The 144179-nt window shown below is 43.4% G+C and overlaps 3 protein-coding genes across 4 annotated transcripts; 1 reads left to right on the forward strand and 2 right to left on the reverse strand.

Annotated features, from left to right (window-relative positions):
* The first annotated feature begins 1019 nt into the window (after window positions 1-1019).
* LOC138594018 (growth arrest-specific protein 7-like) lies at window positions 1020-63322 on the forward strand. Its single transcript, XM_069665108.1, has 14 exons — window positions 1020-1382; window positions 22540-22657; window positions 30867-30944; window positions 31717-31805; window positions 34104-34157; window positions 38869-38958; window positions 42817-42932; window positions 43100-43174; window positions 50069-50147; window positions 53782-53910; window positions 54206-54329; window positions 58457-58536; window positions 59919-60017; window positions 60880-63322. The coding sequence occupies exons 1-14, from the start codon at window positions 1203-1205 to the stop codon at window positions 60991-60993; spliced, it is 1425 nt and encodes a 474-aa protein (XP_069521209.1). The 5' UTR covers window positions 1020-1202; the 3' UTR covers window positions 60994-63322.
* An 82-nt stretch (window positions 63323-63404) lies between these two features.
* Window positions 63405-89675, reverse strand: LOC138593351 (myosin-16). Of its 2 annotated transcripts, XM_069664332.1 has the most exons (19): window positions 89566-89675; window positions 86313-86403; window positions 78669-78725; window positions 72627-72713; window positions 71279-71524; window positions 71040-71157; window positions 70037-70164; window positions 69738-69934; window positions 69517-69649; window positions 69128-69344; window positions 68501-68637; window positions 68322-68425; window positions 67661-67853; window positions 67374-67577; window positions 67171-67296; window positions 66910-67080; window positions 66326-66526; window positions 66091-66243; window positions 63405-65710 (listed from the first exon to the last, which is right to left on the reverse strand). In XM_069664332.1, exons 1-19 carry the CDS (start codon window positions 89604-89606, stop codon window positions 65558-65560), a joined length of 2757 nt encoding a protein of 918 aa, XP_069520433.1. In that variant the 5' UTR covers window positions 89607-89675; the 3' UTR covers window positions 63405-65557. The 2 variants fall into 2 exon arrangements, with proteins under 2 accessions (XP_069520433.1, XP_069520434.1); XM_069664333.1 differs by lacking the exons at window positions 86313-86403; window positions 89566-89675 and adding an exon at window positions 81328-81410.
* A 49961-nt stretch (window positions 89676-139636) lies between these two features.
* Window positions 139637-144175, reverse strand: pts (6-pyruvoyltetrahydropterin synthase). Its single transcript, XM_069664935.1, has 6 exons — window positions 144068-144175; window positions 142933-143012; window positions 142799-142821; window positions 141644-141700; window positions 140102-140172; window positions 139637-140016 (listed from the first exon to the last, which is right to left on the reverse strand). The coding sequence occupies exons 1-6, from the start codon at window positions 144130-144132 to the stop codon at window positions 139893-139895; spliced, it is 420 nt and encodes a 139-aa protein (XP_069521036.1). The 5' UTR covers window positions 144133-144175; the 3' UTR covers window positions 139637-139892.
* Between the last annotated feature and the right edge of the window lie 4 nt (window positions 144176-144179).

Genomic DNA, 144179 nt, shown 5'->3' on the forward strand with positions numbered 1-144179 from the left:
ATAAATACACAAATGTTTGCACATGAGAGCGTCACCAACAGACTGACATTATGAAGAAGTGGAGAGCTGGAGGGGAGTGACAAGTTTCCACAACTAAGGTGAAGTCCACCACAATAAGAGACGGAACTTCCGGTCACATTTTCCAAACTAAAAGAAATACAAATGTACAGCAAAAATATAATAAATATATACGTTTATATGTTATGTAAAGAATACTCATATGTACTATATATACTATACCTCTATCAGAAATGCAAAAAAAACAGTTAGCTTGTTTATGCATGATGAAAATGCTCCTCCCTCTCTCTCTCTTTATCCCCTCAGTTAACATGTTCCTAATGAGTTTATGGTCTCTAGTTTCAAGTCTTCTTCAACACAGCATGATGTTCATTTAGTCACTGATGCTCCCATTTAGAGTCACACAGACCAGAAAGAGGGGAGGGTTTAGGGCGGGGCTACCTGTGACTGACAAGTTGCTCCCACAGTGTACTAAAAGACAGTCTGAGGAGTTAGCTGTTCATTTTTCAGTATCTTGTTAAAAGCCTGTTTTTCGTCACCTTAAATTTGCATCCAATTTATTATCATAGGATTTCAAAATGCACGTTGCTAACTGAGCCAACGCTAGCCTAAGCTGTTGATTCAACGTTTGCTAACTTCTCACTCCTTTCCAGCTCCACCTGCTCATCCAAATGTGGTCACTTCTATTTTTTTTTTTTTTTTAAATGGTGATTTCTCTACCTGACAAACTAAGGGCTTACCTTTACAGGCTGTACCTGTTAAAATCACACAGTTTAGAAACAGAAAACAAATGTTGAAAGCTGTTGAAACCACTTTTGAACTGTGAAACCTCTAATTAATTATTATCTATCTATCTATCTATCTATCTATCTATCCCACAAACTTTGAAACTATCTAGCTTTTATTCTGAAGTCAGTAGTATTGAACTTCCGGTTCCATTCTTGCTCCGTCTAGCTTGACGCTGCTCTCGTATCTTCATACGGTGGGTTCAGGCTGGCAGGCGGGCAGGAGGAGCAGAGAGGAGCGCAGGAGGAGAACCTGTTCACCAACTTCACACAAGTTTCTCTCCGCGAGCAGCACGAGACACGAACTGTGGATTTAAACCGCCACGTGATCTAAAAAGTTTGATTTTTGGTTGGATTATCCCCCATCATCCTCCTCCTCATCAGAAAGTTCCACTGGAGATGTCCGGGTCCTTCTGTAAGAGTCTGTACCCGTTCAGCGGGGATCAGCACCAGCAGGGGCTGAGCTTCCAGGCCGGGGAGGTCATCAAGGTGGTCCAAGCTCTGCCCGGGGGCTGGTGGGAGGGCGAGAGGGACGGGGAGAGGGGCTGGTTCCCCTCTAGCTACGTCCAGGTGCTCGAGGTAAGGACGAAGAGTTTTTATTCTGAGTGTTTCAATTTAACTTCATCCTAACTGGATGTCAGTTGTGTCACCTGACTTTGATCTTTTACTTTGTTTTTATTTTGTTCTTTTTGGAAACACATTTAAAAAGTGTCATTTCTCCCCCTCTCATACACACACACACACACACACACACACACACACACACACACACACTCAGTGACCTGGCTCAGACACACATACTGTGACACACACTCAATGACCTGGCTCAGACACACACACACACACACACACACACACACACACTGTGACACACACTCTGTGACACACACTTGAGGATAAAGGCAGCATTGACAGACGCTCTAATGAATAGTTTTCCCGTGCTGTGTTATCAGATTAACTCTCACCCCTCCGCCGCGCTGACCGGCTGCACACTTCCTCATTCCACGCGCACATTCCACTCATATTCTCAGGTCTCCTCTCTGCGCGCGTGAATGCACAGGGCACGCTGCTCTCCTCCCTGCACGCCCACCAGACTCTTCTCCCTCCTGCCTTCTGCCTCCTCCGCCCTGCTGCTGCTCAAACTTAAAAAACATCTCAAACATTTCTCTGTGATTTCACTGATTTGAGTTTGTGGTCGACTTTGTATAGATCAGAGAGCGTCACGACTCCAGCACTCACCGCTCTGTCGCCACTGCTGCGGTTTCTAGCAGGTCTTTGCTCTGAATGTGAGAAGACGCAAACAGAAACCCGATTTGTGACAGCAGAGCAGAGCCTGGCTCAGATATGATCACATAAACCTGAAGCACAACATCTCTTATCTTCTCTCAGAGGGTTTAAGGAATTTAGGGAGTGGGTGGGGCAGCAGGGAGGGGCTGGCTGGAGACCATTTTTAGAGCCAGGACGGTCAGTTTCATGGAAGATGATGAACTTTTAGAGAAATGATCTTCTGCTGCTTGAACTTTGACCTGTGTCTGTAGCACAGACAGAAACCTCATGATTGACAGCTCTGTTGACAAATGGGCAGCGTTCTGTTCCCAAGTAGCAGAGTAGAGGAGGAACCGAGAGGAGACGTAGCTAACACTACAAACCAACACAAGAAGCTGTTCTGCTGCAACCGCTTCTAACACACCAAGGTAAAGGTGTGTTTTGGGAAGAGGAAGGGGCGGGACGTCGATACCAACGCAAGATGGCAGCGCTATTTCTGGTGGAGGTGGAGACGTGCCTTCCATCGTTATACACATTCAGTGGATTGTAGTGAGATAACAGAGGTGTGTTCTTCTCTGTAGAGATCAATAATGTATCACCCATCCATTGATTGATGCAAGTGAAACATTTAAAGTGATGTCACTGTTGAAGACAATTTTCAAATGTGGGTATAAAATCCTGAGAGGTTGCTTGAGCCGTTGCTCCCGTCATCTTGATGGTTCGGTGTGAGGTGGTCACAGGTCTCAGGTCCTAGTCTTTGTCTCGTCTTGATGTTAAAATCAAGCGAAAGTGATTGTTGTTGTTCGCCAACAATAGATGAGAGGACTTCCTGTAAGGCTGCTGTCACACCTGAAGGCTGTTTGATCTGAACCAGAAACCAAATTGTTACAATGTTGCCTCCAGTTTGGTTTCTGTTCACACAGCAGCTTTTACCAGCGGACCCAAAGAGTTCATACATGAGGAAACTGCTCTCTGATTGGTCAGAATTTTCACGTGGGAAAACTCCCTCAAGTAAACAAAGAGGGAGAACAAGAAGAGAGAGAACAAGAAGAGGGAGAACAAGAAGAGAGAGAACAAGAAGAGGGAGAACAAGAAGAGAGAGAACAAGAAGAGGGAGAACAAGAAGAGAGAGAACAACAAGAGAGAGAACAAGAAGAGAGAGAACAAGAAGAGAGAGAACAAGAAGAGGGAGAACAAGAAGAGAGAGAACAAGAAGAGTTCGTGTTCTATCAAAGTGTTTGGTCAGCTCATATTCGTATCAGAGCCCTCACCTCGTCTGTCCTCTCCTCGTCCTGCTGCCTGGCTGAGTGGCTTCTCTGCAGGTGTCAGCACCGTTAACTACCCACAATGCACACTGTTTAGGTTTGCTTCCTGTATTAGGTCCTCCTTTAAGTCCGTTTATGTTCTCAGCTGAATCGATACGGACTGTGGTCCATTTGGGAACGGACCGAGTCCCGTCTTTTCTGGCAGAAAATGATGTGGTGGTTTGGTCCGCACCAGTTCGAATGCGTGTTCTCACCTGTCCAAACGACCCGGACGTTCTGACTTTACTCTGAAAGTCCGGTCCAAAGCTGGTCTAAGTTACAAAACATACATTAGCTACATTAGCTATGTTAGCTACGTTAGCTATGTTAGCCACAACAGACATATTTAAAATATGTCAAATACAGAAAGCTACATACAGTCGTTCTATATTTAACAAACTTCTTCTTCCAAGTGCTTTTTCTGCACCAACAGAACCAAACTTTGATTCACTCTGTGTTCACTCTTATTATTATACGTGAAATGTGTCTCATCAAGCTTTTGAAAGTGTAGCCCACCATGGCATATTTAGTTCTGCTTATTTGACCACTTAGCGTCTTTATTATTCCTAACGTGACTCCGAAGCCCTGAAGGTGATAACTGACACTTGACGGGTGCTGCTGTATTGACGAACTGCGAGAACGTGGTGATCTGATGCCCAGCCAACGCCTCCAAGAGGGTCACAGGTTGATCACCTGGCTGAGAGAGACACCAGAGTGGGGCCCAGGCAGGTTTTTTTTGGCAGTTTCCATGAAGCCCTCACGTGGGTTAATTAAGGGCCCTTAACGGTCTCTATTGGGCCCACATGGGTAGATGGATGCCACTTGGGACCCTTCAAATATCCATGTTCTACGTCTAAATCATATGCTTATTTCTAGCAACTCTCGTGACTGCCCATGTTAGCCCAAAACTGGACCACTTGAAAGTCCACTTTGAGCCCATGCCCTGCTGAAGCCCACCTAAGATGAACCCATACAAGCCCCACGTTGTTGGGAGAGGGTTGGAAGAAGCGGTTTTGTCAAACTACAAATACCAGGGTCAAACTTTCACTCCGAGTTCATCAGGAAAAAAATCAATGATGAACTGACAGCACAACAAGAGATGACAGAGAACGTTTGAGTGTGAGGGAGGGAGCTTTGTCTGCTTTGTCAAACCCTGTCCGCCCCTCAGCGTGCACACACACACACACACACACACACACACACACACACACACACACACACACACACACACACTCTTTATAACACACTGTTGTTTCAGATAAAGGCTCAGCCCTGGAGCTTGGCTAATTTAAGCTCCAACAACATTTTTATCTGATGCTGGGTTCTCCTCAGTTTGTGTGTAAACCGTGTCTCTGTGGTCGGCAGCGCGTGTCGGATGTCTGAGGTGTTGTGGCTTCGGATTCTCACCGCTAACCCTCCTTTCTGTCACTCTGCTGTTCTCTGCTCTCGAGTGGAAACGCCTAAAATAACCTGAAAAGACGAGTGAGATGACAGTGCGGTGCGGCGAGCGGGGGCTTTGATCTGCTTTGTTGGGGTTTTACCTGTTCCACTACGCAGAAAGTATGTGCCTGTCGGGCTTCAGTGTTACTATCACAGCAGATGATGTGGCATGAAGAGCTTCACCACCTCCTTCATGTGGGCTGATTTACACATAATGAAAGTAGAGATTTTCCCCAGTTGTCCCTGAATGTGTCATCTGTAGGCTGATGTGACGAGCTGCGGAGGAGGTCTGATGGCACAGTGAAGTGACTGATGGTGAAACAGAAAACTCCTCACTGTTTCCTCGTTCTGGTCTTTTATTAAACTCAGAGCGTCTGTCAGGAAACCTCCCGAGAGCACAAACTCTTCTTCACGTTCATAATCATAACTGATCTTAGAGTCATGCTGCTGTAGAGATGTTTACAGCTGGTACAGAGAACAATGCAGCTCTGATCTGCCTCTGTTGTTCTTCCATCAAACAGCTCCTTTCTTCCCCACACTGACTCATCAGGACCTGTTGCTGCCTGGTGCCTCACACACTCACAAACAATGCGTCCTTCTTTAATTATTGTAGTTTAATTAATAGCAATAAAAGACGCCTCTGCTTCACTCAGGAGACTCCGAGTTTTCCTGCTGCAGCCGGACTTCATCTGGTATCTTTGGTAGCTTATTATGGCTAATATTAGCTCATTAGCAAACAGCTAGATTTACCTTTGTGTCACCATATTCAGCATTTATCATCAAGTGTTGCTTTTGTCCATTTAAGTAAGTTTTAAGGGAAATTTCAACTTTGGTCTTTTTCATAAATCGTATATAAGAAGTGGATGAGTCGAAGTGTTGTCACTGGTTTGTTTTGACCGCTTTGAAGCCTTGATTTTAGCATTTTGGCCGCTGCCACCTTTTTTTTTTTGGAGCCATATATTGACAAAAAGGAGGAGCATGAGAGGACTGAGGGGTTAGCAAATGCTAATTCACTAGCTGGCTAATTAGCTAGTTAACCATCAGTGTTTCCCACAGTCTATGCGTGGTGGCAGTTGACTGAAGTTTATATATATATCAGACTAATGGAGCTTAAAGAAAATGTGGAATGTAGTATAATCGTTGCTTGCTCACCTCCATCTGCTAAGGGAGGACGGAAGGTGAACAAAAGAAGCATCTTCTCATCGCTGCCGCTCGTCGTCAACTCTACAGGAACAACAGTCCCGACTCCCTGCACGGGCCGCCACAGATAAATCACTGTATGACAAACAGTGAACGAGCTAACAAGCAGGTATGGTGCGCACAGACACAGATAGCTGCTGCGATATCAGTGCTAACATCTATAAAATAATCAGTGTAAACAGTGCGTCAGACGTGTTGGACGGTCTGTTAGTCCAATAAAGCGCACACACAGATTATCTGTCTGATATTTACATGAACAAATCTCCAAAAGGCTCCAACAGCACAAACACGGCCCAGAGGTTACGCTCAGTGACTGAATTAGCTGAGGGGACACCTAGCAGACAGCTAGCAGCTCCCACCTTTCACTCAAAGAGGCCACGCCCCTAATGCTGCATGACTCTAAGCCTTAATATAATGTAAACAGGTGAGTTGTATAAAGATTCTCCCCGTACAGTTGTCATGAAGAGAGAAATGAGCTATAGAGACCCAAACTGTTTTTTGTACCAGGCTGTAAATATGTTTATTTCTGCTGTAAAGTTTAACATGGGGCTCTATGGGGACTGACTCACTGCTGGAGACAGTCTCAAGTGGACACCAGAGGAACTGCAGGGTTGGCTTCTTTCTTCACTCCTGTTGCTGCTTGGTGTATTTTTGATCTTTGTAGAAAGCAGCTGCTTCCCGTCTTTCCAGGTAACGTTTAGAGACAGAACATTGTGACCTCCGATACATGAAGGAGAGTGTTCAGTGCGACCTGAGAGCGTCTATCATCTTCTCCAGGAGAACATGGTATTTCAGGAGAAATGATGCCCACCAGCAGAGCATCATGAGTCACAGAGACAGTCAGCGTTTGGCTCTTTGGTGCTCACTGTTCACCTAATGAGGAGGAAACGAACAGAACAAAAGCAGCAGCTGAAACCGTCAGCGATGACTCGGTCTGCACCGGTTTCTGACTGAGGACTCAATGACGTCACCCAGCGCGGCTCATTGGAGGAGGCTTTATTATTTGGGAGCTTTTATGAACAAATGTATTGGACTGATTCATTCATTCATTCAATCAATCAACCTGCTCGCGCCAAAATAACCCCTGTGGTGTCTGAAGCTGTCATCGCTGTTTCCACACAGATGTGTGTGTGCTTGATGTGACTGATGACTGATTGATGTGTGTTTTTTCCCCATCTCCAACACCTGTTTCTGGGACAGGTCGTTTTTTTTTAAGTGATTCTACTGAAGTTTTTGCATCATTACAAACTGTTTTTGTGCAGAATTGTTTAACAGTTCTGAAAATCAGAGAATCAATAAAGTGACTGGTTGTGTGTGATGCGTCGGATGTCTTTGGGTGGAACAGAACGTCTAGAGAGCAGCAGACTTTTACTCCCTGACTGTCAAACGGTTGTTATTTTCACTGCATCAACACTGTCAGGTTTCTCAAAACCTCTTGGCATCAAGATTTGGGCGTCTGACCTGTATGAGGAAGTCCAAATGAGGTGTCAGGGCTGCATCAGCTGATAAAGATGATACAAGAAAAGTCTAATAAGATTAAAACCGCAGAAATGTACGATGCAAGCTTGAGAACAAGAACTGGTTCTTAATTGGGACTTGTAAATACCAAAATATTTAAAAGCTCATGAACAAATGTTTGTGATATTGGTATTTAATCCAATTTAATCCGTTCAAATGTAGATAAATTGAATTTGCGACCGCAAACCTTTTAGGACTATTAGGACAAATCGAGCAATTCCAGACTGCCTTTGTGTTTGCATTTTGTATTCTCCAGTCGTGGTTGTCGAGGCAAACTACAACTAATGAAGGCCATAAAAACATCCATGTTGGCAGAAAGAGTTTCTCCAGTGGCAGCTCAGCCCACATGTAGGCTGTTAAAGCTTCTGTTCTCCAGCGGCAGAGACGGGATTTCACTTGAGTTTGTTTTCTGTTTTTTGAGGGGTTATGGTATCGTATCGGTGCACAGACTCTCTGATACCTGATCTTGCAACAACTTCACTCAACATGAAACATGAAGGGATCACAATAGTTGCAGCCCTGACCTCCGTACAAACAGACACTGTAGATATTAAATAGGGCTTAATGACGAAGGCAGATATGCATCGACCATGGAGCCATGTAAGCGTGTGTTAGCTGGTGATAGCGATTGTTAGCGGTTGTTAGCTGGTGTTAACGTGTGTTAGCATGTGTTAGCGGGTGTTTTGACCAGCGGGAAAGCGGCTCCAGAAAACAATTTCATTGTGTACTGCGAGGTTTCACTCTTGACATCATCATATGATAATCTGGTGTCGCCCAGCCCTGTAGCGTCCTGTCCAATGACTTCTGTCTCTCAACAGACTGATGTCAGAAACGACCTCGTTGGGGGCCGGTACTTAAACCACTGTAAGACAGTGAACTGGGGACGCTCAGCGGGTTGTAGCTTTAACGGCTGCTCAGAGGGCAGTTAAACACTCTTATTGCTCTGAGGTTACATATGACATTCCCATAACAAGTCTGGACTCCCCTTAAAGTGTTAAAATACCAACACGGGCAGTTAACATGTAATAGAAGTCCTGCAGCTGAGCAGGCAGGAGCAGCCTGGAGGGAGACCCCCCCCCGACTCCTTCATGCGGATGAAATATGTCGACGCAGGTCGCCTCATACTCTGCAGTTAAGTGTGACTTTTCTTCCACTTGAAGAGGCCAGTGATGAGGAGCAGAGTCTGCTGATATTATTAGTGCATGGTCTTATCGCAGATGTATCTGCAGTTTGTTTTTGTTGAGATGCATCAAATAAAAACTTTCTTACAGAACATAAAAGCAGAAAACAACGCACGGGCTGATTCAGACACGTTGTTATCCAGGTTGTTTGTAGTTCACAGTCCTCTCAGCACTGTCTGCTGAGCTGCGATGCTCTGCTACATGTGCAATGTTATGTTAAATATTCTGTCACTTATTTGTTGAAGAAAGCAGCTTTCTAAAAACCTTTGCAGTCATATCGATACAAAACTGGTGGATAATCCACATAAAAAAGGTCTTTTAGAGACCAACCAGGATGACATTGTTGAGCCTGAGGCTAAAGCCTGGATTCCACAGGATTCGTGTCCGGCGTGTTCAGTAGGCGCCGCGACCTCCAGAGTCGATCACGCCCACTCTAGTCAATGCTCGTGTTTCCACAGCACGAGCCGCGTTCCGTCTCCGTCCCAAAAACGTCTCTCCGCTCTGCTCCGCTAAAAATACATGCCGAGTCTATTTCTGACGGAGGCCGCTTCAAGCACGCGTCAAAGTGAGCAGAGCAGATCGTTCCAACGGATCCTGTGAAATCCAGGCTTACGACCGATTCCGGATACCGATATCAAATCTAGAGGGGAAAATTCACTCATTACCAATATGTCTGCCAATATAGAGTTTTTGAGCTGTAAGATGTTTCATACAATATTACAAAACTAATAACTTTTTAATTAATTATTGTAAATTCAACCAATTATTTTGCAAACTACGATCGTCTGTGAGTCTCTGCTTGAAAGTGGCCATACAATATATCTCGGTCAGGTTGTACTACTTGTATTCCAGCTTGTGAATTTCAAGATGATGTAATGTTGGTTCTCCAAGGTTTGAACCCTGCGCTCACATGATGACGGCAGCATCATGTATTGTTTTTACTTTAGTGTGAATCACTTATAACCAGGGGAGCTACTGTAAGCATTTTCACTGAGCTGTAAATTATGGAAACCTCACTAATAACTCACCTGGAGGAATGTCAGCTGTGTTTATAATGGAACTATAGAGCTGAGAGCAGGTGTGTGTGTGTGTGTCTGTGTGTGTGTGTGGGTGGGGGGCTCTTAGCAGAGGTTTGGATGGTGATTCAGCCTGGCATAATCCCTGACGTGCAGTGTGGGGGTCTGAGCGCTGCTGTAGGGCCAGGTGCTTCCCCTCCACGCTGGAAAGCTAACACCACCCTCCTGTTCTGATGTCATACCAAAACACAGTCATTTATAATCCCGAGCGTCCTCGTGTGGAGCTGTGAAACTTCATCTGAAAGCACCTTGTTAACCACAGTCTGCTGTTTGCTTTGACAGTGAAGAGACGGGTTGAGGTTTTCACACGTTTAGTAGAGAAATGTGTCAGTGTGGAGATACAGCAGAGTTTATACAGGCACAGAAGGGACACATGCGTTAAACAGGCTGGTGCTCTGTGGCAGAGAGTATATTTGGAACCTTTAAAGTAAGTATGATTAGTGTAATGAGGCAGATTTGGCTCCAGATTTGGGTTATAGCGGTGGAGAGAACTATTTTGAGCCTCGATCTCTTCGGTCCAAGTGGACTCCAGTGCAGCTATTTTCAGTCATAGCTTGAAAACATTAGCTCAGTTAAAGGTAATTACAGTTATTTCCAACTATAGGGCCTCATTTTCCTGTTTTTTTCTTTGTACCAATGAAATCTGCCCAAAATCGAGTAAATACAGTTCTGAGGAGCTCCGTAAAACTTGATTTACCGGCATCATTGACCTGAATTATGGTTTGAATCATAGTCTTTGTGTAAGAAACGGACGAAGCCTCTCGGTTTGTAAAGCGAAGCCAATACAGAAGTGCCTTAAATCTGCATTCTGTCTAATGTCCAGCAGGGGGCGACTCCACTGGTTCTCCCCTCAGTAAACATGTTCCTAATGAGTTTATGGTCTCAGTCTCTAGTTTCAGTCTCCTTCAACACAGCATGATGTTCATTTAGTCACTGATGCTCCCAGTTAGAGTCACACACACCAGAAAGAGGGGAGGGTTTAGGGCGGGGCTACCTGTGAGTGACAGGTCGCTACCACAGCAACCAAAAACTTTTTGTAACTGTGTGTTGGAAGCCTGGTTAGCAAAACTAGCACCCCAATTAATATCATGGTTATGATAGCACTGCGCTAACATAGCGCTGTCATTAGCTGATAGTTTAGCATTTAACGATAACCCCTCGCTCCTCTCCAGCTCCAAGAGGACCGAGATGATGACGGCTGAAACGCCAAACTTGAGGCTTCAAAACTGAAGTAAACTAACCAATGGGATGTCAGAGCAGCTACGTTCATGCGTTCATGCGTGATGAAGAGTAGATTTGGACATTTCCTTGACTATTTGTTGTCAAAGCCTGTCAGTGATGAGAACCTCCCGACATCCTGACATTGCATCAGAAATGGTCAAACCAAACTCCATTCAAAAAACAGTCTTTTTAAAAGTAGTGTTCTTGTTGTCTTGCAGACAGACCTGACAGTGCCTGAGTTCAGACTTTTTTATGCTGCAGTAAGACAGATCTCAGCCCACGTGTGACTTGCTAGATACAGTGAAACTGCCACTCAGCGGAGACAGATGACAGGCGCTCCACAGCTGAAACACAACGCCGGTAGTTGGTGTCCGTCAGAGAAATCCTGGTACTGATCCGAGCTAACAGCTCATCACACTGGGCCTGGTCAGCCTCAAGGAGCTGGAAGCAGCAGGAGAGTTCATGCAGACACAGCTCAGGAGGAGGAGGGGAGGTTAACCAGCTGTGAGAGGCTCCTCAGATACAACAAAGTTTGGGTTTCGATGTATCTGGAAGGAGATTATTTGGGGGTGCTGTGTTTGTGAATCAATGACGTGAGTAAGGCTTGGCCAAAATGTTCTTCTCTGAAGGTCACATGTTGATGAAGCCAGAAGAATAACTTCTGAATATCTTGATGTATGATAAACATTTCTGAGAACATTATGTTAAATCATGTGATTCATAGCTTAAAACAAGCGTGTGGAGGGGAAAACCCAGATCATGTGTGCCCGTCCCAGTAGTATGTACACAGTGTTAACCACTGGCATGTACACTCAAGAGTCAGGCTGCATCTGTTTAAAGAGGGGGGCGTGTTTCAGGGAGCGCACAGGCAGCTCGTCTGTGAAACTCTGCTGTAAGAAACGATTTCAACTCTTACTGTGTACGGTGATCACAGCGAGGGAAGCTTTCGTTACTGCAGATCTCAGAGAGTTTGAGTGGAAAGCAGATCGACACGATGCTGATATCCGAACATCAGCAGGCCTGTAGATAAGCTCTGCTTGCTGACTGAGCGCGTGTCACACTCGTCCCGTCTCTGTCACGTCATTTTGTTCCGAGGACGGACAGAGACACGACGAGGCTCCAGAAATTCACATAAACTGGACGAGACAGAACAGGCTTTGTTAGCGGCCTGCACACACACACACACACACACTGACACACATGTTCAGACTGAGCAGACAATAATGACAGTTGTGTGTGCGTGTTCAGTGTATGTGTGCCTCCTCCTCCTCTCCGAGTGTCTGAAGTGTCTCTACATCTGGAATGTGGCTCCGCTTCAGGCTCCCACATCTGCCCAAACCAAAACAATGTCTCCCAAATAAAGATACGCTCCACAGACCCCATCGTCTTCCTGTCTCACTCTGAGGGCCGCTCTCTCACTCCTCCTCCTCCTCTCAGCTCGGTCTGACCGTATCCTGACACATTCCTCTCTCTCGCTGTCGTAGTTAGCGGCCAGGCGGACGTGTGAGAAGTATCTTCCCGCCTGTATTTCTCACGTTCAGCCTAAGTGGTCCCAGAGGGCTGAGAAGTCTCTGCCTCAGACCTCCTGAGAGAGATGTTTGAGCGAGTCTCCTCTGAGGCCTGTGATGAAAGCAGTGATCAGATGTAAATCTGGTGCTCTCTGGAGTTTGTATGTTAGTTTGTGTCCTCGTGTTGTGTGGGTGAGTGGAGGAACTGTGGTGTCCAGCTCCGAGATTTTTACAGTGACAGACGAGGGCCAACGTGCTGCAACGGCCAAGAAGATTTCTATCAGGAGAAACAGGCTGTACATTTAGAAACTGCAAACGCTGTTTGTTTACACCTCGCACATGGTTTGCTTCCGCTTGCTTGGTTGAATGTAAAATGGTAAAGGCTGCACGACGGCGGAGCTTCATTGCGGCACTGAGGCAGAACCGCAGCGTAAACAGGGCTGGAGTTTACACCTCTAACTACCCCAGCAGCAGGAACACCACAGGAAGTAACGTCAATTTAAAAGTATGACGGGAGCGCAGCGGCAGGGAGGTCGGGCATCAGTTCTCCCTCGCTCTGACCTTCTGATGTTTCACCAAAATCCAGCTCCACTCTGCTCTTCATTGATTTTTATGTTCTATACCTAAATGATTTTTGAGGCATGAATAGAGGTTTGAAAGACACAGTGTCGTCCCAAACGTCCAGTTAAAATGCTGTTTCAGATCAGGGCTGCTGATTAAAGGAAACATGTTGATGTGATGAGTCCTGTGTGGATAACTCTGCTACAAATAAAACCCTGTGACCAACGACCGCTGAAGGAATCCTTTATCTTTACAATACAGTGATAACCTGACGGCCCTCTTACTGCTGCAGACTCCACAGAGCTCAGAGTTTCATCAAACTTCAGACTCAGCTGGTCTCACCTTCGTGTGTCAGCGAGCGTCTGTTTTCACACAGACTGGATCAGCGTCTGTGTGTGAACCTCCCGGTGACCCGGTGAGGTGAACTGTGCAGATACGAGCACGGAGAGGGAAGGTGGAGGTATGAATGAGTGAAAAATAGGAAACAGACACTTCCTGTGTGTCACACCTCTGATCCTCTGACATGACGAGGGAGGAGCGGCGGCGAGGAGGGGTTCAGATCATCCAGCAGACTGCAGACTGGAGCTGGACCACGCTCTCTCCCATCATGTTTGAGTCTGTTTACAGCTCTGCTCCAGTGTGAACACCGCGGTAGTTGCTTTGGTTTCTGTATACAGAATAAAGTGTCTTAAAAAGTGTGGGACAGACGCGCACATTAACTGGAATGTAGAAGAAGGACATCCCGCAGGTGCTCTCGAGGCCTCATATGGATTGTTTTTATCTTGACTAAAGCAGAACTTGTTTTCATGTGAGCTCATACAGGAAGAACCATTCGTCAGTGTAACTCATGACTACAGTTTAAAGTGGTGGGAATAAATGATCAAAGTCTAAAGCATATTTTCCACCATCTAACGTCAGGATCAGGATGCTGTGTGTTTGTGTCTGTTGACTTTTTGACTTGATGAAATGTGATGATGATCAGGCACAATACACATAGCCCACTACACGTAATGGCTCATCAACTTCACTGTTACTTGTGACTAAAGGCTGCAGGACTCAAGTCGCATCACATTTTTATGGTGGCTGACAGCAATCGCTCTGCAACGGCCCAAATGGTTTCCATCAGAAGGAACAGGCTGCAAATTCAGAAAAGATGCAAGTCCAAAACACACATGCAACACATGCAATACATGCATTACATGCAACGATGGAAACACGCGGCAAAAACCCAAAAGAGATGCATCAAAATGCTGGAACGATGCAAACTGAGAAACACACAAACGCTGCAACTCCAGTCAACACAGCGGAAAAACCCCGATGAGTTTTAGTCACCAGTCATCAGGACGTTAAGACAGAAGCTAGCCGGAGTAAATTGGCAGCGGCTTTCCTCACAGCCCCTAAAGGCCCGCCAAAGACTGATAGAGAAACACAGATTTTTTTAAGTGAAGCTGCTTTATTTAATATTTTTACTGTCTTAATCACCAAGTCTGTTTTTTTATGAGAGGAGGAGACCTCTGGGGATTATTCTGCCCCTGTTAAAAACCTCCTGAACGATGATAACGGGTCATTTTGAAGCTGCTGCAGCTGAAAGAAAAGGTGCAGATAATAAGGAAGCAGATGTAGTTTAGTGTAATTCAGCTTTGAACCCCTCCTTTATTACTGTCCACCTCCCTCCTGATAAATAAACTTTGTGCAGAGCTTCAGATGCATGAGGAGGTGATTCTTTAACTCGTTCCCTGGAGCTGCAGCAGAGTATCGTTCCCACATCGCTGCTATCAGCTCATGTAGATGCTCAGGATCCTCTGACTCTGCATCCTTCCAGTTGGAAACAGGACAGCTGTTCTGACAGACCCTGACCCTGCAGACTGCAGTCCATATGTTTCCACAGGGGTCACCGGAGGTCAGCTAACACACACACATCCACATACACTGCTGAGAACTATTTCACACACTCATGTAACCACACCCCCGCACACACACACACACACAGTCTGTGAGTGTGGGAGTCAGGCCCGTGTGAGGAGCTGAACCTCGGTCCAGTAATCGGCTCTGTTGAGCTCAGCATGTTGGTCCTCCTCCACACACACAGTGAGTGAGTGAGTGAATCCATGTGATCTCTGCGATGTGTCACCTGATGACTCACCTTCAGGACTCTCAGAGTGTGTATGAAGCTGTTAACCTGCTGAAAGCTCACACACACACGGGCAGTGATCAGTTGTTGCTCAGTGGAAACTGCTCCAACAATCGTTTCTCTGACGTCAGTGAAAGAATGAACTTCTGTTCTTTGTGTTACAGGAATTCTGTTATCACACAGATATTTCAACATGAGTTATATTTATGTATGAACTCTCTTTAAAAGAGTCTGTTAGGATCCAACTTCCCTTGTCTGACCTTTAACCTTGTGAAACTGTGGGAAAAGTTCTGTTTATGAAGAGTTTTTCTGTATTAATCAATTCATATATTTACTTTAAAATATAATTTAATAAAGCTGCCAGTTTGAGGAATGACCTGACAATAACAGAGGCCTGTAGAAACCAGTTCTTTAGTTTAACTTTAAAATACAGTTTGTTAACATGCACTGAAGTTTCTGTCACATCTGGGATGGGTGTCAAGAACCGGTGTTTTTTGGTACTGCTATGTGATTGGTCAGTAGAGAAAGTACTGATAAGCTCATGGACAAACGATACTCCTATCGGTTTTTACTTTCGTTTCAACCTAACGTAGCTGACCGAGGAAGCCGCCAGCTTCAGGCAGTGACGTCGAGACCTCACACACAAGTTCAACAGTCCATAAATCTGAAGCAGTGCAGTGCTTGACTGCTTTAGCAAAGCGGCTAATGCTGACGCTGTTGCTAGCGTGACTGCTAGTACATCCTCAGTGCAGCCTCCCGGTGACTCTGATAGCGATGCTGCAGATGGGATTAGCCAAACTAAAGATGCAGTTAAAACACATGGTTCTTATAGATAAGCCTGTAGTTATTCAGTCACCGTTAGCTAGCTCTGGTTGTTAGCACTTCTAAGTTATGCTCCAGTTTAATCCATAAACAGCGTCAGTGAAGCAGCAGCTTCAGCTTCATCTGCAGTGGCTAACGTTAGCAGGAGTCAGAAGTTAAACCCATCCTCCATCGCTGAGCGAGGGAAACTGACACAGGAACAAACCGAACATCATCAGACACCCTGCTAAAGATTTCTTTCTGTTTTGCACTGAATAACAGAGAGTAGTATAGATAACAGTATCGGTATTGATTACCGGTATACCCATCCCCATTAAGAATGTACTGATTTTAAGGAGATGTAGCGTTTGAAGAAACTCCACAAAATGACGTCACAATAAGCACAAACACAAATGTAGACACTGACCATTTCTTTTTACCATTCTTAGGGTTAAAACGGTGAGCATCCCTTCTTCTCTCCTCCGCCTCCCTGAATGACTTCAGTATTCTCTTAAAGCCAGCTTACGCCCCGAGTTTGAACTTCCTGTAATGTATGAAGGGAAAGAGTCGAGTGTTTCCTGCAGCTCTGAGCTGAAGTCGTTTAAATCCAGGTGATTAAAACGACCTAACGATGGAGTTTACTACCCCGTTATTCTCTGAGTCACCTCACAGCTACACTCACTGTTTATTTAAAGACATTTTCCAGGGGAATTGAACAAATTATTCTTAGTTTTCCAGGCAGAGAGCCAGTGTCACTGACATACTGAGACCATGAGATATTTTGTTTTCCATAATAAGAGATGCTGCTGTGTTTGGGAGCGTGTGGGAAAAGTCCACAATCTGAGAAAGAAATTATTGGCATGTGTTTATTCTGAAAGATATCAGTGAGGGATCTGGTTTCTTCTATTTTAGCATCATAAACATTTGACATATCGCAGTTTCTCTTCAGCCAAGTAACCTTAGACTAAATTAAAGGTTCAAACAGCTTCAGCGGCTGAGATCTGTCTCACTACAGCGCTATGAAGCCAAAATAATCAGATGTTACTGAGATTTAATGACAATAAACAGGCTGAGAGGATGCTGAAATAACTACATCAGGATGCAGGTTTGTAAAGAGTCTGACTTCATGCTTTGTCAGGTCTGTCTGCAAGACGACAAGGACACTACTTTAAAATGCTCGTTTTTTGAATGGGGTTTGGTTGGACCATTTCTGACGCTATAGCAGGAGAATTTCTGGACACTGATAGGCTATAGAGACACAGAGTCAGGTACATTTCTTGCATGACTTGAATTTTTTTAACTGATGACGTTACTCCACATACTTGTCCTCCTGTCACACAGAGAGCAAGCGACGATCAGCAGATAGACTTCAAACTATTTGCTCCTTCCCATCGCTTCCAGTAAGGAGTTGTTGTGATTCACGTCATTACAGTTGCCTCACCTAGCTGCCAGATTATCTCATCTCCGTGTTTCTGCACTGACTGGCGCCGATCTTTGAATGTGGAGCGCAGACATGTTGTGAGCATGTGCATGTCTCAGTCAGCAGCAGTGAGTGTGGTGGTCTCTCCTCTCAGGCGGGATGAGCCCTCTGTTCTCTGCCGCCGGCTCTTCTGCAGGCTGAGAGCGTGGAGCCACAGGCAGCGTGGGGTTTACGGGGTTAACCATCTGGAAGGCTGCATTATTTAATGCTGCATATGCTGAGACAGGCCGGCTCTGAGATCCGTCACACTGTAGGTGCTCCCATTCTTTCAATCAGGTCTGTTTGTTTTCATGTGTGTGACGGAGAGTCAGAGCTGTCCATGTCTGTCAGGAGGACACTTTAACTCTTGTGATGTAACTGTGGATGTTACAGAGATAGAAACTAACAGAGGAGAATCAGAGGCTCTTTTTAATCTCAGCTCTGAAAATGTCAACAGCCTAAAACGTCCAGGTTTTCTGCACATGCTCAGTGGCCTTCTGACGACCAGCAGCCCACTCCCATCTGCTGCTTGAGACACATTTCTGCTCAGCTCACAGAAACAATACTCTGCTATCATTTCACTGATAATGAACATGTGACCAAGCAACAGTGAGTCTGTAGGAAGCTGACAGGAAGTAAACAGGAAGTGCAGGGAAACCCCCAAAGTTTCTCTTGTGACCTCAGCAGTCGTATCACTGATCCTTGATCAGTGTTGTCTGTCACTTAGTTGTTCTTGGAGAATGTTGATGAAACAAACTCTCTCAGCAGGGATCGATATGTGATGTGTTATGTTTTATGTGGCTCTGGGCCTTTGGTGGACGTGATTGGTTAGGGTTGTCTCTCCATTCGTCCGTACCGTCACTATTTTTTTTAAATCACCTGGTTGGAATATCTTCATATTAAACACAAACCTCCTCTTGGACTGCTGAGGATGAACTGCTTAGATTCTGGTGGTTAGAGGTCAAAGGTCGATGTCACAGTGAGTTCTCCCCTCGCCCTTGTTTGTTCTGCTGTCTTCATAAGAGAGACCTTCTCTGGTTTATGTCCCTCCTGTAAACGGTGCTGTGACCTCAGCTGGTTCATGCTGGCCTGCGTGCTGTTCATTTGTTTGATTGTAATTTCTTCTGTCAGATATTTTTAATGTACACATGCAGTATATCCCCTGTGTCATTCAGTGACACTCAGGTGGATATGAACTTTAACCTGACTGGTTGTTTGAGGCGAACAGCTGCGAGTCAGCAGTTTCTATAACGATGATATTATGTAATAAAAAATTATAAAATTCACTTTATAATAAAGGATTTTATCATGATCACCCTTCCCTTGACTTACCTCAGTCTTCTTGTAGCTGAAAATCTAAACATCAGGTTAATAAAACATTTGTTAAAGAAAGTAAGTAGTACTGTAATATGTGTTAAAGCACCTTTCACACAGTGATGTCACAAAGTGCTACACAAAAAATCACAGTTACAATAAAAATAACAACAACGATCAAAAAACAAAACAGAATACAAAATGTAATTGTACAAAATGATGTTACGTGGTCGAACACCAACCTGAAAAGCATCTTTAGCTGCTTTTTAAAAGCATCGGTTGAAACCTCAAACCGTCTCTGGGAGTAGGAAGAGTGTTCCAAAGTGTCGGAGCGAGAGATTGGAAAGCGTGGTCACCTTCGTACACGAGGAACATTAAGTAGAACCTGGTCAGAGGACCTGAGGGATCTGCTGGGGTATGTGGATGGATATTTCATACTCTTAAATGAAAGATATACATTTCTGTAGAAAACAAAAAAACAACAAACGTACTGGTAAACTACACACGGAGCAAGGTGCTACTCAAGCTGTCTAAATGAGTAAATAAATGTGACATTTACAGGCCGCTACAGACGGAGGAACAGAGGCTCATTGAGCACATCACTCCGCTCCTGCTTTCACACGATTCTCTACAAAAACAAATCATGTTGTTTGACTCAGGAGCAACATGTGAGAACAAGTGAAGGACGCCTCACACATTCATGCACTGCAGCACTCTACTGTAACTGTATCTGCTGTATTGATATTTCCTCCCTGCAGAACACAAACAGGTGATCCTGTGTCACTGACAGGACTGTAAATAGCTCATTTATGGACTCTGACCCCAGAGAGGATGGATGTAACATAAAAATTAGAGTCGGAGCTTTCAGTGTTTTAGCAGCAGAAAGTTGATGCTTTCATCACTCGTTCATTTCATCACATTGTACATTCGTTGATGACATCATTGCATTATGTTAATGTGATATCAAATCAGGGGGCAGCATTCACACGGTGAAGATGACAACAATCCTGCAGCAGAATAATCCTGTTTAAATCGATCTGAAATAAAAACCATGACAGCGAGAGCAAACGTCACAGAACTTACAAAGATTTTAGGGATGTAAAGAGTTTAAAGATACTCCAACAAACCACATGAACATAAAAACAGTGTATGCACTTTATTTCTGCTGCAGATGAAACTTTAAAAACACCTTTCTGCTCCTGAAAAAATAAAAAGTGTTCAGAGTTTAAATATTTGATCGTGTTTCTACTTTCACATTTTGTTATCAACAGGTTTGTTTATTTATGACACAACCTCACTGATGAACTGACATTAAAACAACAAACACATGTAGGTCGTGGTGCACAGTTTCTCGGCCTGTTGTAGTTTGTATTCTTTTCATTTGTGTGGGAAATCTCTGGACTGTTTGGGCCGATGTGTTTCTCAAAGGAAGTTACATGAAGGACAAATATAACAGTGACCACTGAGACCATGAAAGAGAAAACATGGCCGCCGTGCTGTCAGAGACACTGTAATTACAATCAGTCATAACTCACACAGGCTGCAGTCCTGTGAGAGCAGAGACCTTCTCCTCGCGCTCACAGTGACTTCACTCTCTGAGGTAGCGCTGCTTTTACTTCCACAGACTCTTTATGCTTTAATCAATACCAACTGCTGTCTGATTACCTGTAACAAAGGCTGATGACATAATAAATATCAATGAAGACATGTTTGCTCACAGCTGATCTCATCTTTCCTCTGAAACACAAACCTGATCCAAACACGACTCCACGGCCGCGCTCGGGCCGGTCGCTGATGATGGTTTCCTCCATCACGAGCGTGTCTGTTCTGGTTCTGCAGCATCACACAGCTCAGACACAGCTCGCTGCCTCTCTGGGACTGCAGATATCTGTCCCTGTCGTACCTCTATCTGATGTTCAAATGAATCACTGTCTGAGAATCTGCTGAGCCTTTGCAACTGTTGCTACACCATCACACTTTCTGCTCTCCAATGACAAATATGGAGTCAATCAGCTTCTTATTTCTAGTCAGTCACTTGTTGATTTTAACGACGAAATGACACAGTAACCAGCAGATTGTATCTGTTGCAAGCTAATCAAGCTAAATTTAGCCCCATGGGTCTGCAGAAAAAGCTTTTTAACTTAGCTGCTCCCTGAAAGTTGACTGTTCCAGAACAGCCCGAGTCAGCTCACCTCCTCTTGAAAACACACAGACTCGGTCGTTACAACTGTAGAAGAACAAAGCAGGCTGCAGGCTGAGCTGCTGCTCTCGTCCATCACAAGTGGAAATAACGTCTTATGTAAACCAGTAAAGATTCTGATTGAAGCAGCTTCATGTTAAAAATCAGACACTGATATTTCTTAGCTCTGCTGCAAGGCTTGGCGGGCTGCAGGCCGAGCTGCCGCCAACATGATCTCAGCTTCTCTCTCTGATAAATTCAGATGCTAACGTCTGGCTAACATGTAGATATTAAAAACAGTGATGTCATCTGAAAGTCTAAGAAAGAAGGAGGAAATGTTTTAATGTCCATCCGATACATGGCATGCTTTGTTAAAGACTTTATATTTATGAAAATGACCCAAGTCTTTATTCTGAATCTGATTTGACTGACAGTTGAACACAATCTGCTCCCCACCCCGTGTGCTGTCTGTTGGTTAGCTTGTGGTTTTATTCTTGCTTTGCTACGTCCTTCTAAGTTCATGTAAAGATCTGCACCATCAGCATCATCAACTGAACAAGTACATGTGCACACCAGATTATTCGCGAGGGTCGTAACGGACGCATTCAGTTGTATTCAGTATTAATTCATGAGTGAGCTTTTGAGGAATCTATGGAGGTGAATTGTAAGTTAGGTAGCTTTAATAATGACACCTGAGGCCGCAAAGACTCTTTAAATGCATTAAACACAGTGTGTTGATCCAGGCCTGTCATACATGCAAAGTAAAATGAGAAAACTTTGCTGTCATTTTGTGCTTTATGAATAAATATACATTATTTTTGTCCAGTTTGTGTCTTGTTAGCTCCGTGCTCGGGAGGAGAAGTCACTGTTTGTAGCCCTTCCATGTTAATTATGTTTGTGAAGCTGTGATTGGGTTTAGTGAGCAGCCATGTCTGTGATTGCTGCAAAGCCTCCTCCTCCTCCTCCTCCTCCACCTCCTCCTCCTGCTGTAATCAGTTTAATTCATCTCTCTCCTGCAGGCACAGGATCAAATTTCCTTGCAGTAACTAAAACTAACTTCTTTTTCTGGAGACGTTTGAATGAACCAAACTGTGGCAGGCTAGAGTCTCGTGTGTCTCTGCAGAGTCTCTGCGCAGCCTCTCGTCGTGTGTTAAACGGCCTCGGCCTGTTGTTTTCCTGCTAATCAGCTGCAGATGTGTTCAGTTTGCCTGCTCGCTCTGTTCTTCAGCTGGGATGTGAGCTCACACGCTGACTCTCAGTCTGACTGCAGAGACGCTCTGTTGTTCCTCGTGTGGCTGCAGCTCGGCCTGTGATGGTGATGTCATCGGCTGCTGGTTGTGAAATATTTGAGGAAATGAGAACCTCATTGACCCGAGCTGAGCGCGGCATGTTTCTGCTGCATGTGTTGTGCAGCCTGATCTCAGAGGTTCTGATTTATCAGCTTTTATCTGCAGATGATTTAAACGTTCGCAGACCCTGAGGGATAAATCTTTGTTTTGGATCTGACAGGGTTTAAGATTCTAATTTGTGGTCTTTGACACTCACTCATGTTGTCTTTTCTTTCTCTGTTTCCACAGAGGACAGCCTCTCTGAGTCAGCTCCCCGTGGAGGACCTCAAAGACCCCCTCCCTCCTCAGTGGAGATGCTACATGTCTCCACAAGGGCGGCGATACTACGTCAACACCATAAACAATGGTAAGAGTCAAAGAAATACATTTAGCTGTTTTATAGGGACACACACTTAAAGAAACTTCTATGAGTATTGATATTAAGAACGCAGCCAGAGCCATGATGTTGTTAGCTTAGCTTAGCAAAGAGAAAGATTCAGGAGCAAGTTAACAAGACACAATGTTCAGAAAGAAACAACAACCATCGTGCTTCAGATACCTGCTGTGTTTTTGTGCAGTCTGTTTACATACAAAGTCAATGCAAATATAAACAGGTAAACTAACATAACACTGATGCAAAAGCCTCAAAGCGTGGAGATGTCTGAGGATACAGCACACGGTCCAACCAAACCCCATTCAAAAAACAGTCAGTTTAAAGTCGTGTTCTTGTCGTCTTGCAGACAGACCTGACAAAGCATGAACTCAGCCTCTTTACAAACCTGCATCCTGATGTAGTTATTTCAGCATCCTCTCAGCCTGTTTATTGTCATTAAATCTCAGTAACATCTGTTTGTTTTGGCTTCATAGCGCTGTAGTAAGACAGATCTCAGCTTGTTAGATACAGTGAAACTGCAACTGATTTTCACGGCCCATCAAAAACAGTACAGTTATTACCCATTTGATTGAACTGAGCCGTTCTGACTCGTACCAGCTGTACTTCCTGTTGTGGTGAAATCAGTTTCCTGTGTTTTGAGGAATTTCACCAAAAGTATTTTAGTGCTTGCTTTCACAGAAAGTCAGTGTTTAATAGGGATGATGGCACAAACGACAGGAACAGTTGTAATGAAAATGAGCAGTTGGTGAACTGAGCTGCTGTCAGGATTTTACTGAGCCTCTTGAAACCACGTACACGTGGTTTTGAACTACATTTTCTAATGTTGCTCTCAGTTGGATTTTTTACCTTCTCATAATAAATCTGTTTGTACTGTAGAACTTAATGAAGCGCTGCATCGTGGTGCAGGGGCTGGTCCCTCGCATTTAGAAGAGTTGTAGTTCGAGTCCCGGTTCAGATGTAGTGGGCCCCTCTGTGTGTCTGCATGTTCTCCCTGTGCATGCGTGGGCTCCCTCCACTTACTCCGACTTCCCCCCACAGTCCAAAGACATGCTCGTTAGGTTCACTGGCCCCCCCGCGACCCTGAACAGGATGAGAGATACAGGTAATGGAAGGATTGGCCACGATCAATCATATTGTTTCAATCAGGTACAGCAGGATGTTTATAGCACAGATCCACTTTGTTATTTAGAGTAGAACACCACGTCTCTGAACACAGATATGCAGACATTACAAATGGCAGACAGGGTAAGATGCTAAAGATTTAATGCCTTCAGCAAAAGTGACATCGTGTTTACATCGAGTTTACAGAAAAGATGAGTTTAAGCTTTCCAGTCTGATCTGTCACTTTGCACTAAAAGATGTCCTTTCCCCACCCCTACATACACTCTCATTTAAAAATAAAGCAATATTTTTTATTACAAACGTCCCGTCGAGGAGCTTAAAGTGATCGTTGATCCAGTTAGACTCTGTCTGAGCAGTGTTGATGGTACCAGTGAGAGACAGAGGGCGATGAACGACTGATGCTGCTGACAGAGCCTCGTTTCTGTCAACACAATCACCACTCAGTGTGTCCCTGAACCACACGCACACACACACACACACACACACACACACACACAAACACACGGTGTCATGGAGACGGCTTAATACCTCCTCTGTTCTGCAGCCTGTTTACTGTCCCTGTGTGACCTCAGTGTAAAACCTGACTGATGATTCTAATATGTCCTCTTGACTTCTCTCGTGTTCCTCTGACTTCAGCAGCTTCACACTGCTGCACAGTCACACTCCACTGTTTCATATTCTGAAGGCCTGTTTCCATCACAACGCTGAGCGTCATGATTCTTCTCTTAGTGTAAAATATTTCACTAACAAGATCTCACCGCTGCACGGTTTAAAAGGAGTTTATTAGGAGTATGCTTAAGGGTCCAGGTAAGGAGGGACGAGAGGGGACCGAATGGGTCGAGGTAGCTCGAGACTCAGGGTGGGGGTGCGTCTCAATGTCCTTACTGGTTCGGCATCCTCCAGCAGTTCCTCTGTTGAGACATGAGAGAGGAGGAATGGGTTTTGGGGGAGGGAGGGGTCCAACAGCCCTCATGGATGGATGGTAATTAATCAGGTCACCTGTGTCCTTCATCTAAGCAGGCCTGTGGTTTAACAGTCACTTCAGAGTGCTCGGCTCTCATCGTGGACTCAGCGGTCACATTGTGGCCATGAGAAGGATCTAGAATTAGACGAGGACTCCACCCAGCCTCGAGGCCGGGGGAGTCGCTCCTCCTTTTCCTCCTTTTCTCCTCTTCTTCTCCGTTTAGATCAAACTACATGCTAAATGTCAGCAAGTTAGGAACAAAGAGTGCGTTTTGGCCTCCTGGATGATTTTAGATTTGTTGTTAAAGACGATTTAAGATTTAGATAACTTCTCCTTTAGTCTCTGTTTTAATGAGGAGGTTTGATCTGTTTCTGTCTGCATGTCAGAAATAACAAAAAAGAAGCTGCTGGAGCTAAAAAGTTGCACAATATTTCCAAAGAGAGAAGATTTTTTTATCACTTTTAAAGAAGCAGAATATTTGCTGTTGTGTTGTGAAACCTGGAGGTGATATTAGATATGTTCTGTCTTTTCTGCATGATGACTAAATCACACACACACATGCACACACACACACACACACACACACACACACACACACACACACACACACACACACACACACACACACACAGAGTTTTGTTTCAAACATCTGATAACATTTCTCAGTATTTTTAGCGCCTCTGTTTTAGCCGCTCTTTGTTCCGCTAAAGTTCAGCTAGATGAGATACCATCCTGCGTGTGTGTTTGTGTGTGCGTTTGTGTTTCTGCATCGTCATAGTAACAGAGCAGTGTGTGTGTGTGTGTGTGTGTAGGCGGGGGCTGCCTGCCCGTGTGTTTTCCTTCCTGTGTTGCTGGGTGCAGCCGTGTGGTTTGTGCCACCCTCTCCACTGCTCCCAGTGTGACCAGTGAGCCGCTTCAGAAACACAGCACACCAAAGAGAGACATGAATTCAATCTGAAACGTAACATGCAAACACATTGGTCGTCTCAGAATGATCAGGGAGTAAACAGGACGGTCAGACAGGACTGAACAAGAACATGAAAACATGTTAAAGAAGCAATAATTAATAATTCTGTGAGAGGATTTGTTTGACCCGTCTCTCTCTCTCTCTCTCTCTCTCTCTCTCTCTCTCGTGTCCACCAACGAGCATCAGTGAAACACTGATGTTTAACGTGAAGCTGCTTTATTCTGTTGTCCTGGTTATACCTGCATACTGTAAATACTGGGTCAGTGTGTTGGAGCGGAGGAGATGTCTACAGTTACTTCAGCTCTCATTACAAAGCTTGTGGATGATGATCGATGCAGGAGTCTTATAACAAACAAAGCGCTCTTAGCTAACTTTAGCGGCAGCTCAACTCCCAGCTGCTCACAACCTTTTGAGAAACACTGAATGCCAGTGCAGCTCTGTCTGCATCTCTGCCAGCACCAAGCTGCTGTTGTTTGCTATCATCATGTGATAAATGACCTGATATCAGTTCTTCAGAGCCGCTCCAAACACTACTTGGAAGCTGTTATACATCCTAAGATCTGAACCGTCTCTGATGGCAGCACAGCGCAGCTTTCTGAGTTGATTTCGGTAAAACAAGTTAATTTCTTTCTGATGGACTAATGACTATAAAGATGGCCGACGCGTCTCCAACTCCCCTCGTTTTACATAGTGAAGCCTGACCCCAAAGGAAAGTTCAATGGGTTAGTCAACTGTAGTGTTAGTGTTAGTTACGTCTCCTCTCGCCGTTCCTCCTCTACTCTGCTACTCGGGAACAGAACGCTGCAGGAGCCTGATTGGTCCACAGAGCCGTCAGTCTTTGTTTGCTAATTTTGTCCATATTCCTGAAGACCACAGATAACGAGATGCAGTCTGTACTTGCCTGCCTGTAAGCAGAGGTGTGTTTACGTTGTATTTCTATGACACTCACCCCGCCCACTCACAGTCTCCACTCAGTGTTTTCCTGAACAGCTTCAGTTTGATGCTGCGAGGAGATCCCTGAAGCGCTGCGTGTGTGTGTGTGTGTGTGTGTGTGAACGAGTTGTGATTGATAAAAAACACAGACAGGAGGCAGTGAATGCATCATGAACCAGTGTCATATGGTCATGAATAAAGTATCTGAATGTCAGAGCGAACTGGGTCATCCCTCCTGCTCTCTGCTCTCTGTCAGGAAGGTCTCACTTCACTCACAGCGTGGTTAGTAAGAGTAAGCTGTTCACTCACTCGCTCACTCACATCAGTCTGATCCTGTGAAGTTTGGAAAAAGAAAACGTGGTTAAAACTGGCTGTTGAATCAGAGCAGCATTATCTGCTGTCTTTATGTTGCACAGACTGAATCCTCCTGCAGCTCGTTACCGCACACGATCTTTGACATCGTGATTTCACCTCATTCAGAGCCGTGAAAAGGCCGACGAGCTGCTCCACGAGGGTAAACTGACGTGCTTCATATTCCACAAAGAGAGACGATACAGTCAGTTTGAAATGATCGACATCCTTTCAGGCTCGTCTGATGAGAATCTCATCTGCAGGTGTTCATCTGACAGGTGTCTGATCTTATCTCACCTGAATAAAAACCAAGAGTCAGTAACCTGGAGCCTGAGGCTGCTCAGGGGTCAAACAGGAGAGTGTGTTGCATTATCTTGTATGACTAATGCTCTACAAATAAGGTCTTGATGAAGTGTGGCCTGATATAAATATGTTTAACTCTATAAACACTGGAGAATATTTGTCCATCATCGTGCTTCAACAGCTCTAAAATAAAATCATCATTAGCTTGAACCTTCGTTCTTTCTGCAAAGCAGACACCTTTGTCTTTCATGGTATCATGTTGTGTGTTTGTTGATTGCATCATAACGCTACGTTTCCTGCCGTGAAAAGTTCAAAACGTGTGGGCGTTTGAGACTCTGCCTTTATTATCATGTTGCACATTTGGTCTCTATTTACAGATGCTACATAAAAATATAGAATCTGTAGGCGTGGGACAGGAAGTGCTCTGGTTTCTGGTTGTAGTACGTTTGTAGTCCGAGTAAGACTGACCAATCACGTATCAGCAGGCTGCGGCGTATGCAGGAAAAACAGTCCACGTGGAGAGCAAAAGTTTCGTATTAGTATCTATAAACAGACAACTGCATGCTAACAGCTAACAGCTATCTGTTCTAGATCTAAAATTCAACTAGAGAGAAATTCCCTTGACACTGCGTCACGAAAGCCATTCAGCGTTCAGCCAGATTTCCTGACTTCCCTGAATGCATCATAAATGATGGCTCCGCCCTCCGTCTCATGTTAAAGTAGTTTCCTTCTCCTCTTGAGGACAGACCTGACAAAGCTTCATGTTGACTTGTTCCTAATCTGCATCATGATGTTGTTATTTCAGCAAACTGAAGAGCCGTTAATTAAAGTCGATCACAAGAAAATCTGTTTCTGTTTGGGCTTCATCCCGCTGAAGTAAGCCAGAGTGCAGCCTCTGTGTAACTTACTGTTTACAGTGAAACTGAGACTCAGCACAGACAGATGAACGGGCGCTCCTCCAGGGGATGGGACAAACCAAGAGATGACAGCGTTTATTTAGCAGACATATCTGGAGGGAGAATTTTACCTTCACTTTGATCTGAACACACGGTTGCTTCTCAAGCTGCTGACTGGACTGTAAACAATGCAGCGCACGGAGAAGGACGTCTGGGCTTGATCGCTAAACGCTGGATACACCATCACTCCCAGAGGATGTATCGTCTTCAGATGTTAGCAGAGGGGTTCATTTGGTGATGACATCATTACATCACGTGAAAGGGTTGTAAACATAGGATGGAAAAGTGCAGGTGCTGCAGGAGTTGTCTTTGTTACAATGATCTTAAATCAAAACCATAATAAATATTGAAAAGCAACATAACTTTCATAACCTTCAGGTTGTTCAGGTCTTAGAGATATGAAGCTTTTAAAATCCTCCATGAAAGGACTTTAGGTTAAGGACCTGTTAAAGTAAAAATAATGGAATGAACTGAATTTGTTGTTTCAGTTGAGCTTCCTGCCTTTCATTCTGCTAACGTGTGTTTATCTGCATATTAAATGTAACAGAAATCCTCCGACAGTCACAATAACAGACATCCTCTCTGATATAAACACATTATGTTTGTTTTTCTGCATTAAAATCTTCTATTTCTCACAGTATCGATTAGTTTATGACAAGCTAACGGAGAGAAATCGATGCATTCAGGGACATTAGGTAAAGTGTTTATCATCAAACATGAAGGCCGGCCCCTCTCCGTCCGCCTGCAGCTCTTCTCCTCTCCATGCGTGTCATCCGAGCCGATGGTTTGGCTCAGTTTTCCTGTTAAACCGAGCCAAGCCGAGCAGAGCGAGCCAAACAGAGCCAAATGAAACCAGAGCTCTTTGCATGTCCGTGCCTCCTCTCTCTGTGCTGACAGTGAAGGGCTCATTGAGCTCAGCGCCGTGCAGAGAAAGCAGTGAAATCAAAGACAGCACTATATTAATGTCTGTCATCTTATTGTTCCCATGTTCTCCATCTGTACCAGCAGAGGACAAACCAGGACAGACGGCAGAAAAGAACTCAGTTTACTGTCTGACGTGTTTCTTTTATTTGGTTAGAAACTTGTTTCTGGTTTTTGTTGCTTGATAAAATAATCGTAGATGAAGAGAGGCAGCCGAATGTTGTCCAGGACTTTACCTTCCGATGGACCTGAGCATCAGGTAGTTTTAATCATTTAACCTTTAGGATGATTTTTAACTATTTGCAGTGAGGTGGAAACAAATATGATGGTTTCAGAGATCAAGAGTGACTGTTGGTTAAAACACGAATGCACTAAAGGAAAGCAGGTCTGGGATCAGCGTTCTTTACCCTCATTGTGCAGAGAGTTCAACACTTCATGATTTCATCAGAAACAGCCAGTGTCAAAGGACACTTGCCATCGGGCCTATTGATTTAAAACTGGAGTATAACAGAGTTTTCTCTGTGAAACCAAAATATGATGCTGGTGTTTGTTTTTAACCCAAACCATCGTCCTTCTTACACCTCGCTGTAAAATACAAAACAAGCACTTTAGTTATAGTCGGCACCGACATCGCTTGTCTGGGTCGATTCCTTTGCTTTGAGTCGTCGCCTGACGTGCACCTCCTCAGAAATGTAACGACATGGTGCAGACGTCAGCAGCTGTAACTGGTCCACTTTGTAGCTTCACACCGAGACTACAGGACACTGAGCTTGTTGCTAGTTTGTAGCTGCTACAGCCTGTTAGCTTCCACATGACACTCAAATTTGAATGGTGATTTCCGGCCGGGATTTCTGCTAGAACAACTGCTGTCCAGCATTTATTATCTCAACTTTAATACGATCCTCTCAGGTAAAAAGCTGTAAAAAGAAGCTGTAAAAAGCTCAACATGGCGACACAGACACACGAGCGCACAGGTAAAAATGATCATAATGGTGTCGGCACGTTACATGGGGTCTGTGTGGATTCCAGACACATATAAATCAGGCTGGACTGTGAAAATGTTCTGAGTTTTAAGGGACTCTCAGGTAAACATATTTAGCTCAAAATGCTAACCAAGCTACAGCCTGAATCAGCCCAGGTAAAACAAGCCACTACACACAGGACAGCTGTGGTCTCATTCTGCTTCTTGGTTCATTTTTTCCTTGTACATTTCCACCAGGTGCATGATGGTCAATAATCTCCACAGGATGCTAGTATGCTAGTTGTAGTTTCATAAAAAGTGACCCTGCAAGATATCCAGTCTGTAAAATCTGTGGCTAAATGTCTTTAGACGTGAGGGGGTCCGACTGTAGTCTAAAAGTTTCTAGTGTTTGGTGGACTTTACAGAAGACACAGCTCTTCAGTATTTCTCTGACTGTCGTGACAAACATGAACTGCTCGTAGAAATCACAACCTTAAAACGACCATACTTTGTTTTCATTTCTTTTGTTTTCATGGTTTGCAGCCATGGATGAAATCACTTCTTTGTCTTCATCTACGTCCTTTTCTTCTTCACTTCTTTGTTGCCTAAAAATACATCTAAACACTGTTTTAATAATGTTACAGACTTGGACAGCGAGTCCTGCTCCTCTAATGTCATTGTTCCTCTCCTGATCACTCCCTCAGAGACGACGTGGGAGAGACCGTCGAGTGCACCTGGGACCCCCAGAACTCCCCTCAGACACAAGAACTCCCTCCCAGCAGGTACTGAACACCTCTCTCTCTCTCTGCATCTGAACTCTCCATCACTTCAGCTCCCTCCTGTTTCAAGAGCCCCGAGGCCGTGAATTCTCTCAAATTCCACAGTGGCACAAAGCAGCCGCTCATTCATACCGAACAGACACTTCCTGTGACTAATTTTATCTGAAGCCTCGACCGCAGAACTGAGACTCCTCTGTCTGTGTTTGGCTCTGCTGTAAAGGCAGAGAGACAGAGAGAGCCAGGAGGGTCTGTGACATGCTTCCCACTCCTCTAAACGCTGGGAGCAGAACCCCATTCATTTTATCTCCGCTTTAAGAAGCAGCTTCTGGTTACAAACCAAACAGAAACATCACTACTCAGATACTGTGAAGTGGACATTCACGGTGAAAGAAAAGGAAATGCTCACGAATCATTTAGGTTTTAAACCTTTTCATGCATTCATTATTGAATCAGGTTTATTTTAAACTTTAAGCTTTTCATTTCAATGTATTGTTTTTTAAAGGGAGTTCTGCATCTTTTCCCTGCAAATCTGAGAGTATTAATCAGTGTTGGTTTGTAAAAATGTTAAAGTGTAAATATGATCATAACTTACAAACATTGAGGAATATGGCTGCAGGTTAGACTTTTATCCAGCCACAGAAACATACAGACCAAACAGTGCATTCTCCCTCGATCAGCACAAGTTCACGGTTCAACTGCAGACACCACCAGACTAATGAAAAGTCTTTCTTCTCCTCTGTGTCCCTCCCTCCCTCTCTCTCTCCTTCCTGCTCAGTGAATGGATTTCACTCAGGTGGGAGTCCGTTGCATCATGTGGAGCACTCACACAACAGTCTGGTGAGGAAGAGCAGCACAGAGCCACAGGTGAAACTGTCTGACTGTGATTATTCTTCTTCCCTGACAACGTGAAACACACACAGAGCAGTTTGAGGAAAAGTGTTGAGTAATCATAAACTGTGGCTGAAGGATGTAAAGTTTCCATTGAACCATGATGAACTTAGATAACCGTAATGATGTCAGTCCCAGAGAGAGCTGACCGAGCTTGACTGAAGGACGTCTGAAGGACTTAATGCATTAGTTCTAATATCCAAAGATTGCTCCTTAAACCTGGAATGATATAAGGAAGTTTTGAATGAGATGTGTTCATCCTGCAGCAGTGCAACAGGCTGTAATGGCTGCAACATAATCCTTGATGGATCAAAGGTCGTCCCCTAAAAGTTCTTGTTGTTTCCACTGACAGTCTCAGATTGTTATTCTAAGTGTGTGACAACATTACAGAAAGGATCCCTACAGAGATAGACCTTTTTGTTTAAGATGATTGTTTTAACCACAAACAGACGTTACATCGCTCTCTGCAAACACACCAGACTCCATTGGCAAAAGCAGTGATTTAACAACACAGGACACAGGAGCTGATCATTTACATTGTTTGTGTTATTATGTGTTACAAAATTATTTTGTTAAGTCCCAACTAACTTACTCAAACATCAAAGTCACTTAATAACCCAAACAAACTAACCGATGGAGACAGTGGTGGAGCAGCAGCTCCTGTGTTCTGCGAGGTTAAATGACCGTTTTTGTCAATGGAGTCTGGTGTCTTTGAAGAGAGGCATCTAACGGCTACCTGCGCGTTCTTGTTTTAAACAGCACTCAGCGTAATGATGCCAAAAGCAAACGTGATGAATAGATAGATAGAAGCTGAGGTTTTCTGCTGCAAAAAGAATAAAGACTCTAGCTATTTTAGTTTTTAGTTTAAATGGATTTAAACAGGATTATGCGACAATAATTGCCTCTGGGAGAGTCCATCATCAGGGTTAAAGCTCAGAGACAAAGAGGACGAGGAGAGGGCCAGGAGGAAAACAACAGAAAGAGTGAGAGAGAGAGAGAGTTTTAACCCTAACCAGACTCCATTAACAAAAACTGGGATTTTACCTCACAGGACACAGGAGTTGCTGATCTACTGCTTCCTTGCTCGCTTAGTTTGTTTGTCTCATTCTGTGACTTTGGTGTTGCTCAATTTGGATATGACAAAATATTTGTGTAACACACAATAGCACAGAAAAACTAACTGATCGATGCAGCAGTAGACAAAAAAAATGCTGTGTCCTGTGAGGTTAAATCACTGTTTTTCTCAATGGAGTCTGGTGTGTGCAGAGAAAAACAACAAGAACTTTTAGTGGACGACCTTTGATCCATCAAGGATTATGTTGCAGCCATTACAGCCTGTTTCACTGCTGCAGGATGAACACATCTACTGGATACATTGAAACTTTTTGCACCTATAGTCCATTTAGACGCCAAATATGTAAAAACCGGGCTCAGGATTAAAAACAGACTTCCGCACCTTAGACCTTTTTCTTACAGCATCTCCACAGAGTCATAAAAACACAGCCTGTTCGATAATAACAACATTACTTGATGTTTACTTTCCACATCTCAGCAGATCAAACCCCCGCTCTCTCTCTCTGTCTCATTATTAGAGGAGCGGCTGATGGAAGTTAAAGCAGATTAATCCCTCCTACAGTATCTGCTCCCCTGATCATAATTAACCAGGATCCACCCACAACTTATCCACTCAGTATCCTCGTCTCTCCCCTCACTGCAGCTAAAACACACACACACACACGCAAACACAGACGCTCAAAAGAGACAAACACACTTTATACTGCACATTTCAGGTCCTGCTCGCTTTAAATCTTGTTTTTTGGGGAAGAAAGGGCGACAGGAACTTCTTGTTCTTATAAAATCACTTCATATTTTTACTTTTTTCCTCATTTCTGTGCCCCTCTAACACTCTCACATGGTTGGTTTATCTGAGGACACTGAAATGACTATTCTAAGTTAATGTGTTGGCAATCACAAACACAGAGAGAGAGAGCCAGCCATGCTTTGCTTTGCTCTGCAGAACTATCCTCCCTACTCTGCACAGCAACACACACACACACACACACACACACATACACACACATTTATACACACCAGCAGCAGCAGCAGCAGCAGCAGCAGAATCAGAGTGAACAGCAGACAGACGCTCTCAGCGCTCGCCAGGAAAACAACTGTGTTTCTGTGTGTGCGGGTGACGGTGTGTGTGTGCGTGGAGCGGTCATGTCTGACACAGAGGACGGAGGTTTTGACGGAGCGTCCTTCTTCTTCTCCCCGCAGAGTCCGGGATCAACGTCGCCCACCAGGAAGCAGAACAAGGAGACCACGGTCACGGTGAGTGGATCAACTAACTGCAACTCTTAACTAACCGTGAACTTGCTGCGCTCACTACAGGAGCCCCGCAGGACCACATTTCACACCAGCAAAGGAGACATGAAGTAGTTTTACCTGTGAGATTTGAGAGGAAAATATTGGTGGGATTCATTCTGTCAAATGCATGTTTGCTGCAAAAGTTAGGACATAAAACACATAAATACACATATTCAACACCTGAGGATAAACAAACTCAATGTTAGCTATAAAACAGCTCTTCATGTGTTACATTATCTACATGTCCTATAAATTCCCTGATAAGAAGAGTGTTCTGCTTGTTTCAGTTGCTCATTGAATCACAGTGACATCAGCCCCTCCAGCATCCAGACGATCTCTGTTGTCAGCTCGTTGCTTCCTGTTTGGCCTCAGTAAACAGCACAGACTTTTATTTTCTCGGGATCTTTTCCTCACTGTAAATGTTAAACCGCATGCTCTCGCTCTGCTTCCATGGCAACCAGAGTGATGCTGTTGATAAGCACATGGTTAGAACAAGAAACATGAGAGAGGTGAGGAGACTGAACTGATGCAGAGAACGAGTGGCAGATTTACCTTGTGAAAGCTTTCTATGATTTAAACAACAGGGCCGTCTTGTTTTTAGCTGACGACACAGTGACACAGTGTGTCCGGCCTCTGTGGCCACCGAGTGTTACATGTAGGTGGCCGGCTGTGGCCAGTTTTATTACAATACAACGCATTTACATACATACCAATTCCTTCATGTAAGCCAATGACTGTATATATAGATGGACGATGTGTCTCCATCTGCTCTCATTGTATGAAAGTGATGACAAAATAGCCCCTGTGATAGGCGTTGCCATCTTGCGATGGTGACGTCATTTGGAGCCAGAGTCTGCGCAGTAGAGATCGGCGAGTGAAGCGGCCGTAGCCACTTCCGCTAACCAAAACACACACTTAACTTACCGACAAAACGCCGGCGTGTTTAACAGCAGAATAGCTTCTCTGTGTTGGTCTGAGGTTAACATTCACAGGTATGGAAGCTTCACTGACTGTAGTGATTGTTTTAGTTATGTCTCCTCTCGCCGTTCCTCCTCCACTCTGCTAATCCAGAACAGATCGGCTGCAGGAGCCGGATTTGTCAACAGAGCTGTCAATCATCATTTTATAGCATCAAATAACTAATTAAAAGTAAACTTGTCAGAAAAATGAACACTTGGACATAAATCAGCATGATAAGAACTAACTATAATGACAGAAACCATGTTTGAGAAAAATGTATTTGACGTGTATTTTGATTTTATAGTTTGACTCATGTTCCATCTGTTAACATGGAGGAGGCGGGCTTTATGAGCTATACTGCAGCCAGTCAGCAGGGGGCGATAGAGAGGCTTTGGGCTCACTGTTAGGGAGCTGTCATGTCGGCCATCTTTTTATACAGTCTGTGGTGTTAGCATTAGCGAGGCCAATGCTCCAGCCTAGGCAGAGACAGATTGCTCCTAACTAGCATCAAGCAGTGTCCTCACCGGCTGTAGCCTCACAGCTAGAAGGTTCCTGGTTCGATTCCCGGTTCAGACATAGTGGCCCCTTTCTGTGTGGAGTCTGCATGTTCTCCCCGTGCATGCGTGGGTTCCCTCCTTGTACTCCGGCTTCCTCCCACAGTCCAAAGACATGCTCGGTAGGTTCACTGGTGATATATGAATATATGTGCAGAGACTCAAACTTAGCCGAGACTCGTTATGAGCTCAGATGAGACGTTCACTGACAGGAGGAGGGTTTAGTGATGGTCAGTTGAACAAGGTCGCAATGTCAGGAGAGAAAGTGCAGGAAGCAGTGTGTGTGTGTGTGTGTGTGTGTGTGTGTGTGTGTGTGCGATCTTCACCAGAGGAAGAGTGGGTCAGTTTAACCTCTGCAAGCTGTCATGCTGTGGACCTCAGAGGTCATTAAAGAAGATTCCCTCACACTAATTATAAGTTGTACAGTCCAGGATCAGGTTGAACTAAAGGTCTTTTTCTTCTTGTATTTCTGTCTGAATATTGTCTCTGGGAACGTTTCCAGCTGAACCGCACTGGTCGATTTCCTCTGAAAGACGAGGTGTTGGCGTGAATGGTTCTCTGTGGTGCCTGTGAGCTTCTTTAGAGAGGAGCAGGTCGTCCTCCCTGCAGGCTGCGTCCCTCCTGAGGTTAGCTGTGAATGTGAGCGGAGATAAAGCTGCTTTGTTTGCCCTGCAGGCTTCACTAAACCTGCTGTCTGTCTGGATCTCTTTATCCCAAACACAGGACCTCATTTACTTTCTTCTTCAGTTTTGTATCTTTCTTTCTTTTGATTTGTTTCTTTAGACTTTTATTCTTTTGTGAGTTCCTGTCAGATCCTGACCCTCTGCAGCGGTGATGTCAGAGACTTTTCTTATTTTGTGTGTTTTGTTGTTGTGTGCATTTTATAAAGCAGAGAGGTCAGAGGTCATTGGTTTCTTTTACCTTCCCTTCCACCTTAAAGGAAAAACTTTAAATCACCGAGGTATAAAATTATTTGTAACATCGGCTAGATCTTTTTAACCTCGTGTTCGTGTACACAACCGTACACAAGAACTAGAGGGCGCACCAGAGAGCTCAGGCCGTATGCAGCTACTGTATGTGCGGGATGTAAACAACAGACATGGAGACACTCGAGGAGGTTACTGTGATGTTCACTCTGAGATCACAGCAGAAACAGCTTCTGTGTGTTCGGTAGACAGAACAAACCGTCTGCACCGTCCCCACTCCACGCACGGACGTAACGGTCCCGGACTTGTTCCCATTTAGTTCTGCAGGTTTCCACGTCGACTTCTAAAACAGAACTTATCTGTCTGCAGCTGTTTCACAGGCATGTTTGTCTCTGTGCAGAGGCAACGACACATCGTACAGATGTGGATCATTGTGGACTTGGTCTATCAGCTCGTCTTCAGAACTTTCTGCCCTTGTTGTCCCTGCTGCTGTGTTGACCCTGTCACATCCCCTCTGCCTCTACACTGCCCCTACTGCTCACGTGCAGACTTCAGCTCGCGTACGCGTAGTGTTTTTAAGGACGCGCACAGCCAACGCTCCAAACTGACGCAGGGAACACGGGGCAGCCATCATGTGCATGCATACACGTAGTTGAAAGCAAGTATATCTCTGGCTGAAGAGGCCTCTTTGCTCATGAAATTCTGTCAGTTTATCTCATAAATATTAATCAGGTCTGTGTTTTTATGAAAATATAAGTTGTTGTCGTTCTCTCTACCATCACCATGAAGCCTCTCGACCTCCACACATCTCTTATTTTATTCATTCTAAAGAATTTATGCAGTTTAATGTTTGTGTAAATAAATAATACCTTCTGAGACCCTGCGTCCTCATACGGGGACATTACATTTTGGCTTCACAGCACCATAATATTTAATTCTGCGAAACATAGACCCGTTGGTCTCATTCATGGACACTTTGTCCACCACCCTGTGCTCACAAAAGCTAATTACACTGATCGGTTTACATTTAAGATGGCCGTGATCCCGACCAAAATGTGTTACAGTCGGTCTCTACAGAAAACTCAACCAGGAACAAAACCTCTTCAGATTTATGGTTGAAACTCGTTTATGAATGCGTATCAACAGTTGTAGCTTGATATGGTGGACATATTTGACTAATTTCATCAATAGCAACAAGCTACAACACCGTTACGACAAGGTACTCACATGAGGACATTGGGACTTTTTCAATCTAACACAAAGACAATTCTTAGGTTTTATACTTATTAGGTCCTATTAATCCCCAAAAGGTAGGAGAAATTAAAAATGCATACCAAACAAAAGCTCGGGTCTCAGGAGGTTAAAGCCCCTGTGCTCAGAAAGCAGTTGAGTCATGTACGTTGTGTTCAGCGTGCAGCTCACAGCAGGATTCCTGCAGCTCACAGACTCCACATCACTGCGAGCAGCAGAACAATTAACTGCAGCAGGACGATTAAATCAGTCTTTGGGAATCAGTTTCTCTGACTGCTGCGGGAGAAATCACAAGTTCAGAGTGTTTGTGGACGACGCCGAGTCGACTGGAAACGTCGTCTTTACTTTGTTCTCTGAACTGCAGAGATGAGAGTGTTTCCAAAGCAACCGAGTGCAGACTACCTTAAATACCAGAGCAGAAGTGTGTGCGTGTGTACTCACTAATAGAGCTGCTGTACATCTGCACTGGCATCAAAGTGAAGTCTGTCATGATCCTATAAACTGAACCATTAAACTGCCCCCCCGTGGTTCTGTCTCTCCCTCTCTCTCTCAAATTCAAATTCAAATTGCTTTATTGGCATGAACAAAAACATGTTGTTGCCAAAGCGGTTTACAGAAGATTCATATTTACATATTACATATTAGATACAGAAACATACTTACATGACAGTACACCACAGTTTGTTACCATTGAATACATTTACATTGATGGATGTTGTGGTGCTCTCTCTGTCTCTCTCTCTCCCTGTCTCTCTCTCTCTATCCTGTCTCTCTCTCTCTGTGTCTCTCTCTCTCTATCCTGTCTCTCTCTCTCTGTGTCTCTCTCTCTCTATCCTGTCTCTCTCTCTCTGTGTCTCTCTCTCTCTATCCTGTCTCTCTCTCTCTGTGTCTCTCTCTCTCTATCCTGTCTCTCTCTCTCTGTGTCTCTCTCTCTCTATCCTGTCTCTCTCTCTCTCTCTCTCTCTCTCTCTCTCTCTCTCTCAGATAAACTGTGTGACGTTCCCGGCGTTGGCCTGCCTGCCGGAGCAGCAGCTGCTGAAGCCGAGCGAGTGGAGCTACTGCGACTACTTCTGGGTAAACTCACCGAAACATTAAAGAGCCAATGAATTCCCTTTCTTCTGCCCCGCAGCACAAACAGCTGTAATTATCTGAGGAGGGAGATCATTAGTGTGCTGTAACCGAGGCTAAACACACACTTTAAATGTTAAAGCCCGGCTGGAATCAGCGGTTGGAAACGCCGAATGCCGAAACTGAAACTACAGAAGCCATTTATACTCATCTTTTATATATTGTTATATATTGTAATATTATTATTGAGATACTCTGCAGCTTTAAATCAGCTAAACTATGGAAATGTAACATTTATGTGACGTTTAGGAGAGTAACTAAAGAAAATAAGATATGATTTAATCGTAAGTGTTTTCAGTTAAAAGCTGTGTCTCAGTTCATGAGCTGCAGCCTTCGAAGGACGCGGCCTACGAAGCATGAGTCATTCGTAGCCTGTGTAGACGCCAAGACCGAACATGAGACCGTCTGGTCTATGGAGGATTTCCTGTTCGTGTCAGCAGCTGTTCCCGCCCTTACCCTTGTGTCACCAAACGCCGCTCCTGTCGCTTAGCAACAGGTAGCTAGCTGGCTAACTAGCTATCATGACTAACGTTGCTTAACTTAACCTGTTATTATAAAGATAATTTGTTCCAAGGCCCCTTTCTTTCTTCTCTAACATTTATATCTCCAGCTATTCGACTGAGTTGAAACCAAAAACTTTTACATATAAAGTGTATTCCTCATCCGTTTAAGAGTCCGCCATCTTGTTTGAATCGGCTCGCAATGAATCTTGGGATACGTTGTGCCGTGAAGGATGCACCCGATGGATCCTTCAGATGTGGGAAAAGGAGGACGCAGCTGTCGGCTTTAAACTACGTCCTCCGAAGGACGCAGCTCCTGAATTGGGACACAGCTATTGCACCTTTATTTCCTGCTTTACAAACACCTGTAGTTCACCTGATGTGACTTCACATGATCCAGCAGGCACCTGGTTGCTCTTTCATCCACATTCATTCATTCATTCACGTAAAACATCAAATATAAAAAGAAGTATTATTTTTCTGCTTTTTGCTCTCCCTAATTTAAAATGTTTTTTATATGGTTAAAATTTGCTGCCAACAACACAAACTGCAAACGGGAAACTAAACGAACAATGTCAATACAAAGACTGAAATAGTGATGAATGTCCGCTGGGGAACTTGAACCCTAAGTGACGATATACAGATATCCATACATACATATACAGGATCTATTTTTAAGGAGACTTTTGGTATTTTTAAAGTAACTTTAGCTTCAGACGAGGCCGGCGCACTAACTTATGTTTTCGTTGCATGACGATAAATACAACCTGAAAAAAACTGCCTGGAACACAATCAATACAAAATAAACATTTAAAGTAAAAGCGACGGATCAGATGAAAATCCATCGAGTCGTCGGCTTCCTCCGATTATTTGGTGCTAGTTTGGTGGCGACTGCGAGGTCAGCGCACATGATGTCTGAGGAAGGAGAGGAGAGTGTGTGAGATGTTGCTGACAGACCTCGTGGGAGGAAAGAACAAAACCTCTGCTGTTTGGAATAATGAAGTTCTCAGGAGAGACGAACACAGGTGTGTAAACATTAAAGACAGACGTTCTTTAATGCTCATATGCACGCTTCAATAATTGTTTATTTTTTAATATCAGATCCTCTTTGCAGCTTCAAACCACACGCTTTAGATTTCCACGCTGTAGATTTCCCTCACATCGTGCAGGGACACGACAGACCCTCAGCGGTACATAGCTTAGCTTCTCTCTAAACTGACTGTCATATATCGTAAGTTATACACTGACTACTGATTGAACACAGCATTTTGTACTTGTGACCCCTCAACACACTTATACACACACATGTAATTTATAGTGTTAATAAGAAGAGGTAATATTCGAGGGAACCGCTGCCCATAAAGACGTTTATTACCTCTCAAATATAAAAAATATACGGCATGCCCATAAAACAATATACTACATGCATTGTGCCAAACGCCTGTAAATAAGGGAGTAATGGGAGGGGTTTTTTTTTTGCTACATAACTGAAAAAGGAGGGAAAGATCCAGAAGAGGAAACTGCTCCCGTCAGTAAATCACTAAACGATCCTCAGAGAGTCCACGTGAACAGAAACAACAGCGGATCCTTTTCATCCTTCAACATGACTCCATGTTTATCTGAAGCAGGCCGCGCTGCACGCTGAGAATCAGCATCGCTTTAGAGGATCCTACAGATAAGACATGACGTGTAAGCAGCCGGCCTCTGCTGCTCTGTTTGGACGACTTCACTCCTGCTGTGTAATCTCGACCAGGTGTGTGTGTGTCGGGCTAACACACTGTACGACAACAGAGCAGAGCCAGAGGACGGCGGGCTGGAGGTAAATAAGAACCATGAAGCTCTTCAACATCCACGCCTTCTGACCAATCAGATCTCACATTTTGTGACACACTTCTGACCCACATGAAGAATGGAAGTCAAACATTCTCCCTCTTTTTAATCTGTTTTGGTCTCCATGAAACCTTCAGAGAAACATTTCTCTCATTAGCTGCAAACTGTTCCACGAGGTCAGCCTGCTCGCTTTCTGAAAACAGACATGTGGCCACCGTCTCAGGCTGCTACAGCCAAAACAAACCAGCTGAAAGATCCTAAAGTGACTCACTGCAGACCAAAAGTGAAGTTAGACACTGGGATGATTTAACACAACACTGTGAGCTCAGTAATCTGCTCTGTCAGACAAACACAGACTGATTAAACCACAGTTAAATCGAGTCTCTGAAATCAGCAGGAAGAATAATAAAAGTAGATTTTGTTGATAAAAGCCAGATGAGAGGATTGATACCATCTTCAGCGAGAGCCAGGAGGTCATTAGCCTAGCTTATGTTTTTAGGCTTGAAGCAGGGGAAACGGTGTTAACAGAAACACACCTCTTAACACTTCTTAAGCAGTGATCAGAGCAAAGGTGAAGCGACCTGTCACCATCCATCTGTCTCATAAGGTGGCCCAATTTTGGTATTATTGGCGGGTTTATGTTATTTGTGTTTGTCGAATTTGCAAAGCGTTTCGGATGCGGAGTTCGTTCGAAATTCAGCCACCATAACGGTGGTATCAGGCAAGTCGTGTGTGGGCTGAGATCTGTCTTAATACAGCGCTATGAAGCCAAAATAAACAGATGTTAGTGAGATTTAATGACAGACTGAAAGGATGCTGAAATAACGGTTTGTATAAAGTCTCCAAGATGACAAGAAAAGTCTGCAAGATGACAAGACATCAGGGGAATCTCAAATTTCAACATCCTGATAAGGAACATTTGCTTGTTTTGAAATTCTGGTCTTTTCGTGTCTTTTCACCGACTTTGTACGTAATCACACCGAGCAAAAAATGTGCTTTACTTATGTCAGCTTTTAGTTTAATTCAGTTCAGTTCAAAGACTTGATAGGCTGCAAAGTTTCATTCAAACTGCTTGCCAAAGAATGAAAGCATACATTTTAACATGCTTTGAAAACAACAACAACAACAACAACAACAACAACAATGAGATTAGATTGAAATTTTACACAAAACTAAAAAATGTCATTTTTAATACTAATAAATACATAAAATTAATTTAAGTATAAATGTAAAACATAAAGTATTTTTTAATAAAAGGATGTTCAGGGTAAAGTGTGCCGCTGACTCACATGTAAACATGTATCTGACAGTAACCAGGTGACGACAGTGTCATGTTAACCCTTTGATGCAGGACTCATGGCCTCTGTGTTCAAAGGAGCTGCAGCTGGAGGTTCATTTAAAGGTGTGATGTTCTCGTGTGTGTGTGTGTGTGTGTGTGTGTGTTTCTCGTGTGCTCGCCGTGTTTGTCTCACAGACAGATAAGAAGGATCCTCAGGGAAACGGCTGCATCACCGGGTTTGAAGTCCTGCTGCAGAAACAGCTGAAGGGGAAACAGATGCAGAAAGAGATGGCCGAGTTCATCCGAGAGAGGTATCACCAGCAGCTCCTGGTTATCATGGAAACTATACAGTCATCATTCAAACAAGCCATTTCCCCTTTCTTAAAGTACATCAGAGCGTTGCTCAACACAGGAAACAAACATGGAAACGGAGCGGTTGTGTAATGTGTGGTAATGAAACTGTGTACTTCCCTCTCAGGATAAAGATTGAAGAGGAGTACGCCAAGAACCTCTCCAAGCTCTCACAGATCCCCCTCGCCAGCCAGGAGGAAGGGTGAGTGAGCCTCCAAAGACTACCCTCCTAATCATACTCGCTCATGACTGTGGAAGAAATGAAACATAAAATTAAAAAATAAAAAGCACACGTCAACTCTTGGAAAAGAAGTCTTTCCACTATGAAGCCTCTGCAGAGATGACAAGGCTGTAAATCATCGAGTGTTCTGGGCTCCTTCTTCATATAGTCATAATATTAACACTTTACAGCACCATGGAGGGCGGATATGTTTAGAGTGAGGTCAAAGGTCACGCTCAGCTGCAAACAGACAGCCATGAGGCTGCTAGAGATTCAGCATCATGTGACAATAAATGGCAAAAAAAGATTGTTTATTTTATTGTTATCCTAGCGTTAGCTGATCAGTTCCCTCTACAGCTCCAGTCTCTCCTCCAAATACGGTCACTTCTGTCAAACTGGAGGCGCACAGTCTTTTATCTAACCCAGTGTTATTGTAAACACTGTAGCTGGTGGCTGTAGCTAGCTGGTAATGTTTTAAAGCTATGTCTGTAAGCTCTTTGCTGCTAGGAGTAGCGCTAACATTAGCTGTATAAGTCTGCTCCCACTTTGTATTTCGTAGCGGCTGTGTTTGGTTTAAAGCTCTTTTTGTGTTCTTTTTACGTTGCTCTGTTAAACCAAACATTAGCATAACTTTCCTAACTTAGGGGGGGACTTCACTAAGAATGGATTGCGGCCGCTGATAGCTCCATAAGGTCCCATCTCAAGGTCCGATTCACAAACGTGAACTGATGATATTCAAGCATAAACACACCCAGCAGATCCGTGCAGCCCCAGACTGATTGATCTTCTGATTAGAATAATTATTAAGAATAATATCAAGAAATTATTTACAGACATTTCACACTAAAGGTGAATTATCATCATGATCAGTGTAAACTCAGAGTGTGACAGCCCTTATGATACTGCGCTGCAGTTCCCACCAGCTCTCTGCAGACGGTAATATTCTCACTCTAACTGCGCGCTGCTGTTAGCGCTGCTGTTTGTGAATGAGGTGCTTTTTGCCACGAGGCTCATTTACATAGAAACGGGCCAAATCTGACTGTCTGCGTAATGGCTCATTTAAATAGAAACAGTACCGGAGCACAGAGATGCTGTTTGCTCTGCATGGTGGTGTGGGGTGCATTTAACCCTCTGTGTTCCTCCGTATGGGGATTATCATCTGGACGAGCTGCTGCTGCGCACTCGTTTAAAAAAATGAAGCTGCGTTACAGACAGTGAAACTAGTAAACACCTGTCGAGTCTGGACTTTACATTAAACTGTTAAAGAACTGCCTCCTCCTCTCCCTGCTCATCATCGATCTGTGGGTGGAGCTGAGCTCCGTCAGTGTGGAGCCCAACACGCAGCAGAGTGGAGGTGCAGACAGCTTCTCTCCACAATCAGACACAAAACAAGAGCAAACTGCACGAGCTGTCAAACTTTGTGGTCGTGTTTGCGCTTGAATATCATCAGTGTAATCAGCTTTGTGAATCAGTCCTTGAGACGGGGCAGATAGGGGGGGCAAATGATGCACAATTTATGGAGCTATCAGCAGCAGCATTTTAGCATTGGTGAATTCCCCCCTCAGTGTACCGAAGACCTTTAGCTGCAGAGAACAACAGGCAGGCAGTGGAAACAGATGAGCAGCCACAGACATGTTATGAACTATATAAATCGTACTGAGAATCTGATTTGTTGAAGGCTGATGAGAGCGTAAAGTTTGCTCGCATCAGTAACCATAAAGTACTGGTCATACCAGACCAGCAGCAAGAAACCGAGTGTGTTTTTAAGATTTATAAGAGAAAGAACTTGTTATTCAGTCTTTTAGAAGTCGCTCAGTAGATTTAAAGACTGCTCTGAGGGATTATTGTTGGTGTAAATAATGTAAGTAATATCGAATAAGTCGGCCACTTAGCCTGTCAGACAGAGATCTCCTCAGTCAGCAGCCAACCAGGCGAGACGTCCCGGTGTGAGTCTGGGTCTGCAGGTCCTGTCAGAGAAGCTGTGAAACAGTGAAGACTTCCTGTAAATCACTGCACGCTTTGATCTCCGTCCTGCAGCCGACTGTGGCTGTTAACAGAGAGCAGGAGAGGAGGAAGGAGAGGTGGGAGGGGAAGGAACAGAGGTACAGGAGAGTGAAGATGAGCCTGGTGCGACTCGAGGAGGCAGACGTTTAGCTGAGCATGTTGGGGGTTGTAGAGTAAAGGGAGTACAGGAAACCCTGCAGGGAGGAAGAGTTAGCATCTCCTCCTCTTCTCTCCGGTCTGACAGCAGAGGGGGTTTCATGCTGAGGGCGAGTCTTTGTCTGATCCTCAGAGGGGAAACAGGAGCATGGAGAGTAAAGCTGAGAGGGGCTCGGCCGGCTAAAGACACCCACAAAGACGAGAAGCTGTGATTTGTACGGATGCCGCCTACGGCACCGTTATTAAACTCATCTTTATTAAGAGATTCCTCGAGGACACGGAGAGGGAGGATAGCAACGTGACCAGATATCTCTGCAGCTTTGAGAGCTGCAACATGATGTTCAAAAGAAAAGATTCAAGACGCTGAATGTTTTATTAATCTCGCCTGTCAATCAATTTTAATCTAAGTTCACTTTTAGATGTACGCAGAAGGAGAAATATCCAAATAGAAATAACTCGTAAACGTTTTTGTCGTTTAATCAATTAAATATTTAATTTGTTGTATCGTGCAAAATGTCATTTAATGGCCCTAAAGATCATGAACTTATTAACCTATACAAACTGAGCTGCAGTCGGGCCCATGGGAGATTGTTGTTCGCATATTCCTGTTTAAACTGATCTAAAATAAAAACTATATTAGCGAGTACGTTTGTTCTTTTTGCAGCAGACAGCTGAGGCTTACATCTTCTGCATCATCTCATTGATGATGTCATTGCGACACATAACACTGTACACACACAGAAAGTACAACAGTGTTCAAACTCTGAGCTGAAGATAAACAGCTTACAAACAGGTCTAGCTGCTCGTACCCTCCCCTGCTCTGTCTACATGCACATCACATAATCCCTCTTGTTATTAGCGTGCTGATGGAGGGTCAGAGTGGGAGGAATGGTCTCTTATAGAATCCAGATTATACCAGCCGGCTCGGGCAGCCCACACCCAGAAAAGTGCAGCACAATACTTTCATTATTGTGTCCCTCAGGCCGCTCTGTTGTCAGGCGGACAATCAGTGTTTTGTTGGTCAGTTCCTACCATCCGACCAGCCGGACCAGCCGACTATTTATTCCTGAAGTTACCATTTGTTTGGTAGAGATGTGGCCCAGAGGCATGTGATCACTCTCATTCTGCTGAATGGAGGCAGGAAATGAATTCTCCCTCAGATACAGTGTGCTGTTGACAAATTACAGACTGAAAAACTGCAGGGACATTACAGGTGTAATTTTCTATCTGCAGCTTCGAATGATGATAAGATGTAAAAATTGAAACCTCATCTCCGGATCATTAAAGATGGAGAACAGGCTGGTCATGTAAAAGCAGCCTCATCACATGCTGAAAGTCCTGTAGGAACATCTGTCAGGACATGAGGGGAAACACAAAGGAATTATTTCATCTTCATGATGACGTTCTGTTCAAACCTACCTGTTCTAACTTTGGAACCCGACTGACCTGCAGGCTCATGTTTTATGTTCTCTGTAGGGAACCGGTATTTTTTGGTACCGATACGTGATTGGTCAGTAGCGAAAGTACTGATAAGCTCATGGTCAAACGGTGCTCCTATCAGTATTTAACGTTAACATTTCAGTGTTATTTAATGCTGTTTTTATTCAGTCGTTTCAACCTATCATAGCTGACCGTCGCCTAGTGATGAGGAAGCTGCCGCTGTCAGGCAGTGACGTTGCATTGTTGTGGTCTCATGTGGAGAAAGTCTAGAAGATTTATACAGCGGAGCAAAGTGTTACCAAATGTAACTCTGCTGCATCGTCCTGCAATTTATGTAAACATGTAGCTGCGTCTAAAGGGGGAAACACCAGAGACCTCACATACAAGTTCAACAGTCTATAAATCTGAAGCAGTGCAGTGTTTGACTGCTTTAGCAAAGCGGCTAATGCTAACGTTGTTGCTAGCGTTACTGCTAGTACATCCTCAGTGCAGCCTCCCGGTGACTCTGATAGCGATGCTGCAGATGGGATTAGCCAAACTAAAGATGCAGTTAAAACACATGGTTCTTATAGATAAGCCTGTAGTTATTCGGTCACTGTTAGCTAGCTCTGGTTGTTAGCACTTCTAAGTTCCAGTTTAATCCATAAACAGCGTCAGTGAAGCAGCAGCTCCAGCTTCATCTGCAGTGGCTAACGTTAGTAGGAGTCAGAAGTTAAACCCATCCTCCATCGCTGAGCGAGGGAAACTGACACAGGAACAAACCGCAGGATGTCACAGAGCTGTCGCCATGGTTACTGTTATAGATTTACCTCACTGCAGTGGAGTCCAGCTGGTTTGGGTACGCTAGTAACTGATAGCTGATAGCTGTGTGTGAATTTTGAGTTGCCATGACAGCTTCTGTTTACTGTTGTTACTGTAGGGAGAGCACCACAGCCCTTAACCCCAGCTACACCCTCCTTCCAGAGGCACATCATCAGACACCCTGATAAAGACATGTCTTTATGTTTTGCACCAAATGACGGAGAGTAGTATTGATACGTATCCTAACGATGCCCTTCCCTTGTTCTCTGGCAGACGTCTCCGTTCTCCTCCTGCTCAGACAGATTTCCATCTGACCTGATTCAGGTCGGACCAATCACAAGTGTTTCTAATATGGGGTGGAGTTTAAAACTGTGATGCTGGCATTTGTGTAAAATACCAAGATGGCTGCTGCTGATGTTGAACTACATCTGCTATTGCGTTATTAGAAAAAACCAGACTGATATATTGTATGGATGATATTGTTGGTCTATATCGGCCTATCACTAATGTCTTGAACGCTGCAGTGGAAAAAAGGACGTCAGGAGGGGCTAAGAGCTTAGCGGCTGCTAGCTTAACTATAGATGCTAAGTTTGTTTAATGTTCTGTCCAGGTTTATACGGGGATCGTAATTATCAGCAGAGGTTTCCTCCACCATGATTTGACTTTAAAGCTGTTATTGGCATTAAAGCTGTTTGATTAAATAGTCCTTGAGACAGTATGGGAGGTAATGTTTCAGAGACAGAGCAGAATTTAAGTTCATGGGGAGCCGACAGAATCAGAGATACTTTATTGATCCCCGGGGGAAATTCGGGCAGGTTGGGACAAAACTCTGAGAGTGTTCGAGGCACTGATGCTGGTGTTTACAAGTGTTGCCTGTTCCGCTCCTGTAACGCCCTCATGTTGTGTAAACTCACACACTGGGGCAAAATGCTGATGTTGTTTGGTTCAATTCAACGGTGACATGGCTGTTAACATGTTGTAATGTGTGGCTCTGATAAATGTGCATCTTACAGGTCAAACACGACACTCAGGTACGCTCATTCAGGAGTTTGAAGAGAAGCTGAACAGTAAGAAGGAAGTTGAAGCTTCACAGTAAACAGACAAATCTGATTCAACAGTTCTTACAGCCCTACATCTGAGTTTAGATTAAAAGCAGCAAACTGTAATCAAACACACACTGAAGTATGTACAGCATCTGTGTGACACTGCGGTTGACCCATTCCTGTTGCCGTAGAGCTGCAGGTGTCAGACGTCCCTCTGACAGCGAGAGGAATGTTTTGGCTGTCAGTCCGAGGGAATTCCTCACATGTCTTCCTTTCAGAGCGAGGCTTTGAAGCGAGCCGCTCGCCCATAAAGACCGTCAGTCCTGACCCGCCGCCTCGTGGCTCCGAGAGCGTCCGCCTGCTGAGTGATTGTTTTACTGTCGTCAGCTGGAGGAAATATGGAGAGACTGTCTGCTTCTTTACTTTCTCTGTGAGAGCAGAAGAGAAGAACATGTCCCTATTTGCAGCAAATATTTAACATTCCCTACATGCCCACATGTTTCATGCCTATAAAGATAATGATAATAAAGAGTCAAAGAATATCAAACATGTACATGTCTTGATATTTTACTGTTTTGAGATATTATCGATCGCTTTATGCTTCGTTACGGCGCTGAGGCGGAGCTGCAGAGTAAAAAGGGCTCAAGTTTTATATCACTTCAGTCCGCGATCAACCGCTCCCTCCCTCCCTCTGTGCCCGTGCTCTCCCCTCTCAGTGCTGCGAGTCTGCATCACAGTTTTTATCATATGATGTGTAATGAAGGCGAATGAGGCTCCACGTATATTCACAGGCTGTAATATATTTACAATATTTGCAGCCCAAAAAGGTATTCAGGACAGCCCGAGTCTGCAGCACATGCAGCAGACACATGTTTAATAACTTGTAATATTCTTAAATGAAGTTATTGGCAGCCGTCAGAAGAAAGGTTTTCACGAAGAAGAAGGTCTATTTTGTTTCAGCTCTAAATATCTGTACATTTGCCGCCACATCAGTGATTTTCATCAAAGTGGTTTCAGTCTCATAAACCACCAAAAAAGAAGGAAGGAAAGAAGGATTAGTGTGTGGCTTCTTTAAAAGACAAGATGTGTATAATTAAAACATCGTGTGCAATGACTAAATTAATTTTCACGCTAAGTTCTAAAGCAACACACCCTCCTCAGTGTCATGGCCTCCAGCTGTGTGGAGAAGCTGGACTGTGTCTCGAGTCCCAAACGTCCTCATCATGTGTTGAACCGTGGACCTCGCTCTGCAGATTTACTGGTTACTGCTGTATCTGTGAACTTTAGCACTGACTCTGCTGCTGAACCCCATCTGTGTGTGTGTTTGCCCGACACGTTCTGCCCCCTGCGTGTCTGTAAGTGAAAGTGTGTGTGGTCGTTCCTTGTGTGAGATATTAAACCCTCCTCCTCCTCCTCCTCCTCCTCCTCTCAGGACTCTGGGGGAGGCCTGGGCCCAGCTGAAGAAGAGCCTATCGGATGAAGCAGAGGTTCACCTAAAGTTCTCCTCAAAGGTAATCCATCACACTTTCTTCCTCCTGTAATCAGATGCTGCCTGCAAGATGCACATACCATGAATAACAATGTTAAAGGTGACACACATTTCCTTCATGTGTCCTTCACTTACTTTGAGCTTTGCTGTACACATTTTCCTCCTGGCCCTCTCCTCGTCTTCTGGTCTCTGAGCTTTAACCCTGATGATGGACTCTCCCAGGGGCGATTATTGTTACATAATCCTGTTTAAATGCATCTAAACTACAAACTAAAATAGCTAGAATCTTTATTCTTTTTGCAGCAGAAAGCCTCAGCTTCTATCTTTTGCATCATCACGTTTGCTTTTGGCATCATTACGCTGAGTGCTGTTTAAAACAAGAACGCGCAGGTAGCCGTTAGATGCCTCTCTTCAAAGACACCAGACTCCATTGACAAAAACGGTCATTTAACCTCGCAGAACACAGGAGCTGCTGCTCCACCACTGTCTCCATCGGTTACTTTGTTTGGGTTAATTTTGTGACTTTGGTGTTTGAATAAGTTAGTTAGGATCCAGTTGAATAATTATGTTACACAACAACACAAACAATTTAAATGATCCTGTGTCCTGTGAGGTAAAATCACTGTTTTTATCAATGGAGTCTGGTGTGTTTGCAGAGAGCAATGTAACATCGTCTGCAGCCGTTTCTAAAAGCCCATGTTCCCATTTAATGTTAATATATTGAAGTTATGGCCGTTTCCAACACATGAGTATAAAGCTGATCAGCCTGAAACAGAGTGGTAGCCTCCTTTTGGACAGTACGTGAGTCCATACTGACTTTGCAGCACATGTGACTCATGAGGCAGACAGGCTGTCTTCAGATGTGATCACACACACTGAAGGACTTCCTGGTGGCTCTGTGGGCTGAAACACACACATGCAACACATTCTCTGTCGCTCCCGTCGTGACTTCATCTGAAGAAGGACGTGCTCTTAACTTCAGGCTGTGGAGTCCTGGGAGTCTCAAGGAGGACAGATAGAGGCCAGAGTCACAGCTGGACTGATGGAGGAAATGATGTCGGTGATGTTATCCTCCAGAGATGCACGGATGTCGGCTCGGCTAAATATTCATGGAGACCGAAGGATTTTAGTTTAAATGAAGTTTGAATGAAGGTTTCAGAAGAGACGGCAGGAGGGAGCTGAACAACACGAGGCTCATCAGGATCAGATAATATCAGTAATATCTTACCACAGTCTTTAAGCAGTGTGTTTTCTTACTGTGTGACATTTACCGGAAGAAATGAATCTGTAAATGAAGCTGATTAATATGGAGATCTGCTGCTGCGGTTGTTCTTTTATTTAAAAAACCATTTCTCCTGTAAACTGTGTGACAGTGAGAGGATGACGACATCATGCTGCAAGCAGCTGCAGGAAGTGGAGCTAATTATGTCAGTAATTAAATCAGATATATAGAGGAGGGATTAAAGTGATACAGTTTAATTTCTTTCACAACTTGGTGCCGGGGAACGAAGTCTTCACTTTACGCATGACGAGTTACTGTATCTGGATTCAGTTATCAGGGAAGTAAACAGGACCGTGAACACAACACGAAACCAGAGATGACACTAAATTAAAATAAGCTGCTCCACCTCCTCATGTATTTCTCTCTTCTCTTCCACCGCAGCCTGACGTGAGGAAATACAACAGAAACGAGTGGAAATGACCTTCAGATCGTTATTTTCTACAATTGTTGCAAACTTGAGATGGTCATGTGACGCTGTTCTGAGGAGCAGAAAGAAACAGCTCCTTCCTGCTTTAATTCAGCATCAGAAGAAGAAGAAGCTCACGCTGACAGTCTTCCTGCTTCCACATGTAAAGCTCTGGTTTATGAAGGGCTGCACCATTAAGGCCAAAATGATAACCAGGATTATTTTGATCAATATTGAAATCACGATTATTTATTAATTTTAGGGACTTTTATTGTACTTTCACATTCCACTCAACACTTTCAGTTCCATCTTGTATTACATTCAGACTCATGTACAACTAAGACTTCAGGTTCTTTACCTGGATGTGGTGCATCATGGGTAATGTCAGTGTGTCTGTGGGAGCTGGGCGGATAGGGTGTCTCTATAAGTGTCTCTGTTCTGGATGTCTGACTTAATGCTGGACGAGGACGGGGGAGCAGCCCGTTCTTCCTCTTGCCCTTCATACACTCATCATGCTGCACTTTGTGCTGTTTTTCAGCTGCTTCAACAACTTAGTCGTGTTGCGTTGCGGTGCAGACGCAGGTTTCATGACCTCTCTGCTGATTATTTGTTCTTTCCCTAAACCTGAAACACCTCCAAACAAGCGATGACGAGCCGTTTAGGGGGACCAGCTCTTCGTCTTCTGTTCCAGACATTTGACTTTAGTTTCTCCGACCATCTTTGTTGTTTACACTTCCATTTAACCTGCCGCTGCGAGGTAGGCGCTCATCACATGGCATGCCAGCGCCCCCAAAAGTGAAGCCCAAACCTCTCCATCGCCCCCTGGGGGAGGGGCTGTTAATTTAGGGAGCGCTTGATTTGATATGCAGCAGAGTTTTCTACGGGCGGAGCATTTTAAACGCCAATATCACCGTCAGTCGTGTCTGACCGTCTAAACCATGTGACCTCTGTGATGTGTCACCTGATGACTCACCTTCAGGACACTCAGAGTGTGTATAAAGCTGCTAACCTGCTGAAAGCTCACACACACACACACACACACACACACACAGCATCAATGTTCAGTGGAAACTGCTCCCGATCTTTACGGCTCAAAATAAATGTTTCTCTGACGTCAAAGGAAGAAGTGAACCCTCACAGTGAGTCCTCAGGACCTTTGTTTGTGCTTCATTTCTTTGAGTCTCTACAAATGCTTCATGTCCTGAAAATAAAAACTGAAAGGTTATCTGTTCAAACTCTATGGTTTTTATTTTCATCAGTTTAAACAGGATTATTTAAACAGCAACTTTCCTCAGCTTGTTCCCAGCCAGCCTCTGCTGCCTGTAGTAATGTCGTCATCAACGAATGTTTAAGCTCTCTTTAGTCGTGCGTTTGTTGTCCGAGTAGTATTGACCGATCACGTATCAGCAGGCTTTGGTTGCATTCAGGAAAAACAGTCCGTGTGGAGAGCGAAAGAGGAGGAACACAATCCTCCGTAATGACGCTGGTCATCTGATGATGATTTAACTTTTTATTAATCTGCGTCTGAGTGCTGCTAACAATCTGATCTCTGTCTCTCTAAAACTACAACTTTATTCTCGCTTCTCAAGCCGCTAACTGGACTGTAAACAATTCAGCGCACGGAAAAGGAGGTCTTGGCTGGAAGTCCTCATCGCTAACCGCTGGTTACACAGGAAGCCCTGAAAAGTTAGCCGTTGCTCCCAGAAAGTAATGATCTACAGCTGGAGGTCAACTAGAAACAAGCTGCTGTCTGGGTTTTATTTTAGCAGACACAAGGGGTCATGTGACTTTAGGTTCTATATTTAAAACTCTCTGGAGGTTTTAAAACTCATTCAAGTTCTTGGGAGGAAAAGTTTGGCCCTATAAACAGCTGACACATCTTCTCTGAGAGACCCGATGCTCTTCACATCGTCTGCACACCTGTGTATTAATAAAGTATTTCTGATTCTGATTGTGTGTTTGGAGCAGCTGCAGAGTGAAGTGGAGAAACCTTTCCTCACCTTCAGAGAGAACTTCAAGAAGGACATGAAGAGGTTCGACCACCACATCGCAGACCTGAGGAAACAGCTGGTGGGTCGCTACGCAGCGGTGGAGAAGGTACACACACTCACACACACACACACCGGACACACACACACATACACATACACATACACATACACACACACACACACACACACACACACATACATGCTCGATGCTCGAACTGTGATTGATGAAAGCTGCAAACTTTTATCACTTCAATAAGAAAGTTTGTTTCCAGAACTCTTCTTTTTGATAAAGCTGAAGTCTGCTGCCTGAATCTGATTCACTAAAAACAGGATAATAAGATCAAAGTTTTGTGTGCGTGCAGCAGCGAGCTCTGACGTGTCTCTGACTCTCCCTCCGTCAGGCACGTAAGGCTCTGGCTGACAGGCAGAAAGAACTGGAGCTGAAGACGCAGCAGCTGGAGATCAAACTCAGCAACAAGATTGAAGAAGACATCAAGAAGGCACGCAGGAAATCCACACAAGCAGGTCAGAGCCTGGGGTCAGAGGTCAAACTGCAGGGTCACTGTGGGATCACAGTTTTACTCCAGTGTTTGTTATTTAAAGATGTAGTGTTGTATTGTCAAACCGGGCTCCTACTTCTACATATTTTGAGTTGTTTACATGACTTATTGGTACAAACAGTTTTGTAATTGCTCCATTAGGGTGTTTTATTAGAAGCTGTAATGGCTGCAACATAATCCTTGATCAAAGTGCATCCGCTAGACATTACAGAAAGGATCCCTACAGACACAGACCTTTGTTAAGGAGGGAGACGATTTTCTTCAAACACACCAGACTCCATTGACAACATCAGTCATTTTACCTCGTGGCACACAGGAGTTATTGGCCTTCTACCACTGGCTGAATCAGTTACTTTTTGGTGTATTGTTACACATATGTTGTGTGGGATCTGAACAAACCATTTAAAACTCAAATCACACAATGACACAAACAAACTAATCAAGGCAGCAGTAGACCAGAAGCTCCTGTGTCCTGTGAGATGAAAATCACTGCTTTTTTCAATGGAGTCTGGTGTGTTTGCAGAGAGCGATGTAACGTCTGTTTGTGGTTAAAACAATCATCTTCCTCTGTAACAAAAAGGTCTATCTCTGTAGGGATCCTTTCTGTAATGTTGTCACACACTTAGAATAACAATCTGAGCCTGTCAGATGCACTTTGATCGGGCACATTACAGCCTGTTGGCTGAAGAAATGTACTGCAGACATTCATATCTTTTTGCACCTATTAGTAATTTGGACCCAGAAATATGAATAGTGGATCTGTGCATCTGGATTTCCTCATTCAACCTTCAGAGGTGTGTTCTCACCTGCTGTAGGATCAGCTGTGTGTGTGTCAGCTCTGTGCTGATGGTCACTGAATGGTTAACATGCTCCTCCAGTGTTACTGTAAGTCTTGACTGGAGCTGACTCTTTAGACTGGCTGTGAACCGTGATGCTGTGTTTGTCTTTAACGTGAGTCATGAGCTTTATCAGCACTTTGAGCCAGACTGAGAGTTTTTTTAATAGAGATATGAGGGAGGACTGGACCGGTCTGTGTTCACAGCAGACTGACAGAGAGGCGTGGGCAGGGGCTAACTCTACAGTCTGCTCAGATTCACACACACACACACACACACACACACACACACACACACACGCTCATGAACAATCTGACTGCAGGAACACGAATATTCAACTAAGTCTTTAATTTATGAAAACTGGACAGTCTAGATAAAACACACAATGTGCCACATTCTTTAACAACATAATCTTGTTATGTCTTGTTATAAATCCAGCACAATCTTTACAGCGCCGCTCGGTTCACACTGACTCATGCAGACAGACAACACACTGTTGGCAGGACAGCAAAATAATGACTTTCCCGTTGTCCTGTTTTCTCCTTGTGTGGGAAAGTTCAATAATTTAACTCTGCTTTTGACAGTTCCTGCTGGCCTCCACTAATTTTCCCATCATGCTCTGGGACACTTTAACGACATCCAATTTAATGTTGACCTGTATCCATGTGAATGCAGCATCACTCTCAGCGAGGCTGTTTGCTTCTTGATTTCTGCACAAACATGACAAAATCATCGTTTTAAATAATCATGTTTTTTGTTTTTTGCCAGCACGGTATCATCTAGTTTTTAGATTTTAGAGAGAGAAATGTCTTTTTTCTGTAGTAAGTAAAAAAAAATAAGATCATTCATTGCTGCTGTGTTTAAATCTTTAATACACATCACTCAAGACAACAGGCTGAAAAAATAAGTTATTATTATTTTATTTCTATTTGAAATAAAAAAATGTTTACAACTTGGAAAAATGGTCCCAGCAAAACTCTGGTTCTCCTGTTCTTAAGTCATAAACACACAGGAGAGAAAACATTTTAAATTAGACCAGCATTATTTTTCCCACATGCCTCTCTGGGCTTCCGTACATATCACTGCCTTCCATGCGCACAGGATCTCAGCTGCTTTGTGAAACACAAACAGTGTGTGAAGCAGGGGGAGGAGGAGGTAACAGCAGCTGGTCGCTTTGTAAAGTCTCAATAAGCGTTGACCTGAAGAAAGTAACAGCTAAATATAAACACATGTAAACTCTCCGCCTCAGTGTGATGTCACCACTGAGCCAGGCACGACCGCACACTGTCACACACACACACACACACACAAAGTCATCCCTCCTCCGTGCTGATTATGCAACCAGGCAGAAAAACAGCAGCCGTTGTTGACGGCGTCCGGCTGTTTGTGATGAAGAGAGCAGTGAGGAAGAGGAGCTGATGTCTAAACAAAGCTGCAGACTCGTTATGGCTTTGATCACGCAGCGTTGGTGTCTCGTGTCTTTATGAAGCTCTGTACTTGTGTTTTTTATTTTAAAAGAAGGCGATTTATTGGTGCTTTCTCCAGGTTAGAGAGCAGGTGTGGCTGGCTTACCTGCAGCATAAACTCTTTCTACCTTTAGAAACAGTCTGATCTTTAGACTGTGTTTACTGTAAACTGAGCTGCAACAACAAACACCACAACCATGTCCTCTAACTAACAGTCCCTTAAACGCCACAAAGCCAACAGAAGGTCTGTCACTAAAAGAGCCCACAAGTGTTTTAACTTTAAAGAACAACTCACTGCCAAATCAGTCAGCTGGAATTATGGAGGAATGTGAAAAAGATGAATTCTTGAATATTTCTATTTGATAAAAAGATGCACAGAGAGGTTGACGTGTTAGCTGTTGTAGCACTTTGGGGCAGTGAGCTTCATGTTTACTGTAGGGTTGTCACGACTCAAACTTGATATCATACTACTAAACAACACCTGCTTCGTTTCCACGGCAACAAAAACAGAAGTCATAGGAACAAAAATGAGGTAATGTTCTTGTTTTTAATTTCCCACCTTCACACAGTGCTGCTGCAGAAAACAGTCACTACAAACAGTGCCGCATCTTTATGAGACGTTAAAGGGACGTCACCAAATGTGTCGTTCTGTGAATGAGAACATGCCTCTGTGTCGCTGCTGTATCAGAGCTGCAGGTGTGACGGAGGGCGGAGCAGACACATACACGCACACACACGCAGTCGACTTCGGCCTATAAAAACTAAACCCTGTCCCTTCCTGCGGGGTCGTACGGAGGTGTAGGCGTGTTAGTTTGATGTTTAACTGCTGTTAACAATCAGAACATTTATATGTTTCTCTGTTTCACTGCTTTATTTACATTAATGCTGCTCTGTCTCTCTCTCTCTCTCTCTCTCTCTCTCTCTCTCTCTCTCACTTTTTGACTGTGGATGTGTTGTTTTTAAGCATCGGTACCTTTCAGCACTATCGAACGTAAAAATAACAGAGATTGCATTGTGGTAAAACGTGGTACAGAAAAGTATCCAAGTATCCAAAGTTTTGACATGCATAGATCGTGTGATGATTAAAGAAGAATGCAGATTGTTTAATTGTAAAGTTGACTTATAACATGCTCAGCTGTGTCCTATCCACGTGTTCAGCATATTTATGGCCAAACACTGTTTAATGGTCAAGCTCGTTAGCTGTGTACTGAGCTGACCTTTGCCTTCTTCAGCGTCAGAGAAACCCTGACTTAATAATGGAACTTTTATTTTACTGGTTTGAATCACTGTCGACCAAAGGGCCCGTTATGGACCCCAGACTGCACTTTGAGAAACCATTTATAGCAGCATGGCCATATTTAATAAGAGAACAGAACATCAGTGTGAGTCTAATGTATCAGATAAACGAGCAGCAGATGGAGACTCAGGACGATCATCATCATTTCCTCTGATTTAATCTCACATGATGAGTGTTTGTTTTCAGCAGGAAACAGGAAGTGACATTAATGAACACAGAGATTAAATCCTCCTTTTATCACTGTTGATGTTATCATCCTGAAATGTGTTATCAGTCAGATCATCTGCTCTGTTCAGGATAATCCTGTTACAGAGAGCCGAGCGCCTGCAGCATGCTGGGAGCAGATAGTGTAGTGGCACCACCTAGTGGACAAAGTGTGCACTGTAGATTTGACCATACAGTGTATCAGATACACAGAGAGCAGTCTGAATGTCTCATTGTGAACAAGTGTTCATTTTAACTGTCCTCATATTGTCTGTGTTGTCTGTTCCAGGGGACGATCTGATGCGCTGTGTCGACCTGTATAACCAGTCTCAGTCGAAGTGGTTCGAGGAGATGGTCACCACCAGTCTGGTAAGAGTCACGTGTTTAATGAACGCTGCTCTGATTTATAGCAACATTCCACAGTCCCAGTCTCCACACTCACAGACTTTGAGGCACGTTCCAGTAAGTTCTGGTAAGTGTGTGAGTGCCTTTGGTAATTACCCAGAGTTCATAGCAAACCTGGTGACGTATACAAACGTGATTGTCCAGCCCCCCACTAAATGTAAACAAATGTTTATATATTGAAGTAGAGTTCAATAAAGTTTGAACAAATTGTAAACAAAGCGTGAACGCTGACAGGAACCGCACATATGTTGATCTGTAAGTGACAGTTAGCTCAACACTTCAGTGGTTCTTTATAGCACGTTTTTAGATGTTCATGTTTGTCAGTTAAATATTTACAAAGGATGAACATTTACATAATGTGTTTTTAGACAGATCTCAAAGCTCTCAGACTCACACACTGCACGTCGTTAGAGCCCGTGAGGGTTCAGTGCTCAGGCTTCAGGGTGGAGCGTGGGCCTCAGAGTATTTTAACTAGCTTTAGCTCATTATATACGAATGTGTGATGTTTTATCTCTTTTGATACATTTTGGGTTTGTTACTTAAAACTCATGAGCCAAAACATTAACTACTGTATAACTTTGTAAGGGCGGGTATAGAGAAAAACACATATACTGTATTAATAAAAAAAGTTAACTGTACTAATAAATCACCTTTCTCGTTCCTTCTAATCTCTCAAAGCCCTTTATATAAAACATGCACACTCACCACAGTCGTATTAACATTATTATATTATTATATTATCATATTATTATACTGTATTACATTATAACACTATAACAAAAGCTTTGCCTTAGGGAGTATGTAGACGTGCAGACTGGAGGACCCAGGGATACACTGATACATTATGAATTCACTGAGTGAAATTAAAAGACAGAATGAAAAACTAAGAACTAAAAATAAGTTAATAAATAGGTAAACATGTTTATTGCACCTTTCTATAGCCAACCCTGAGTCGAACAAAGCTGAGGGTGTTATGTTGAACATTAAATATATACTGTAAAGAGAGCTGTTATAAACAGAGCTGTATGGAGACAGTTCAAGTTGTTTTTTTCTTCAAACTGGATTAAATAAAATTTGCAAGAGATGTGAACATGCAAACGCCTCTCACAGTGTGTCTGCTGTGGCCTTGATATTGATTGATGTCATATATTTATTGGTTGTCAGATATATTCCTAAAAGCATCAGGACCCTCTCCAAAATGTTCCGTTTATTTTTAAGCGCACTTTTAGCACTGTGAATGATTCCTTCTGTCTTGACCCTGCCAGCGTACTCTGGGGTTCTCTCTGTGATCACAATAACACGAAGCTTTAAGTCTATTCATAACAATCACTTCCTGCTCTCCTCAGGAGCTGGAGCGGCTGGAGGTGGAGCGGGTGGAGATGATCAGACAGCATCTGTGTCAGTACACCACCCTGCGGCACGAGACGGACATGTTCAACCAAAGTGTGAGTATTAAACTAACAACTGATCTTTAGTGAGACTCAGAGGAAGTGTGACAGTTTTACAATAACCAGTCTGAATGATTGAGGAATGATTTTACTACTGCAGTTCCATCGCTACATTTGTATTTCAACCATAGACTGTATATAACGTAGCCATCATGATAGCACCCATTGGTTTGTTGACTACAGTGTTGAAGCATTTTGGCTGCCACCATCTTGGTTTCTTTGGTGTCAAGAGCGACTGTATTTGGAGGAGAGGGTGGAGCTGCAGAGGAGCAGGAGAGAGCAAGTGCTAGCTTTGTTAGCGAGGTGCCCCCTTAATTCATAATAACTGTGGTATTAATTGGGATGCAAATATTTGCTTGTGAAAAACAGGATTAAAACTAAATACAATGAAACCGTACCGTGACTACGACATTTTTTAGGTTGCCATAGTAGCAACTTGTCAATCACAGGTAGCCCCGCCCTAAACCCTCCCCTCTTTCTGGTGTGTGTGACTCTAACTGGGAGCATCAGTGACTAAATGAACATCATGCTGTGTTGAAGAAGACTTGAAACTAGAGACTGAGACCATAAACTCATTAGGAACATGTTTACTGAGGGGATAAATCAGGAGAGGAGGAGGAGCATTTTCTCGTAGACTTCTATAGGATCAGACTTTAAAAAGTGTCCCTGCTGGACATCAGAGAGAATGCAGCTTGAGACACTCCTGCATTGGCTCTCTTTTAAAACAACTACGTCCACTTCTTATACAGTCTATGATTTAAAGAGAAACTGAATCAGTTCCCCTCCGACACCAGCAGAGGGAACCAAAGAGCCGCTGTACGTGGTGCATATGTATCACCTGCTGTTCTTCTCTGTGCAGACGATGGAGCCCGTGGACCAGCTCCTGCAGTGTGTGGACCCGGCTAAAGACAGAGAGCTGTGGGTGCAGGAGAATAAGACTGGAGAGATCAGACCGGTGGACATAGAGATCTGACCTCAGTCACACTCAGACACTCTGACCCAGAGGACGGACTGGGACATGAAACCTGTGCTGGGATCTTAGCCCCGCCCCCACTGACCCACCCCTGCAGACTGAGGGAGGATCCGTCAGCGCTCACTACAGCCTGCTGACGATGATGATGTCAGGATTTGGGGTATTTTTGTGAAATCGGTGGATGAAGATGTTGTAGTTTTCTGTAATGCAAAGCTGATGCAGCACAGGAGAGCAGGAGCTGTGAGTGTGAGTTATGAGGTGAGCGATCAGGAAGCACCAACAGTGAACATTTAGCACCTGTAGATGTTGACTCGCTTTATGTGATGCAGTTTGTTTGTGCTTTTGCTCTGTGAGGTCACTGATCTGTGACTTAGGAACAAAAATGATTTAACAGATGCTGCTAAGCAAAATGCATTCTGAGTGTTATATTACTGTGTACCAGAGTAAGACTCAAGTATTTGAATACTAATATCCTCCATGTGCAGGTATTGACTGTTTGCTAAGCCCCGCCCCCCTTTGCTACTGTTGCTACTCTTGTTTGGTGTGACGTCTCGCACAGCACATACAGAATTTCAAAACAATTTAAAAAAAATGTTGCTATCTCTGATTTACCCCTAAAAATGTGTAAAAGTTTTGATCAGCCACTGAAAAGACAACCGATAAATCTAGAGGGACAAAGGGACCTATTTTCTAACTCGGACGGTCAGCTAACAGCTACGTTAGCATTCAACCATTTCCAGGCTAACATTTCCATAAGCAAGGTTTTACATAATTTCTTTCATGTAACACTATGAAATGGCTAAATGTAAATCTAATATACCAGCTAATCAAATTGGCAAAGAAATGGTTTAATGCTAATGTTAGCTGTTGGTAGCTAATTTGCTATCAAATATCTTGTTTTAGCTAAAGATATGCCCTGATGTCCCTTTTGGATTTTCACTATCTATTGTCTTTTTAGTTCCTGATGAATCAGAGAGCTTTGAAATGATGGTGATTTTTCAGATTCACTAAGTTTAGGATTTGCAAACCTTGAGACAGCAATACAACATCCTTTTGCTAACATATTAGAGCTCCCCGCCCTGAGCGTGATGATGGTTGTTGTCAGTAGCAAACTTTATTGGCTGAATTTCACTAGCAAAAGCTAACACTTAAACTCTGTCTTCAGTTTCCATGCTCATTCGAAACAAGAAGCCTGTAAAAGATACATGAGGGATACATAGAATGTAAAGGACTGAGGCTAAAGCTAGCAGGTCCCAGTTAGCACCTAAATGTTTTGGATGCTAAATGTAGCGTTTGTTTTCATTGTATTTCACAAGAGAAAAGGATGTCTGGCTAGCTAACAGATTTCATTAGATCAGAGCGGGACAGAGATGCTAACATAGCATACTAACATACTCTAAACTCTGATGTTTGAGTCCAATTGGCAAGAATGAAATCCTGAACAGATATTAAGGTATTAATGTAAAGTATTGATTTTACCTGTAAAATCATATAATAATATAATTAGCTCATTACATGCCCATTGTCTTTGCAATTAATGCTAAGTTCTACTGACGGTGTTAAAAAACCCGTTGCTCATGTTCGTAGCTAACATTGGAGAAACACAGTTAAACCCAATCTGTGCACTTTTGCTCAAGTGTTTTTAGTTCTTTAAAAAGAACCAGAGGGGATTTCACTCTGACATCGTGCGGGTTCATGGTTTAGCTAACAGTCAATCACTGAGGAAAAAAAACACAGATCTGCCCGTGCTTCTTGACAAAAAAATTCAGAGATCTAAATCTCAAAACACTGATTTCTACCTGTTTTCACTGCATTCCTACTAAGAATTAAAAATCAGCCAGTTGCACTTTATACCCAAATGATTTTTAATAAATATTCTGTAAATTGCTGTTTATACAAAAAGTATTCTAAAGAGAACTTAGTCGTTACACATGTTATTACTAATGAAGGTTGTTTGTTATATTCAGAGATGTAAATTTATGCAATGTGTGATCAAATAAAGGAGGAAGCAGAGTGGAGGATGTTAAATACAGTAAACAGCATCTTACAAACAGAAATGTGGTACTGTTAATATGAAACAGGATGTTTTATAGAAGTAACAGCCCTTAAATAGTTCTGGAGATAGATGTCTGTTTGATTCAGTGTCTGTGCTGCAGCCTGCAGAAGCTCAATGTTGTACAAAATGCTCTTTTACCACCATGTCCTGTTCACTATCGCCGCTTAGTATCATTTGACCTTTGAGACAAAAGGATTGAGATGTTTCGTACATTAACAGCTGAGGGTTGGCCTTTTTCTTTAATAAAATTAAAATGTGTATTTTATGTCCTCACATGATCTTGTGCTGTGTTTTTTTACTTCCTGCGTGACACATATGCGTATGATCAGGAAACTTGAAAGAAGCACGCAAAACATGAATGAAAAAAGTTTTTTATTCCTACAAAATTTCACATTCAACAAGAACATGGTTGGTCCAAGCTTTGGTACAGGATTAATCATTAATAACAATAATAAAGACGTGGTTAAAAGAGATAAACTTGGACTAATCAGATATTTTAATAATACATTCACTCTTTATCAGAAACCTAAAATAAACCCATGTATTGAATGCATGTTTTTTCTTACTGTAGGCCTATAAGACATTTATAAACCGTTAATTAATGATGAACCAATCAGTATTTGAATGTAGTTTTAATCTAATCTGTTGACACAACACTGCATTAGCCAAACTTCAAAAAACCTCAAACTACAATCTGACAGATGGATATTGTTAGCTTCCCCAGTTTGAACCGGTTCAATCTGGTTTGGAGCTACAAATGTTAGCTGCTGTTGTAACCAAACGTTTTCACATATTTTTCTTGTAGTTTCTAGCAAATGCAGCTGAGGATTAGCCTACCCAAAAAAGTTTATAAAGTCGTGTTAAGAATTTTTTGTTTGATGTTTTTCATGGTATCACTGCTAGGTGTAATTATTTATCAGCCAAAGCTAACTTGCTAACCTCCAAGTCAAGCTAACCCGCTAGCTGTAGCCTTGTTGACGAAAATTCTTATTTACTAGCCTCAATGTTTTGGTGTACTAGCTATGGTGCTTACTTAATACTTGAGTAAGCTACCTAAAATAGGCAGTTTTAGGTAACAAGGCTACAGCTAGCAGAGTAGCCCAGAGGTAGCAAATTAACTAATGTAAGGGCAGCTTCCATGACATTTTCTATTAGCTTCAATAGCAGAGCATTGGTGTAAGTAAATATGAGGGATTTTAGACTGCGAGGCTATGGGCTAGCCGATTAGCCAACTAACCCTAACCCAACAATGATAGTCTGAAGAACATGAAATATTCCGAACACAACATTATACACTTAAAGCTATGTTCATTTTGACGTTAGCTACCTTAACGTTAGCTAACTTTATCGCCTGCTAGCTGCCTTGTTACCTTGACTTCTACTTAACTAGCCTCAATGTTTTGATGTAATATGCTAACAGATTACCTCTAATGTTGGCTAGCCTCATGTCCGGAGCACATGTAAACAAAGTACCTGTGTATGGATGAGGCCCTTATTGGAGTTAATGTTAGCTAGCTTTAACAGTCGTTTTAGCTTCTCTGTGTTGTTAATGAAATGATGGTGAGGCTTCATTGAATACATTCAACAGACAGCATTGTGTGGACCACAGTACACATGTTTATATTTTAGATTAACAGCTTAGAAAATGTCTGAAATAACTAACAATGCATGAATGATGTATTTTTATTTTTGTGATTAAAAAAACAGTTGAATTAGTAATGGTTTATAAATGACTTCTAATTGGTCGTTGTAGTAAAGTGTTACCTTAAAACGGGATTTCAGAACACTTTGAGTCCAGTTTTTCATATTCAATCTTTTTTACTTACATATGTTACATCATGACGTATAAAAATGAGTGTGCTGGAGTCATAAATGCCGTGACATCAGGGTGTGTTAAGACCAATCATTCTCCTGATGCTGCATCAGAAATGACTGAACCAAACAGGCATTTTAATAGTTGTTTGCTTGTCTCGTCTTGCAAACAGACCCGACGGCCAATGATCAGACTTTTTATAAATCTGCATCATCATGTAGTTTTTTCAGCATCATTTAAACATGTTTATTTATGGTTTCTTAAGAAGGCGATGAAATCAACCAAACTATTTGTGCCTCCGACGGATGAATGAATTGAGATCCGTCAGTGTTCTCTGGCATAAAGGAAGGGGAGAATATTTGCGGGTTGTGTTTAAGCAATTTCAGTAAACACAAATGATCCCCTTTAGTAATGCAAGGAAAAAGACTGCTCTGCTTTTAGTCTGAACACAGCCTGCAGACATAACAAAGAGGAGAGGAATGAATACATCATAGAAGAATTCACTGTGAATATACAGTATAGACAAACAGGTGACACACACTGAATGTTTGTTTATGACCTAAATGTATTGTGAAGCTTCAGTTTCAGCCTCTCTGATGTTTCAAACGTGACACTGTGATGTGTTTCACTTCTTCTAAATCAACAGAGACAGAATCATATAGCACCTGGAGCGTTCAGAGCCGTCTGCTGTGTTTCTAATCCACCATGAGCTTCTTCAGAGAGTTTAGATACGCCGGGATGAGGGAGCTGACGGACTCGTTGTCATCGTTGAGGATCTTCTCCCCTCTGCCCTCCGAGCCTGCAGAGCTGGGAGACCTGACCAGGCCGGGGTACGGCGTGCTGTAACCCTGCAGGAGCAAACACAGAGCCATCATTCAGAGCAACATCCTCCCCTTGTCTTTATTTTAATTTTCATTCTATCCTTGCAGGGTAAAGGGATATTTATTAACCAATTAATATTTTTTTATGCACATAAACCTGCGGCTCAAAGTTGTCCTTTACATTTACACAGTTTAGCACAAAACAAAACTCTTAAACTTTAATATGTGACAGTACACGGGATGCCGCTACATTGCTAATCTTTAAAAACAGTGTGAAAGTGGGAGGAACACGGCGTGTATACCAGATCATTTCCTATAATTAAAAGCTAAAAATCTCATATTAGGAAGCTTGATGTCAGATTATTGTAATTTCACATCAATAAAAACACCAGTGAGTATGTCCTTACAGAGGAGCATCCTTTGCCGAAGCTGCCTCTCTTCTTGGTCTTGATCTTGTACTTGGTCAGTTCTGACTCGGCGATGTCCGCTCGCTCCTCAGCGTTGTCCAGCTCGTGGACCGTCTTCCTGTACTTCACCAGGTTCATGTTGGCTTGTTCCTCCTGTAAAAAAAAGTGTTTGTGTGAGCACAGAGACCTCTGCTGTGTGTCAGATTCAGGTTTCAGCTAGGAGGAGTTTACATACCGCCTCCTCCACTTGTCTCTTGTAGGCCTTCATCTTGTTCTGCAGCCGCTCCACCAGCTCCTGCATCCTCTGCTGGTTCTTCTGGTCCTCCTCCGACTGGAACAGCAGCTCCTTCAGCCGGCGCTCGTTCTTACGCAGCGTCTTCACCGTCTCAGCGTGACGCTTCTGCTCCGAGTCCAGCTCCAGCTCCAGCTCCTTCCCCTGCACACAGAACACCGGTTAGCCCTCCTCCTGCAGCTGTTCAGTTCATGACTTTGGTCTGAGTCAGGCATTCGGTTCATAAATATAAATCAAACATAAAGTGACGAAATTTAAAGTCTTTAAAGGCCAAGAGTGGGCAAGGGTCTCCTCTTTATATGTTCTTGAAACTGTACTTTAATTGTGCTCATAACTATCATTCTTCACCCTATAAACTAAGATCTTGATCTCTCTCTATATGTTTTTAGAAAGGAAGGAACAACATCCTGAATATTCACACCAGGTTTCTGACCATCAGCACGGATCATGTTTGGTCTGAGTCTTCAGTGTTGACACTGACTGTCTGACTGACTGACTGACTGACTGACACGGTGGTGTCTCCGTACCTTCCCCTCCAGCTTCTGGATGATCTTCTTCCCTCCTTTCAGAGCCATCTGCTCGGCCTCGTCCAGCCGGCCGCTCATGTCTTTGATCTGAGCCTCCAGACCTTTCTTCACCCTCTCCAGGTGCAGCGTGTGCTCCTGCTCCAGACGCAGCTCCTCCCCGACTCGTGCCAACTGAAGGAGCCACAGCATCCGTTTATAATAGAATATTTCCAGGAACCAAGGCCGAGTTAATCCCCTGCTTCTCTAACGTCTCAGATTTACCTCACAGCTGGCCTTCTTGCCCTTGTCTGTGGATCCTCTCAGCTCCCCCTGCAGCTCCTCGTGCTCCTGCTGCAGAGTCTGCAGATCCACCTCCAGCTTCCTCCTCCCGCTCAGAGCAGACTGGAACTAGAACACAAGAGGAAACAGTCAGTCTCTGTTTTAGTCTATGTTCTCTGCAGGAGCAAACAGGCGCCTGGTATCACCTGGTTGTTGAGGTCGCTGTACTTCTCGTTGGCCTCCTGCAGCTCGGTCTCCAGCCCTTTGCGTGCTCTCTCTGCGCTCTCCAGCGCTGCACGAGTCTCCCCCCCCTCACTGCCCAGCAGGGCGCAGCGTCGCTCCACTGCCGCCTGCTCCTCCCTGCGCTCCTCGTGGCTCCGTACCTCCTCCTCCAGCTGAGCCTGCAGCTCCTGGAACAGGGGGCAGTAACTCTGTGAGCATGTCTCCAATGAAAGAGGACCAAACAAACACATGGTGTGTGTAAGCATCAGACCTTGATCTGCTGCTGCATCTTCTTGCTGCTCTTGCTGAGCTCTGCGTTGTTCTTGGTCAGCAGGTCCACCTGCAGCTCCAGCTCGTTGATGTCCGTCTCCAGCTTCTTCTTCAGCTTCAGTCCCTCTGCTCGGCCCTTCAGCTCCACATCCAGAGTGGCCTGCAGGGACTCCAGCGCCCTCTGGTGGCCTTTCCTGACAGACGATGGATTAAAACATGATGCGTTACAACAAGCAAGTGTGCATGTGTCGCTGCAGAGACAGGAAACGCAGGATTGATGAGACAGGCCTTACCTCTTAAGATCATGTATTATCACTTTGTTGAAGGGATGAAAGGAGATAAAGAACAGGATGAAAAGAGGTTAAGAAAATCAGAGTTTATTTATAGAGTAAAGAAAAGGTAGGAAATAGGACTGCAGTGAAACAGGGACACGTTATGAGCAGCAAACAATTCTACAAAGCAAGAAACTTTTGGAATAAACGCTAATGTCTGTTTTTAACAGCGTTTGAGAAGACGGATGTCACTTTCATGTCTGTATGTACACAGTAATGTTCAGTTAGCTTACTGCCAGGTTTGTTAGAGTCAGAGGTATAACACAGATGATGCAGCATTGTAAAGACATGATATGTACACATAAGGGATGATGAGGAAGAGGAAGGTACCTCGCTGCTTCTGCCTCCTCCTCCTTCTCCTGCAGTCTGCGCTCCAGATCCCCTCTAGCCTGAGACAACTCCAGCTGCAGCCTCAGCACCTTCGTCTCCTCAGCCTGGGAGGGAGACGTTAGTTAGCATACAGCACATACTGCTCTGAATGTCACAGCCAATGTGCACATTTTCTCTACCTCCAAAGCCGCCTCAGACTCCTCCAGCGAGGCCTGTAACTCCTCTTTCTCCATCTCAATCTTCTTCTTTGCTTTCTGCAGCTCGTGGACACTTTTCCCTCCGTCTGAGAGCTGGTCTGTGAGGTCAGTGATCTCCTCTGTGAGACCAAGAGAAGCACAAGTACAGGTCTTATGAAAGCATAGTTACTGTTAGCTGCTATAAGGGCCTCTTTACGGAGGAATAGACGTAAGGAGTAAGGACATACACACTTTTATGTCAGTGTGTTGATTGTGAAGCCAGAGGCAGGAGGCTATTAGCCTAGCTTAGCAAAAAGACTGGAAGGAGGATGAAACAGCAGTTGTGGCTTTGTTGCAAGTAAAACATTTAGAACAAAAGCAAATGTTTGTCAGGCATTATTAATGCAGGTTTGACTGCGCTGGTTAAACAACCTGCTGATATGTAGCCAAACATTAATCGTCTTTTGGCTCATAACATCATCCGGAGGTGAACACAGCTACGTCATGATTTGTGAAAAGTCTGAATTCATGCTTCAACACGACGAGCAAAGCATTTTTGTTTTTGATTGGAGACTTGAACGCTTGTAATGCAATCTCAGGAGATCTGGAGAATCAGGTGTGTTGTCGTACCCTGGTAGACCTTATTCTCCCTGCGTAGCGCCTCCAGCTGCTCCAGAGACTCTTCGTGAGCCGTCTTGAGTTTGAAGAGCTCGCCGGCGTGCTGCCTGCTCTCCTTCTGACAGCCCTCCACCTCCACCACCAGCTCCTCACACTTCTGCTTCCAGTCCCCGAGCTGCTTCTCCAGGACGCGCTGCTTCTTATCCAGAGCCTGACCGCAGCTGCTGGCCTGCCACAGAGGACACACTCAAAGCTGTTAACAAAGCCTGTGTGTGATCCTGAAGCTATGTCAAAGCACGGAGGTCAAATTCATGTTTTTCTTTATTGAAAAAAGATAATGTAAAATAACAACAGGAAGTTGATGACACTGCAGCCTTCATGCGGCATGTCTGCTGCTCTACCTTCTCCAGGTCCATGCACAGCTCCTCCACCTCCCCCTGCAGCCTCTGTTTGGTTTTCTCCAGTGACGAGCATTTGGCCTGTGTGGCCTCCACCGCCTCCTCGGCCTCCTGCAGCCGGGCTGCCAGCTTCTTCCTGTCGCACACGTGATGATGATGATTCAGACCGATGAGAATCATTCACGGCGTCATGTATGACTGATGAGTATCTACACACTACATACTTGGTGTCCTCCAGCTCGTCGGTGTGCTGGATGCTGTCCGACTCGTGTTTGGTCCTCCACAGCGTCACCTCGCTGTTCAGTTTGGAGACGAGTCGCTGCAGCTCCTGTTTGCTCTCCTGCTCCTCCTCCAGCTGCTCCTTCAGCACCTCGCACTCCTGCCGCACCGAGCTCAGGCTGCTGCCCACCGCCTGCTTACACTGCAAACGCACAGAGAGGCGTGTGGGAGTGTTTTAGGTTCGGGGGTTTCCTCTTATTTATTTTATTTTAGAGTGGATATTTTATTAAGCGTACAGACTGACCTTGAGCTCCTCGTCCAGCTGCTTCTTCAGCTCCTCCAGCTGGCTCTGGAGCTGAGTCTTGGAGCGGCTCAGCTGGCTTGCTCGGCTCTCTGCCTCCTCCATCTGTCGGCCCACGTCGGCGTTATCAGCTGACAGGAAACACAACAACACTGTAGGTGTTAGGCACCGCAGCAACCCAAAAAGAATGTGAGTCTTTGTCTTGTAGTTTAATTATCTCTGGTTGGTTTAAACAGCAGATGTGGATTACATCATGTACCAAACTGAGAGAGATAAACAGGATAACAAATCCAGGACTGATAGAGTCAGTGACTAATTACAATCATATCTGTGTCCGTTACATCGCAGCAACAACGTTAAAGGCATATCATTCTGTTAAAGTGACACTCCTCCAGGCAAACAGCTGACAACACGATGTCTCTGTGCTCTTTAAAGTGTCTAAAATGTGTCCAGGGCTGCAGAGTCACAGTCACAGTTCCTCTGTGAAGTCACAACGACTGATAGTCTTTTCTGATTTGAGCTTGCTCCCTATGTCTCCTGTCCTTATCCACTATATCTGTCTGAAACAGACAGAATGTCTTATCTTGCCACAGACCACAACTAGCTAAAATCTCTGTTTTTATGAATGGAGTCTGGTGTGTTTGCAGAGAGCGATGTAACGTCTGTTTGTGGTTAAAACAATCATCTTCCTCTGTAACAAAAAGGTCTATCTCTGTAGGGATCCTTTCTGTAATGTTGTCACACACTTAGAATAACAATCTGAGCCTGTCAGTGGAAACAACAACAACTTTTGATGGACGACCTTTGATCCATCAAGGATTATGTTGCAGCCATTACAGCCTGTTTCACTGCTGCAGGATGAACACATCTCCTGGAGACACTGTTTGTACCTGTGAGTCATTGAAACTCATGATCTGTACAAAGAGGGCCAAAGTTTACCTGAAGTACCTGAAGTACCCTGTAAGACCACATGACTAGAAATGAACATGTACCAGGTGCAGAGTACCTGTGAGTCTGTTCTTGGCCACACTGAGCTCAGTGAGCGCCCTCTGCAGGTCGTCTCCCCTCCTGTTGGCGTCTGACAGCTGCTCCTCCAGCTTCCTCATTGTGCTGTCTGAGGACGTCTGCAGCACACACACACACACACACACACACACACACACACATGAACACACAGTCTGTTACACTCACATGTTAGGTAAGACTATAATGAATGAGACTCTGTGACGGTGAACTCCTCCTGACCTTTGCTTTCTGCAGGCCGTCCACAGAAGCAGCCAGCTCGTCCACCTCCATCCTCAGGTTCTGCTTGTCCTTCTCCAGTTTGGCTCTGACCCGCTGCAGAGCCTCGCACTGCTCACTGAGCTCCGACATGGCGTCTCCGTGTCGCTTCCTCAGGGACGCAGCCAGAGCCTCCGACTGCAGCGAGGTCTCCTCCAGGTCTCTCCTCAGGCGCTGCAGCTCGGCCTCTCGCTTCTTGTTCACCTCCATCTGCTCGTCACACACAGGCTGCGTGTAAAGCTCTGGATCAGGATTACTATATTTAATGCTGGGCTGATATCCTTATGTGAGGAGCTCCTGGAGACATGTCCTCGCTTACTGTTTCTAAAAGCCACTTCGTCTTTAGATTTCTAAATTCAGAAGAGAATAATTTTGTTCGTCGTTGTCCCTGTTTAAAAACCAAACACTCTCTTAAAGTGAGCTATAGATGTTATTTAGTTGAAAGGTTTAAGATTAAATACAGTTATTATTAGTTACATCAGATCTATTAGTCACTGCACATGCAGTCTTTGGTGATATTTAAATTGTTTCTATCCTACGTTCTCTTCCTCTTATCCGGGGTCGGGTCGTGGTGGCAGCAGGCCGAGCATGTTAGACGCCCAGAAACATTTCCATCCTTGGGCTCCCATGTTGTTTTTGGAGCTGTATCGAATGTTTTACTGACTATGTGAGTATAGTTTGTGTATTTAAAGTTGTTATAATCATCTTTAGAGGTTATTTGCAGTTGATTTCAGTCTTTTTGTGTGCTATACTTAGTTTGGACCGATAAGGGAGGGATGGTGTTATCCTCTCAGACGAATAAAACAAATAAAATAAATCACAAGTGATAAAACAGCCTCAGACATTGCTGTGACATCGGGTTCATGAGATGATGGGACACAATAATGTTCAGAGAAGGGTTTTGCCCAGGGCCTCTGCATCGCTCAGTCGCACATATTTTCTGTCTCTCAATAAATAAATCAATCAATAACATTAAAAAAGAGGAAAACGTGTTTTTTCCAGGCGTCACGATGTCACAGTGAAGGTGACGTTTGACCTTTTGGTTATAAAGTGTCATCACTCGAGGAATCTTTGAATCCTTAGACATATGTGTGAAATTAAACAACTAGCATATGAATTCTTGAGTTGAGTAAAAATGACCTTTGACCTTTGACAACAAAAACTGGACAAAAACGTGGCTGTGTGAGCCAAATGTGGAGACATTCCCATCACGTCCTGTTCAGAAGAGATGGAGGAACAAACAGACGGACGGCAGACAGACAGTGTGTGTGTGTGTGTGTGTGTGTGTGTGTGTGTGTGTGTGTTACTTGACCTGTGAGGCGGTGACACCTCCTGCTTCCTCCAGCCGGTCGGTGAGGTCGTCCAGCTCTCTGGTCAGATCGGCTCTCTGCTTCTCCACCTGCAGGAGACATAACGAGTGGAGCTATGAACTCATGTGAATTATAAAGCAGAACAAACCTTCACTCTTCTGTCAGGGTGCAGAGTCTCTGTGAGCTGACTGATCCTCTGCAGCCACTTTATTCACTATCAACACCAATAAATGATGATGAACCTCCACTCTTTAAAACCTCATGAAGAAGACTGAACCCATCGCCTCAGACAGGATATCTAAGCACCAGGGGATCTCTGTGACTGACAGCCCACAGGGGGAAGTGATCTTTCCTGAGGTCAGAGGTCAGGAGAGAAGCTGCTAACCAACCAGAGCAGCACAGAGGTCAGCTGCTGTCACACAGTCCAAATATGATCTGTGAACTCCTGTTTCCTGTGAAGCTGCTGCCGTGTGTCCTGCTTCTTTAATGCTGAGTGATTGTAAAGACAGTTACACGCAGTTAAACGAGCTGTGAACACCACACTGACACGTTATCACCTCATACAGTTCTTATTGTGGAACATTAACACCGGCTTAGTCATATGGGGACGTTACATTTTAGGTTTGCTACACCTTACACTTCCTCCTGCTTCACTTGGACCTGTTGTCCATCGAGTGGCTGCAAAAGCACAATGTGTAAAAACAAGATGGCAGCTATTTCTCTGACGTTTATCTGGTAGTAGAAAAACAAAGTGCAGCTTTAATTTAAAATAGGTGAGAACAAGTCATTTTTTTTACCTGTCTATATAAAACTAAAGACCCTAGTTAAACGCTGAATAGCACAGGGTCTACAGTGCATAGTGCAGGGACATTTAGAGCACGTCCTAACTCCTTCTGCTCGGTGCACGATCTGGAAGAAAGGTGTAGGGTGCAAAGACATTGTGCTGCATCTCTAAAAAAAACATAGGTGTGATTTTGGCGGAGCATGAATGACACCAATCAGCCTGTTACCTCTAATTCATTTAAAAAGAAGCTCATTATCGTCTCCCCCTCCACTGTGCGTCTGTACACACAGACCACACAGCACAGGTATGTGTGAGGTTGATAATAAATGTATCTCTTAGTTAGTTGTTTGCATGTATTAGAGAGGAGACACACGAGGGAGAGCTTGGTGTCGCTCTCTGCAGGAGTTTTTGGCTCGGGCAGGATCTCCCTGAGGTGACACAGGTGAGGGAGAAGGTAACAGTGAGTGTGTCCTCATCTGAACAAGCCCTAATTTACTGCCGAGCAGGTCTGCATTAGTCACTCTCTTTCTGATATCCCACAGATCACACTGTTTTAGAAGAATGCACTAGTTTGTCCAGCAGAGGGCGCTCTGACTCTGTAGTGTACAATCCCCTCAGCACTGTCTGCAGCACGTGTACCTGTATATTATCATGAGCAAGTATTCTGTAATAGACTGCCGAGTACTTGGTCCCGTCTGTTACGACTCACAGAAAAGCTTTCATAAAATAATCTGCCTAAAAAAACCTACTGATGTTCTCTTAAATAAACTCTGACAAAGTCACAAAGACGTTATAATAAAGTGTAATAAAACAACGTCATAAAACTTAACCGCCATATAATAAGCAGTGTAGTAAAACTTGAAACACGGCACATAAAACAAACAACCTGCTTTTGTTGCTGAGCAACATAAACAGATGAAATACATAGAGCTGCAGAGATGCTAACGTATGAATAATAAAGTGTTTAGGGAGCCTTCTCACGCTCAGCACACATGAAGAGATCCATAAAGACGCTCCATCACACACGCACGCACGCACACACACACACACACACAACCAGCCGGTGCTCTGCAGTTAAAGCTCTGCGTGTTTTACAGCTGCTTTAAAGACGGTGTGTAAACGCTCTGGCCTCCTCACAGCTCCAACGAGCCACAACACACCTCAGGCACAGACAGGGAAAACAGATGATACTCACCGGGGGCCTCCTCTTTAGCCCCCCCTCAGCCCTGCCCTGTGTGTGTGTGTGTGTGTGTGTGTGTGTGTGTGTGTGTGTGTGTGTGTGTGTGTGTGTATGTGTGTGTGTGTGTTTGTGTGTGTGTGTGTGTGTGTGTGTGTGTGTGTGAGTGTGGAGGTTAACATGGAGCATTGGACTCACTCATCGCTCTCCTCCACTCGGCTCACTGAGTCAACAGCTCCTCCGCCTCAGCACCGCCTAACACCAGCAGCGTGGTTCACTAACAGAGGGTCAGAGCTGCTGGATGGAGACCAGAGGATCCCTCCTCATCAGCGTGAGAGTGTGAAGGAGCAGGAGTGTGTCTCTGTGAGTGTTTGCACACACTTTTTATTCTGATGGAGGTTCTGACCCCACCACAGCTACATGTCATCCAGGTTTATTTTTCCATGAAGTGGTGAAGAAGACTTCCCTGATGTAAATGTGGAGGTGTACACATTATAATGTCCACGATCAGCATGAACACCACACTCAGACCAAAGCTCATCCTGGAATCCCTGACTCTAATTCTGATTCAGGCTGTAAAACGTGAGGCGCACCGCACTGATTTTTCTGTTGAAACCTACGGTTAGATCAGGCCCTTAGAATATCTTTGCATTCCAGGACGAACAAATCCATTTCTTGAGTCCATCTTTGATTAGATCCATATGATCCAGAGACAAACTGATCAGTTTAACAAATCCAGATAACAAGAGTTCAAAATGAGACACCTGATCAGCTGTGTGCAGGTTAGAAGAAGAGATCGACCCTTTATTGCAGCCCTGTATGTCGCTGGAACACTTTCAGAATGTCAAAGTTTTTGTCTTAATCATTAATATGTGCAGACAGAAAAAACACAGAAGTGTCGACAAACAAACGATGGGAAATAATAGATCATAAATAAACAACTGTTTGCTTTTTATAAACTATTAACTAGACGAGTGATCTAAAAGAGAAGGACGGGGGCGGACCAAAGACGGCAGGTTAGTGTCCGAGGTAAAAGTTCTCTGGGTGAATATCTAGTAGTTTCTGCTCATGCAGATTGTGCGCTCTGTGGATTATCTATCAGCCAGGACATTGTTTCCCAATGAAACCCGTTTCTGTTCTGCGACCTGAGATTTGAAAGCTGTGAGCTCCACAAAAAGAGGTTTCTCTGTCAGGAAGTAAAAAGTGACACCGTCAGAGTGTTAGTCTGAACTGAGCTCACTGGATCCTTCAGTCTGTGCTGGACTGTTCATTTAAGGAGCTGTGTTTGAGCCTGAACCCGTGTCAGCAGCAGCAGCACAAACATGTCCGAGTGTGAAGCAGCTAAAGAGTCCGACATGTTTCCAAAGAGGAGAGCTGTGTTTATCAGCTCATCACAAACTCGACCAAAGGAGATTTTATTCTCATCAACTCATCAAATCCAGCAGCTCTGTCAGAGGCCCTCTGCTTCGATATACGACTCTGTAGGTTCCCAGTCAGTTTGCACGTCCGCGGTCAAGTTAGTGATAATAAATAAGCACCTATAGCCTTTCAAAATAAAGCGGTCAAGTTAGCGTCCTTCAAAATAAAGCTAGGAGACATTTCACATGTTATGAGTTTTGGACGTGTGATAATAATCAACAAAAAGTTTGTGTTGTGTAAATGTGTGCACGTTTAAAGTTCACCTTTCATTTCAGTTTAACTTTAAGTGTATATTTACACCTGATCAACTCAAAGATATTTATTTAATTAGTCTTAAACATTACAAGCTGGTTACTGATTTAGTTCTTTTGATGTGTGTGCGTTTCTAAGAGCCCTCCGCTGTAACTGTGTGTGTGTGTGTGTGTGTGTGTGTGTGTGTGTGTGTGTGTGTGTGTGTGTGTGTGAGCGACTGGCATTCCAGTTTAGAGAAGATCTGGTGGAAAATAGTCCGTCTGTCAGCTTCTATCTGCTGATGCTATCTGCTCCGAGCGACCTGAGGAGCTGGGTCGAACAAAGGGAGCCTGTCTGCAGCTCAGGTATGTTGTATCTGAGATAAAGACCTGCAAGTCTCTGCCTGCCTCTCCCACCGCTCTGCAGCCCTGAGACTGGAGGGGGGCTCAGCCAGCACCATTAGGAATACCACCCAGAGAGGGGAGACGTGTGCAAAACACGCCTTCAGGGCCCGCTGTCACGCTGCTCAACACTCCAGGTGAAATATGTACCTCTGCATCTCTGCCTTTACTCTGAAACATGGAAACTGTAACATGCAAACTGTAACATGCAGACTGTAACATGCAGACTGTATCATGCAAACTGTAACATACAGACTGTAACATGCAGACTGTAACATGCAGACTGTAACATGCAGACTGTATCATGCAAACTGTAACATACAGACTGTAACATGCAGACTGTATCATGCAGAGTGTATCATGCAGAGTGTATCATGAAAGTCTGAAGGGCGTCCAGGTTCTGAGGCTTAAACACACACAAGCTGAAGAGCGTCTCGTTTGAAACAACAAGCACTTACAGAGGCCACCTGAGAAGAGACGAGCTTAATATAAACCAAGTTGCTGTTTAAAAAAACCTTTTACATCACAGAGACGATGTTTGGAAACTGTGATGTGGTTAGAGTTTCATGTTCTTCTGCTTTGCTTCCAGGAGATGTGGAGGGGATTATATGAAACAGAAGGTGCACTGATGTGTGTGTAAGATTGTGATAAATAAGAAATAAGAAGGAGGAAAAAGGATGTTGGGGTCCCTGAATGCCTCTGGGGTTGCCCCTTTTGTTAATCAGAAACAGAGGGTCCCTCCCCTCAGAGTTTATTATCACAGGTGCAGATAGTTTGGGGTGACCAGAGGGGAGCAGCAACACATGTACCCCACCGGCTGCCGACACATCAGCAACCTTTCCTCGGCTGCTTTTTCTCTCTTTTATGTTCCACCAGTCCAGAAGCAGAGAGCGGAATAAGACGTTTCCACTCATTGCTTTGAGGACTTCTGTTGCAAAGCTTTGACTTAAGCATCTTGGCCATTTCCATGTTGTTTTTTTTGGATCCAGAAGGCACCATATTTGTGAGAAAGGATGGAGCTTTGAGAGGAGCGAGGGGTTAGCAAGCACTAAACGTCATGAAATTAAATATTCTGTGCCTGTAGCTGATTCATTAGCCTGCTAATTAGCAAGTAAACAGCAGTGTTTCCCACAGAATGAGATTATTTTTGTTGTGGCAGCTGAGCGGAGATGTTTATTTATCAGACTAAAGAAGATCAAAGAGCTCGTGGAACGTACCAGGAAACTGAAGTTAACCTCCTCATCGCCAACAACAACAATCCTGACAAACAGTGAACGAGCTAACGAGCAGGTATGGTGAGCACACACACAGATAGCTGCTAATCAGGGCTAACATATAAATAAAATACTGAGTGTAAAAACAGTGTGTCAGACGTGTTGGACGGTCTGTTAGTCCAATAAAGCGCACACACAGATTATCTGTCTGATATTTACATGAACAAATCTCCAAAAGGCTCCAACAGCACAAACACAGCCCAGAGGTTACGTTCAGTGACTTAATTAGCTGAGGGGACACCTAGCAGACAGCTAGCAGCTCCCACCTGTCACTCAAAGAGGCCACGCCCCTAATGCTGCATCACTTTAAGCCTTAATATAATGTAAACAGGTGAGCTGTATAAAGATTCTCCCCGTACAGTTGTCATGAAGAGAGAAATGAGCTTTAGAGACCCAAACTGTTTTTTGTACCAGGCTGTAAATTTATTTCTGCTGTATTGCTAAGTGCTACTCATGGTGGATTGATGTTGGGCCTCTCTTTAAATAACTTAACAAAGAGTCGGTCTAGACCTGCTCTTTCTGTAAAGTGTCTCGAGATAACCCTGGTTATGATTTGGCGCTATACAAATAAAATTTGATTGATTGATTGATTGACTGTAAAGTTTAACATGGGGCTCTATGGGGACTGACTCACTGCTGGAGACAGCCCCAAGTGGACTCCAGAGGAACTGCAGCCTGACAGGTTCAGGGCCCTTCTGCCCTTTATCTCATGTAGGTGCAGACCATAGATGTTTCACAGTGTGTAGTTGTGTACTGACCTTTGCCCTCATGGCTCGCTCGGCCTCCAGCTCCTCCTCCAGCTCCTCGATGCGAGCCTGAGGAGAGAAAGTGGACTTCAGTGAAACGTGAAACAATAACAGCCAGCTTCCACTAAAGTGTGAAATATGAGTGTGATACGAGAGTGATCTGCTCCCTCTGCTTTCTCAGAGCTTATATCACCCTGACAGAGAACAAATGGGGCGTCACCTCCGCAGACTGTTTGCTATTTCAGCTCTGGTGTGTGGTGAGGCCGTCTCTCTGCTCTCCCTGGGGATTTGGCACGCCTCGGGCTTTTTTCCTCAGGTAGCAATTTAGAGCAAGAATGTGTGTATTCACCATCATTATCTGTATCCTGACCCCGGACCGGGTCTGCTGCGTCCGCTCAGAGAGACCAGAACGCAGCGCTGCCCTTTTCAGGACACTCGAGGAATTTGTGTTATGTTTTTGTTTTCTCCTGTCTTTACAGTCCTGACTGGCAGTGATGCGTTCACAGGCAGCGACTGCATAAACAGTGTAGGTCTAAAAATTATAGTTCATTTACACTTAGGCTGTGCCGTACAGTTTGAAATAAAAAGACATTAAATCTCAGTAAAGCGCCTGTTAAATTAACTTACACATTTTATATATTTTCGACTTCAGAATAAAAATATTTCAATTAAAAAAACGCTTCATAAACACGTGCAAATCATTCACACAACCTGTAAACTGTTTATAAATGTGTTATATAATATACAATAACATCAGTGTTATAACATACTACAGTGAGATATACTGAGGAATGAAGGTGTTATTAACTGTAAAGGACCTCCCACAGGATTCTGCAGGAAACCTTCACTTTCATGCTTCTGTTTACATTGGTATTAGATATATATATACTTTTTGCAGCAGTAAAGTAGGACCTCTGTTTTTCACGTAATCACTTTGTCCATTGATGACATCATTGTATTACACTAGGTGCAGGATTAAATGTGGTGTTCAGTCAGGGGAAGCGGCGATCTGACCACAGGAGATCTTTGCATAATCTGTGTTCAATTGATCTTAAATAAAAACCATCGGCAGAAAAGATCCAGCATTCATTCTTTGTACATCAGACTCATGTCTCCAGTAGGGATGCACAATATTGGATTTTTTGCTGATATCTGCTATGCCGATATTTTCCAGCTCTTTTTGCTGATTTGGATACCGTTATTTTAGACACATGTTTTGTTCCACCTAACTGCAGAGAACATCCAGTCTCCCCTGGAGTGGAGTTGATATCATGTCTGCTCTTATTGTCGTGGCCCGCTGGCAGATGCAGAAAGCAGAGCTTTTTAAAATGAACACATTCACTGGGCAAGATAAGAGTTAAACTGAGGTTATGTACAAAATAATATATTCAAACTCTTTAGACAGGCTGGATGCTTTCCTGAGATAATCCTGACAACAGCCACAACTAGGGCACATTTTACCTACTGCACAGAACAAACACATAAAATGAAATCCACCTCGCTGTCTGTTTGGGAAAGTTTGAAAAACTGCCGCAGACATCTTGCACCGTTCTTCACGCTTGACGGAAGAGGCGGGGTGCATGCACTGTGCGCGCTGAATTAAAGTCGCAGCATTACGTCGAGCTTTTAGGGAATCATCGAGCATTTAGGCAGAATTAAAACGTTGTTTTATCGGCAGAAAATATCGGCAGAAAAATGACATATCTGCTGATGCCGATAAAATGCCAATAATATCTTGCGTCCCTAGTCTCCAACATCATCATGTTCGCTGATGACGTTACGTTACGTTACGTTACGTTTCGTGGGAAATTGTTGTGTGCATAATCCAGTGTGAAATTATCTTTCAAAGAAAACATGATAGCTGAAACATAAACCTTTAGGGTATACAGACTTTAGTGGGATGAAGCGTTTGAGAACACCACCATGTGGGGACAGAGCTTGACATCAATAAACACTTTACAGCATGTTGTAAACTGTTGACAAACAGCTGTTACACGTTTTTTAAATGGTTTATAGGCTTTATATTAAAGTGACACTTGAAAATTAATTAAAATATTCTTCATTCAGGCAGAAAGCAAACCAGAGCAGGGAACAAACAGACACTGTTGCTCCTTTCTCTCCGTCACAGCGCTCTCTCAGCGTGAATAAAAGCTCCACACTTTATTTTATTAGATTCGACTCAAGCTGCCAAAACAATCAGATGATCTAACGTGGATAAATCACCCGCAGCCACATCTCTCTCACTGATCCCGAGCCAGATCCGCGCTGTGTTCTGCTAATAAAAATTTATTGCTGGTTTCCCAACACGGCCGCATCTCTCCAAGTTGTGTCATGTTCAGCGTTATCTGCAGCTCCTATCTGTGTCTCATGTGTCAGGAAGTGTGTCTGACATAGCATGACGCCTGAGGCCAAACACAAGAATAACACCTACAGCACACACACACACCGGCTGCACGGCACACACAGCTCAGATATATGCGACAGAATCTGGAGTTTTAGTGAAAAATGAACCTGCATGTGCATCTCTACATGTCTTAGAAATGAGCCAGAGGCAGGGTCAGACTTTTTATAACTTACAGCAACACATAAAACACAAACTTCCTTCTTAGTCTACATTATTTTTTAGAAATTAGATTTTAAAAAAAGGCAGAAAAGTAAAATAAAGACTCACATGCCAGCGCAGGACATCTGCAGAGAGAACAGCCATGGTGAGGCAGCAGCAGCCCAACTGACTGACTGACTGACTGTCCCACACACACACACATACACACACACATACACACACACTGAAACACATTCACTGCTGATCCCCTCCCGCATTTTACTGTCCACACCCCCTTGTGCATGCACAGCCCTTTCTGTCTCTCTCAGATCTGTTTCTCGTTAAGTTCCTGCTTCCCAAAGCCTCAGAGCAGCCTCAGAATAAATACTGCGGCTCTAATACGACTGTAGAAACACGGAGGACAAACTGTGGTCAGATGTTAGAGACAGACTGCACAGATAGAAATCATCATGTGTGAAAGAAAGGGCTTATAAATTGATTTTGTGCACCTTTCTAGAAGAAGTAACTCATTAGGAGCGCCTCTCTACTGTCTCCGGGACTCCTGTGTGGAAATCAGACCATCAGCCCTCAGTCATTACTCGGGTGCTTTCAGGGTTCCATCTCCATAATTGTTTGTGCTTAAAGTTTTCTTTTTCCGCTGCTCTCTGAAACACAATAATTGTCCTTAAATTACATTCAGATGTGTTCCCAGAGCTGATGTCTCCTCTGTGTGTCTGAGGGGATATTCAGCGGCGTGGGCAGTTATATCCTGTGAACCCCCTCCCTCTGCAGCAGACCCCCTGCTGATGTCAGTCCAGCAGACTGTCCACACATGCTCCAGAGTCTGCTTTGTTCTGTTAAACTCCTTCAGATGCTTCCAGCAGCGAAAGTCCTCATGTTTGATTGGTTCAGTGATGACAGGTGGTGTTGGCCCGGTCAGAGCGCTGCATGCTACGAGATGACGCGGGTCAAATCAGTGGGATTAGAAGCAAAGTGACGCCTGCTCAGCACAGGTGCACGCTGAATGGCAAAGACATGGACATGAGATCCAAGTGATAAATGTGAGCCGTTTTTGCAGCAGACTCAAGCAGATTCGGACCAACTGCAGGAAATGCATCATTAAAATACACTCCCTTATTTGTTCCAGGGAGTGTTTTGTTGACCCTCGCAGGTCACAGATTTAAACAGCAGCAGAGAGATGGAGGGACATTTGGTGAGAACAAACCAGTGACTGTACCTTTAGCTGATTAATTAAATCATGCAACTTCACCTGCAAAACATGCAACATGTCCGAACACAGCAAGGAGCTGCTGATGGCCATGGACACATTCAAATGGTATTCATTTATTCACCAACTACCGGCGTCCTGTTTCAGCTGTGGAGCGCCTGTCCACCTGTCTCCGCTGAGAGGCAGTTTCACTGTATCGATCAGGTCACACGTGGGCTGAGTCTTACTACAGCGCTATGAAGCCAACATAAACAGATGTTACTGAGATTTAACGCAGTCTTTAGTCTATTGCACGGGTGTCGGCTGATTAGCAAACTCTTTTTGTGACCTGAACATCACTGAGGCTCAATCTGAAGTTACCGCTCCTGTTAAACATCTGGAACAAACCAAACAGACTGCAGGGCAGCACTGAGCTTTATCTGCTCAGATTAACATGACCCTTTACAGCACTGTGGTAACACTACTTTACGACATGCCGTAAAACCACGGCGAGGAGGGGGCTGTTATTAGAGATCAGGACTGCAGGCCTACGACCACGTCACACTACCCCCTCCCAGCAGAGAGGGAGGGAGGGAGGGCTACATAATTAAAGATGGACAAAGCTCTGTCTTTGATTCCTCTGAGTCTTCTGGACACATTCATGAGAATATGACGTCAGAACCAGACGTGAGTGGGCAACAGAAGAGTCAGCTGTGCTGCTCGTCCACCTGCATCTTCATAAGTGGGCGGAGCCTCACATATAAAGGCCTCATTGTCAGATAATGCCAAAGCTACAGTAACCGTGAAAACATGCCCACCCTCAAAGACCCACAGATCGCCTTTCTCTCCTCCAATCACAAAGACGTCTTTATTTTGCTCCTCACAAACCTTTTAATGAAACACCAGCCTCACACAGTCGACAGCAGAGCGGAGGAGCACCACCTGAGCTCTGCAAGCAGTGTTCATTCACTTCGTCGCAGGCACAGGCACAGACAAAACACAGTATCTGAACATGCTCCAGTGACACTGAGCGATAAAACAGAGCAGACTGATTCTATCTGAAAGAAACAGGAAAAGCTTCAGTGTAAACTTCACTGTCAGACTAAACACAGGGGGAAATAAATGACACTGGCTTGATCTTTATTGTACCATGATTATGTGTCAGAAGGCCTTTTGAAAGTGTCCTCCTGAACATGGTGTTTAAATGGAAACATCTTCGGTGGTGTGCAGTCTCTGCTGTGGTGAACTTCCTCTGCAGAAAGCAAAAGTTAGTCGTTTCCATGAATGCAATGTTTCCGTAGTGTTGTTGTGATCTGAGTGTCAGTGAGGTGGATCTCTGTGTGGTTTTAGTCAATAAAGCGGTCACAGTCTCTGATCGCTCTGTTCAGACTACATGTTGAAACATTTGTAGTTGTGGCTCCAGTGAGACTCATACTCAGTGTTCCCAGTGTAAGAGCTTTAAGGGTGTTTTGTACGGTGGCCCGAAGGTCACTTTACAAGAGTTTTCAGGAAATGTAACATTTCACCAAAGTTGATCTTGACAGCAGGCTGGTCTAAAAGATAAAAGTCCATGTCCACACAGGCGTTACACTGACACTGTGAATGGGTCATTACAGTAGATATGGTTTCTCTGATTTCACAACATTTCAGGAAACAAAACAAAACAGCTTTTCAGAAAACATCAAATAAGATGGAGCAACACTTCCTGTTTGTTTAATGCAGTGTAGTCGTTTTGTTAGATCTTGTTTTCTTCATTTTTTATGCTTATAACTCGTTCCTGAAAGAATGTAATTCTTGTGAAACGTTGTTGTGTTTTGTGAAATGCTCTTTTGTTCTGTGAAAACATTTTGTCTTCTGAAAAGGAGTTGTGTTTTGTGAAATGTTGTTGTTTTCTGAGATGTTCAGTGTATTAAATGTTTGTGAAATGTTTCTGTTGTGTGAACCTCTGTAATGTGTGTGTAATGTCTTTGTGTTTTGTGAAATGTGGTTGCATTTTAGGATCCTTGTTAACTGTAATGACATGGTATATTACATTTTGTTCCGTGCTGAAATCATTTGTTAAATGTTTTGTTTTAATAGTTGTGTTTTTGTAAAATGTTGTGTTTTAGTAAATATTATGTTTGGTGAAAAGTTGTTTTGTGATTTTCTTTTTTTTCTTTTGTCAAACTTTATTGTTTCCTGACATGTGTTTGAGTGTTTTTTCCTTCTGAAGAGTCATGTCCATGCTGCGTGAAATGTACTTTGTATAGTTTTGGTATTGTGCATTTTGTGAGATTTTTTTTACCTTATATGATGTGATTGATTTGGATCGTTGGCAGATGTCTGTACGTAACAATAACCTAAATTAGACTATGGTGTATTTGTCACCACACACACTTTCACATCCATGTCAAAGTTCTGTAATGTTAAGAACGCGACCTTGAACTGATTAAATTTCATGTCATCATTTCTCTTCTTCAAATAGAGTTGGCAGCAGAATTCAAACAGTATCTTAAGTCATGCGATGGATGTACACAGAACTGACTGTCAGATTTTTACTTGTAAAACATGTGTAACAGCATTAATAACGTCTACAATCCATTCAGGTGATGCTCTGACGGAGTCCCGATACACATGATTTACTGGAACATCTCGATGGAGCGGAGCCATCGCTAACGTTATTAGCTGCAGCTGTGTTTCTCCTGCCGTGACAAGTTATACATATGAGAGGGATCGATAAGAGCCAGAACAGGTTCACTGTGTGATCACTCTTCTTAATTTACTGTCTCATGCAGCACTGTGTGACACTGTGCTGAGAGATACGAGCATAAATCAACCCATTCAATGAAATCATGACGTCTGGAATCTTTATTCTTCCACAGTCAACAAAACACACCTCCATATACAAGTCCCTACTGCTGCTTCTCAGGTCAACAGATGATGCATCAGACTTTTATTAGAAATGATGGACGCTTAGAATGATAACATCACTGTTAGCATCAGCTTCGTTTCCAACTTACTCCAAATGACTTTTGTACAACTGATCCATTCAAGCATTTCCGTATGTTCAGTTTCAAGTAGTCAGATTATAATCAGCTGTCAGTTTGGATCATGTCTTCAAAATGGGTTCTTTAAGAGAAAAAGAGGATTCCAAAACTGGATCAGAACCATAAATCCAGTGGATAGTGGAGTTAGTGCTGCACCACAGTTTATTCCACGTATACATATGAGATATAAAAACTTCTATGTCAGGAAAAACAACTGCAAAATAAGAAAGAACACTTCTGACTGAGTGCAGCTGATTGCCCCAGCACCAGAGATGGTTATCAGTGTGGATGTAGGCGGTGAGTTTTAACCGTCTGACAGGAACAGAGCTGCGAAGTGACTGAACCAATCACAGAGCAGAGCCCAGCAGCTCTGATGAAAGAAAGGAATGTACCCGACGTCTGTAAGCAACGGCTCCACGAATGTCTTGTTAGGAAACCAATCAAAACCACGGCCTGTCTTTCCAACAAAATAACAACTAATTATAATGACTGATAATAACTTTGTGTTGCAGTATTAAAAAACTATTAGTACTCATGGCTGCTCCGTCATCCTCTAAGGAGCTGAATCTTGAAACCAGCTGCAGGTGGAGTTAGATTAAATCGAGGTCCCGCTGTTGGATGTGACGTGAGTGACCGCTCAGCTCTTTGAAAAGTTCAGCACATCTGTGAAATTAGAGGCTGCAGACAGAAGGCACATACCAGCCCTGATGTCTGCAGATCACTATCACAGTCTATCTCACAAATACGCCTCCTGATTCCAAATGTTTCACCACAACCAGCTCCACCCCAACACCGTTTTATAAGACGATACAGACCTACAAAACCCTTAAGCAGAAGGTCTGAAGTCTTACTGTGTGTAGATACAGAGTAAAGGTTCTGACCTGCAGCTCTTTGCTCCTCCTCTGCAGCTCCATGTTCTGGGCCTCCTCTGCCTCCAGCCTGCAGCTGGTGCTGCTGATCTCCAGCTCCTTCCTTCACAAAGAACAGACAGACATCATTTAACCAGCAGGAACCAAACTAATACAGGGAGGTCAAACAATATATATTTCTAAAACTCAGGATGTCATTATTCTCGACATTACGACCTTAATTTCAGCTTTTCAGCTTTATTCTGACTCTGTCTCCACATTACAACTTGTTCTCCACATTTCAGCGTCACAAGTCTTTTCTCCACATTTGGACTTTATTTTTGGCATTTTGATTTCTTCTTCACATTTTAACTTTATCGTATAGATTTTCAACTTCATTTTAAAATTTCAACATGACTTGACTCTCTTCTGCACATTTTAATTTTACTCCCTTCATTTCAACCTAATGTAGGACTTAATGTAGACCTTCCAATACTTCCCCTTTGTTCTGTGCAAAATTAAACTTCACCATTTGACTCTACGTTCTCTACATTTCTCAAACTTCTCAATATTTTGTAATTATTTCTAAAATCTTAACTCTGTTGTCGACATGTCATCATCGCACCTTGTTTCTGACTTTATCTGACTATATTAAAAAAGTGTTTTGAATGCCTGGCTCAAATCCTCCTCTGTGAAAGAAACCACAATCATCCATTTGCTTTCGATGTTTCAACATTTTAAATGATTTATCAACATTTTAACTTTTTTCTCATCAACTCATGTTGTAGAAATCTGTTTACAGATTCTGCATTCAAATGTAAAATCTGAAGAGCGACCAGATTTTCGGACAGGAAGTGTTCTGGCGTCAGTTTGTCGTCCAGGCAGGATTGAATAATCACGTAATCACTCAGCAGAACACAATCCACCGTAACGACATCCCGGCTGCAGCTACGGTCACCTGACAAGGACTTAGCTTCTTATTAATCTCTATAAACAGACACCTGCATGCTAACAGCTAACAATCTGCTCTTAGACATCGTCTCTTAACTCCAACTTCATTCTTCAAAAGCCGCACGGAGAAGGAAGTCGTGACAGGAAGTCCTTTGTCGCTAACTGCTGGCTAAACCGGAATAACGAGAAGTTGGCCGTTGCTCCCAGAGGATAAATCGCTGGGTTCAAGGACTGATGTCGTAAAGAAGGACATGCAGGAGGCTCTCATGTCTGTAGTTTTCTACTTAAATTCTATATGAAGTGTTGATCATTAAATCCCTCAAGTAATCCCATGTGTTAATCCGTGTATATCACAGCTGTCTTTTGTTCAGATGATTGTGATTGTTGTGTATATTTCTGGCCTCGTGTCTCAGCTCTGAGTGACAGGTCTCATTTCCCTCCCTGTTTGGAAACACAGCTGCTTAGCAACCAGATGAGTCACTTCATTAACGTTCACAGTAAAAAAAGGTCAAGGTGTGTGTGTGTGTGTGTGTGTGTGTGTGTGTGTGTGTGTGTTTCTGACAGCTGCTCCTCGTCCTCTTCCACTGATGCTGCAGGTAAAGAACACTGATGGTTCCACTTGCTCTCATCTCACTGAGGGCAGATGGAAACATGTCTGTTTATGTAATCCGATGTAAAAGTTAATGAGGTAAATTTGAAGCTGACATACATTTAAACTTTCTGAAAATGTTGGTGTTTCCCTCTCATCTCTGACTGCAGGGTGTTTGACTCTTATTTTGATCGCTTCACGACTGATTCGAAGTTACAGAGAAGGTTTCAGAATGATGATGATGATTAAACAGATGAAAAGAAACTCTGGAATGTGTCTCCGTCTGTTATCATTTAATATTAAAGACCATCAGAGAGACCGAGCAGGAAAACAAGACACAGAGAGCGCAGCCTTGTGAGGCCGACTGATGAAACGACACAGGACCGTCATAAACTTAATGTCCACTTATAAACTTCAAACATGTTTTAGCTGCTGTGGACAGATCCAACAGCGTCACACAGCAGAAGTACACATGACAGACAGTCTGCAGGTTTTCTCTGGCATGCCGAGCATTACAAGGTTTATAACTGTGCAACTTACGTCATCTTAAAACATTTTCAGTTTGTTTTTAGTCCCATCAACTAAACGTATCTCCTGATCTTTTTAAACTATATTTCAACTTGTTTAAGGGTTTAAGTCATCTGACATCCAGAAGTTCGAGAGAAACCAGCGGAGTTAAAGCTAGCAGCAGCTCGGCTCTTAGCCCTCAAAGCTACGAGACGAGCATCAGAATAACACAGATTCTGAACATGAACCGGCTTTATTTAATGTTCATATAATAACCAGGTCTGATGTTGTTGGAGAGGAGGAGACCTTGTGGGGAATCTGAATCTCTGTTCAAACCTGGTTAATGATGAATAATGTAGGAATAATGGTCTAGATTGTGAGCTAACACGTTAGCAGCAGCTCAGCTAGCAGCCCCTGGTTACTTTCCATCTGTTAAAGAGGGTCAGAGAAACACTTTGAAAGTCAAACTGCTTAATTCTGTTTTTCTTTATGTGTAGTATAAAACAAATGAGTCCAACCTGAAAAATGTGACTTAACACAAGTTAAACTAATGATCTGGTTTCTTCAGGCGTCGTTATCAATACACTCTTAAAACTGACAGCATGATCCAGTTATTCACAGTGATCAGTGATCAGTGTTGATCATTATAGAAACAATAATCAGGAATGTCGTTTTTGCCATATTCTAAATCTGAGCTAAAGCTAACATCGACATGCTAACATTCCCACAGTCATCAGTTTAATCACTGAGACGTTTAGCTGTAATGGTTGTGTCCCTGTGTGTTTGTCTTTGTGTTGATGTGTTCATGCTGATACGGACCTGTGTGTCTGGGATAAAGAACTAAAGTAGAGTAATGCTAGCATGCTGATGTTAAGCAGATCAACATTGTTTACAATGTTCAGTGTGTTAGCATGCTAATATTGCTAACCAGCACTGAACACAAAGCACAGCTGAGGCTGTATTCTGACCTGATGATGAGGAAAAGTTAATGAATCACAAAAGTTATTTATCGTTAGTCTGACATGAATGTGTGAAACTAATTTCATGAAACTCCAATAAATACTGACTGAGATACATCGACAAACTCGCTCCATGTCTCTGCAACATTTTGAGCCGACACGTGAAGCAGACGGAGATGAATATTTCACTCACACATTATAAAATCTGCTGTTAGTCTTTGTGTCTTTACTTTTTCACACACTGTAAAATAAAACGTAAAGATAGAAATGTGTCCCTGACCTTCTGAGGAGCTCCTCCAGGCTGTTCCTGCTCCTCTCCATCTCTCCCAGACTCTCCTGTGTGGATCTGCTGTCTCCCTCCAGCTTCCTCCTGCTCCTCTCCAGATCGCCGCGCTGACGCTGCTCCTGCTCCAGACGGTACTCCAACTGATAAACACCAACAACGCATCAAATACACAGTGTTCACAGTGTTCACAGTGTAAGTTATATGTAAGGCTCAGCTGTGTTTCTGTACCAATTATCCATTTAAATGATTCTGCCAATGGTTAAATATTTTGTGCCAGAGATTTATAACTTTTATATTTCATATTTATTACATTTGACCATTTTTATACCTAAAATTAAATGTATTTTATGTTTCCCAGACTTTCCAAGGCCTGTTGGCTAACAGAGTTAGAATTAAGTGAAATAACCTGAAGTTTCCATTCCTCTATTACTGTCAAATAATCACTTTATGACCTTAATATTAATACAATATTTAATGTGCAAAGCATGTGTGCTTCTGTTGGATGTAAAGTTAGATCACATATTGGTCTGAAACTGACCTCTTGTTAAAAATCAGACAGATTTCAGTCAGTATGGTCACATTAATCAATTCGGTATTAATTGTTGAATTTTTACAGTAAAGTTACACTTTTTGTTTCACTGTTTTAACTCTGTGTTTTTATGGTGGCCGACAAGGGCACTCGCGCTGCATCGGCCCAAACGATTTCCATTAAAGAAAGAAGCTGCAAACACAGGCAAAAGTTCAAAGCACATGCAAACCAACGAAACGTGCTGCAAAGTCAGCAACGGTAGTGCTCCAGGCCTGTAGGGGGTGCTCAGTGTAACAGGTTTATTATTGATTGGAGAGAGAGGGAACACAAGGCAGTGAATTGATGAATGATTAGACTTTGTAATGTTAGACTGCTGTGTCTGCGTCGGCCTGTTTCACTGACTGCTGTGCAAAAACACAACTTTATAACAAGAGCAACATGACTCCGCCCGCTGTCCCTGAGCATAGTGCAGCGTGAACTCCTCCAACGAGCACAGGGGCTTCAGGAGTTCGGAGGAGTTTGAGGAGTGAACAGGGGCGGATCCAGAGGGGTAATTGCCCACCCCAAGTGCCACCCCAAAATCCAAACTATGATTGACTATTTGCCTCGTCAGAGGCGGGACTCGTGTTAAAATCAAATATTTGACCTGCGAGCAGCTTTCTCTCCATTTCAGTGTGGCACATTACTTTAGTACTTTAAATTGTTACTCTGATCAACTCTTCTGTCTGAGTCCTTAAAGAATAAGCTTAGAAGGAAGGGTTCATTAAATGCTGTTCATATGCACGTGTGTGGACACACACTTCATGCCACCCCTGCATCAGTCTGTGCCCCAGTTGGGCCAGTTGTGTTTTCATGAATAATAAGTCATTTCTTTAAAGCTGCACTAATCAACAGTTTTGCTTTAACAACAGAGCAAATGTTTGAATGATCATTAAACTTTCATTCAGCTGTACGGAGCGTTTTAGTGTCTTTATTGTTTATTTTCTGCACTTTTTGTTCAGACTAACCGCTTGTGAGAACAGATGGTGAACATAGTCCCTGTTGGGGCTGGAAACAAGGTTGGTGAGAGCAGTCTGGTTAAATGAAAACTACTAAAATAAGGACAAAAACAGTAAAACACCGAGCGTGGACTCACATCCTCAGCCTGGATCTGCAGCTTGGTCTTCTCCTTGGTCAGCAGGTTCACCTTCTCCTCTTCACTCTGCAGGTCCTCAATGGCCTGCTGTCAGAGGGAAACAACAAGTCTGAGTCTGTGCTGCACGTGTTCATCAGTCACCGATCCTCCATCACGCTGAAGCATCGCCTCACAGCCATCTGTCGACCAGAGCTCGGAGGGATGGTTTGCAAAGAAAGGTCAGAAGCAAAGTTCCTCTCCATCAACGGAGGACAAAAACGTCTCAGCATCAAACTCTTTCAATGATTGATTCTTCCTGTCAGTGTTTCTCTTTGTATTTTACACTACATCCATAATCTAACACGTTTAACAACATAATGAACATAATGAGTCCTGAGGCTAAACTCATCAGATTACACACCCATGCCCACTGCTACCGTCGGTATAACATCTGTATGGTATCACTGATGAGGCCTCTTACAGCTGCAGCAGAGTGATGAGGTCGTGAGAGGTTTAGGTTTCAGAGAGTCTGATGGGAGCACATTTATCACCAGTGCCACTTCTGGCAGCTCCTCAGACCACATGGTTTAGATTTCATACACTTGTGTTTCTGTGCTGAATCATTCTTAATCGATAAACAGGACGAGGCTTTGATTACACACTTAAACAATCACAGACACACCAAACAGCACCACATGATGTCTTGTAGTCAATTAGATTGTGGTATAAATTATAGAAATAGAAATTATACTGTTCACTTATATCCTGCACAAAAACCTCAGCAGCGCTCACCTGGCTGAGCTCCACCAGGTGTTCCTTCTCCTTCTGCAGCTTCTGCACCGCCTCGTCCCTATGATGAAGCTTCTCCGACAGCCTCCTCACCTCACCGTCTGAGGACTGGAAGAGAGACGAAGGTCAGAAACAACAATAAGGTTTCCTCCTGGGAACAAATCAAACACCATCTGAGAGCTCATGTTCCATCTGCTCGGGCACATGCTTCTGGTCGCCCTCTCACTCAGACTGATTTCCATCCTCCCTGATTCAGGTCAAACCAATAACAGGTGTTAATGTAATATTGATCACGTAATCCATCAGCTATCATCTGACAACGAAATATCCTCTGAGAGCGATGGGTGTTCACAGTCCGACCAGCTACTTTAAAGCGAGAGCTAAGTTCGAGCTGAGCTACGTTTTAGCTGAACTTAGCTGCACTTGCCTTTAGACATCTTATTAGAGAAAATGAAAGACACAGAGTGAATGAGAAGAGAGAAGGAGCTGCAAACGTCACAAACTGAGAGGGGAATTCACTAAGAATGGATTATGGCCGCTAGCACCGTAACCTGCGCATCATTTGCCCCTACTATCTGCCCCGTCTTGCGGTCTGAATCACCAAGCAAGTATGCATAATGGATCATTTCCATACGAGCAAACAGCATCGGAGCACAGAGACTCTTTTTGCTCTTCCGTGCAGGTCTGGGAGCATTTAACCCTTTGAGTCTTTTTGTCTCATGTGCAGGTTTAGCAGGCACAAAAGCTGCACGATCCTTCAGTGAGTTAGGCCCTGAGTACTCTGATGTACACTGTGATGTAAAGGAAGAGGGATGATAGACACGGAGGGCAGAGTCGAGCCAGACAGAGTGAAGCAGAGCTGTGTGACTCCAGGCTGTTGGCGGCTCAGACTCTGCTCTGGTGATGACTGTCTGAAAGCCGCTTTCAAATCAGTATGTAGGAGCAAAGTTTAAGAACTCAGGTAAACAAAGATGGCTGCCGCTGATATGACACGTTCTGAATCTGCTGTCACGTCAGTAATAAAACAGCTGTGCAGTAGTTCGTGTTACGTACAGACAGTAAATGTTGGCTTGAAGACATACTGTATGTATGTTTAAACTAGCTACCTAGCCTAGCCTAGAAGCTAACTGCTAGCTCACATGCTTCGCTGCTCTGCAGTGTTTCTTAAACGTACACATAATGTGGGCAGGGCGCCGAGTATATTAACTGCCACCAAAGTATAACTGGCTACCAATTTGGCCTTTTTTTTGCCTTGTGAGAGAGCGAGGCAATCAGTGGTCGATAATTAAAGCATATTCTGCTAGTAGAAACTTGTAGGTGCACCTGGTTTGTGCCAACATTGTTTGGTAACGTTATTGTGGTGGTTTCACCGCCGCCACAGGTACACTGTTATTCTGCTCTGATTGTTTGAAGCATCCGGTTGGGTCTGCTGCAGATTACAGCTCTAATTTACATGAGCATGTTGTTCAGATGATGTCCAACCACAAGCTGAACACATGTCAATCTTTATATTGTGAATTTACATCCTCAAAGTACAGCAACGTTCTCCTCTCCTGACAGACACAGATTTAGCATGTGGAGTCCTGGCTCCTGCTGAACACATGAGGCCCTAATGAGATGAGAGTGATGGTTTAAGATGTGTTGGAGCTTTGACTGCAGCACGCTGAGGGCTGATATACGACTGCGTCACTTTGTGTCTGCTCTTCAAAAAGAGCAACATGTTGTACACGTATCAGAACAGACGAGCGTTTCTCAGGATCACATCGTGCTCATTATCACTGCAGCACAGCACACATATCACACAGGGTGTGTGTGACAGCTCTGCCTTTAAACAGGTCCAGTCTTGTTACGTCCACTGTGACTCTCTCACTCCTCTCTCTCTTACAGTGTGTACACCATGTGGGCAATCAATTAGCCAAGAAACCTTCATGCAGGATCAAAGGATTAACGTCTTCACATCCTGACGCAGGTCACAGTAATCAGAGTTCTTGCATCATTAAAACTCCGTCCTCACACACAGCTGTGTGAGAGCAGCACGTTCCTGCAGCGTTCCTGAGCACAGGCAGCATCATGATCCTCTGACACACTGAGGGACACAGGTAAGGTTTGGTGAGGGGCTGTGATGGAGACAGAGCTTCATCAGGGCACAGGAGAACTCTTCTTCTACATTAAGTTGGAAAGCACTGAACAATGACCTGATGTTTACACAGAAACAGACGGTAGTTCCTGTTAGAGCTGCTGCAGTAAAAGAACCAAATCAGTGCTGACAGGCCAACAGCAGCTACACAACCACCATCACCGCTGTGTTTATTTACCTTTCATGCAGCTACAGCCTGCTTGTTTCACACTTTAAAGAGTGTGTCTTAAATACATGAAGCATGAAACAAGAATAAGGAGGCTAATGTCTGTCTGTCTTCGGTCGCTGCAGAGTTTCAGTGTTTGGAGGAAACAGATCCTTAACGTTCTTCTGCCAGTTTGGGAACATGGACCTGGTTCTGGACACCAGCCACAGCTTCAACCTGCCGGCTGTAGAGACGGAGACGTGACCTGGTCGCTGTTCTTATTTTAGTCCAGACCTGCACCAGTTGTTGGCTGGGGTTACACTCCCTCTGTCCCAAAGGTTAAAGGTTAGGTAAATGTCCTGAATACATTATGATTAGACATTTTCTATTAGATTAGAAAGGCAGAGGCAGATTCTCTGCAGATACAGATGCCAACACTTCATGATAAGTGATGATTGAGAGGGATTATTGTTGTACGAGTCCACACATTGTTTTTCCTAAACGGCTTATTGGGATTTATGCTAAGCTAACTTACCAGGGGAAACTGGTAGCATTCATTTGTTTAAGAGTAACAACAGTTCCCTTTGAATGAACTCTCAGGAACTCGAACTGAGCGTGGAAACACGTTGCTCAGGAAACAAACAACCTTATTGTACTGAATAATAACAGTACAATACAAACACTAGGATATAGTGACAACAAGGCCATGCTCTGATCACACGGTGCTGTACCTGTTTGTCCTGCTCTGCAGCCGTCAGAGCGCTCTCCAGCTCGTCCAGGTCTCTCCTCAAGCTGCCGCACTCGGCCTCCAGTCGCTCCCTGTGGTGGAGCAGCTGAGCGGAGCAGGCCTCCTCCTCCTCCAGGCGGTCCGACAGACCCGACAGCTGCCGCTCCAGCTCCCGCCGCGCCTTCTCCAGCTGGACGCAGTGCTGCTCGGACTCCACAGCGCTCTCCTGCTCCTGCAGACACATGAGGGTTAACATGTTTTAATATCAGGGCTGTTACTTTACACACTTCATTTTGTGCTGTTTCCTCCGCTGAGAGAATATCACGACCCAGGATATATGTAGTTTATGGAGAGCTGTAATTTAGTGTGATTCATCTACACCGCTTCTCCTGTTCAGGTCTCCTGGGGGGGCTGGAGCCTATCCCAGCCGTCACTGGGTGAGAGGTGGGGTTACACCAGGACACCTGTCAATCACAGGGCTGACACATAGAGACAGACAACCTTTCACGCTCACACTCACACCTACAGGCAATTTAGAGTCACCAGTGAAACTAACGAGCATGTGTTTGGACTGTGGGAGGAGCCGGAGTACCCGGAGGGAACCCACGCATGCACGGGGAGAACATGCAGACTCCACACAGGAAGGCCCACTACGTCTGAACCGGGACTTGAACCAGGAACCTTCTAGCTGTGAGGTGACAGGGCTAACCACTGCACCACCGTGCAGCTCAAGGATTTCACACAAAAATAGCATTATAATTTTCCACATATGTATTTGAGTAAAATGAAAATATAATCACATTATATGCATTTTCAGTTTCATACACTTGTTGAACATTTTGTGGCAAGAAAATGATATCTGAACAAGTTAAGTGGATTGTGTTATTGTTATTGTTATCGGAGGTTTCCATTTATGCAAAAATGTATTGAGTCAAAAATGAAAATCAAATTTTCAATCCGAAAATGTGAATAAAGACATCGTTTCTGATTGAATTTAAAAAGTCTGATTTAAAGTAAACAATATATTACATTTATATTAACATGTCTCCACACTTTTAAAAAAGTATTTTTAAATATAGTCTCTTTGCACACGTTATTTTCTGTTAGATATCTATCACTCATAGTTTTACATCCACTGCCATTAGACCCACTTCATTCAACGTGTGCATGTCTGCAAGAGTCATACCCCACTGCAAGTCTTCATCAAACTCACGGTGCATTGAAATGATTTTATTTTAACATCATAATATCTCTGCTGCAACAGAAACACAACAAACTGTGAGTATGTGATAGTTCTGTTTGGGAGGAGAAGAGAGAGAGAGGTCAAACGAGGTTGAAACAACAGATAGATTCAGCGACAGGCTGATGGATGAAAAGTGAATTTAAAAGGATTAAGTGAATAAAAACAGACACATGAGTTGATACAAAGAGTTTCTTACCGCAGGTTGAAACCACAGGATGAAACGTATCCTCCCTTCGCTCAGAATGAACTTCCCTTTGTTACCCTGCAGCTGTCTTATTATAGTTCAGCTCGACGCATGACGTTCGCTTCAGACTCGATAAGCGAGTTCTAAAACAGTCAGCAGCAGTGACTGTGAGCGCTGCTCTGGTTCCTGTTACTCTCTAATGCACCATCATCATCATCATGGGCAAAGCATCTGGAACGGGCTAATAGAACCCAAATATCTGGGCATCTGTGAAATCATCAGGCAACCACATTTCCATCTGCACTTATTTCCATAAAAGTCCTCAGAGCGCGCTCCCTGCCTGCTCTCAGACCGCCTCACTCCAAGTCTTCATTCATTTCTGATGCCTGTCAAACATCTGAACTTTGCATCTGAGCTTACAAGAGTAGAGACTGTACGTGTAATATCTCCTTTAAGCATTGCATCATGGGAAAAGTAAAAGGTGCAAAAACGTATGCACAGTAAGTTGAATAAAACAGCTGGCTGGTTGGATACTGTGGTGCCACACAAACAGGCTGCAGGGGGCACAATGTTTAAAGTTTGAGACACGAGCTTTGACTTCAGAAGTGATGTCACAGAAACAGAACGAGCTGTAAATGCACAAATGATACGAGCCCGAACAAAACAAAGGCAACAGAAAAAAGCTGCATTCAGCAATAACTATGGAAGTGCTCCAGGCCTCTAGGGGGCGCTAAGTGAGACAGCATGGTTTTCAATAGGAGAGACACCAGGACTGAATGTGATGGATTTACTGTTTATCTAAAACATGGAAATGTAGCATCTGTAGGCAAGGATGTGGATTTCCGGGACGGCAAGTGTTCTGGTCTCGGTTTGTAGTACGCTTATAGTCTGAGTTATATTGACCAATCACGTATCAGCAGGCTGCGGCGTATGCATGAAAAACAGTCCGTGAGGAGAGCAAAAGCAGACGGAACGTAATCCGCTGTACGACATCCTGACTCCCATCAGCATCTGACGACGATTTAGCTTCTTAATAATCTCCATAAACAGACATCTTCATGCTAACAGCTAACAGCTAATAATCTGTTCTAGATCAGAAATTCGGCTTGAGATAAATTCCCTGACGCTGTCACGAAAGCCGCTCAGATTTCCCGACTTCCTCGAATGCATCAGAAATGATGGCTCCGACCTCAAACTTCTAATTTTAAAGTAGTTTTCTACTTATTTTCCTGTAACGATGCAGCACGCGGAAAAGGAAGTCGTTTATCGCTAACCGCTGGCTACACGCCCCGGCATGTTCACCGGTGTCCCCAGAGGCTGTATCGTCATCAGACAATAGCCGATTGGATCCGAGATTGCCGTTTATCAGACCACAAATGAGAGACAACAATTAGGTTGGAAAAATGCTGAATGTTGCAGGAAGTGAGTGTATGTGAGCGCCGGGCCGCTGTAGAATGGTTTCTGATGGACAGATAGCTTTGCTAAAGACACCACCAGCGGCGGTAACATTGCATGAGAGTAGAATCACAAATTGTCGACTTGGTGGAGTGAGTGGATTCAAAGTTCTGGACGCAGCGTATCAATGACTTATCTATGAACACATTCTGCATATAAATGAAGGAGCTGTTGGGAGGCACACGATGTTTGGTGTTGCAGCGTTCTGGTTTCTGTTGTTTAGTTCGAGTAGTATTGACCAATGACGTTTCAGTGGGCTTTGATTGTATGCAGGAAAGAGAGAGCAAAGAAGCTGAACGAACAGGCCGGAACGCAAATCCCACAACCCATCAGCTGTCATCAGACGTTAAAGTATTTTTTGTATCTTTAATAACAGATATCTGCCTATGAGCGCAGCGAGCAGCTCTGCTAGCTGACTGCTCACCAGACGTCCTGTGTTTCTGCTGAGCACTGACACTGACTGTTACTCTAAAAGTGATTTCATGTCAAATCAGCTGCTCCCTGTGTTCTGTAGAGGAGGAGACCTCTGCAAATATTGCTGCTCTTATAGAAACCTCATGAACATGACCCAACACAAGCTGAGTGGATGTTAGCAGCAGACAACTTTGGGGAATTATATACCAAAAAACATTGTGTTCAATGTTTTGCCATATTCACCCAGCCCTTGTAAATCCTCTGCCCACAGGTGCATGTCAAAAAGGCTCACTGAGGTTTAACTCTGTCAGTACCAGAACTTTCTACATTTAACAAACAGAGTTACCCACAGCTGCTAATCTGTGCTCCAGTGTGGTGCCGAAGCCGTCCCAGTCCAGCTCCTCAGGTTCTGGCTCTGGTCCAGGATCAGCCTGGTGTCCATTGGTCTCTTCGTCAGAGAGGGAGTGGCAGCGCTGCCGGCGCCGTGCAGACATCATCCTGACACCTCCTCCTGCTCTGAAGACTTCACCTGTTTGGCTGCGTACCAACCTGCCGCCTGCTGCAGAGATAATTATTCACTCCAGCGTCTGGTACAGCTGTTCTGCTTGTTCCAGGTGGGTTTCAGCAGGAAAAGTGCTAATTCACTCAATCCAGGCTGTTTTTACTCTCTCTCTTTCTCTCTCTCTCTCTCTCTCTCCCTCTCACAGCACAGAAGCAGCTCTGCACACCTTTCTCTGCCGTCCTCACGCGACTCAGTCTGTCAGCCTCTGCTCTCTAAATCCTCCCTGTCAGCTTCCTTCTTTCTCCTGCTCTCTTTCTTTCTCTCTCTCTCTCTCTCTCTCCTCAACCATTCATCCACGTTTCGTTTCAGGGTGTGCTGGTCTTCTCCTGAAATCCAAACATCCGTACGTACTGTAAGTAAACTCTGCGTGTAGCCACAGCTCAAGTCCAGTCTGCTTTTCCTCACGTTAGTCTCCTCCCACAGAAACAGGTGTCTCTCCCTCTCTCAGGGGTCCACAGGTGTCCCACAGGGCTGCTGGTAGGTGTAGGATGTCAGGTCAGGAGTAAAGCCACAGAAACGCAGCTGTAACATCACAGCCTCACCATGAAAAGTCAAGAAAACAAGGGCGGTAATCCAGAGTCAGAAAGTCTTCTCTCAGGCTACGATATAATTGTCATAAATGTCTTGTGCGCCCACACGGTCGCCCCACAATGCCACAGCCTTCAGTGCAGCAGGAACAATGAGACACGTTATGCTTTACTCTCAAGAGTGGAGCTTTTTTCTTGAATGAAGCCACAAAGAGCGGACGGAGTATTTTCATATCTCGGACTAACATCAAGCAGGGTCATAAGATGGGACGATAACAGTCTGATGGTGCAGAGAGTCAAACAAACTAAAGTCCCTCCTACTGAGCGGAGAGAGGTGTCCGGGCTTTATGATATGAGAGAAACTGGTGACCCATTTAAATTACATTTAACTTTAGAAGTGCATTGTCTAGGCAGATAGATGATGTAGTCAGCCTTTCTGTTACTCTGGTTACAAACTGGTGCCTGACAACCTTGACTCTAAACCCTGCCTCCCACACAGGTGGCTCTCAGTGACTCGAGTGTCTACAGAGAGAAGACAAACACATGCACAAAATATAAATGTCAATGTTTTCTTACTAAGTTCAGTCCGAACTTGTTCAGACGACCTGGCTCACATATCTGATATCAGTTATCAGCTGGATAAACAGGCAGAAGGGAAACATTGTCCGTCTCTACCAAAGACTGAATCATCGTCAGATGACAGCTGATGAGTTACCTGATGGTCTCAGTGACAGCAGAGCAAACTCCACCTGCTAATGAAGACCATGCGGTGCGACTGAAAGGTCCAGAAACATCTAGAGAGACCGGACCTCAGTCAGAAAGAGCAGGCAGGGAATCTTCAAAAAATCTTTCTCCTGACAGAGTTTGATGGTATTTAAATGAGTTATATGTTACAGCGTATAAAACCACAAGTGTGTTCTCGTCCCTCTGTTATTCCTAAAACTACGGAGCCCCTCTGGCGACATTTGAGGGGGAAAAAGTAAGGCGTCATGTCTCATATAAAGCTCCAACGTGGGCTGAGTGCTCATCGATGTCGGTGCATCAGCTCATCAGCTGATCGTATCCTCTCTGCTCTGTCTCAGTTATAAACTAAGAGCTGGCCCCGCCTGCGGCTCTTGCGGTGTGAAGTTGTTCAATGTCACCAGAGGGGCCAGAGGACTCTGCAGATGCTTTTCATTTCATCCTGTGGGTTCTTTTTACGGCCCTCTGGGTTTTATATGTTGATGTCTGTTTGTGTTTTATTTTAATCATCTTTTTGCACAAATAAAGACATAAACTGAGAAATAAAAAATATAGTTATTTATTAAGATAAATAACTTGATAATGCTGCCAGTTTGAAGGACACCAGCAGACAGTTCAAAAACCTGACGGTGACTCCCACAGTTAGAGGTTTCTCTGCTGCTAACCAATCATATCTTTTTCCATCTTTTTTCTGTTATCGACATTCATTTATTCACAAGCTTGTATCAATATTGGTTTTCATCCCGCAGCCCCAGCAGTATGTATCACATGAAAGAAGAGTTGTTAAATGTAGTGTTCAGAGGAGGCTCTGCAGAGAGCTGCAGAGATGTGTTATTTACAAACTAAGCACTTGCAACCATTTATATGGACTTCATCTTGATATTCTAATATGTGCAGATTTAACAACTTTGTGTTAGCGATAAATTACTTTCCAGAAACAAGAGAGGTGATTTAAAGTGTACAAACGTTCAAGTGCAACACTTTTGTGCACAAATAACAGTGACCCTTAACCAGACATGACCTTTCAGAACGACATGAAGCTAAATCTGTCTGAAGTGGACTCAGTTATAAGAGCAGGATAAGCTCTCTGCCAGCACCACTGAGCCGTGGAGGACGTCCAAACACCAAAACACAACACGGGAAAACATTTCAGGCATTTCTGAGAATGTTATTTTGACAGTGTGGTCTGCTGCAGAGAGCAGACACAGAGATCTGTTCATGAGACTCCCACTCGAGCCGGAGAAGCAGAGACACGACTCATGTCCAACACCAACACACTCATATCTGACAAAGGGCTGCCAGAGAGTCAGAGATGTGATTCATTCAGATCATATCTGATTTTTGAGGCTCAGAACCGAGAAGCACCTCAGAGAGAAGCTGGTTTCCTGTTTACTCCGCTGTCCTTCAGCCTGACTCACTGATTCATGGAGAGATCTGAGCTGCAGTCGGTGATTACAGAGGTAAAGTAAGGACGAGGTTACTGTGGATGAAGCGGGACAGGAAAGCCCCCCGGGTTACACACATGATCTTTAGCTATGTGTCGCTAAATGTAACCCATATTCTGAGCGTTCATAATAGTAGCTCCATGAGGCAGGAAACCTGGTATTTAATCACCAGCTGTCTTTAACATCCTCAGAGAAGATGAGTGATAACACCAGAGGGAGAGGAGGCTGCGGCTTCAGCTGCGGCTTCAGCTGCCGGACGCTTTTAATCAGAGATATTTACCAATCAAGAGGCTGCAGCCGTGCTCGCAGCTCTGTGAGGCTCTACCATAGACTGTAGGTAAGAAGTGTGCATAGCAACTGTGATGTCACCCATTGGCTTGTGAACTAAAGTTTTACAGCCTGAAGTCTGTAGTTTGAGGCGTCACCATCTTGGTTTTCGGAGCCAGAAGTGACCATGTTTACACCAGAGGGTGGAGCTGGAGAGGAGCGACGGGTTAGCAAATACTAAGTTTAGAGCTACAACTAGCATGATTAGGAAGGTGGAGCCATGTGATATTAATTGGAATGCTAATTTTGGCTAGCTAAAAACAGGCTTAAAAAGAATGTACTGAAAAATAAACAGTCAACCCCTCAGAGTGTCTTTTAGTAAGACCAAACAGCACACAGGACTCTTACTACAGCGCTATGAAGCCAAAATAAACAGAAAATATAAAAATATAAAGTAAATGACAGTTTTTTGAATGGAGTTTAGTTTGAACAGTTCTGCTGCAACCTCAGGACGTCAGGGGAATCTCAAAGCTGAAAGACTTTAATGATGCAGCTTCACACAAATGTCTTCATACTTGCATTGACTCTGTATGTAGTCACCCCGTGCATCAACACACCTGTAGGACTCATCCTCAGGTTAAACATTAGTCCAAAATATGACTGCAATCAATCCTATTGTTGTGAATGCAGCAGACCTTCTCTGGAACCGTCTGCAGCTTCCTGTTTCCGTCAGTCTGACAGTCAGAGCAGAGCATGTAGCATCTCTCCTAAACAATTTGTTCAAATTAAATTATTTCCTTCCTCTTGTCCTTGAACATCAAGTCAGTCCTCTATTCCCCACAGCCTGTCTTCACCTTCCTCCCCCTCCCCTCCTCTCCCTTATCCAGCTCTCCCTGCCCGTCTTTGTCCCTCAGAAAACTCTGAGCTCTTCCAGACTGAAGCTTTTTCCACATGTAGATCTGGGGCATCTGGATCGCTGTGCAGGAACGCTCCACATTTATTTCACATTAGCAATAATTGAGGGGTAAACAGTCTCTGGGTTTTTATCCATTTGTACCAAAGATGGCTGGAATAACAGCTTTTACAGTTTCTGTCTCTTTCAGCGTAAATCCTCCAGTTTCACATTTACTTTTATTAACTGTGGTGCACCTCTGAATATGAGACGTTAAAAACACAGAGTGAGCAGGACCGTCACTCCTCTCTCCTCGAGGGGGATTGCAGTTTCGTCGAGGTCAGTCCAGGCTGAAATATCTCTACAACATTTGCACAGATTGCCATGAAACTTTGTGTAGGCATTCATGGTCCCCAAAGAAAGAATCCTACAGCTACAGACTTACAGATCCTTTACCTCCCTGTTAACAGCACCGCTATGAGACAGACAGCTCTGGTTTTTTGTGTCTTGATGTGATATTCATGGTTCCCAGAGGATGAATCTTAACAGCTGTGGTTCTCCTCTGACTCTTTACCCAGCGTCAGAACAAACTTTCACTTTTCCAGTTAAACATCTAAACATTCTGGATCGATCGGTACAAAATCTGGTTCACAAGTTGATCGATTCCAGAAGCTGTTCTCAGATTACTTTGTGGGTTCCTTCAAGTTTCCTTTAGCGCTACATTGAGATTGATGGTCTGACAACTACTGGATTGATTGCCATGACATTTGATATAGTCTTTTAGCTCCCACTTTACAATAAGTTTTAATAACCTTGATGAAACCCTGAATTTTCATCCAACACCATCATCAGGCAGGCGTTTCATTTGTCCAATAACTTTGTTTACAGCCAAAGAGCCTTCCTGTAAAACTGATGTCATTCAATCAGCCTTAGCTGTGCCTTGTGTTAAAGCTGCAGTAGGTAAGACGGAGAAGAGAGCGGTCCTGCCTCCAAAGCTATCAAGCTGTCATGCGCGCGCAGGCTAGTAACCATGGCAACTGAAGGAGCCAGATGTACACTAAGCAGACACACATCAAACCAGCAGAAATCAGTGTTTTTGCTGTGACGGTAATCTACAGCTAATTCTATTAAGCAAAACCAGCAGCACTTAGTTTGCTAACAGAGACAGTGGAAAAACAGCGCCAACTAAGCAGTAACTAACTGATGTTGAGCACATTTAGCCGTGAGAGCACAGGCACACAGAACTATCAGGAGAAAGTCTGACAGGGTCACACTGCCTGGGCACTTCACAGAGATATTTTCAGCCACACCGCCATGAAACAAGCAGCAGCAGCGGGAACAAGCTAACGTTAGCCTGACTGCAACACCAACGTAACACAGCATCACAGTACCCGCAGACATCTTAGCAATGTGAAAGAAATACGGCAGAAATGAAGCTGGGGTAATTACCGGTCGAGCAGAACTGTCTAACTCAGCATCGCTTTTTAATCCTCTCAGCTCCCGTAGCTCTCTCCACCTGCCGCTGGGATGGTTACTCTCGTTTCATTTCTGTCTCAGTCCAACTCTTTGTCTTTAACTTGCTTCTCCTCATTTCTCTTCTTCGGTGTAACGGTCTTTGTAGTGTCAGCCTCGTTGGTAATAGAGGGATGGTCAGTTTGTTCATTCCTGGTGGTTGTTTTTCAGCCTTTGTGGACACAAACCGGCTGACACTGCGCACACTGAACAAATTGAGCTGACAGTGTGAGCATGGGTGGAGAAGTGGTGCTGCGCAGCGTGTGATTGACAGCAGCCTGAGAGACTGCTGAGCTCTGATTGGTTGTTGTGTTTCGGGAGCGTTGGGTTCTTACAAATGCAAGGAGCAGTAAGCGGAGCCAGAGGAACATGATTTTTTTTTTCACAGATTATCTCTCTCATGTCTGACTGCATGTTTAAAGTGACTGTTTAAGCAAATATGACAAAAATGTTTGATAATGTTACCTACTACAGCTTTAAGTGCTTGTTAGTAAATGTTAGCGTGCTAACACACTCAACTAAGATGGTGAACATGGTAAATATTAAACCTCATCAGATTATTAGCATTATCACTGTCAGAGTTGCTTTACTAGCTTTAGCATGTAGCTAATTGCACTATTGTGCATAAGAATTTGGAGTCCCTAATGTCCCTGTGTCCTCTAGGCTCTATCTTCTGAATGATGTTAAGCACAGCGCAGTGCGACTGTCTGTGCTAGTTTCACACTCCACACATTTTCATGCTCACTTCCTGCTTTGTAGGTATTTGCGCACATCAGTGCACCCATGGGCGTGTGGGCTTTAAATGGGGTGTATTCAGGTGCCACCAACAATCATGCAAAATCATCAAACATATGAATACAGGGCCCAGTGTCCATCAAACATGCTCTAGAGCAGTGGTTCTCAAAGTGGGGTCCCAGGACCATCGGGGGTCTGCGAACTATAGCCTGGGGGTCCGTGAAATAATCATAATAAATTAATAATAATTTATCAAATTGTGGTGTATCATTACAGGCTGCATGTGTACAGATGAGGACCATTTGCACCAATGAAACAGCATATTGTGTCCATTCCTCCCGCCCACATGAGCTTTGGACCAATAGAAGCTGATCTGATTGTGACACATCAGGTCAGTCTGTCATGAATCAGTCAGCTCACTGAGGTCACAGCGAACCGTTCCTGCTGCTGTTCATCTTCTCACAGCTTTAAGATCACTTGAAAAGTATAAGTGATGTCGAGTCCACAAGCAGCTTGAACCAAACGAGCCTCTGTGTTAAAGTCTGTCAGTGACATGAACATGATTCTAATGAAATGTTTCTCTGTTCGTCTGAAACAGGTCTGAAGTGTTTAGGTGGAGAAGTTTTACAAGATAGTTCCACAGGAATCTCAGAGTGCAGATGGTCCTAAACATCTGTTTAATGTGTGTTACGGTTATGAGGGGTCCTTGGAAGTGTTCTCCCCTGTGACGGGGCCCTGATATAGAGAATATAGCCAAGCTACTAACCAGAAGATAAACAACCAAGTAATATCCATGGCTCACCTTAAAGTTAATCACACAAAACAGAAATGAACGTTAAATCCTGAACGGTCGTGTCGACATATCAGGGATTTAAAGAATCAAAGACGTGAAGCTGCTTTGTGTGGAAATGCACACAGTGTGGGATAGCTGCAGCTTACTGCAGGACATGCAACACCATGTCAAAGTAGTCTGTGTGTGCTCCATGTGAACACAGGCACAATGACAGGAGAGAAGTTAACTGAGCCCTAGCTACTTAAAAAAGATCAAATGTGCCATGTTAATCTGCCAGGTACTGGCTTTAGAGAAGACAGGTGACTCTGAACGGTTTGATTCATGTGAAACCGTGAACACACCTCTGATAAATCAATTAATTAATTAATACAATCTCCAACCTCCAGCTTACTCTGCGCTCTGATGATGCACCTTTTTACGAGCAATAAGGGGGCTTAATGCACTTCAACATGCTCTTTAGACGATCGTTTTAATAGAGCCTGAAGTCAAGTTGCTGCTAACTTCTCAGGAATGATAAATTCTAAGGTGCTTCCAGTGAAACAGAGAGCTGCAGAGCTGCAGAACAGCAGGTGTTTAGCAGAAAAAGAATGAATGTTTCCACAGTCTGGATCGTATCACTGCAGCTCAATAAAGAGCAGTTAATCAAAAGAGCGTCTGTGTGTCAGGACCGTGTTGACCCCACAGTCCAGCAGTGCATTAAGGCTGATTAAGAAGCAGGAATGCAGCGTGCTGCGGAGGGAGATGTGTGAGGTGTCGCTCCAGCCTTGCTAACCATGGGATAATGAGGAATGGACAAAGCTCCCTGGAAAACTGGACGGCTTCCTGCAGGCAGCTGCAGCACTAAGAGGCTCTGACACCAGGTCACATTTCTCACTGCAGACAAATCAGAAGAACAGGTATGAAATATGCCGGCTGATCTGTCGTCTCTGTATTAACTTTATTATTTATGGTGCTGAGCAGTGAGGGAAGGAAACTGTAGAGCCAGAGCACACGGCGTGGGTTCAGCTGAAAGGTTTTTAAATCCTATGAAGGGTTATAAAAAGCAGTGAGGAGTTACAGTGTTAAAACTTTACTCCTGCTGGTTTAAAATATTTAGTTAAAGAAGAATCTGGAAGAATGTTGAACTGGAAAAACAGAGCTGCAGAAATCTTAAACCCTCTTTTAAGAGAAATACGATATAAGAGAGAAAGAGCAGAAGCTAAAGGAGATTCTGACAGTTTGCTTTATGATTTGAACTTTAAGGCAGTGCAAAGCAAACTCCTGAAGTACATCTCTGATAGTGATTCACATTACAAAAGGTTGGCACACACTGAAAAAGATCAACAATAAGCAGACCGCAGTAAAAAGTAAAGAGAGCCACGGAGCAGCTCCTGCCGTCGGGTTAAATGTGTTCCATTGAAGCCGTCTGAAGAGTCTGCTAATGCACTCAGCACCCGTAATGACCAGATCTCATGAGTAACACTGGAGCTCTTCCATCAACATCAGCAACAGCAGTCACACACTGAACCCTCCACCGCCAGGACGGACTCACTCTGACATGAGACGTTCATTCTCTTTACGAACCCAAACAGATGATCGGGACGTTATCTGAAGTTAATTGAGTCTCTGCATTAAGCTTTTGCTCAGTGAAAAACAGAATGCAGCAGTCATTTTGCTTTAAAGCATCATGAAATAAATATATATATATTAAAGTTTAGAGTCGCATGAATCATCTGTGAAAATCTGAGTGAGAAGAAACCGATCATTAATATTAAAAGCACTTTTATGTACAGCTGATTTCTCATGACTGTGTGGGTGTGGCAAATTATATTTTGATTGACATCTGCCTGGCTCCTCCCACAATGACTGTCTATAAAGATGTCCGACACGTCTCCACCTTCTCTCGTTGTACATAAAGTGAAGCCTAACCCCCAGTAGAGAAGAGAGATGCAGTAGAGATTGGCTGGTGGAGCTGCAGGACTGACGTCCCGCCCCTTCCTCTACCCGACACACACCTTTAACTTGGGTTCTTGCCGTGTTGGAGCCCTCAGGTGTCCTTGCCGTGTTGGAGCCCTCAGGTGGGCTCAGTCTGCAGCAGAACAGCTTCTTGTGTCGGTAACAGAACGCTGCAGGAGCCATTTGTCCACAGAGCTGTCAATCATGAGGCCACACCCCCTTTTTATAGCATCAAATAACTAATTAAAAGTAAACCTGTCACAAAAATGAACACTTGGACCTAAATCAGCATGATAAGAACTAACTATAATGACAGAAACCATGTTTGAGAAAAAATTATTTGACGTGTATTTTGATTTTATAGTTTGACTCATGTCCCATCTGTTAACATGGAGGAGGCGGGCTTTATGAACTATACTGCAGCCAGTCAGCAGGGGGCGCTAGAGAGGGTTTGAGCTGTCATGTAGGCCATCTTTTTTTACACTACATAAAATCCCTCGCAAACACAAAACAACTGCGAAAATTGATAAAAACAAACAACTGCGGTCGACACCACACACCCGCGCTAGTCATGCTAACAATGCTAACAATGGGTGAGAGTATTTCAAAATGGTATTAAACTCCAAATCCAAACACATTTAGATTTTTAATTAGGTTGGAAAAGACTTCATTAGAGCAGAAAGACCTGAAAACCAAAACAAAGAACATGAACAAGCAAACAGCTCCACAAAGATGAGGGGAAGTCAGAGGTGATAATTACTGCAAGCAAACTGATTAAATGTGCTACGTTTATGGAGTGCACACTTCCACACAGTGATGCACATGTTCAGCTCTCACAGTGAAACTTGTGGTAACACCTCCTTTAAAGCGTGTCGCTCAAACAGCCCTCCTGTCTATGAACGCATCAGTCACGCCGTGAGCCTCGGGCCAGGAAACAGCACGGTGCCTCTCAGCAACATGACAGCTCACTCTGTAAAAACACACGCTGTACTTTCTCTCTCTATAAACTGGAAAATGGTCAACACAGCAGTAAAACCACAGAGGGAGACGTTGCATTAAAACAAGCTCCGACACAGCGACTGCACGGTGGCTGCATCTCTTCCTCTCTCTGCTACAGTATCATTATCCACTTAATATAATCCAGCGGCTCCCTGTAATGAGCACGTTCAGAATCCCTTATCAGGCAGAAATTCAGCCTGAATACAAATCATGAGAGCAGAGAAACAAAAGAGGACAGACTCTGCAGACTTACAGCTCTGTATATGGAGGCCGCCTCATTCTTCTCCTCCTGCAGCTGCCTGTTCGCCTCCTCCAGCTCTCGGACCTGCGAGAGGAGTCGCTCACTCTGCTCCCTGGCTCTCCTCAGCTCCTCTCTCTCCCTCATCCCTGCCTGCTGTGTGTGAAGGAGCTGCTGCGACTACAGAGACCTGGACACACACTCACACACATCCAGATATTCGCACATGCACTCTCAGATATTTCAGCTCCTCTGGCAGAGTTCACGTCTGTCTGGAGTCTGACTGTTGGCTCCCCTCATGCACCCCTGACACACACGCACGCACACAGGGACACACACCGACGCTCTGTCATAAAGCGTTGCCCTCTAACAGACTTTCTGCTGCATGTATGATAAACGCACACATGCCCACATTTCCTCCCTCTCTCTGCAGACTGGCCTCCTGCCGGCCCTCTCCCTCTAAAACAATAGAAAACTTTTCTGCAGCTGCTGAGCCGTCTGCAGGCGGGGAGGAAAGCTGAGTTTGCCTCCTCCAGGTCAGAGGACCGGCTCGTTTGTTTCAGTGCCACACATCAAAACCAGAAGGATCAGATTTATTGATCAGTCAGTGCTGCACCTATCAGGTCATTCTGCTACTGCGATCATTTAAGAGGCAATAAACCTAAACTATCTGAGGATAACAGCATCAACATGAACACTCAGAGCCACAGTCAACAGGTCATCTTTCACAAAAAGAAGCTCTATCATCTAACAGCTGGAGGAAGGAGAAGTGTGTGTGTTGTGTGTGTGTTTTGGTGATGATGCAGCAAAACAGGAACGTTTTCCATCAGCTTAATCCCAATAAAATGTGCTCTTCAAGCTCTCTTTGGACGAACCAGTTGTTGTGGTTTCCTGTGAAGGTCTCTCACCAACAAATCAAACAGTCTGATCTCATCACAGATCTGGAACTGATTCTAGACGGCTGTTGAATCATGTTACCTTCGGCCTCTGCCAGCAGCACTACAGCTCCAGCTCAGCTTGTATCAGGAGAGGACCCATCACCTGTTTGTTAAAGTAGAGCGATCTGTCTTTGAGCAGCAGAGCTGATATTCAGTGAGACACACTGTGAAGGTAGTGACAGGACTGAAAGCACCAACATGGTCCCTCTACTTACAGTTACTCTGTAATGTCTCATGATCACATGAAGGAGGCGTCATGGAAACATAAACAGGACAAAAAGTGGCTCTTTGTATTGTGTGCAGTTTTGGGCAGCTACAAATGAAATGTGCTGAGCTAAGCTAACAGTTACGCTACATTAAATAAAGCTTCACTGCAATGAAGCTAGCAAACAGAGAAATATAGCAAGCTAAGCTAAAACAACGCGGCAGAAGAAGCTTGATACTTTAAAGCTTCTTTGTGTCACAGTGAACACGTCAGTACTGGTATTATGGTTTATTTATTACGACCACTCTGGATTAAAATTAGTAGCTATAGCTTTAATCATTTCAAGTGAAAAGTAGCTTTCTCTGACTGCACTGCTTCATAAGAGTGAAGCTACTGAAAAGCTATTTTTAGTGCTCAACACTGATCATGTGTGTTGTAGTTGTGCAGCTTAATGGACCAGGTAACTTTTTGTGCATCTTTCAGGAGTGCAGGCAGAGATACTTAAATATCGGACGCTTTTTAAGATGTTTTTGGTTCACTGGAGTCTTACAGTTTCCATAATCCAGCGAGCACAGCAGTCTTTGGATCTGGATTTTTTCCTTTTAAAAAAGTTCATCAATGGAGGACATTCTGAGATGACACCGGAACAATACACCTGGCTAATACCTGCTAGCTCCTTTGTGATCACACTGTGATTATATTTATATCAAATATAGTGATGAGAAGATTTTACACTTCAGTCCTGTGAGGAGAAAACACTTTAAGCAGTCGTGGGATGCTAAGCTAGCTCATAGGCACATACATTTTTACTGTTTTCAGAACTTTAAACCAAAAGCACTTTTTTATCATCCTTTGTGCTCGCTGGTAATGTCTCCTCTCTGGCTCCTCCGTTTAAACAAACACTATGAACAGTAAGTTTACCCAGACCACATCACTGCGTGGTACAGAGGCCAAAGGTCAGAGGTGTGTGGATGATCAGGAGAGCCTCTTTCTATCAGCAGAACCTCAGCACCATGAAGGAGCAGACCCACAGTCTGAACACACTGATGTGAACACAGTAACACTCTCTCCATGCCTCCTGTCATCATGTCCAAACACCTGTTAGTGCTCTGTATAACAGATCGAGCCCCTGCTTTCACTGAGCCTCATTAATGTGAGGTTTGGTGCTTCTGTTGTACAAACCTCAGATTATGATTTTTTTTAACAGATCTCAGAGAACAACACAAGCAGCAACAACAAACAGCATATAAATAAACAAACCTGGACAACCACTAACACATTTAATATCAATAACAAGAGATATAAAAACAGCAGTTATTTAAGCTTGCAAAGAGGAGTGAAAGAATGATTCCCTCCAACGAACCTGATGCTCTGAATCCATCTAACTCACAGATCATTCTTCTGCTCTCCTGCGGCCCTGTCGGGATTTCTTTCATTGTTTAAGTCCTTCAACCCAAAACTTTGCTGGTTTGACGGAGCTGCACCTTTAGAGTCAAAGACTCTGAATCGACTCACAGTGTGGTGGTCACTTGTCTTCACGGACCTGAAATGTTCTGAAAAATTGATTTTTCCACTTTACTTTACCAAACCAGTCTACACCGCCGGGGATCAGCTCGCTAAGGCCCCGCCTTTGTCTGCCGCCCAGTTTCCAACACACCTGACCCCTATGCCTATCCCTGCAGGTGGTGGGCCCACGAGGTGGGTTCCACATCACTCCTTCGGGCTGAGCCCGGCCGGGCCCCATGCTCGCCATCGAATCAAATCTAATCCGGGTGAGGTGGCTGTAACAAGTGTTTGCCTCTTCATGGGGGTTTTTGAACCGCTCTTAGTCTGGTCCCTCCCTGGTGGATTGCTCACTCCAGGTGGGGAGTGAGTCTCTACCTCAAGCGAAGGAGTTTGAGAATCTCGGGGTCTTGTTCACAGTGGGGGTAAAATGGATCGTAAGATTGACAGACGAGTTGGCGCAATGTGGGCGCAATGTGGGCGCAATGTCGGCATTGTAGTGGACCGACGTAGTAAAGAGGGAGCTGAGCCTGAAGGCAAAGCTTTCCATTTACCTGCTGATCTACGTTCCAACCCTCACCTGTGGTCACAAGCTTTGGGGAGTGACTGAAAGAATGACATCACAAATACAAGCGCCCGAAATGAGTCTCCTCTGCAGGGTGTCTGGGCTCAGCCTTAGAGAGAGGGTAAGGAGCTCAAACATCCGGGCCTCCTGGGTGCCTCCCTGTGGAGGTTTTCTGGGCACGACCAACTGAGAGGAGACCCCAGGGTAGATGTAGAGCTCACTGGAGGGATTATATATCCCGTCTGGCCTGGGAACGCCTCGGAATCCCCCAGGTGGAGCTGGAAAATGTTGCTGGGGAGAGGGACGCCTGGATCACCAGGCTGAGCCTGCTGCCACTGCGACCCGACCCCGGATAAGAAGAAGATAATGGATGGATGGATGACTGATGGATAGTTTACATCTGCTCCCATTAGTGTAATTACTGGCCACTAAAGTGCTAAACATATTGCTACTGTGCTAATCTGTCAATGTTGAGTTACTTATAAACGTTGACCTTAAGGGGCCCAAACAGTCAGTGCAGGTTAAACTGTAAACAGACTGTCTGGTTTAACCTTTAATCTTTGGATGGTTTAATGTTGATATGAGTCCAAGCGTGTAAGTATTTGTTTGACTCACTTTGATTGATATGTGCAGCATATAAAGTTTTAATGACAGGCCGGTCAGAGACAGGAAGCTGCACACAAACATGTGATTAAGAAGGACTGAAGGTGAGTGACAGCGTGGGGATGAGTCAGGATTTAATAATAGTTATACCATAGCGTAATAGTGACTTAATAGTCATGGAAGCTTGTCTGTTTTCTGCACATTTTAATGCTTTGTTGTCTTCATAAACACCAGAATCAAATCTAATGCTTTTTACACAAACAACAAGCAAATGAAATGCACGCTAAAGGAGCGAGGACCGTGTGTATCATGCAGAGAGGTATGCATCGACACTTCATGCCACAGGCAGTCAGACTGATTTGTCTTCACGCCAAACAAGATTCTACAAGTGATTCCGCCTGTTTTTTCCAAAAAACAAAACACTGTAGTTTCCTTCCTCGGAAAAACAGATGTGAACTGATTTTCCACAAGAAGAGGTTTAAAAGGGAAAGCTAAAGACACACACACACACACACACACACACACACACACACACTCAGAAACCTGTTGCTGCCTGAGCTGTGGTATCTGTGCCGCTGGAAAAGAGGCGTCATTAGCTCGGCGCTCTGAACCCTGACAGAGAGTTTACCTCTCAGCCCTGACAGACTGAGCGGACTGTCAGCGGGGAAATTAGACGGGGAAACGCGGTGTCGTCTTTCCTGAGTGTGCGCCGGTAATTGCCACGTTGTCCAAATAAGACTTAGGACATGTGTGTTTTAACCTCCACGAGGATCTACCTGCTGACACACCTGAACTTCCTTTGGCTTCGGTCCGTTCAAACACTCGATTTATTTGCCTGTCAGTGCAGGATTTACCGCTGCACTCAACATCAGTCTGCAGGCTGATGCCAGGAAGGCAGAGGAAGATAAATGTGACACATCAATGGTTCACCTTTAGCACCATCACAGCGCTCGAGCTCTTAAGTCGACTCTATTGTGGAGAACGCTCAGATTAAATGCTCCCTTTGTCACAGCACAATCGCTCCTCACATGATGTATGTGTGAGCGGCTTCAGCAGAGCTTTCCTGTTTTGACTTGAAGAAGTTTGTCTGATCAAACCTGCAGAGCCAAACAGACACTAAAACAAACATTACATCTGATTCTCAGCGCGGTAAAAACTGTTTCTCATAAGTCTTAAACATGTTTTTAGTGCAGTCATTTCCCCAGACACCCCCTCATCTTAGGATTCAGGTCATTCCTCATGTGAGCAGTCCAAAGTGGGAAGTTAATCTCCATTATTTTCTTTATTTAAACAGCTGCTCACCTCTTAAACTCTGATTCACACCTGCTACTCGCTGCAGGTTGGAGTGTGTGAGTACATGATCCCTCTCAGTGTCACAAACATGTAACTGGAAGAACCGCTTTGAACACACTAAATTAAACGTCCAGCAGGGGGCGACTCACACAACAAATGCTCCTCCTTCTCTCATGATTTATTCCAAAACGACTTGATGATCTCAATCTTTAGTTTCAAGTCTTCTTGCTAAAAAAAATCAACATGGTGTCATTCAATATGCTAAATCAAGGTTTCAGAACAGTAGTCCAATGACCCAATGGATGACCTTATGATGATGCATCCACCTCTTGATGGTCAGCGTTAAAGATGTGGATAGGTGTAATTTGGACTGAGTCAGGCTGGCTTATTCCCCTTGTTTCCAGTCCTAATGCTAAGCTAGGCTAATGAGCTGCTAGCTGTAGCCCTTTCACCAGACAGGCATGAGAGACGTGTCAATCTGCTCACCATAATTATCTTCTCCATCGTAAACATACTCATCTCTATTTACAGATTAGAAATGTAGACTCTGTAGGCGTGGGACCAGATTTTAGAACAGGAAGTGTTCTGGGTTCTGTTTGTAGTTCTGTTTGTAGTACATTTGTAGTCCAAATGGTATTGACCAATCACAAATCAGCAGGCTTCAGTGTATGCAGGAAAAACAGTCCGTGTGGAGAGCAAAAGCAGGAGGAACGTAATTGGATTGTAGACGGATTATCATGACCACAGGCCCTATACACACACAAAGAAGCCTAGTACATGCACACTGCGTCACCACCACATGTCTCAACGGTGCAGTCTCCCTTTGACCTTAGGCTTGCAGTGGAGGCTTTAGCATCCAGGTCATCCCCTGGTAGGCGGCGCTGCCTTAGCATCCAGGCCCCGGGAGGAGAGGCTGTAGCACAATCCTCTCTGTTCAAAGTATCACAATCACCTTACACTTGTTTTTTGTTGAAAATACATTGAGGGTATTTGATGCACCGAAGAGGCATCTTCAGCATCTCTTTCTGTCTTTAGTTTGAGTTTCTGTTTCTCCATTTTCAAAGTTCTATTTTGACCGCGAAATAGGAAGTTCACGTACCCCGCAACCTATGTGGCAAACATTTTATTCAAACAACATTGTCAAAATAACATTTATTTTAAAAACAAAAAGAAGATATTCATTCTTAAGGCCACAGGCCCCCCATTGGCTTAGGGCCCTGGGCATGTGCCCACTTTGCCCATGTGGTAATCCGTCTATGGCCGTCATGGCCCAAAGATTCCTGTTGTCAAAGGATAGTTGATGGGTCCAGAGATTGTAAACATACAGTGACAATTTGATGATGCCACCGACAGGTAAAGGACGTAATAGCTGCTGCAGTTTCTACACACGTGACACCTGCAGGAAAGAACTGTTAAAGCTCCTGTACACAGGGCTGCTTTGTAAACTACTGTTACTGTCAAGCCAGTTGTGACTGCTTATATGAAGCGTCTGCAAAGTTTATTTATTGGACTGGACTATGAAAACGGTATCTCAACTAGGGGCAGTGTTTGCCCCTCTGCAAGGTCACCTTCAGCATCTGTATAAGACGTACCAGGATGTCAATTCGATCCAATGTAAATCCTTCCGCAGCACTATCACAGAACTCTGAGTGACAGTACAAAGACCAGTAAGTCACTGGGGGTGGTGGTCAGTGTGGACTGATGGCTCCAACAAAGCAGGACTTTTACCCGGACCACCAGAGTTCATGTCATCCTTCAGTGATTGACCCACAGCATGTCGTGTTTCCATAACTTCACCAAGTAGCTTTTGTGCCTCGAGGTAACCGAACGGATCGTTTCAGATAAATCACGTGATGGACAGAAAGAAAACAATCGGCAAACAGCAGAACCGTGTGAGTCTGAATGAGATGCCTGATAAAGCTTCAGGTGTGACATCAGGGATGAGATCTGCTCTACACAGCTGATTCTTCCTGCCTGCTTGTGGCTCAGGATACAGGATCTGACCTGAGGTCTGACATGTCTGGACCTGGCTTTGGTTCCATCTCATCAGTCCCATCATGTGTTCCTGTTCAGGTCCTGCTCTGCCTCTCTGCAGACCACTGTTTGTACTGTACAGCATGACTGAGTGCAAACTGCTCCCAGGTGGACGGACAGCAGGCTGACGCTCGGCCTCTGGCTGAACTCTGGATCAGGGTCACGGAGGACGTCGGAGCCAGACTTTGATCACTGAAGCACCTCACAGCTCACCTACACTCATGTGGTCGACTCACTGCAGGTCAGCTACAATAACAGCAGCTTATTAATCAGATCAATGACATGATTGTTGTCTGGTCATCACAGCAGAGAGAGATAAGTGTTTACATTATGAGTTCTCCTCAGTGCTGCTGTTGTTCTCCTGGGAGTGAGTGAAATTCCTGACATAGCTGTCCTGCAGGACGAGCAGATTAAAGAGAGCAGACGCCGTGGTCGTGTAGGATGAACCCAAACATGTATTATCTGTAAATCACAGGGATCCTTTCAAATATGTAACACAGGGGCTCTGAGGTCAGGTGTGATGAAGACCCACATGCTGCATCATCAAAGGAGGAAAACACAGCTTTAATGTGTTTGCTGCACGATGCAGGTGTGTGTGTGAGTGTGTGCTGCGTGTGTGAAAATACAAAGTGAGATCCATGAAAGAGCCATCATGGTCTGCAGTGAAGGGAAGGTGGTCGACGTCACACAGTCATTTATCACAAACAGATTACAATCACAGGTTTGATATCCGAACAATCAGCAGTAAGTTAGTGGAGGTTGTCAAACGCAGAGCTTCTAAAGCTTTTAGTGACCTCTGACATAGGAATGCTTCTTGTCACAGGTGATACATATCCATGAGACAGCCGAAGGTAACGCAGAGAAACGTTAAATCAGACAGGAATGAGAGGAGAGTGATCTCCTGTATCCACGTGATCGTTGCCATGGATACAGGGAGAGTGGGCGGTGCTTAATGTGGCCCAGGACACGTGCGTACACACTGCCAGACATATGTGGATAAATGCGTCCCAGACCACCTCCGTATGTGGCCTGAGTGATCGGATCTGAATGTGTCCGCCATCCGTCCTGGGAGCGTTCACACCTGTAGTTAAGGCTGTGATCCGATCACCAAAACCACATGTTGATACCAGGTGTGATCAGGGCCACAGAAAAACATCTGGTCAGCTATCACCACAAACAGAATCTCACTCTGTCGCCCCTTTCACACTGCCAGTTCAAGGCAGGATTATTACTCCTCCATTACGTCTCGTCTTCTATGTAACACACACGGAGGCTGAATGGTGGGGCAAAGTCGTTCTGCCTCTGAGCCGCCATCGGAGGCAGCAACAGAGGCGAAACGGCGTGTAACAGCGGAGCGAGAAGATTGGAACAGAACTGTGTGTGTGTACGAGAAGCATGCACTGTTTGTTTACACCTTGCACGTTATGTTACAGGAGCGCCATAAAAACACACACTGGGGCGGCTTCATACCGACGTTGTTTGGTCCAATGTAATATAACAAAGGCTGCACGACGGCGGAGCTTTGTTACGGCGCTGAGGTGGAACCGCAGTGTAAAAAGAGTTAGTGTTAAACACAACTGCATTTTAGCCAGCTAGTGAATTAGTGCAGAGCTTTGATAAGTTAATGTTTGCTAACCCCTCTCTCCTCTAATATGGTCACTTCTGAAAATGCCAAACTTGAGGCTTCTTATACACAGGCTATGGTAAGCTTTACAGGTGTGTGTGTAGGCTCGCTGTTCCCCCTTGTTTCCAGTCTTTATGCTAAGCTAAGCTCACCCGCAGTACTCGTTGGGCCGATTTCCCAAAAGTATTCACGACTGCATTAACCCTTTACTGAAGCTTATTTAACCTTCATTCCCTCTCAGCTGTCTGCAGTTACACTCTGTCACCTGTCTGATGCTCGTCTACGTTTGCATTCCTTCTTTGATATTAATCGCCTTTAAAAACTGATTCACAAGCTCCAACCAGGAATAATTCTAATCCAGAGGAGAGGTGAAGTGAACAGCCAGTGAAACACACATGTTGCATGTCACTACAGAAACCACACACTCTGACGCCCCCTGTTGAACCCACAGCTGAGAGGTGGGGGCCTGCAGAGAGGAGGAGCCATGCGACACGCTGGAGATGACAGGACTAAGCAGAAGTCAGAGAGTGAAGGAGAGGGAGGAGGAACATGTTAAAGAATAAAGATGGAACCGGAGAATGAATAAAAACAGGGAGGAGCGGGGTTCTTACGTGTGTCGGGGGTCTGCGCTTCAGGCCGATGGAAGGTCTGTACTGGTGGAAGTCAGTCTGGATCACACACACTCTCTTCTCCATCCTCACAGCTCACAGCTGCCTGCCATGCTGTCTGCACCCGAGCGGGCTCTGGGGAGGAAGTGAAGCATGTGTGTGTGTGTGTGCTCTCTTCAGGCTGTGGGAGTGTGTGTGGGAGAGAGGGTGTGTGAGTGTGTGTGAAAGTGTGTGACGCCTGCTACCTGACCCTAAGGAGCAGGAGGGAGAGAGGGAGGGGGGGAGGGGAGGGGGGAGGTGACGGGCAAAAAGAAAACACAAACGAGCTTCAACAGTACCCCCATCCCACACACACACACACACACACACACACACACACACACACACACACACACGTCTCCTCCCTCCTGCCAGAAGCAGCACCACCTCCTGACAGCAGCACAACACTGAGAGACAGAACAATATGCTGCATACACACACACACACACACACACACACACACACACACACACACTTCATCCTAAAACACATTCCTGTGGAGAAAAACAACATTTCAAAGAAGCTAATTTGCAACCAAAATATGTTCATTCATTCTTTTAACCTTTTTAAGGCTTCTACTTACACATGTGAGTATTTATATATCAGTACAAATGTTTTTAGGCATGCACATCCAGAACTGTTGCTTGTTGCTGCTTGTTATTTTTTACCTAAATGAAGAGCTTTATTTTAAAGGTTTAACCTGATTTTTATTATCATTTATTATTAATAACTTCATGTTTGAGCCCTGCAGGTACACAACTGACAAAAGAGGAAAACCTAGATCTTCATATTTCTAAATGTAGCTTCGCTGACCGACCTGCTGTATTTGTTCCCGACCTCTAATGGGACCCACAGAAGCTCTTCCTAAATTAGTATCCCTAATTAGTGAGTGACTGCAGGCCTCTTATCTACACATGAGCCAGATACGTGGTTAATGTTGTGAAACAGTCACAGTGTGGTTTAGCAAGAAGAGCACTTTGTTGTGTGAAAATCAATCATGGTGTTGTTTAACTTAAAAACTACAAACATTCATTGAATTTTGAATGTTGGTTACGTTTTCCATCGGCCCATACTGCTGACTATGTTGCTCTTCATACCAAGTCACCTGACATTTCTTCACCTTTTGTATTTTAACACCACAGACTGTATAAAAAGATGGCCGACATGACAGCTCCCTAAAGTGAGTGCAAATCCTCTCTATCGCCCCCTGCTGACTGGCTGCAGTATAGCTCATAAAGCAGCCTCCTCCATGTTTCTGTCATTATAGTTTGTTCTTATCATGCTGGTTTATGTCACAGTGTTCATTTTTCTGACAAGTTTACTTTTAATTAGTTATTTGATGCTATAAAAAGGGGGTGTGGCCTCATGATTGACAGCTCTGTGGACAAATGGGGCTCCTGCAGCGTTCTGTTCCCGAGTAGCAGAGTAGAGGAGGAATGGCGAGAGGAGACGTAACTAACACTAACACTACAGTCAGTGAACTTTCCATAAGCGTGAATATCTGCTTCAGACCGACACAAGAAGCTGTTCTGCTGCAGACTGAGCCCACCTGAGGGCTCCAACACGCCGAGGACACCTGAGGGCTCCAACACGCCAAGGACACCTGAGGGCTCCAACACGCCAAGGACACCTGAGGGCTCCAACACACCAAGGACACCTGAGGGCTCCAACACACAAAGGACACCTGAGGGCTCCGACACGCCAAGGACACAAGGTGAAGGTGTGTGTCGGGTAGAGGAAGGGCGTCGATACTGCAGCTCCACCAGCCGATCTCTATTGCACACACTCTGTATACAGATGAGCAAGATGGCAGCACCCGCTCCAAGGGGGTTTAGGCTTCAAGTGTCATCCTTCTTTATACAGTCAATAGGTCATCCCTCATACAGCCACTAGAACGCTCTTTTATTATCAATATGAGATTTAATAAGTTGTTGCACAAACATCTTATGCAGTCATATTTGTGTCCAGAGAATCATGAAACAGAAACAAAGCTTCATGTTGCACAATCAGAAATCTACGAAGGCAGTTTTTATTAAAATGTGAAATGAAGTCATTCATGTGGAATTAGCAGGTGTCAGTAATAACCACGTAATGAGCTTAACCCTTCTCTGTGTGCTTTCATTTCACAGCTCATCTACCTGCATGTGTCAGTGTGTCAGGTCGTCTCGGTGGCCTCAGTGGAAATCATGCACACACGAAATGTTTAGCCTGCAGCAGAGCAGAAATGACAGCACAGGGTAATTTACCTGGTTTCATCTTTGGGGGTTGAAGGGAAGAGGTCGTTTAAGTTTTAATCAGGCTGGCAGTGGAAACTTTGGATTTTTACAGGCTGATTGTCTGACAGGGGATCAGATGACAGGCGGCTCCTGGCGTGTGTTTCATAAAGCGCCAAGTCGAGCGGATGTCAGCGTGTGTGCAGAGCGCAAGAATTTGACCTGCTGCTCATGAAAAAATGCACTGTATGTCAAAGTCAATTTATTCTGTACCTGCAGTTACAGTGCTGAGAGAGCTCAGATAGAAATATTTCAGCACTCATGTGATCACAGATATGCCGCTTCCTCATCTCCCGTAACTTCTATCTGAGGTACAAACACCACAGCAACAAAGACATGGATTATAATGGTTTATTTCCATAATATGAATGGAAGAGAGCAAAATAATGAACGAGGGACGGATTGAGGGTCTGGGAGAAGTGATTATGGGAAAAGGAAAGGATGAGGGTCACGGGATGAGGGGTGAGGGAAGACATTGGGGTATGGTCGGATGGAGGAGGAAACAATGGACTGGTTTCAGCTGATGGCAGGAGGACCTGAAGGAACCAGAGGGGTTCAGACTCTGATCGGGGGGAGCCGTCTCCTTGTAGCTTTACGCTTTGGATCCACAAGGAAACTTTTAGGTAGAGAGAGAAGAAAAGACAGAAAACCAGTGGCCAAAGACTTCTATGATGTGATCATGGATTTGGTGCCTAGTGGCAGTTGAGGCCGATTCTTCAGGAATTTGCAGAGTAAAGCTCGGGGGATATTCCAGATTTTGTAAGGATATGGCAATAATGGAGATGAAACCCAAAGCACATGGACACTTTTATCTGTTGGAGATGAACAGAGGGTGTTAGGGGGAAGCTTGACTGGTTAGTCCCGAGTTTCTGTAGTCAGATATTTGTTTTCGAAGAGACTTGGGTACGAGTCGAGTTGAAAGAAGGAGATGGGTTTAGCATAACCAGACTGGTTGGTCTAGCTGAGAGAGTCAAAGATATGAAAGGAAATGTTGGAAAAAGTTGCTTGACAAGCTTGATGGAAGTTTAGGGTTGCAATGGTGAACTGAGCAGCACACATTTTCAGGACTTTGTATATGTGCAGGGACAGATGGCCTTTACAGAGAGTTCTTTTGATTAACATGCAACAAAACTGTTGAGGATGGCGTCTTGTGAAGCAGTGACTTCAAGGTTCAGCTGAAGACGGTGGTGGAAAACGGTGGGACTGCAGTCTGATGAAGATCAAAGGCTGCTGTCAATTGCTCTGAATTTATGAAATGAGAAGTGAGAGAGTGAGTGAGCAATTGAGTTTTGGGGTGCAAGACACTACAATGACAGGGGCGGCTGTGGCTCTGTGTCAGAGTCGGCCGTCTCTCAATCGGAAGGTCGGCGGTTTGATCCCCAGCTCCCTCATGTTGAAATGTCCTTGGGCGAGACACTGAACACCAAATTGCTCCCGGTGGCATAGTCATGAGGTATGAATGGGCATAGATCTGATTGGAGATTGGCACGCTGATTTGTTTTTGCCATCAGTGTGTGAATGGGTGAAGATGACATGTAGTGTAAAAGCAGCTTTGAGTGGTCACAAGACTAGAAAAGAGATCAGTAGTCCGTCTACCATCTGATGATGAAATGGCGCTAAACCTAAACCAGGGTCAGGCTTCACATGCTCTCCATTCTTTGTAGACCGTGTGAGTATACTTTGTATGATTGAAATGATCTGTGGACAGACTAGATGGTGATGGTCTTCTCGGACCATTCGTAACCCCCCAAGAAGAGCTGCTAGGAGTGAAAGATGAGAATTCAGTCGTGCCCACAGAACCTGATGGGAGGGGTTGCCTCTGTGAACATCTGGATGTCTTCTGGCTAATCGATGTGCTGAAGAAGATACCATTCCAGCAGGAGAGGAACTGGTGCCACAGCTTTTGCTCCATCTTGCATGGTTGGTCCAGGTCGTAGAGAGATGAAACAGAGGATACTATGGAAAGGAGGTGCAAACAAGAAGGATGAACCTTGAGGGAGGATGCTGATGGCATTGTTGAGGTGGCCTAGCGTTAGAGCAGTTGGTGTCTAGAGCATGTGTTTGCTATTGGAGGAAATTTGAATTGAGTAAGGAAATCCGGCGAAAGCAGGGTTGCATGGAGTGAGACAAAGTTGTTAGGGTGGATGGGAAGGACTTAAGGGCGCTGATGATAAGTCTCTTTTTCCTTGAATTTTTCCTTGTATTAGCTTAATCATCTGTGACAGATAAACACTCTTAACTTTATCTACACATTATGAGTGTTAGAACAGGAAAGAAAAACTAGCGTACCTAAAAAGTGACATGGAAAAGTGGAGAGAGTTTCCCAGGCTTCCCTAACAACTGATGACCCAATGAAAGAGCTTAAATCAATCTTTGATAGAGCAGTCGTTTCTGTGAGAGCTTTTCACATCCAGGAGAATTTATGGTGTTGCACCCTCAGCTTCTTGAAGAGCTCCTCTTCGGCAGGGTTTACTCTGGCAGGGTGCCAAGTCTCTGAGAAGCCACATACTGTTGGAGGGAGGGGGGTTGTCTGGTCACACAGTGAGAGCATACCCTTATAGACACAGGTTCATATCTGTGGTTTTGTCTTTGCAGAGATAATTGGGGGATTTAATCTGACCCGTCTGCCTGCTATGAGCTAAATACACAACACACAGTTTCTCCTGTCAGAACATAAAAGAAAAACTCAACACAGGATCACAAGGTGGAGTGAAAATACTTTTCCACGCAGCAGCAGGATAACCACCGGCTTTCACCTGTTAATTGCAGTAATCCAGCTGACTTCTATCAGAGTGATTATAGACTTTGATTTGTTGTGTTTGTAAGAAGGATGCAGACCTGGGATCAGATCACCTCTCTGCTCTGCGTCCTGCTGCGGCTTGTTCGCAGCAGACTGTCGGCCTGTTCATGACACACGTATATGGAATTTGATTAATTAAAGGTTTGCGTTGGCAGCTGAATCTTGACATAAAGATTACAACTTTGGCAGAAACACAGAGAGGCCCCCTTGTTATCAGCCGTGTGTGTGCATCCAGAGACATTTCACACATGCTGTGGTCTGTATTCAGAAGGCATTAACAGGATCACACTACACCCTGTAAAACACGGAGGCAGGTCTACAACAGGGAGCTCACAGGGACGGGCAGACATTCTGGGAAATAATCATAGTGCTCTGTAAAATATGAAGCTTAGCTACGTAGCTTAGCTTAGCATAAAGAGGGGCTTGAATCTGTCCAAACTAAACAATGGACCTACCAGCAATTCTGAATACGACAAATTAATAAATCTTAATTGTTTAATCCGTGTAGAAATAATGGTAAAAAAAGATACATTTTTGTCATCTAAAGAGTGGGTTGTGTCTTATATACCAGTCCAACCAATATACCAGTATAAAATGTACAGTATTTCACCCAGACAACGGTGCTATAATCCAGCTAAAGCTTCGTCACGGACATGCGCTGTCATGATTGCCAGTGCAGCAGCCATCTTCACAACAATTAACCTTATTGTAGGCGGAGCTCAAGTACTGCGTACTACAGCATTCCAGCAGAAGGAAGCGCTATAGCTAAAGAAGCGGCGGTTTGCTTTAGTCCAAAACCGGAAACTGGCGCCTGGCAGCGTACTGCAAAATGATTTTCAAAAACTCCTCCATACTACATACTACAGACTGCATACTACATAGTGCATTCTGCATACTGCATACTACAGACTGCATACTGCATACTGCATACTGCGTACTACAGACTGCATACTACATACTGCATACTACATAGTGCATACTGCATACTGCGTACTACAGACTGCATACTACATAGTGCATACTACATACTACAGACTGCATACTGCATACTGCGTACTACAGACTGCATACTACATACTGCATACTACATAGTGCATACTGCATACTACATAGAGCATACTGCATACTACAGACTGCATACTACATAGTGCATACTGCATACTACATACTACAGACTGCATACTACATAGTGCATACTGCATACTACAGACTGCATACTACATACTGCATACTACATAGTGCATACTGCATACTATATACTGCATACTGCATACTACATAGTGCATACTACAGACTGCATACTGCATACTGCATACTACAAAGTGCATACTGCATACTACATACTGCGTACTGCATACTGCATACTGCATACTACATAGTATGCAGTATGCAGTATATAGTACGTAGCATATAGTATGTAGTATGTAGTACATAGTAGGGCATTTCGAAAACAGCCACAGCTAACATTTAGAGTGTCTAAACTCTAAAGCTAAAGAAGTGGCTGTTTGCTTTTGTCCAAAACCGGAAACTGGCGCCTGGCAGCATACTGCAAAATGAATTTCAGTAGCTCCTACTCACTACATACACAAACATATAGTATGTAGTATATAGTTACAGACACAGCCACAGACCTAAGTTTCAAACTGAAACAGGGTCAGCATAGCTTGTAAAAGTCTCCGTTTCAGGGATCTTAAACGTTGGAGTAGTGTTAACACAAGTGGCATAAAGGTAGCAATAGAGTGGATGTAAGCTCAGTCTAGTGTCTGACAAGGTGTTGAGCTTTTAAGATGCTGGGAGGCTTTACACAGATTAAGGCTAGCTGTCTCCTGCTGCTTGCAGTTGTGCTAAGTAAGAAGGATACCAGAGTGTTTCCATTCTATTTCTTTGTCCTGCCTGAAAAGAAGAAAATCTCATGAACTTGAACTTTAGGTTTGTGGGTCTGAAATAATGACATGATTGAGTGGAATGTGTAAAACCGAAGTGAGTTTCATGTTATTGTAAGGCTGAGAAACACATCAGGAATAACAGAGCTTGTAATGCATCACACCCTGCATGATAAGTTGTGTTGACGTTGTGATGTCAGAGCAGTTTTTAAACCCTCGGAGACGCAGCAGAGCTCCACGTCTCCGGGTCATGAATCAGACTGATCATGTTATCGTATGTCAGGAAGACAGAGCACCTGCCTGCTGCTGCTGACGGCTCTGACACAGCTTCACATGTAACTGTGAGGATTATCCCCATAAATCATGTTAATCTGTGTCTGCAGAGTGGATCTGAGTGTGAGGGAACAGAAGGAAATATGAGAAATTACTAAAATCTCATCTAGAGGAGACTGTTTCTGTCCATAAGGACTGTGAAACTGTATGTTCTGTTAATGATGGTTCATAAAATAGTACATTTGTGTCCTTAATAACTCCACTCAATATAGAAATCTGCAAGTTTTATTAGGAGATATGTCGCCCTCTAGTGGCTCATCCTCCCCAGTACAACCAATATCACCACTGACTGCTGGTCTGAAACTCTGGGTCTCGTTAATGAGCTTGTTCAGAGTTTAGTCCCTTCTTCAAATTCCCATTAATCCCTGTTCAAACACATTCTGCAGACCTACATGTAGTAGATGGATGTGTACATGATTCTTTTTCTTATAATCTAGAAATTTGTGCTTCATTTGGAGAAAAAAACATTTGACTGGTGGCTCTAAAAGAAGCTTTCAAAGCTGGGAAAACACAATGATGATGTCATTATCTCAGATTAACAAGATAAGATAAAATGATCCTTTATGATCCCAGGGGGGACATTTGGGTGTTACAGCAGTACCAAGACAAAAAAGCAAGTCAGTAAATACAGTATAAAAAATAATAATAATAAAAAAAGATAGACAAATAAAAAACATGAGGGATATATATCTATATATATATAGATATATATAAATACAACAATAACAAAGAGTATTTTGCAGGTATAAGCTTTATTAAAGAGGGGAGGAAGGTGTTTTTATTTTATTATTTATTTATTTATTTATTTATTTAATTTATTTTTTCTTTATTTGCATTTCGAGAACAAAGTCAAAATGTGGAAATATCCCTCCCTATATGAACATTTTTTTAATGCCTAGCCCGTATATTAGGCCTACAGATGTTGCATCCTGGGAATTGTAGGATGCAGTGTTTTGGAGTTAGAGCCACACTGGGAAGTTGGGATGTGATGTTTACATTTGTCTCATAAGTGTCCAGGTATAAAAGATCTGACACGACATCAGATCAGAGGGTTTTAACTGAAAGCATCTATTTTCTCACGGAGACATCGTCATCACAGGAAACAGAAGAGTGAACATTTTTCTAAGCTCCTTTAAGATTAGTCTTTAATCAGAGATTAACAATTAATAAGTCTGTGTTACAACATTTCCTATAAGTCAACACTCACAGATCTGTAGAGCAAAATCATGACAAAGAAGGCCGTTTAAAGACCAGGATAAAGACACGATCAAAACTAAAATATCTACAAATATTCGATTCATCTGTAACCAACATTTTCACATCAATCAGCCTGAACAGAGATTCATCTTTATTAATCAGAACTCTTTGCATAGCTTATTTAAATCAAATCTGCCTTCACTGGCATCCTGTTTTCATCAGTGAACAGATCAAAGATTTGTCCAAAGCAAACATTTACACTGTTTTAAAGTTACAGGTACGACTGAACTCACTTCTATCATCATAACTGCTGAAGCAACACTCAGCTTCTGTTTCACTGTGAGTCTGAACTCTGAACAGGAAGTGTTCAAATCTTTATTTCACTTTGTTTCTCAAGCAGTTTGAAGCCAACAGTGTTTCATGACAAAGCCAACGTACTGAATCAGCCCGAAGAAACAGGAAGCGACTGATCCTTTAAAGGTTTTTAATCTGGTGGTTTAAAGTCTGTGAAAAGTGGTGTCCATCTCAGTTCAGATATTTAGATGCTTATTTAAAAGTTTCTTGCAGACATATAAGGATGAAAAGCAGCGCGTACAGCAGTGTGGTGGTCCAGAAAGCAAACAGGTACATTGTTTTGTTACAGTACAACACTGCAGCCTCCACAGCACGGGCCTGTGGGGCGTTCAGGTGCTCTCTGTTCATCTGACTGCTGCTGTTGCTGAGGGACAAAGTTTGAATGAGGTTCATTACAGTCTGGTTGGTGTTGTTGATCATCCCGGTCTGGTTTAAGATCGGGAGGCTCTGGTTCTGGTTCTCCAAGGAGAAGTCAGACTTGTTGTGAGGTGTAGCAGGTGTAAACATGGTGGTGTTAGTGCTGTTTGGGTGGAGGGTGGTCTTGATGTAGTTGGGTTGATATATAGAATAAACCAGGTAACTACCTATGGAGGGAAGGAGATGAATGAATGACCTACGACCTTTAGCATATATAAAAGTCATGTAAAATCTCCAACACATCAAAATAAGGAGCTGGATCAGGATTATTCTTGTTATCAAATAACCAGAACTCTCAATCATGTGTGTTCAGCCCAACAGGAAACTGCGATGTTGCGTTCATGTGCACACGTCGTCATGTACCTCACTAAACTCACTTTTTTGACATTCAAATATTTCTGTGAAGGCTCTCAGTCCTCCAGGTCTAGGTAACTCTGGGCTTAATCCAAAAGTCAGCTGGACTTGGTGGACGCTTTTGAAGACGTTTCACCTCTCACCCGATAAGGCTCCTTCGTGAAACTTCAACCAAGTCCAGCTGCCTTTTGGATTAAGCTCAGAACTTTTAAATATTGATCCCGAGGTCTGCAAAGCAGTCGAAACATCAGAGGACATCTTTTACTGTGTCTTTGATATGTTTGGAATGCTGCATGCCGGAGATGTACTTTGTTTTTGCTGTGAAGCAGACAGCTGATCTCTCGCTCTGCTGTGATTGTTTCTCTTTTATGAGCTTCCTTGTCCGGCCTTGAACTACAGTCTTTAAGGAGACTCTACACAGTGAAACAGCAGGAATGTCATAAAAAAGAGCAGCGCAAAGTGAACCTATTTACTCTAGTTTCATTAATTTCATTTGGCGTCTTGTCAGGGAACTCAACAGGAAGTGATGTCAGAAGACAAACGGCTTGCTCAGCCAACAGAGGGCTTTATTGGAGCGTTCGTCCCAGTCGCTCAGAGTGCATGTGTGAAATGTTAAACCTGGTTTAACCTCAAACATCACAACTTGAATTCCAACTTTTTTAAGAAGTTGCATCAAAATCAGGCAGAACAAGGCGATATGTTGTTGTTGTAACAAGAACATATGTTGTTGTTTCTCTCTTTGCCTGTCTCTATCCTGCATCTCCTTCTATCCCATGTTCGGCCCATCCAGTCGAGGCAGATGGCTGTTCAACATGAGTCTGGTTCTGCTCGAGGTTTCTGCCTGTTAAAAGGACGTTTTTCTGCCAATGTGCCGAATGTTGCTAAGTGCTACTCATGGTGATTCATGTTGGGCCTCTCTTTAAATAACATAACAAAGAGTCGGTCTAGACCTGCTCTGTAAAGTGTCTCGAGATAACTCTGGTTATGATTTGGCGTTATACAAATAAAAATTGATTGATGAAAATTAATCAGCAAATATTTTGACAGTCTCTGATCGTTTTAGCGACCTTGGGCCTCGTGAAACCGTAACGTATTTTTCACACCTTCCTCACATTTTAAAGATGAAGTGATTAGATGATTAATTGTAAAAATAAGATTAATTTATTATAAAACAACCACTAGATGAAGCCTTTAAAATCAGCTGAGAAGTGTGGTGATTTTGCACCAGTGGAGTTGCCCCCTGCTGGCCATTACAAAGAATGAAGCTTCACAAGGCTACATCCATGTCATACGTACAGTCTGTGTTACGGGAGGATGACAGTGATGTAGACGCCCTCCTCTGTGACTTACCGTAGATGATCCATATGAAGGTGAACAGCACCAGGCTGAGGTAGCACACAGCCCAGAGCAGGTGGCTCGTTGCAGCCGGACAGAGGAGCTTTGGCACAGCAAACATGGCGATCAGCAGCAGGGCCGCGATCCCACACACCAGCACATACACTGGGATCACTGGTGATACTGGACACTCATGCAGGTACATCACACCTGTTTACACAGAGAAAAGACATTTGGACAGACAGCAGATCAAAATGAAAATCAGTAGTGAATATTATGTTTTAATTAATATTTGCTCTAGTTTGCTAAAATGCACCAATCAGAGCACACTGTTGCAATGCTCCGGTTGTGATGCTCCGCAGGGTTTCAGTTCATACCTCCATACTGTTCTGTATGCAGGAAAAATATATAGTTTGTCCCAAAACATGCAGGACAAATGCAATATTCCCAAAATAACAGGATGCTACCTCTACTTTGTTAGCCAGCATTTCTGACCCACAACCCTCTGCACAGTGAAGAGTTTGTTTCAAGGTGTCACTCGACCACGCCGTGACAATAAATGTGTTTTGATTGTTAAAGCAGAGACTGCATGGGAGTTTTTTTCTTGTGATTTTTAGGTCCACTATATCCCATCCACAGTGCAGCTAAAGTTCCGCTATCTAAGTCACATCGCCTAGTTTATGCATCGTTTTTAAAAAGACACAAAGTTATGACACAGAAGTGTGTCCCAGTTATCTGCATGCTGCATGCAAACTGGTGGAGCTGCAGTGTACTATAGTATAACAAACATCTATTTGTCTTTAAACTTTTCCTTTTCCTCAGTGCCATACATTTGAAGGTCATTTGATCGTCTGTAACAAACACGCACATCGTCTAAAAGAATAACTCAACATTAAATTCACTTTTTGATATTTATATGTTTAAGACATGTAAGATTCTATAAAACAAACAGGGACTTCATTATTTAAATTTAGTGTCAGAAACAATTTACAATCAATTTACACATTTTGTTCACTTTAATTCAAAGACTGATTAACTTAATCGTTTCGTCACTTTGTTTCCTGAGCCACGCAGTCACATCAGCGCTCAGTTTGGACGTCATGGATAGAACACAAATGTACTTCAGCTTGTTCTGTTTGTTTATTACTGGTCCCATGCGAGACCTTTTACATTAACCACGGGCTAAATAATCATTTAAGCTGTTATGCTCACTTACCTAAAGTGATCTGGGCGATTGGGAGAGCTGACACGAGCAGAACGATGCATCCTGCAGGAGGATATAGAGAAGGTTAAAGGTCACTGATGATAAATGTATTTGCTGTAATTCTCTGCTTCTATATTTGTGATAACTTACCTGTAACTAACACACCTGTGCTACAGCAGTTAAGGCTGTTCCCTCCCATTCTGTCACAGATAACTGAAAGAGAAAGAGATGCTCCGTCACTGAGAGTTATACAGCTCCTTAATGTGTTTGTTGATGAGGTCAAATGAAAAGTTAAATGCGAGGAAACCTCACCGTCTGTCCTCCACTGATCAGATAGAACGACAGAGTGACAGGCTGGTTGTTGGCCAAGTTAACGTGTCTCAACTCTTCAGTGTGTCAGTAAAGAAACACCTCCGGGGGAACATGTAAGAAAGGATTTTCCCCTGTTGAGTCAATGCCACAAGATTACTGCAAGACACTTCTACAACTACAGTTACCAAATGTGTATGCTGAGGAAAGGGCAGCCACAACATCGTTAATTGAACCTGATTTAAAAAGTGGACATGGCTGTGACATCAACCGTTACTTTGGGGACTATTGTTTATAAGCCTCAGTTTGTTTTTTGAAGTGACCATGTTTGGGTGAGAGGGTGGAGCTGGGGAGAAGCGAGGGGGTAGCTAACGCTAAGATATCAATTCTATACAATCTGGGATCCCATCGGCTATAGTCTGAGACGATTCAGCCTCTGGGGACACCGGTGAAGGTGCCAGGCGGCGAGCGATAATCGACTTCCTGTCAAGACTTTTCCGCATGCTGCATTGTTACAGAAAGAGAATCCGTTTTATTGTGATTTACTTGTTATTAACGGGTCTTACCTTTGCTCAAATTTCAATATCATGATACGGATTTATAAGAAGTAAAAATTCAAGCTTTGTGAGGTCTGTCCTCAAGAGGAGAAGAATTTAAATTGCTCCTTTGTTGAACCGCAATACTATTTCAATCAGGACCGCATTTCTAGGACCCTAATGCTGTTTTCCGCCCAAATACCACTTTTTTGTCAAACAATTTATAGTTTTAAAGGTTTATTACACCCAAATACTAATTATAAGTTAAGTTTTTACACCCAAATATAGATTTTTTGTATAAATGTAAATATAAGATTCACAGATTCTTGAGATATTGAAATAGAATCTTTATTAAAGTACAAAAACAAACAAACAATGAAAACCATTTTCTGAACAGAAAAATAAAACAGCATAAAATACACACTGAGCATGACAGGTGGTCACTGAAGACATCAGGTGTTCTCTCTGTCACCCCAACAAACAGGCAGAGAGACAGAGACGCAGAGACCGAAAGGAAGGAAATCTTGATTCATCTTTTTACAAACATTTTCACATCAATCAGCCTGAACAGAGATTCATCTTTAATAATCAGAACTCTTTGCATAGCTTATTCAAATCAAATCTGCCTTCACTGGCATCCTGTTTTCCTCAGTGAACAGATCAAAGATTTGTCCAAAGCAAACATTTACACTGTTTTAAAGTTACAGGTACAACTGAACTCACTTCTATCATCATAAGTGCTGAAGCAACACTCAGCTTCTGTTTCACTGTGAGTCTGAACTCTGAACAGGAAGTGTTCAAATCTTTATTTCACAACAAAGCATAAGGTAATGTTTCTAATTCAAATTGTTTGTGTGTTTTTCATTGTCTTCATTTTGTGTTCATTTATTTATTCATTGTTGTGTTAATCTGTCAGTTTTATTTAGTGTTGTTACTGTTGACTTTAATCTTCCTGCTCTGAACATATCATTGACATTAACATCGTGTCCTCCTTCAGGTCCTCCTCCAATGTGCTCGACCCTCTTTAATGTGAAGACAAAGAGAAGACACCTGCACTCCGACCTTCTCTCTGCTCGCATTTACCGTCACTCTTCCTCTCTCTTTCTCTCACTAACTCGACCACTCACTCACTGGGCACTTCCAGACACATGAACGAGAGGAGAGGAGAGATGTCCGAGCGTTTAGGTCCAGTTGGAAAAACTCGAACTTGATCTTTTAATAGAGATGAGGGTAAGAAGTTGGCCTTTGTTGTAGGCTACCTTCTCAATATGTATTGATTTTGTTGTTTTGTCTGTTGTTTAAGTAGCTTGCCCTATACTCATCTAATCCCACAGCGAGTGATGTGACGCAGACAGACAGACAGACAGTAGCATATAATAGAGAAAGGAAGGGAAAGAGACACAGCAGCATGACATGGAGAGAGAGAGAGAGAGAGAGAGAGAGAGTAGTAGATGATGAGGGGTGCAGCACTAATGCATCATATCTGAGAATATGTATTGTTTCTTTGAATGAAGAAAATATTTTAATATTACAATAAATTAAACAAATAAATAAAAGTTAAATGATAACAGGTAAGGCATCCTTTTTTAATTTCAACGATTCATTTAAATGATAATTAAGAGCCGATAAAATTGTATGAAATATTTTTTATTAAAAAATCCTGGGGGAGAATCCTTATACTGGTGTCTTAGGCCCCACAATGTCTTCCCAACACATTGTAGTAAGCTTGATCTTTATTGCAACATGTGTCATACCCCACAGTCAACAGCCCTCAGATTAAAGTGTGATGGCTGCGTGATGTGATCGCGAGACCTGGGGTCCGTTTCACAAAGCAGGTTTAGTGAAAACTCTGAGTCTGTTAACCCTGGAATGAGGGAAACTCTGAGTTTTCCGTTTCACAAAGGGAGGTAACTCAAACCAGAGAAAGAGGGGTAACTCTAGCCTGTTTTACAGAGAGAGGTAACTTAACCCTTATGCCCTCCTCGGGCATTTTTGTACATTTTTCTCTACTTTTTTTTTTGATTTGGCGATCATTTTGGCTGTGTTACAGCTTTTGGCATGAATTTTTGCAGGAACTTTTCTTTTTAGCTAAATTTTTGAAATCCAATGTCTTTTACTCTTACATGTCTTTTATACTCTCGTGATGCATTTTGCACCCTCTGGACACCTTCGTGGCAAAAATGTACACGCACAAAAAACTTCTATAAAATCATCATACATCAATATTTTTTTCTGATTTTTTTTTCATAAATCACTTAAACAACTTCAGACCTGCTCAAAACTACCACTACCACTACACATACACACACTTACTCACACACACACACCCACACACACATACACACACACACACACACACACACACACACACACACACACACACACACACACAAATCATTCTCGGGGCCCCCTGATAGTCACATGGCTCCATAATATAACTGGCAAAAATACAGGAATTTCATGCATCGGCCTACAATGGGAAAAGGGTTGAATATGGTGGAATACAGTAAAAATGTCAAATATCACTACTTATCTTCTAAATGAAATGCTGACATTACAGAATGCATGGTTTTATACTGTAATGGCAGCGAGATTAAAAAATGTGGTTTTAATGGAAGTCAATGAGGCACTTTTGGCCACGAAGGTGTCCAGAGGGAGTATCTGATACTACATGAAAAATACTAATGCAATCAAATCAATTTTGTTGCTAATCTTTCACATATCCAAGACTCTAATCACCGCCAAAGCCCCATCTCCCTACTGTTTATTATATGGAAAATAATTAACTTTTTGTGTTTTTTTTGTAATAAATATTAATAATTCAAATAATTAAACTGGCATTTAAAGGGTTAAAATCCTGAAAATGATTGCATGTTTGGTAGTTTTGAGCAGGTCTGAAGTTGTTTAAGTGATTTATGAAAAAAAAAGCAGAAAAAAATATTGATGTATGATGATTTTATAGAAGTTTTTCTGTGCGTGTACATTTTTGCCACGAAGGTGTCCAAAGGGTAGTAAATTTGAGGAGGGCATAAGGGTTAAGCTCTCAGTCAGTTACCGTAGTAACAGACTCTATGAACCTAACGTGGTCGGGACCGGGTTTTTCTCAATGAACCTCGAGTGTCTCTCTGTCTCCGCCCTCTTTCAGCCACACACGGTATTTGATTTCCTCATTCATTCAGTCAGCAGGCGAGTTTTGGCGTAGCATAGTTCTGCCGTCTGTTATTTTAAAAAATCATTAAAAAAATCAGTCAGTAGGCCTATATTAGAAGTCCAGTAGGCACAGTAGGTGGCGACTTGTTTCACTAACATGGCATGTCCTTTTGATAACGATCCCGTGGATGAAGGTGCAGCATTACTGCGCAGAGAATTAAATATTCGTCGGGTGATGGTTATCAGACCGTGCATAGATGTTCTAGCATTTCCAGACAATTATCTTTTTGAGCGGTACCGTTTCACGTCACAGTCCATCATCCACATACACAACCCAATCCGTCCTTACATGTGCAACATTACCAACCGTAGTCAGGCTCTCACATCCCAGCAGATATTGTGTGTTAAGCTGCGTTTCTTTGCAAATGGGAGTTTTTTGTACAATGTCGGAGATGCAGAGCACCTGAGTGAGGCAACTGTCTGTTTTTATATTTCATCTTAAGCTGCTGCCAAGTGCGCTTCTTCCCCGCGGGATTGCACCTAAATGAAATAAATGAATAGGCTACCATTGAAGCAGTTTTCCCCTGTAATATTATTGTGATTGCAAAGGACTACATTTTCACTTACGCATCTCCCGTCTCCCTCTCTTTTGCAGCTGCAGCGGTGTTGCACTTCTTTCTAAAAACATGTTCAAACTTGTCACAGTTTCAAATTTAACAAAAAAAGGTGAGGACACAGAAGCAGACTTAAACGGATTTAATTAAATAAAAGGCAAAAATGCACAAACAAAACAGAGCAAAAAACTTAGAAACAAAACCGGGAAAAAGGTAATCCAAGGGAACATGAGGAGGGATCAGGGGAGGCACGAAGATAATCCAGGGACATAGACTCACACACGATGGACGACAATGAACAGGCAACAAGACAGGGGAGCACAAAGACTAAATAAACTTAGGAGGTGAGGCTATCAGACACAGGTGAGACAATCAAGGGGCATGTATTTTAAATGTTCAGGTATGTGACGCAGTGTTCTCTGACCACATGCCTGTTTTATTTGATTTTAACTTGCCCTGTCATAGTTTTAAACCGTGTGCTTCTGTGCGCCACTGTCGCATGCTTAAACCTCCCACCGCTGCTCAGTTTCCTCTGCATTTATCATTGCAAATCAGTTTGACACAATGTCCTCTGCCTACCTTGACACGGAAAAATTGACTACAACCTTTCTTTCCACCTGTTCCGGCGCTCTTGACACTGTCGCCCCACAAAAAATGATGCGCCCCAGACCCAAATCTGAGCAGACACATATGATACCACCCGTGCGGCCAGGCGCGAGTGCAGGAGAGCTGAGCGCAGGTGGAAAAAAGATTGGCTTCATGTGTCTTATGAAATTCTAAAAGAAAGCTGGAGAAAATATCAGAGAACTGTCAAAGCAGAAAAAACAGTCTATTTTTCTGATTTTATTTCCCAAAATTTTCCCAAAACTTTTTAAGACTATTGATTCGATTTTAAATGCTCCCCAATCCACCTGTCTGGAAGCTTCGTCACAAGTCTGTGAAGATTTTCTCTGCTTTTTTATTGAAAAGGTTGTAACCATCAGAACTCTCACCCCCCTCCTTTGAACCTTCCTTAGCCATCACTTGCTCAACTGTTTTAAATCGCTTCGAGCCTGTGTCACTTTCATCTCTCACAAAAATTGTCTCTCAACTTAAACCCTCATCCTGTCCCACAGACATTGTTCCTCCTCGCCTCTTTAAAGAGGTCTGGCAGACTATTGGACCTTGTGTCCAAAAAAATAATTAATAGCAGTCTTGCTTCAGGGGTTGTCCCAACATATTTTAAAGAAGCAGTTGTGGAACCCCTGTTGAAGAAACCAAATCTGGACACTTCAGTTCTATCAAATTATAGACCTATCTCAAAGCTTCCTTTTATCTCAAAAATCTTAGAGAAAGCTGTACTTGTACTAATGCAGTCCTTTTTAGAAGTACATGGCATTCTTGAGATTTTTCAGTCTGGTTTTAAAGCTTTTCATAGCACTGAGTCTGCACTTTTAAAGGTTTTAATGACATTTTATTAACTACTGACTCTGGTGACTCTGCCATTCTTATGCTTTTAGACCTTACTGCTGCTTTTGACACAGTTTGACACAATTCTCATTTCCCTTCTCGAGCACTGTGTGGGTATCAGGGATGCAGACTTGGAGTGGTTCAGGTCTTACCTGTCCGAGAGATGCTTTTCAGTGAGGCTTGGTGACTCTGCATCGTCTTCTGCCACCCTATCTTGTTGAGTGCCCCAAGGCTCAATCCTTGGGTCCATCCTCTTTTCTTTAAACATGCTCCCCCTTGGTTTAATTTTTAAAAAACATGGCATCTCTTACCATTTTTATGCGGACGACTCCCAAATCTACCTGCCGCTTAAGAGAAACGATAAGAGCTCCCTGATACCCCTACTAGTGTCTAAAGGACATCAAGGCATGGATGGCTTTTAACTTTTTAAACTTAAATGAAGACAAAACTGAGGTCATGGTGTTTGGACCCAGTCGAGGCTGTGATGTCCCTCCTATAGACCTGGGCTCCCTGCAGTCATATGTAAAACCCATAGTCACAAACCTCAGCGTCAAAATGGACAGGGATTTTAAATCAAATCAAATCAAATCAAACTTTATTTATATAGCACCTTTCATGCAAAAAGAATGCAACACAAAGTGCTTCACAGAAAAATTAAAATCATATCACTAGAATTAAAAACATATCACAATAATACAAATACTGGAAACTTGCCCCTCCCGACCCACCCGCAGAGGCACACATACACTTTATCACAGACAGACACACATGTACACGTATGCACATACACACTCACACACATACACCCACCCACACACGCACGCACTCAGGATAAAACATGGTAGAGAGGCATGGCAGGACACTGAGGAACAGGTGAGGAAAACGCCACCTATGGGAGCCATCCGCATCGGGAGGGGTCACAGTCTACGCTCGCAGGGAGTGCCACCCACAAGTTCAGATAGACAAGATGGCGCAAGACCATTAAGACACTTAAAAACTAATAAAATAACCTTAAAATCGATCCTGAAACACACGAGGAGCCAATGCAGCGACTTTAAAACTGGTGTAATGTGCTCCCGCCCTCTGGTCCTCGTCAGCACACGTGCGGCTGAGTTTTGTAGCAATTGTAAGTTCGAGATAGTCTTTTTGGTAAGACCAGAGAGCAGGGCATTACAATAGTCTAAACGACAAGAGATAAAAGCATGCATCAGCACCTCCGTGTTAGCCTGAGAGAGAAATGGGCGGACTCTGGCAATATTCTTAAGATGATAAAAACCTGTTTTTGTTACGTTTTTAATGTGTGGGATAAAAGTGAGCTCAGAGTCAAAAATGACGCCCAGATTCTTTACGTGTTGTGATGGTTTAAAATCCTGCAGTTTTGGTAAAAGTTTCTCTCTCTTGCCTTCAGGACCAATGATTAAAACTTCTGTAGTTAAAACAAGTTTTTATCATCTGAGGCTTTTATCTAAAATTAAATCTGTTGTATCTTTTAATGATTTTGACTGCTTGATTCATGCTTTTATCTCGACCCATTTGGACTACTGTAATGCACTTTACACTGGCATCAACCAGGCCTCCCTCGCTCGCTTACAGTTAGTCCAAAACGTGGCTGCTCTCCACTGGCTCCCTGTCCATTTTAGAATTAATTTTAAGATTGTCTTGTTTGTTTTTAAGTCATTAAGTGGTCGGGCGCCTCAGTACATCACAGACCTCATACACACCTACACCCCCTCAAGAGCATTGAGGTCTGCTGATCAGCTGCGTCTTGTCATCGCAAAAAGCAGACATAAGACCAGGGGTAACCGTGCTTTTTTAGTGGTAGCTCCTAAATTGTGGAATGAGCTACCCACCCACGTCAAAATGGCCCCCACTTTAGATACTTTAAATCTCGTCTTAAAACGCATTTTTATTCCTCGGCTTTTAATCCAGCATGAGAGTTGTGTGGTCTCTGTTTGTCTTTTATTGTTTCTAAATCATTGGTTGTTGTTTTGTGTTTTATGTATATTTTAGTGCTTTTATATACTTTTATTTTGCTGTGTTTTTTTAATCTTTTACTTTTTATATATTTATTTTAACATTTGAATTTGACTTACTTAGTGTTTTTATCTGTTGTGCAGCACTTTGGTAACCTTGTTGTTTTTAAAATGTGCTATATAAATAAAGTGGATTGGATTGGATTGGACTGGGGCCCTGGGTAGGCAGTCCCACTTTTCCTCCCACTATGGGTTAATAGTACCTCTAACAACTGGCTACCGTCCAAACATCAGAGTCCTTCTAACTAAACACGAACACTTTATACGTCTGACGTTATGGTATTTATTTAGTCCTACGCAAGACCAGAAGAAAATACTTACATAAAAGAAATGTAAAACTTTTCAAACCAGATGTAAAACTTTTAAAGGCCTTTTTTGAGAATATTAAATGTAAGACTTTTTAAAAGACTTTTAAGACCCCGCGGGAACCCTGATTGATTGTGATCCTGAGGCAGAGCTCTTTTCTTCTGTTTTCACTGTATTTGACCTTATCTAAAACATTTCCACATCCTTTTCGTCGCCTGCTCTGTATTTTCTTTAAAACGTGATGATTTTCTGACTTTTCTGACCTTTTTTTTTTTACAGCCTTTGTGAAGCAGTTTTAACTTGGATTTTGAAAAGTTCTCTATAAATAACGGTTAGTGTTTTCCAACAAATAATAAGCTAATTAGTTTTAATAAAAACATCCTTTGCTTTTATCATAAGAAACAATCTGATTAAATATGAAAAGCTGAGAGAAGTTCTGTTTTGGACCACTAGATGTCACTGTTTGATAGTTCACAGTGTGTGTGTGCGTGCGTGTGCTTATGTAAACACCCTGTACAGTAATGCTGTCTCCCATCCTCTAGGTAGTTTGATGGTAGATTGACAGTAAGAGATGTATGAAGAATTAATGATGAAAACTAAAACTGACCGACAATAAAATTCAAAGGAGGAAAAAACTGAACTGTTTCAGTATTTGAATTCCTTAATTTCTTTGAAATTAGAATAAAACAAAACAAAGAAACATTTCACTCTTTGGTTCTCCTGTTGACATCCTGCAGACACATGAGTGATCGGAGTCAGGTTAGTCTTTATAAGCTTTAAAAACAGACTTTAAAGAGCGCTGTAACTAAGACAACCTTTAGTTGAAAACCACTGCTCCACATCATGTTTTCATCTTTTAATACAACACAGTTTGAATAATGAATACTGAAAATCTTTGGTCTCTAGTGTAATGTCATCATCAGCCTTCATAAACCTGAGTGAGTCTGAATATCTAACTAATAACACCTGTACAGGTTGTCTACTCTCCTCGATATATAACAATGTTTTTATCCGTCTCGTGAATCTTGATCTCGTAGAGCAGGCTCGGAGGGAGGACCTTCACCATGTGGTCCCAGATGTAGACAGCCACGTTCTCCGTCGTGCTGAAGGATATGAGAGAAACAAAGAAGTCATCAGCATTCATTAATAAAATCAGTCTTTAGAAAAGCTGTGGAAGAAGAGACTCACCTGACTACACTGGCAAAGTACGGGACGTCTCTATCCAGGTTTTTATGGTCCAGAGGGTCCATGATGACCTCCTGTGGTAGGGAATCAATCATTTAGCTATTGTGACGTCACTTTTTCTCTTCATATCCCAAAAATCTGAATATAAAAGTGATGGAAGTTAGACTCTTGCTATTATGATTTTAATTTGACTCCTTTTTGACAGGATTAAGTAATACTGATGCCCCACTGACAGTTTGCAGTCCCCTGTGCACCACAGCCATCTTTGGCCATCTGGGCTGTGATTGGAGCATTTCTGATGTAATTCTGTATGTTGACCACAAGGGGTCGCTGCTGATCTGACATTTCTAGATCAGAGGAGGTTGACCTTTTTCAATATAAAAGTGTACAGTCAACATTGAACATTGACGTTGTCCGTTGATGTTGATGTAAAAGTTGATACGTGGATCACCACCTTAAGAGCCATGTTACCATGGTAACAATCAGTGACACCTGCTGACCAGTAACACCAAATTTTGAACGTCTATGATGGTCCTTTCAATGGTCGGATTAACACTGTTTACTGTTGCTGCAATAGTTTTTTCCACAGCAGGTTGTTTTTTGTTGTTGTTGTTGTTGTTGTTGTTGTTGTCACACTCGTGGCTGAATTTTCCAAGTAAAATGCCCTTAAAACTGTTAAATTCCTCCAACAGACAAACATTTTCTGTTAGGGTAAACGGACTTCAGCGGTTAGATGCGGTTACTCGGTCGGCCAGTGTTTTTGTTTTGAAAAAAGTCTTCATTTACCCAGAATTCAGTGCACCATAGTCCTGCTTAAGATAGTGAAGTACTAAACTGCTTTGTGAAAGGGATGAATTTAGACGTCTGTCTGAAGTCTGACTATTTGTTATATCGATGCCATAGTCATGGGTGGTCGTATTTCACTTTACTACATCAATAAAGTTAATTAAGCGCATTTGTTTATGACTAGGTAACTTACCCATGTTAGAAGCTGAAAACATCTCAAAAAAGAGACAACTCAAGCAAGTCCACCCTTCAGTTGGGAACAATAGCCTCAATTGTTTTTATAGCACGTCGTATTATCTCACACACAAACCGCAGCGCAGCTGTTACGCAACGGACACGCGACCAGTGGAAGTCCGGGGTGACTCTGCAGCTCTGACTCACAGTGTTCCAGCTACTTTTAGTTCACTGTTTTTACTCTAAGGTCCATAACTTCTCACATCTCTCATCAACCTGTTTCCAACTGCAGCAAGCAGCCACTCTAAAAAGCTTATAAAGAACAAACTGTGTACTTCCTGCCCAGCAAACATAATAGTAAGAAACTAACTCATAGTGGAGCATTTAAAGAGCTAAAGATACTCCCTGACAACTGGTGTTTCAGTTGCTGAGTTGCTAGAGACAGAACTTTAACTGAATGCTAAAGTTGCTACGTGTCTACTGGATGAGGACTTTTTGCTAACATATCAGCCATTGAAACTTTAGCAGGTAATAATGTCAATCAGTGTGTGAAGCCCACAACTTCCCACAGAGTTTCTCTCTCACCTCGATGCATCTCTTCAGGTCTGTCAGGTTCATGACCATCCCGGTGCGAGGATCGATCTGTGGACACAAACAGGAGGAAGGTTAAACATACAGTTTCTCTTTCTTACATAAATACACCTACAGTATGTAAACAGGGCTTCTAGCTTCAATTGATTTACATGCAAAACCTCAACTGAATGATTGAATTCTGAATTCTAACTCAGAAGTTTTTAAATGTAATGTTTTGAAATGAATTTGTAACATGGTTAGTCTGACTTTATTTTGAAAATTCTTGATTATTGTAAGAAATTAAGAAAAATTAATACATTTGTAGTAAAAAAAAGTTAAAATTTTGACTTTATTCTTGGAATAATTACTTTTTTTGCAGAGATAAAAATTCCAAGTAAACCAAACTTAAGTCACAATTCTGAATTAATATGCAAAACATAACTAAAACTAACTTAACTCTAACTTAAAATAAAAAGTAAAACAGGAAGAATTCTGACTTTTTTCTTATGCAAAAACACATTTAAAATATATCTACTGTATAAATATTTATTTAAATTGTGTTGTTTAAAAGGCAGATATCTAACTTTAAACTTTTAAATCAAATACATTTTCCATAACTGGCCTGAATCTTTTTCTGTACTCCACAATAAACTTATGGTGGGGAGATTCAGGTATTTACCACTGAACTCTTTACATATTCAACTATGATTGATATAATATCATTATATACATATATATAATGATATTATTATATCATTATATATATATATATATATATATATATATATATATATATATATATATATATATATATATATATGTATGTGTATATATATATACACATATATATACATATATATATACACATATATATACATATATATATACATATATATATATGATGATATTATTATATCATTATACACACACACACACACACACACATATATATATATATGTATATGTATACATACACATATATTATTATTATATCAGATACTAAAAAGATTATTATCATCCTCAAAATAATACCACACTGAATGAAAATGGAAGGATGGACTTCAAGTCACTTAAACGTCAAAAGGCCACAAAGGTTAACCAGCTGGTGACGACGCTGGTGTTAAAATGCCTCAGAATAAAGTCCAGTGATCTTTGATCGATACTCACCTTCCCTCGTACTGTCACCTCCACTGTGGACAGAAACAAGAGCATTGAATGAAAGAGAGGACTAAAACAGTGTTCTCACATGTTAAATGCAATATGTTGTATAACAGAGGGGTTTATGTAAGACTGTAACACACCTTTGTAGTTGTGTCCATGACCGTTTGGGTTGTTGCATTTCCCATAAACCCTTCTGTTCTCCTCGTCACTCAGGTGAACGCTGAAAGGAGTTCAGGTAATATTAAACCTGCTGCACAGGGTGTCTAAGACCATGTTAGAGGAGCTGAATTTCACAAGTCAAACATCAAACTGTGTCAAGGATATATTGACACACATGCTGCCTTCAGGTACACAACGGAAATAGTTGGAAAACGAGGATTGATGAAACAATGACTCAATAAAACAAAATTCACATGTAATACGTCAGAATCTTTGACCCTTCTCTGGTTCTCATTTTCTCAGTTTAATTTCATTTTAAACTGAATATTTTTGGGTTTAAAAAAAAAAAGAGACATTTAGAGAAATCACCTTAAACTGAGAACTTTTGATGGATATTTGTCAACATTTTGTGGCTTTAATATGACCTTTCATTATTTTTAAGATATAATCAATTATTCAAGAAATGCTGTTTGTACTTCTGTAGCCTATAAAAACAATATTTACAACTGAGTATAGTTAAGTGTGTATATTTACAGCTTTAGCTTTAAGATCATGCACACAGAATCTGCATTTACACATATAGTTAGCACATTAGTCATAGACCTTTTAATCCCTAAAATCTTCTATGAAACATGATTTACACTAACATTTGGACCACCGTCTGTGTGGTCGGTTATAGCTTACAGAAAAGTACAGCCCATTCATTCAACGCTCTTCGTTACGACAGCACCTGAAGGCAGCACCGGCGCTTGCGCAGTAATAATCATATTTGATTTGATTTGATTTAGATCAAACGAAAGTGACGCTTCATTAGATTGTATTCATTACTAAACACAGAAGAAAACGAGCAGCAGTGTCGCTAACGTTTACCCCGCTCTGTGTGCGCGGTGGGGCGGATAAACCGTGTTAAATGGACCGCTGGTCGACAGCTCGAGACTGTCTGTCGAACATTTATCATCCGTCTCTGAAACAAGTACTCAAACATTTACAGCATTTTATAATAAGTAAAAACTCCGCTCCTAGCTTCTATCGGCACACATCAGTGAGATAAACGCTGCCGGCTTCCGGTATCAGAGGCTCTATAACGGTCTGTTTTAACCGGCGGAGGCAGACTACCTGTGGAGTCGGTGACACGCGCTGAAGCTCTGCACACGGGTGATGTATCCGATCCGCTCCGCCATGATCAGCACCTGGAGAGGGACAGGGGATGATGATGATGAGAGAACGG

Source organism: Semicossyphus pulcher, unplaced genomic scaffold, assembly GCF_022749685.1.
Source record: "Semicossyphus pulcher isolate SPU_LCO1_2020_fin unplaced genomic scaffold, fSemPul1.0.p SCAF_16, whole genome shotgun sequence".
In the NCBI taxonomy this organism is placed as follows: domain Eukaryota; kingdom Metazoa; phylum Chordata; class Actinopteri; order Labriformes; family Labridae; genus Semicossyphus; species Semicossyphus pulcher.

Excerpts from the sequence above, each read along its gene's own strand:
- LOC138594018 (XM_069665108.1), top strand. The coding sequence starts at position 1,203 with ATGTCCGGGTCCTTCTGTAAGAGTCTGTACCCGTTCAGCGGGGATCAG. Across the intron at positions 34,158-38,868 it reads ACAAGGAGACCACGGTCACG|ATAAACTGTGTGACGTTCCC; the intron begins GTGAGTGGATCA and ends TCTCTCTCTCAG. Across the intron at positions 60,018-60,879 it reads CGGACATGTTCAACCAAAGT|ACGATGGAGCCCGTGGACCA; the intron begins GTGAGTATTAAA and ends TTCTCTGTGCAG.
- LOC138593351 (XM_069664332.1), bottom strand. The coding sequence starts at position 89,606 with ATGGAGAGGAGCAGGAACAGCCTGGAGGAGCTCCTCAGAAG. Across the intron at positions 78,726-86,312 it reads GGAGGAGCAAAGAGCTGCAG|GCTCGCATCGAGGAGCTGGA; the intron begins GTCAGAACCTTT and ends TTCTCTCCTCAG. Across the intron at positions 67,297-67,373 it reads ACAGCGACCTCAACAACCAG|TTCCAGTCTGCTCTGAGCGG; the intron begins GTGATACCAGGC and ends CTTGTGTTCTAG.
- pts (XM_069664935.1), bottom strand. The coding sequence starts at position 144,132 with ATGGCGGAGCGGATCGGATACATCACCCGTGTGCAGAGCTTCAGCGCG. Across the intron at positions 141,701-142,798 it reads AGGTGACAGTACGAGGGAAG|ATCGATCCTCGCACCGGGAT; the intron begins GTGAGTATCGAT and ends TTGTGTCCACAG. Across the intron at positions 140,017-140,101 it reads TACTTTGCCAGTGTAGTCAG|CACGACGGAGAACGTGGCTG; the intron begins GTGAGTCTCTTC and ends CATATCCTTCAG.